This window comes from Salminus brasiliensis, chromosome 11, assembly GCF_030463535.1.
Source record: "Salminus brasiliensis chromosome 11, fSalBra1.hap2, whole genome shotgun sequence".
Taxonomy (NCBI): domain Eukaryota; kingdom Metazoa; phylum Chordata; class Actinopteri; order Characiformes; family Bryconidae; genus Salminus; species Salminus brasiliensis.
The window spans coordinates 503089-647267 of record NC_132888.1 but is presented as its reverse complement, the minus strand read 5'-3'; the positions used below and the strand labels follow the sequence as shown (position 1 = coordinate 647267).

General features: G+C 44.0%; 4 protein-coding genes across 6 annotated transcripts in view; all 4 read right to left on the bottom strand.

Annotated features, from left to right (window-relative positions):
* Positions 1–29942: 29942 nt before the first annotated feature.
* On the bottom strand, positions 29943–39561 carry eif5a2 (eukaryotic translation initiation factor 5A2). The gene is made up of 5 exons (XM_072691234.1): positions 39464–39561; positions 37205–37394; positions 34593–34697; positions 33737–33868; positions 29943–33403 (listed from the first exon to the last, which is right to left on the bottom strand). Exons 2-5 carry the CDS (start codon positions 37370–37372, stop codon positions 33338–33340), a joined length of 471 nt encoding a protein of 156 aa, XP_072547335.1. The 5' UTR covers positions 37373–37394; positions 39464–39561; the 3' UTR covers positions 29943–33337.
* A 3406-nt stretch (positions 39562–42967) lies between these two features.
* slc2a2 (solute carrier family 2 member 2) lies at positions 42968–59498 on the bottom strand. Its single transcript, XM_072691230.1, is given in 12 exon segments — positions 42968–43162; positions 44426–44629; positions 45279–45380; positions 49080–49184; positions 49279–49469; positions 52427–52589; positions 53156–53271; positions 53604–53728; positions 56650–56855; positions 57273–57368; positions 59338–59354; positions 59357–59498. Coding segments are annotated over 12 exon segments (1662 nt in total).
* A 4420-nt stretch (positions 59499–63918) lies between these two features.
* Positions 63919–130377, bottom strand: tnika (TRAF2 and NCK interacting kinase a). Of its 3 annotated transcripts, XM_072691227.1 has the most exons (33): positions 130139–130377; positions 121193–121258; positions 95459–95515; positions 93933–94058; positions 91244–91354; positions 90683–90773; positions 89983–90113; positions 88541–88595; positions 87677–87755; positions 86936–87111; positions 85558–85624; positions 85179–85374; positions 84952–85008; positions 84500–84586; positions 83949–84152; positions 82734–83051; positions 78634–78798; positions 78274–78522; positions 78007–78140; positions 75192–75331; positions 74937–75031; positions 72727–72905; positions 72496–72583; positions 72227–72346; positions 71578–71680; positions 70980–71150; positions 70265–70408; positions 69927–70061; positions 69723–69823; positions 69195–69344; positions 68018–68177; positions 67620–67759; positions 63919–67207 (listed from the first exon to the last, which is right to left on the bottom strand). In XM_072691227.1, the coding sequence occupies exons 1-33, from the start codon at positions 130193–130195 to the stop codon at positions 67124–67126; spliced, it is 4236 nt and encodes a 1411-aa protein (XP_072547328.1). In that variant the 5' UTR covers positions 130196–130377; the 3' UTR covers positions 63919–67123. The 3 variants fall into 3 exon arrangements, with proteins under 3 accessions (XP_072547328.1, XP_072547329.1, XP_072547330.1); XM_072691228.1 differs by lacking the exon at positions 84500–84586; XM_072691229.1 differs by lacking the exons at positions 63919–67207; positions 67620–67759; positions 68018–68177; ... (10 more) ...; positions 78007–78140; positions 78274–78522 and having other exon boundaries at positions 75282–75331.
* Positions 130378–143272: 12895 nt separating this feature from the next.
* The window catches only part of pld1a (phospholipase D1a), a 15798-nt gene continuing 14891 nt past the window's right edge, over positions 143273–144179 (bottom strand). The window contains exon 15 of the mRNA XM_072691217.1: positions 143273–144179. This exon is cut by the window's right edge and continues 1258 nt beyond it. The gene's annotated coding sequence lies outside the window, so the exon portion shown is untranslated.

Genomic DNA, 144179 nt, shown 5'->3' with positions numbered 1-144179 from the left:
GTGAGAGCTGTGACGGGGGTGTGTTGGTGTGTGAGAGCTGTGACGGGGGTGTGTTGGTGTGTGAGAGCTGTGACGGGGGTGTGTGAGAGCTGTGACGGGGGTGTGTTGGTGTGTGAGAGCTGTGACGGGGATGTAGATGTGAATGCTGAGGGTGTGGAACAGTGTGGTGCTGGAGGGTCTGACAGATTTACAGTAAGCTAGAACAACCAGTTCAACTCCATCAGTGGTACTGTGTGTCACACACACACACACACACACACACACACACACTGACACACACAGGAATTCAGACTTCAGAGTTCTGGAAGCTGGAGCTGCTCTGAGCCAAAGCAAGCAAACAAACCTCAATGTTCTGATCACAGACATACAGAAAAAAACATACACATCTCAAAGGGGGTCTGGCCTACACACACACACACACACACACACTATCACCACTACGCCTACCTCTGCTAGTGGTACTACTACTACTGCACTACCAATACTATTTCTAATAATAATACCAATAATAATAATAATAATAATAGGAATAATGCTGGATTTCTGAATTGATTACTAATGAAAAAAGTGTGGTCCGCTTGTTATTCATGTCACAATTACAGACAAACACAATCAAACTAAACTAGTAACACACACAGTTGTAGGGGAAGCATCTTTTCTAAACATCCACGGTGCAGGCTAGAAAACATGAGTGAACCTGTGTTACTGACGTATCCACCAGGTTTCACAGCTGCTCTTCTCTTTAAATACTGGCACTCAAAACCTGATTATTGAAGAGTGGTTCACAGTAACCAGTCCTTCCTGAGAAGAACACCTTTATCCATAAACAGAACCTTCAGAAGATGATGTAGAGACACATGATGGTGGACAAAGCTACAGAGGCATTACTGAAGACCTCAGTGTACATCAACCCATGCTTAGACTAACTGTCTACAGATCTGTTAAACACTGAGATCAAACAACCAGTCCAACCAGTATGAAGCTCAAACAAATGATTCAACCAGTATGAAGCTCAAACAAATGATCCAACCAGTATGAAGCGCAAACAAACGATTTAACCAGTATGAAGCTCAAACAAATTATTCAACCAGTATGAAGCTCAAACAAACAGTCCAACCAGTAGAAAGCTCAAACAAACGGTTGAACCAGTAGGAAGCTCAAACAAACAGTCTAACCAGTATGAAGTGCAAAGAAACGATTCAACCAGTATGAACTTTAAACAAATAATTCAACCAGTATAAAGCTCAAACAACCGGTCCAACCAGTATGAAGCGCAGACAAACGATCCAACCAGTATGAAGTGAAAACAAATGATTCAACCAGTATGAAGCTCAAACAAACAGTCCAACCAGTAGAAAGCTCAAACAAACGGTTGAACCAGTATGAAGCTTAAACAAATGATTCAACCAGTATGAAGCTCAAACAAACAGTCCAACCAGTATGAAGCTCAAACAAACAGTCTAACCAGTATGAAGCTTAAACAAACGATCCAACCAGTATGAAGCTCAAACAAATTATTCAACCAGTATGAAGCTCAAACAAACAGTCCAACCAGTAGAAAGCTCAAACAAACGGTTGAACCAGTATGAAGCTTAAACAAATGATTCAACCAGTATGAAGCTCAAACAAACAGTCTAACCAGTAGAAAGCTCAAACAAACAGTCTAACCAGTATGAAGCTTAAACAAATGATTCAACCAGTATGAAGCTCAAACAAACAGTCCAACCAGTAGAAAGCTCAAACAAACGGTTGAACCAGTATGAAGCTTAAACAAATGATTCAACCAGTATGAAGCTTAAACAAATGATTCAACCAGTATGAAGCTCAAACAAACAGTCTAACCAGTATGAAGCTCAAACAAACGGTTGAACCAGTATGAAGCTCAAACAAGCGGTCCAACCAGTATGAAGCGCAAACAAACAGTGTAACCAGTATGAAGCTTAAACAAACAATACAACCAGTATGAAGCTCAAACAAACGATCCAACCAGTATGAAGCTTAAACAAACGGTCAAACCAGTATGAAGCTTAAACAAACGGTCCAACCAGTATGAAGCTTAAACAAATGATTCAACCAGTATGAAGTGCAAACAAACAGTCCAACCAGTAGAAAGCTCAAACAAACGGTTGAACCAGTATGAAGCTCAAACAAGCGGTCCAACCAGTATGAAGCTTAAACAAATGATTCAACCAGTATGAAGCTTAAACAAATGATTCAACCAGTATGAAGCTCCAAAAAAAAACAAAAAAAAATCAAATCAAATTTTATTTGTCACATACATAGTCATACACAGTATAACTTGCAGTGAAATGCTTTTTTGACAGTCATACTGGTTAAACAAACAGTCTAACCAGTATGAAGCTTAAACAAACAGTCCAACCAGTATGAAGCTTAAACAAACGGTCAAACCAGTAGGAAGCTCAAACAAGCGGTCCAACCAGTATGAAGCTTAAACAAATGATTCAACCAGTATGAAGTGCAAACAAACAGTCCAACCAGTAGAAAGCTCAAACAAACGGTTGAACCAGTATGAAGCTCAAACAAGCGGTCCAACCAGTATGAAGCTTAAACAAATGATTCAACCAGTATGAAGTGCAAACAAACAGTCCAACCAGTAGAAAGCTCAAACAAACAGTCTAACCAGTATGAAGCTTAAACAAACAGTCCAACCAGTATGAAGCTTAAACAAACGGTCCAACCAGTATGAAGCTAAAACAAATGATTCAACCAGTATGAAGCTAAAACAAATGATTCAACCAGTATGAAGCTCAAACAAACGGTCCAACCAGTATGAAGCTTAAACAAATGATTCAACCAGTATGAAGCTTAAACAAACGGTCCAACCAGTATGAAGCTCAAACAAACAGTCCAACCAGTATGAAGTGCAAACAAACGATTCAACCAGTATGAAGTGAAAACAAATGAGTCAACCAGTATGAAGCTCAAACAAATTATTCAACCAGTATGAAGCTCAAACAAACAGTCCAACCAGTATGAAGCTCAAACAAATGGTCCAACCAGTATGAAGTGCAAACAAACGATTCAACCAGTATGAAGTGAAAACAAATGAGTCAACCAGTATGAAGCTCAAACAAATGATTCAACCAGTATGAAGCTCAAACAAACAGTCCAACCAGTATGAAGCTCAAACAAACAGTCTAACCAGTATGAAGCTCAAACAAATGATTCAACCAGTATGGAGTTCAAACAAATGATTCAACCAGTATGAAGCTCAAACAAACAGTCCAACCAGTATGAAGCTCAAACAAACGATTCAACCAGTATGAAGCTCAAACAAACAGTCCAACCAGTATAAAGCTCAAACAAACAGTCCAACCAGTATGAAGCTCAAACAAACAGTCCAACCAGTATGAAGCTCAAACAAACAGTCCAACCAGTATGAAGCTTAAACAAACGATTCCACCAGTATGAAGCTTAAACAAACGATTCCACCAGTATGAAGCTTAAACAAACAGTCCAACCAGTATGAAGCTCAAACAAACGGTCCAACCAGTATGAAGCTTAAACAAACGATTCCACCAGTATGAAGCTTAAACAAATTATTCAACCAGTATGAAGCTCAAACAAACGGTCCAACCAGTATGAAGCTTAAACAAACGATTCCACCAGTATGAAGCTTAAACAAACGATTCCACCAGTATGAAGCTTAAACAAACAGTCCAACCAGTATGAAGCTCAAACAAACGGTCCAACCAGTATGAAGCTTAAACAAACGATTCCACCAGTATGAAGCTTAAACAAACGATTCCACCAGTATGAAGCTTAAACAAACAGTCCAACCAGTATGAAGCTCAAACAAACAGTCCAACCAGTATGAAGCTCAAACAAACAGTCCAACCAGTATGAAGCTCAAACAAACGGTCCAACCAGTATGAAGTGCAAACAAACGATTCAACCAGTATGAAGCTCAAACAAATGATTCAACCAGTATGAAGTTCAAACAAATGAATCAAACTGAATATGAGACTGAACTGATCTGTGCTGATTCAGGGTGACTGTACTCCATTACGTTACCATGGAGATGACTGACCAGTGTGCAGTAGTGTGGCTAGGCTACGTTAGCTGTAGCTGCTGATTTAGATCTGGACCTCCAAAGCTGTGTGTGTGTGTGTGTGTGTGTGTGTGTGTGTGTGTGTGTGTGTGCACCAGCAAGTTCCAGTTTAAAGCATAACTGACAGCAGCAGCTCATTACTGACCCAGCACTGACCACCCTGCAGCACAGGAAGAAGTGTGTGTGTGTGTGTGAGGTGTGTGTTCAATCAGTAAAATCTTTCCACCAGCAAGTTCCACAGAATCTCACTGCAGGAGAACCAGTTGCCTCTCTCTCTCTCTCTCTCTCTCTCTCTCACACACACACACACACACACACAGCATTAATGAGCATTAAATGAGAGAGAGAGACATAGAGAGAAAACAGAAATGAGAGAGGGAGAGGAGAATGGAGGGAAGAGTGAGAGAGAGAGGGTGAGAGAGGGTGGAGTGTCATGGCTGTAGGAAAAATCTAAATAAAACGAAAGCCTGCCAAACACCCCTTTACACACACACTTTACTCCCCCTCAACAAACACACACACACACACATCCTCCCACTGTGAGAACAACAGGCAGCAGGTGGGGCTGGACAATCAACAGCCTGTTTACCTCACATCACTGTGTGTGCACGGCTCATCAAAAGCTTGTGGAGCATTTCTATTGGTCCATTCATCATGAAATCTGATACAGTATAAAGAACTGCCTCACTGACCCATTTACACATCCAGATGATTCTCTGAGCTGGCACTGTTCTACAATATATGGACAAAAGTATTGGGACACCTACATGAGCTTTTCTAAAACTCCATTCTAAACAGGCCACAGGCATTATTAATCTGGAGCTGGTCCCTCTCTGCAGCTCTACCAGCAGCAGCAGGTCTGGAGCTCTGCTGCAGTTACTGAGTCAGTTGGAGGCTTTTCTGCACTCTGCTCTGAGCTCAGCACTCGGCCCTGACCCCGCTCTGTAACTTTACGTGGTCTGACAGACACTCGGTGGCTGAGCTGCTCTCTGTGAGCTGTTCCTCCTAAACTCTTCCACTGTTCAATAATAACACCACTCACAGCTGATGGAGGAAGATCTAGGAGGGAGGAGATTTCACCAGCTGACTTGTTGTAGTTGGTGCAGCGGTGTCTCCTATTACATACAGAACCACGCTGGAGTTCAGTGAGCTCTTCAGAACCTCCTGTTCTTTCACTGATGTGTGGAGGAAAGACAGACTGCAGTACTAGAGGCTGGAGTTCAGCTGATTTCAGTGATTAGGACGAGAAGCGTCTCAATACTTTCCTCCATGTAGTGTATTTCGGAGCATTGAGGGTTTCTTTCCACTGTCACAGTAAGTTGATCTTGTTCACCTCCGTCTGGCATTCCCCTCTTCAGCAGAACTCCGGCTAACAGCGCAGACGCTCTGCACAGACAAACAGCCTGGTTCATCTGATACTGCAGATAGCAGAGGACGATAAAAGCAGGGGAACACATGAACCCGCTGAAATCGCAAATACCTCCATCCCTCGCTGTGAGACGGCGCTCCGGAGCCTTCCTGCTCCGTTTGCTCAGAACCAGAAAGGAAATAACAATCACTTCTGTAACCCTGCGCCTAAAGCGTCAGCTCAGCAGAAACGCTACGTCAGCAGATCTCACCCTCACCCAAACACAGCCAGCCGGGAACACTGGAGCTCCTGCAGCTCAGCACTGCAGAACAGGCCTACACCATCACACACTCAGGAATCTCCAACAGACTCCATTACCGTGACCCTGTGCTACACTATAAGTCCAAATGTTTGTGGACACCTCTTCTAATGAATTCACCCATTGCTGACACAGCAAATGCACACAGCCACAGCTTGTCTAGTCCCTGTGGAGAAGAAGTACTGCCAATAGAAAAGGACTCTCTGGAGCAGATCAACATCATGACCCTATTGGCTCCATGCTGCCTAATAATGCCAGGCGTGGGCTAGAGGGGTATAAAGCCCCCCAGCATTGAGAAGCTGTGGAGCATTGGAGGAACTGTGTTCTCTGGAATGATGGTGGAGGAGGAGCTCCATCCAGTACTTTTGGGATGAGGTGGGATGATGAGCATCCATCCAGCATCCTGACCTCACTAACGCTCTTGTCATCAGATTAACCACCAACACTGTTAGTGAATGTGAGAATAAACTTCACTTTAATCCTACTAGAGGTTCTAGATTAGCTGGGATTGTGAGAGGTGGTGTAAGCAGAAGGAACATCACTAGTTCTACTAGAGGTTTTGACTGTAAGTGAGCATGAATTGTGAGCAGAATACATGTTACTTTAGTCATACTAGATGTTCTAGATAGGCTGTAAGTGAGCATGAAGTGTGAGCAGAACACATGTTACTTTAGTCATACTAGATGTTCTAGATAGGCTGTAAGTGAGCATGAAGTGTGAGCAGAACACATGTTCTAGATAGGCTGTAAGTGAGCATGAAGTGTGAGCAGAAAACATGTTCTAAAATGAACGTCACTCTAGTTCTTTTGAAAGTTCTAGCTAAGCTGTTAGTGTGTGCAGTCTTGTTAGGAGAATAAACACCACTCTAGTTCTTCTGGAGGTTCTAGATAGGCCATGAGTGCAGGCGGTAGTGTGAACAGAATAATCACTCTAGTCTGGAGGTTCTAGATAGGCTGTGATAATGAGTGGTAGGGTTGGCTGAAACAAACGTCATGAGTTCTACTACAGGTTCTAAATAGGTTATGAGTCTGAGAGGTGCTGTGAGCAGAACTCACATCACCGTTCAGGTTCTGAATGGACTGTGAAGATGTGCAGAAGAAATTTCACTCTTCTGGAGGTTCTAGAGATGAAGTTCAAGTGCCTTGCCACTAGTTTTGTGCTTTTAGGGTTAGGGGTTGGAGGTAACAGCCGCTCCACCATTACCACCATTAGCCTGTTCAAACAGAACCTAATGCTGGATCTGCAGCTTCATGAAGGAATGTCTGAATGTTATGGAACGTTATGTAATGAGAGCAGAACCTAGTAAGGAATGGTCTGAGTGTAGTAGAGGGGGTGGAATTACGGGTCTAATGCAGCATAAGTCTAACATCGCACAGTTCAGGTCAGCTGTCAATCACAGCCGTTAAGTAGCTGATAGGGAGAGTGGGATTACGGCTCTCAGTCCAGCGACAGGCTGCAGTAACTGATCAGCATCATTTCTGTGAGCTGCAGTCCGAGAGAGCTGCAGATTAGACACAGAGAAGTGTAAGAGATAAAGCCCCACTTCCAGACCTGACCAGTGAAAAATTCAGGAGTTTAATGGTCACTGAATATCACTTTGGATTAGCTCAAAACTTCAGACACCAAAAATCAAATCACTACATCAACCATGAGTCCAAGCACAAATACTGTCAAAACCACAATGGGTCCGAGTCCAAATGTGTGAAAAGTATTGACCTTCATTCCTCAGGTAGAAGTGAGTGGAGATACTAGGTTTTAAAAGACTTCTATAGAAGCTGAAGTATCAACTGAAGCTTTTTACTCCAGTAAAAGTGTAAAAGTACTGGTTTCAGAACCACTTCAAGTAGAAAAGTAAAAGTAATGGAAGGAAAACAAAGGCCGAAAGCTTAGGCCGCACCACAGGGGTCTATAGTGCACTACCCCCCACCCCTCCCCAAAACCCCATTTCTCTAAAAGTCATAATGAGGAGAATGTTCTATATTAATATTAATATCTGATATTCTAATGTTCTATTAAAATGTTGATGTTAAAAATGTTGGGCTGCACTAGGCTCCTGTTTCAGCTGCAGATCTGCCCATTGAAAATGAAGCATTTCAGTAATATCAGCTCTATTAAAGGAGCGTCTCTGTGCTCTACTGAGCATCAACATGAGCTTCATGGAGGAAAATATGAGGAGTCGTTGTCTAGAAGTTCTGTAAAGCTGCAGAAAGTCAGACTTCAGAGGCGTGTGATCAATAAGCTTTATTGGAATGTAAATGTGGGGCGCCGTGTATAGTTTGTGTTTTCCTTGACTATTTCACTTTATAGCCACATCTGGAGCTCTAGGTGTCTCCACACGTTCTGTACTGATCTACTGTATATGTCTTTCTCTGATTTATCCACACGAATGGAAAAGCCTCCAGGACGAATGTGGAATTAGAACGGCGAGTTAAAGCACACGTTTCATTTTAGGCTCAAAACGTTCACAGCTGGGACGCATTAGCCGGAGAGCTGGAGAATCAAAGAGAAGAAGGAAGAGAGGGATGAGGTGGGCACTGGACCATCACACAGATGCGTAAAGAATCTGTTCCAGAACACTCCCAAACTAACATTCCTTCTAAAAATACACACGGCCGAGGTGGAGGTCCAGAACGCGCCTCCACGTTCGCGCGGTGACGTGTCGAAATGATCGATACGGGGCTGAACCACCGCCGTCCACGACACGCTAAAACCACTCGCCACTTTGATCGTCCAGTTACAAGAATCATAGCGCAGTCGTTGTCCAAACATCAGTTAAAAGGGTTTATTTTACTGCGAGAAGAAAATTCAATCTATCTCCATCTCCTGACCTGCAGGGGGCACTGCTTTGATCAGGCCCCTCAGGAGGCTGGCCCACGGTGAAGAAAAACAGAGCAGGCCACATTTGGAGGCCAGAATAAGCACCTCCGATGGACAAGGCAGGTCAGGATCTCAGGAGCTCCTGCAGCTCCTCGCCTTGATGAAGAGTCTCTCCAGCCTGCAGAGTGCAGGTAGGACAGCATGTTCTGGAGGACTGAGACACACCGAGATGCAGAAACACACCCAGTTTTCTCCCAGAATAACTAGAGTAAACCCTGTGTGTGTGTGTGTGTGTGTGTGTGTGTGTGTGTGTGTCAGAGCACACTGTGAACATTCTCCTGCAAACACACTTCAGTCTTCTCAGGTGACACGCCCACTGTGCAAGCACCAGCCAGACGATTGGACCCACCTGACTGACCGCATATGTTTTTCATTTCCTTAAAGAGCTCCTTTCACTGAGTCTGATATACTGTCTGATATACTGTTGTATATACTGTCTGATATACTGTTGTATATACTGTCTGATATACTGTTGTATATACTGTCTGATATACTGTCTGATATATATTGTCTGATGTACTGTTGTATATACTGTCTGATATACTGTTGTATATACTGTCTGATATATATTGTCTTATGTACTGTCTGATATACTGTTGTATATACTGTCTGATATACTGTCTGACATATATTGTCTTATGTACTGTCTGATATACTGTTTTATATACTGTCTGATATATATTGTCTTATGTACTGTCTGATATACTGTTTTATATACTGTCTGATATACTGTCTGATATATATTGTCTTTTGTACTGTCTGATATACTGTTTTATATACTGTCGATATACTGTCTGATATATATTGTCTTTTGTACTGTCTGATATACTGTTTTATATACTGTCTGATATACTGTCTGATATATATTGTCTTATGTACTGTCTGATATACTGTCTGATATACTGTTTTATATACTGTCTGATATACTGTCTGATATTCTGTTTTATATACTGTCTGGTATACTGTCTGATATATATTGTCTTATGTACTGTCTGATATATTGTTTTATATACTGTCTGATATACTGTCTGATATTCTGTTTTATATACTGTCTGGTATACTGTCTGATATATATTGTCTTATGTACTGTCTGATATACTGTTTTATATACTGTCTGGTATACTGTCTGATATATATTGTCTTATGTACTGTCTGATAGATGGTATATTGTAAACTGCCTTTCAGGCTAATCAGGCAGATCAGGTGTGGCGGCACGAGGGGGACCAACACAATATTAGACAGGTAGTGGTAGTTATGGGTAATCAGTGTGGCTTAGAGGCAGCTCACACCACCCACTGCACATTTACGTAAATTTCCATGAAGGGGCAAAGCAAGTTTGGGGAGTTTGGGAATTGGGTTCATGAGGATCTGGATGAGTTAAATTGTGGGGAGATAATTGTGATAGTAGAGGGGGGGGAGGGGGGGGGTAGAAGAGAAGTAAATGAATCCCAGTGTGAGCTCCTGGTCATGCTGTGTGTCCTCCTCAGGCTATTAGACTGTCAAACTAATCAAATCCTCATTATCAAAAAGCTCAGCTCAGATCAGAGTGAAGTAATTAATTCTCCAGGAGTGCATGAGATCAAGAACAGCCCTGCTACACATACACACACACTCTCACACACACACCAACACACACAATTCAGACTGGACTGTAATTGATCAACACATCCCATTTAAACAGCTGGAGATCTGATCTTCACTGAGAGATGGAGGTGATCTAACTACACTCACACACCTGAAGAAGAAACGTCTTTAATCATCATTTATTAAATAGAATGAATAGAAATGTAAAGGTCAACCCTCCCACACATGTATCACTCCTTCTAATGTCTAATCAGAGTCAGGAGCAGAAGATCAGCTGCAGATGATCAGAACATGGTTGGAGAGGATTATTCTGGAGGAGTCTGGAGTCTGATTTAAAGCTCAGACCTTTAGTCTGGTCTGATCTTGATGGTTGAAGTGAGGGGTGAAGAAAATCATCATGGTCAGATCCAGAGAGCTCTCTGAGGCCTTCAGAAAGAAGGGTGAAGATGTAGAGGAGTCTGGGAAGGGCTTTAAACAGATCTCAGAACAGTTAGAGATCAGACGCTGTTCCACCGTCCACTAAATCATCTACAAGAGGAACAGCTGACCAACATCACCAGATCAGACCGTCCCAGCAAGTTCAGCCCAACAGCAGAAGCACAAGATGAATAAAGGAGTCTCCAGCAGTCCTAAAGTATTTAATCACTGGACCTACAGGTAGATCTCAGCACAGGTAATGTCAAACCGCCATCAGAAAGAGACTGAACAAGATAGATCTTAATGGGAGGAGAGGAAGGAGGAACCCTTACTGTCAGGGAGACTCACCAGAGAACACCTAGACCAAGACCTGGACGTCTAGAACAGTCCTGCCCCGTCTAAAAGCAGCGATGCACTCGAGGCAATGAGGTTAACCTCGCCAAGTAGAAGGATTGTGATTTACAGAGGATGGAGAAACAGCCATGCAGTGATGATTAAATCCCATTAGACTGTATCCCTTAAAACACCAACCAGAGAAAATCCTATACACACTCTGAATACACACTCGCTCATTACCCTCACACACACGTTCATATGCACTGTTCTTCTGCTGGCAGCTGTCAGACAGGCTAATTAGCATCAAGGAGTGTGTGGGTTAGTTCTGTGACACGGCTGTGGGCTGGTTGAAGAGACAGACTGGTCCAAATCAAATACACAGTCCCCCCAAAATCTGCATGCTTGATCATATGGAAATCTGATCAATGGTCATATGCACACATAAGGAAAAGGCATGTTTTTAAATGATACATACACACAAACACACACACACACACACAAACACACAAACAAACAAACACACACACACACAAACACACACACAAACACACAAACAAACAAACAAACAAACACACACACACACACACAAACACACACACAAACACACAAACAAACAAACAAACAAACACATACATGTATATATATATGTAAAGTTTGTGGACACCTCTTCTATGTATTCATATACTGTAAGTTGTACCCATTGTTGCCACAGATAGCAAAGTACTGCCAATAGAATAGGACTCTCTGCAGCAGATCAGCATCATGACCCTATTGGCTCCATGCTGCCTAATGCCAGGCGTGGGCTAGAGGGGTATAAAGCCCCCCAGCATTGAGGAGCTGTGGAGCAGTGGAAGAGCTGTGTTCTCTGGAATGATGGTGGAGGAGCTCCATCCAGTACTTTTGGGATGAGTTGGTGAGTTGGGAATGATGAGGTGGTCATCATCCAACATCCTGACCTCAGTAATGCAGTTGTTGCTGAATGCAATCAATCAAATCCTTACAGTAATGTTCCCCCAAACTCTAGTAGAAAGCCTTCTTCCCTGGACAGCAGAGACAGTCACTCCAACAAAAGCAACTACAACAGTGAGTGAGCAGGTGTCCCAATACTTTTGTCCACATAGTGTATGTCGCTTATTTGAAAATATTTATATTGGCACATATCAGATCCCTGTACGAGCGGCGAGGTTCGCTGCAGACCACAGCAGAAGAAAGGGAGGAAACTGGCGACGCTGGACTTGTGACCCCCTGACCTCGGTACCAGTGAAGTAGGGAATTCCAGGCAGGATGGATCAGACCAGAGTCTGGAGGAGAAATCCCACACTCTGTTTTCTATAGCCTCATTCATACACATCTGCTACGAGCCCACGGCCCGGCACACACGGCCCGGCAGGATCCCACCCCCAACAAAGACCCCTGACACCTCTAACTCAATTACAGGCCTCCAGCTCTCCATCTGACTCACTATCACACACCCGTCCCTCCTCCACTCTCAGCGCTTCACCCTCAGCCAACAGAGCCGTCCACAAACACACCCAGCACTGGGGTTTCCAATAAAGTGGCCAGTAAGTGGAAGCACAGGGTAGGGATGTTTCTAATAAAGTGGCCAGTGAGTGGAAGCACAGGGTAGGGGTGTTTCTAATAAAGTGGCCAGTGAGTGGAAGCACAAGGTAGGGGTGTTTCTAATAAAGTGGCCAGTGAGTGGAAGCACAAGGTAGGGGTGTTTCTAATAAAGTGGCCAGTGAGTGGAAGCACAGGGTAGGGGTGTTTCTAATAAAGTGGCCAGTGAGTGGAGACACAAAGTAATGGTGTTTCTAATAAAGTGGCCAGTGAGTGGAAGCACCTGGTAAGGGTGTTTCTAATAAAGTGGCCAGTGAGTGGAAGCACAAAGTAATGGTGTTTCTAATAAAGTGGCCAATGAGTGGAAACACAAAGTAATGGTGTTTCTAATAAAGTGGCCAATGAGTGGAAGCACAAGGTAGGGGTGTTTCTAATAAAGTGGCCAGTGAGTGGAAGCACAGGGTAGGGGTGTTTCTAATAAAGTGGCCAGTGAGTGGAAGCACAAGGTAGGGGTGTTTCTAATAAAGTGGCCAGTGAGTGGAAGCACAAGGTGGGGGTGTTTTTGATAAAGTGGCCAGTAAGTGGAAGCACAAGGTGGGGGTGTTTCTAATAAAGTGGCCAGTGAGTGGAAGCACAGGGTGGGGGTGTTTCTAATAAAGTGGCCAGTGAGTGGAAGCACAGGGTGGGGGTGTTTCCACTACAGTCACTACGAGTCTAAGAATCAGTTTGCGGGTCTGTATGGAACCCTTCTGACTGCCGGGATGACTGAATCAGATGCAGGTGTTTTGGAGTGTTAAAAAGCCTCAGTCAGAAGCTCTGAGGTGTTTGAGAACATTGGGAACATCAGCTGGACGGTGTTGACGTTCCTCACGTGTTTATTATGCAGAAACGCCGTTCATGAGGTTCCAACAATGATGGGAACGCAGAGGGAACGCAGAGGGAGCGCCGCTTTAATCAACCCATCGCAGCAGCTGGAACAGAACATTCCAGCTACTCTTTCTTTCCTGGAACTACGTAAATATGAGCAGCGGCATTAAAGCGATACGTCTCGCTCTCCGACAGATGATGGACTGGTTCTGTTCCCCTCAGAGACCCGGCTCGCTCAAGTGCAGCCCAGCTGGCGTGGTTCTAAAAGAAATAACCGTGTTCCAGGTCTGAATGGACAGAAGCGGATTTCCTTTATTACTTCAAAACATGTCAGAGTGGACGGGACCGCCTGGACCGTCTTTCCTCTGGCCTCCTCGCCCCTCAGCGCTCGTCTGGACTCGGACCTGTGACCCGCGGCTCTCAGACTGAAACTAAAGCAATGTACAGCTGTTCCACCGCGTTCTAGAGAGAGCTTCCAGTTACAGGGACTTCATAGTACATGCATAAGCACTGAATAACATACACTATATGTCCAAAAGTTTGTGGACATCCCTTCTAATGAATGCATTTAGCTTCTTTAAGTTGCACCCAATGCTGACACAGAGGTGCAAATGCACACACAGCTTGTCTAGTCCCTGTAGAGAAGAAGTACTGCCAATAGAATAGGACTCTCTGGAGCAGATCATCATCATGACCCTATTGGCTCCTGAGTGTTACTTTGCTATTTCAAGTGTGTAAAAAAGGGAAAACGTGACTGAAACTGGGGGAAATCGATTTTTGATCAAACTATCGCTTTAATTGATCTGATAACTGAGAAGTCGAGCTTTATGAACCCCACCTGCTGCTCCGCTCTGTCTCAGAACAGTCACTGGCTGCTAAACCTCATCATCCTGACTGACGCTTCTGCCGCGGTTGCCAGATAATCACATTATAAGCACTTTCAGGTGCTGCTGGGTTTGCGTGTTTGGGAGCAGGTGGAGCGCAGATGTGATAAAGTTTCATTTTGAATGAAGGGTTTATTTACAGCGTTACCCTGCAACCCCCTACACAGTGTCAATCATACACACTGGCTCCTCCCACTACATCATCAAGCACCAACAGCTTTATTTTTTCCACCTGTAGTGCCATCTGCTGGCCAGAACGTGTGTTAGCACATAAGACTGTATATGCACATTATTTTACAAATAAACATAAAGTCAGTGGTCAGTGAGAGTATCTACCTGTAATTAACTCTATATAACATTAGAATAAACACAAATGAACATAAAGTCAGTGGTCAGTGAGAGTGTCTACCTGTAATTAACTCTATATAACATTAGAATAAACCCAAATAAACATAAAGTCAGTGGTCAGTGAGGGTGTCTACCTGTAATTAACTCTATATAACATTAGAATAAACCCAAATGAACATAAAGTCAGTGGTCAGTGAGAGTGTCTACCTGTAATTAACTCTATATAACATTAGAATAAACCCAAATAAACATAAAATCAGTGGTCAGTGAGAGTGTCTACCTGTAATTAACTCTATATAACATTAGAATAAACCCAAATGAACATAAAGTCAGTGGTCAGTGAGGGTGTCTACCTGTAATTAACTCTATATAACATTAGAATAAACCCAAATGAACATAAAGTCAGTGGTCAGTGAGGGTGTCTACCTGTAATTAACTCTATATAACATTAGAATAAACCCAAATGAACATAAAGTCAGTGGTCAGTGAGGGTGTCTACCTGTAATTAACTCTATATAACATTAGAATAAACCCAAATAAACATAAAATCAGTGGTCAGTGAGAGTGTCTACCTGTAATTAACTCTATATAACATTAGAATAAACCCAAATAAACAGAAAGTCAGCGGTCAGTGAGAGTGTCTACCTGTAATTAACTATATAACATTAGAATAAACCCAAATGAACATAAAGTCAGCGGTCAGTGAGGGTGTCTACCTGTAATTAACTCTATATAACATTAGAATAAACCCAAATAAACATAAAGTCAGTGGTCAGTGAGAGTGTCTACCTGTAATTAACTCTATATAACATTAGAATAAACCCAAATAAACATAAAGTCAGTGGTCAGTGAGAGTGTCTACCTGTAATTAACTCTATATAACATTAGAATAAACCCAAATGAACATAAAGTCAGTGGTCAGTGAGGGTGTCTACCTGTAATTAACTCTATATAACATTAGAATAAACCCAAATAAACAAAGTCAGTGGTCAGTGAGAGTGTCTACCTGTAATTAACTTTATATAACATTAGAAGAAACCCAAATAAACAAAGTCAGTGGTCAGTGAGAGTGTCTACCTGTAATTAACTCTATATAACATTAGAATAAACCCAAATAAACATAAAGTCAGTGGTCAGTGAGAGTGTCTACCTGTAATTAACTCTATATAACATTAGAATAAACCCAAATGAACATAAAGTCAGTGGTCAGTGAGGGTGTCTACCTGTAATTAACTCTATATAACATTAGAATAAACCCAAATAAACAAAGTCAGTGGTCAGTGAGAGTGTCTACCTGTAATTAACTTTATATAACATTAGAAGAAACCCAAATAAACAGAAAGTCAGTGGTCAGTGAGAGTGTCTACCTGTAATTAACTCTATATAACATTAGAATAAACCCAAATAAACAGAAAGTCAGTGGTCAGTGAGAGTGTCTACCTGTAAATTACTTTTTTAAATATATATTTTTAATATTTGGTGTTCAGTAGTGTTCAGCTCCTCTCAGTCCATGTTCTAGATAACATAGTCATACAGTGTCAGAGATTACTAAACACCTCCACATGGTTTTGAGCTTGAAGGAGAGTGTGATGATACAGACATGCAGTTAGCATCATGCTAATTGGTGTACATAAACTTTATAGCTTCAGAGTAAAACCAAAAAAGCACCAAACAGGTCTTGAGTGCATCTTCAGTAACGGAGGGGGAAACTGGGGGAGTTAGGTATTTGGGTGGACTTTCGCTTTAACAGTGATACGGGACTGCTGAAACTGGAGGCCTGCAGGTCAGTCAGTCAGAGAGCGAGGCGGTTCAGACCAGTCCACTCACACAAATATCCTCCTACCACGCACACACACACACACACACACACACACACACACACTTACATAAGCCTGAGAGGATGAGGGATGAGTTTACTTCAAAGCGAAACAGACTTTTATTGAAGTAAATATTCATCAGATGTTTAATTGCTCTCCTGGGCGTCATGTCCATTTCCCCCTCCCCGTTTGGAGTGTAGCTCTGCAGGAGGAGAGCGGCCTGTCAGCACTTTCAGCCCCCTACACACTCCTCCAGCCTGAGCACACACAGAAAAATCATACAATAATAAAAATACTGAGAGAAATAATCTCTCAGAGCTGACTCTGGCCAACGCAAACCTTCAGAGACGCTTTTCTCAGAGACCTGTTAATGAGATACGCTCCACATGACGAGGTCCAACCACACCGACTCAAAACAAAAGGCCATCCCCCACCCTGAAGGCCTCAAAACACCCGACAGAGCTGAACGTCCAGTTCTGAGACAGTGTTTTTATAGCGTTCATTTCAGAAATGTAATTAAATGTAATTAAAGCCCTCAATATCACAGAACACCAGCCTTTCCTTCTGTGATGTCATTTCTAAACATATTTCATAACGGATATTGCTCCCTGTGATTTGTCCAGTTCAAACATGGGCACTAAACTTCCTGTTCTGAACTTTCTCTGTGATTAGCTCCACCCATTCAGCCTACAGCAGTTTAGCCCCACCCATTCAGCCTACAGCAGTTTAGCCCCACCCATTCAGCCTACAGCATTTTAGCCCCACCCATTCAGTCTACAGCAGTGTAGCTCCACCCATTCAGTCTACAGCAGTGTAGCTCCACCCATTCAGCTTACATCAGTCTAGCCCCACCTATTCAGTCTACAGCAGTTTTAGCCCCACCCATTCAGCTTACAGCAGTTTAGCCCCACCCATTCAGCCTACAGCAGTTTAGCCCCACCCATTCAGCCTGCAGCAGTTTAGCCCCACCCATTCATACTGAAGTTGTGTGAGAGTAGTGTGGGACACTGGTCCTTTATTGTGACACACAGTGCACTCACTTTCTCCCTGTGCTTCTTCAGATTCCCAGCAACACTGTGACCTTCATTAGAGACTAAGTTACCAAATATGATAACACCCACCCTCCCACACACACTCCCACCCTCTCACACACACACACACACACACAGTCTTAATCTGGAATTCTTCTGGTTTTGTGAGGTTCTGTGTGACTCAGTCTTATTATCGACTGTCCACACAAACACCAGGACAAACAGGCCTCCTGTGAACAACACACACACACACACACACACACACACACACACACACAGCTATGATATTATGGTGAGTCACAGCAGCACATCTGCGTCAGTGCTGAGTTCAGTCCCAGCCTCAGCAGTGTTATTAAACTGTACAGAGACCATCAAACCCAGCAGGTCAGTAAATACTCATTAAAGCGGCGCTTCAGCTACAGCCCTCACTCACACACTGTCCTCACTGACCCAGAGCCAGACCGTCAGCCAGGACATGTTCGGTCTCTTACCTGAGCTTCTATAGTGTACAACTGGACACGCTAGGCTAACATGCTAACAAACACTGGACTCAGACTGTCACCAATCTCCTCTCTGTAGACACGCCCCCAAACCCGTTCCTCTCTCAGAGCTCCTCCAGATCTTCATCAGCTGGTAGATGGAGGAGGTTTAGGAGACGGTGGGACTTCCTTTAGTCTATAAACCCAAACAGAACCAGAACCACAGAGCTGAGGAACGCTGGAGGAACCGGACCCACCTTCACCTCAGCACAGTGTGTGTATCACTCCGCCCACTGCGCTCCAGACCAGAACATGAGGATGATAATTATACACTCTATGGACAAAAGTATTGGATCACCTGTTTCTTCTGAAATCAAGGGTATTAAAGAGTTTCTCCTGCTTCTGTTGGAGTAACTGTCTCTACGGTCCAGAGAAGAAGACTTTCTACTAGATTCTGGAGCAGCATTGCTGTGAGGATTTGATTGCATTCAGTCAACAGAGTGTTCATGAAGTCAGGATGTTGGATGATGATCTCCACCCCACCTCATCCTCCCCAACTCATCCCAAAAGTACTGGATGAAGCTCCACCACCATCATTCCAGAGAACACAGTTCTTCCACTGCTCCACAGCTGAATGCACAAACAGTTGGATATACAGTGTAGTCCCAGTTTCAGATCAGATATGTAAATAAGGTCTATCTGTGCTGATTTACTGAATCACAGCTTTTTGTCAGATGTCTTAAGTGAATAAATAAAGATGAGACTGGTGACAGTGTGGGTGTTATACTGGACTAGATTTAGTTATATAAGTCTAGCTATATATGTCCAACTGTCTACTGCCGGTCCAGAGACAGGAGGTCAAATGCCAGTAAGTCATCAGTTCTTAATGGTCCTGAATCTCCCAGTTGGGTTGCCACCTTACAGAAATAAACAATCACTCCAACCACAATGGTCTTCTACAATAAGCTTTGCCCATGCACTGACCTCTTCTAGAAAATCATTCACAATGTCCAATGGCCTTTTGATCATTATAATTCGATGTGTATCAGACATTTATGGAAACATAATCGCGTCCCGTATTGAACCAACATTTAATTACCAAATAATGGACAATTCCATATTTTACGGGATGGATGGCAACCCTATCTCCCAGGCAGGAAGCACTGAGTAATAGAGGGACCTGAAGACCTTTACCTGAATTGCTGAGCTTATCTTGTGACCAGTAGCATTTCTGCCCATCCTTCTACATCACTCTACACTGCCCCCTGGTGGAGTCCAGAGTTCACATTTCTTGGCTCTCCAAAATGCAAATGAATAACATTAGAGAAGCTAGCTGTCATCCAAACTTCAATGTTAATGTCTATTTAAATATCGAGTCGTACTGACCCCTGCTTTACATATCAAATAGACACAAGCAGCACTGAGAAATTAGCCTCTAGAGGCCATTAGCCTCTATTTAGTTTCTATTATTTGTTAGCTACAGTGGGATATAGCTTCCATTAGCCTCGTAGCTCAGTGCTAATTAGTATGGTATACTTTACTAATATTTGTAAGCTACATTAGCCTCGTAGCTCCAGAGTAAAACTAAAGAAGCCCTGAACTGCTTCTTTAACTATGGCTTTAAACCCACAGCAGCTCTGAATGGCAGTTCTGTTTGAATCAATACCGGTGCATTACTCCCCTGTTCTCCAGTTCTCCACCGTTCCTCCCTCTGTGGGTTCCTTTAAAGCTGTTAGAGTCGGGGGCCCACCAGCAGAGCCGGGCTGGAGCACAAGGTGGAGAAGAGGAGAGGGAGGAGGAGGAAAGGCGATTCCTCGGCCCAAACAGAGTCTGCTTTGATCCTCACACAGATTCACTCTCATCTGGTTTCAATACACCCTCCACACACACACACTCACACACACACACACACACACACACACACACACACACTCACCATCTCCTGAGGTGTGTTTTTGTTAGTGATGTAGTAGAAAGTGAGTGCAGCTCCAGATGTTTGGAGGATCTCTGCTGAAAGCTCATATCTCCTGAAGGACAGAGAAGCCTGAGGGTCTAAAAGTGCAGCAGCTCCAGAACACCTGAAACCAATCAGGCCCTGCAGCTCCTCCCCAACAACCAGCAACCAAGACTGGGACTCCAAGAAATGGAGGAAATGATGGAAATTAACTTACATTCCTATAAACTTTAAACATGTGTATACAGCAATTTGCATAAATTATATATTTACATACATTACAATATTTATATAACATATCTAAATGCATATATATTTTAGTACAAACTTAAATTGTAGTAAACTACTGGAGTTAAGAGGGATAGGAGCAGTCAGGTGCTGCTGATCAAATGCCCCTGATTACCTGATCATCAGCGAGAGTGAGCACCTCTATAAAAGCAGACGTTTGGACAGTTTGCTGGTCAGGAGCAAGACTCTACAGACTCTACAGGCTCTACAGGCCTCATCTTTCTAAGAACAAGTTAGCACAGCAGACTGAATTTGCAGAGCTGCATCTGATCAAACCACAAGACCTCTGGAACAACGTCTTTTGGACTGACGAGACCAAAGTGGAGATGTTTGGCTGTACTGCACTGCACTTTCGGTGAAAACCCAGCCCAAACCCCTCATACCACCTCAGCTGGTGGAGGTTGGTGATCTGGGCTTGTTTTGCAGCTACAGGACCTGAGCATGCAGACACTGAGTCGACCATGAACTCTTCTGTACGAGTCAAATATCCAGACCATCCATCGAACAGCTAAAGCTTGGCCTGAATTGTGCCATGCAACAGGACGATGACCCCAAGCCCAGCAGCAGAACGGCTGAAAAAGGAAAAAATCATGGTGGTGTGATGACCCGGTCACAGTCCAGACCTCAACTGAAACCTTTTAGAGAGCTGTGTATAAACAAATGCCCACAGGCTGTAAAGAAGAGTGGGCCAGAATTCCTCCAGAACGATGTGAGAGACTCAGAGTCTTACAGAAACCCATTACTACAGGTCACTGCTGCTAAAGGTGGCTCTACAAGCTACTGATTCATGGGGTGTACTTAGTTCTTCACGCTTTGCTTCTGCATTTTGGCTTCGTTTCTGTGAAATTAACGAGACGGTGGAATCTGTTGTGTGGTGTTCGTTTTAGCGAATTTTAAGACCTAAAATCCAGATGTTTTATGTCCTGATCCAGAAAACCCTAGAATTCAAACAGGGTGTAAAGACGGACTGATGGACTGAAGGACTGGAGGACTGATGGACTGAAAGACTGATGGACTGAAGGACTGAAGGACTGATGGATTTACAGTATCTCTGTGCCTCTGAGGAGCTGCATGACCACACTGACCACACAACAGATTCTCAGTGGGATGGAGAGCTGTGTGTGGGTGAGGTCAGCAGAACTGTTCCAAAAATACCAAGAGCACCCCAAACTCCCTTCCGCAGAACTTCACCCTGAACGTCCTGCTTACTCTCCTTCTGACGTTCCTCCATCACTTGATCCTCCAACGCAGAGTTAAGGATGATATCGTACTCAGTGCCTTGTCAGGTAAGCCCTGCTCCCCACCTTCTTCCCAGAGCTCCTCTGTGTGTTATCTCCACCGCCGCTTCCCACCAGATAAACACGTGGTCTTTCTGGCTCTGTTCCACCTGGTGTAAACACTCCTGGAGCCGCTCCAGTTCTGAAGAATCCTGATTTAGGCCCGGCTGAGTTAACCCTTACAGCTCCTCGTTCCACTGCGCAATGTAAATGTAATTACACCCTTATCTAATTACCTAGAAAAAAACTGTGCTGGTCGATTCAGGGTCGTTGCTAAGCTGTTCTAATTGGTTGCTATGGTGTTGCTAAGCAGTTGCTATATATTGCTTGCTAGTTGATATGGTGCTGCAGGAGGTTGCTAAGGTATGTGATTGCTTTGTTATCCCAGGTTGTTGCTATTGAAATGGTAGCTAGGGTATTGATTGCAGGTTGTTATGGTGCTGCAGTTGCTAGCTTAGGTGTTATGTGGTTGGTGGTTAAGTTGTTGCAAATGGTTGCTATAGGGTCCTAAGTGGTTGCTATGCTGTTCCAAGAGGTTGCAAAGGTATCGCTTTTGGTGCTGCATGTGGTTGCTGTGTTTTTCCAAGTGGATGCTATTAGGGTTGCTAGGGGATCTTGCAGCACAAAGGTGACATGTTTTATGGAGCCAATCAGTGGATCTCTAAGCTATTAAGCCACTCCCACTGAACGGTCCTGTGGAACCAAGTATGGTTAGCGAACCATGCAGAGGAAACCGGGCTCAGCATGATTTGTAAGTGTTTAGTGCTAATTCATGTCCGTGTGGAAAAGCCATACCGGGAGGAACACCCCACAAGACCTGCCTGATGTTCTGGTGGAGATGTTCTGACCCAGTCATGTAACCCAGCACCACCCACCTCCACCTCTCACTCCTGACTTCTCTACGTTTCTAATATGATTAAGAACCCACATTACAGGTACACATTCATATAATTACAGGTAACAAATATGGTTCTAGATAGTACTGAAAGTGTTCTGCGACTCTTAACAATGGTGAAATCCTTTTGGTTCACTAGAAGTACTCACTAAGGTTCTTTGCTGTCGGTCATGGTTCTATACTGTAGAACATGAACAACTTAAACATATCCTGTCCTGCACTCTTAACAATAGTGGAACCCTTCTGGTGCTTTATAGAACCATTTTAAACATGTTCTTTCACCCATTTAAAAGAATAAATGTATATGTATATGTATCTATATGTATTCCCCTTGGTTTTCTGAGGGTTCTGTATAGAACCAATTGAAAACATTTGAATGCTTACACATGTCTTCGCCTGCACTCTGAGCACTGATTGTTCCATTCTTCTGTTCAACCATTCTTTAAGGTTCTGTAAGGTTCTATATAATCTACATAATACGCTACCATTCAAGCAAAACCCCTCATGAAACCTTCTTTCATTTGCGGGTTAAATGGTTCTTCATATACAAGGAAAACCTTACATAGACGGTTCTACACAGAACCATTATTATTATTATTATTATTATTATTATTATTATTGAGTTAAAGAGTCTTTGTTCAGTTCTAGAGTGTATGAAGAACCCTTTAACCAAGCAAAGAACCAGGCCTTTAAGCATCCAGATGGTTCTCTAAATGGTTACAGTAAATAGAAACATTGCTTTTGTTCAAGAACCCATGAGAAACGTTCTTTTCAGGAATGTGTGGTTAGGCGTTTTTTTGCGAGGTTGCTGCACCAGTAACCAGTGGCCTTGTTACGCCAGTGTGTGTGAGTGAGTGTGTGAGTGTGTGTGTGTGTGTGTGTGTGTGATCATGGTGGTGTGATGACCCGGTCACAGTCCAGACCTCAACTGAAACCTTTTAGAGAGCTGTGTATAAACAAATGCCCACAGGCTGTAAAGAAGAGTGGGCCAGAATTCCTCCAGAACGATGTGAGAGACTCAGAGTCTTACAGAAACCCATTACTACAGGTCACTGCTGCTAAAGGTGGCTCTACAAGCTACTGATTCATGGGGTGTACTTAGTTCTTCACGCTTTGGCTTCGTTTCTGTGAAATTAACGAGACGGTGGAATCTGTTGTGTGGTGTTCGTTTTAGCGAATTTTAAGACCTAAAATCCAGATGTTTTATGTCCTGATCCAGAAAACCCTAGAATTCAAACAGGGTGTAAAGACGGACTGATGGACTGAAGGACTGGAGGACTGATGGACTGAAAGACTGATGGACTGAAGGACTGGAGGACTGATGGACTGAAAGACTGATGGACTGAAGGACTGGAGGACTGATGGACTGAAGGACTGATGGATTTACAGTATCTCTGTGCCTCTGAGGAGCTGCATGACCACACTGACCACACAACAGATTCTCAGTGGGATGGAGAGCTGTGTGTGGGTGAGGTCAGCAGAACTGTTCCAAAAATACCAAGAGCACCCCAAACTCCCTTCCGCAGAACTTCACCCTGAACGTCCTGCTTACTCTCCTTCTGACGTTCCTCCATCACTTGATCCTCCAACGCAGAGTTAAGGATGATATCGTACTCAGTGCCTTGTCAGGTAAGCCCTGCTCCCCACCTTCTTCCCAGAGCTCCTCTGTGTGTTATCTCCACCGCCGCTTCCCACCAGATAAACACGTGGTCTTTCTGGCTCTGTTCCACCTGGTGTAAACACTCCTGGAGCCGCTCCAGTTCTGAAGAATCCTGATTTAGGCCCGGCTGAGTTAACCCTTACAGCTCCTCGTTCCACTGCGCAATGTAAATGTAATTACACCCTTATCTAATTACCTAGAAAAAAACTGTGCTGGTCGATTCAGGGTCGTTGCTAAGCTGTTCTAATTGGTTGCTATGGTGTTGCTAAGCAGTTGCTATATATTGCTTGCTAGTTGATATGGTGCTGCAGGAGGTTGCTAAGGTATGTGATTGCTTTGTTATCCCAGGTTGTTGCTATTGAAATGGTAGCTAGGGTATTGATTGCAGGTTGTTATGGTGCTGCAGTTGCTAGCTTAGGTGTTATGTGGTTGGTGGTTAAGTTGTTGCAAATGGTTGCTATAGGGTCCTAAGTGGTTGCTATGCTGTTCCAAGAGGTTGCAAAGGTATCGCTTTTGGTGCTGCATGTGGTTGCTGTGTTTTTCCAAGTGGATGCTATTAGGGTTGCTAGGGGATCTTGCAGCACAAAGGTGACATGTTTTATGGAGCCAATCAGTGGATCTCTAAGCTATTAAGCCACTCCCACTGAACGGTCCTGTGGAACCAAGTATGGTTAGCGAACCATGCAGAGGAAACCGGGCTCAGCATGATTTGTAAGTGTTTAGTGCTAATTCATGTCCGTGTGGAAAAGCCATACCAGGAGGAACACCCCACAAGACCTGCCTGATGTTCTGGTGGAGATGTTCTGACCCAGTCATGTAACCCAGCACCACCCACCTCCACCTCTCACTCCTGACTTCTCTACGTTTCTAATATGATTAAGAACCCACATTACAGGTACACATTCATATAATTACAGGTAACAAATATGGTTCTAGATAGTACTGAAAGTGTTCTGCGACTCTTAACAATGGTGAAATCCTTTTGGTTCACTAGAAGTACTCACTAAGGTTCTTTGCTGTCGGTCATGGTTCTATACTGTAGAACATGAACAACTTAAACATATCCTGTCCTGCACTCTTAACAATAGTGGAACCCTTCTGGTGCTTTATAGAACCATTTTAAACATGTTCTTTCACCCATTTAAAAGAATAAATGTATATGTATATGTATCTATATGTATTCCCCTTGGTTTTCTGAGGGTTCTGTATAGAACCAATTGAAAACATTTGAATGCTTACACATGTCTTCGCCTGCACTCTGAGCACTGATTGTTCCATTCTTCTGTTCAACCATTCTTTAAGGTTCTGTAAGGTTCTATATAATCTACATAATATGCTACCATTCAAGCAAAACCCCTCATGAAACCTTCTTTCATTTGCGGGTTAAATGGTTCTTCATATACAAGGAAAACCTTACATAGACGGTTCTACACAGAACCATTATTATTATTATTATTATTATTATTATTATTATTATTATTATTATTGAGTTAAAGAGTCTTTGTTCAGTTCTAGAGTGTATGAAGAACCCTTTAACCAAGCAAAGAACCAGGCCTTTAAGCATCCAGATGGTTCTCTAAATGGTTACAGTAAATAGAAACATTGCTTTTGTTCAAGAACCCATGAGAAACGTTCTTTTCAGGAATGTGTGGTTAGGCGTTTTTTTGCGAGGTTGCTGCACCAGTAACCAGTGGCCTTGTTACGCCAGTGTGTGTGAGTGAGTGTGTGAGTGTGTGTGTGTGTGTGTGAAGCTGAAGTGACTCCCTGGCAGAAATATGAAAGCAACTGAAAGCAGACTCAGCCTTTGGTCAACAGAGACAGAGGAGAGACAGGGTGAAGGCCAGGACACGCTGATAACACCCCCATACACAGAATCAGAACACTGTGGAGTGGACCATCTGTCCAGTGCATGCTGGGAGAAATGCCACAGCTATTTCTGAACGGGTTTGGGGGGGACGAGTCTGATATAGAGTGTAGAGTCTGAGTTTGTATCCCTTCTGAACTAGAGCTCAGTCATCTTCGGGGGGGGGGGGGGGGTGACCAACAGTTTGAAAACCACTGATCTACAACCTCACTGCGTCCTGCTAGCGAACCGGCTTCTGACCTCCTGGGCCACTTTAGCATGGGCCCAGCAGGATTAATAAGCTTATGTAATTAAACTAGGTGGTTTCTAGAGGGGTTTCCGTGGCGCCCCAGATGGTTGTTAAATGTTGCTAAATGGTTGCTATGGTATCCGAAACAAAACTAAACCAGGCCAGAATGTAATGCTGATGGGTGTTGGTGGTGTTAGGTGGTGATAAGGTGATTGCTTGGTGATTGAGTTTCTAGGTGGTTTCTTTGGTATCTCAGATGGTTGCTATGGTATCCTAAACTGAGCTAAACGCTGAAGGCTAAGCCCTTCGCCCATCACCTGAGAAGCTATCTAAAAGACCACCATCTGATCTTCTCATGCCCCTCAGAGGGAGCTATAGGCCAGCAGCCGTCCCAGAAGAGATGTCCACCTGCATGCAGAGTCAAGCGTGCAGGGTAGCAGTTTACAGTGTCATGCAGGAGAACACTGCAGCTCCTCGGAGCACAACAGACCAGGTGTATCTACCAAAACTGCAGGAGAACCAGAACTTGCAGAACTCCTAAAACTCAACTCAGAGACTGAAACACCTTCTCCTTATTCCACACAGAGTCCAACAGTCCATCAGCCAACAGGTGTGTTGCACTGGCAGAAAACCTTTTATCCATGTTTTTTATCTAGAACCCTTTAAAGACGCTTCAATGTAGCAGCGCAAATGGTTCCACTTGTCAAGGAACCTTTTTCTAAAACCATCAGAAACCAATTTGAACTTCTGAAGCCGTGTGAGACACTTATAGAACCGTCTTTGCTTACAGTGACATTTAAAGCATTTACTGAAGAACCCTTTGAGAACCTCTGCTATTTATGAGCGTATACAAGGAAAACATCTCATAGCTGGTTCCTTAAAAAAATAGTTTCAGTAAAAGAACCCTTTATCAGCACTACACTCTTACAAACTCTTACAAACAGTGCTACAAATGGATCTTTGAGAACCCCTAAAGAACCATGTTTGTAAAGAACTGTGCCATTTCTGAACCTTTACATCCTTTAGAGGTTCTTTCCACTCTTATACAAACATGGTTCTTTAAGGCGTTACTCCACCACAGTACCTGTAGCACCTTAAATTTCAGGTCTGTACAGAGAACCTTTGTTGATTAGAGTGCAGAAGACGCTAAACCCGCTGTACTGGTTCTGAACCGGAGAGCGTGCTCCAGCGTCCCCGTGCCCCCCAGGATGTCCTGGACGTTCTCCGCAGTGTGTTCTGGTCTGCGCTGTGGGCTGTGGTCAGCACCGAAGGCTGGTGTGCATTAGGCCATCCTGCTGCCCAGAAGCAGAACCGTCTCGTACCTCGGTGACCCTCGCTAAAGAAAACATGGTGCAGGAACAGGAACTGCATGTTTGGAGAGCGCCGCAGGGCTCAGGGTTCGATCTGCTCCCATTCAGGGGCTCTTCTCATTTCCTGACAAACAAAAAGAGCCTCCAGGATCACAGCCAGGAACCCGGGGGTCAGAAGTCACCCTCCGGCAGCTCGAGAGAAGACAGGTGGTCTTGAAAAGGAGGTCAAGGTCTGTTTGGCTCCGCCCACCCGCGCCCAGGAGGGAGGATTTCAAACAGAAACCAGCTACCAAAACAATCACACCGCATCACCCCGTCCTGACCGGCGCAGTCCGACAGGCCTCGCTTGTTTTGATGTGTTTGTGGCTTGAGGGAGTTTCTGAACAAGCCCAGCTCCAATACGGGTTAAAGGGAAACTCCAGCAACTTCTCAAAATTCCACCAGATCTCAGAGTGAGAGCTGAGCCCAGTCAGAGTCGGGGGTCCGGTGAGAAACTGACCCACTCTGATCTCTGTACAGTGGAGGTGAATGGAAGCAGGCGTCGGTCGCCATGACTACAACACAGATACAGCCCATAATTTATCTCCTATCCAAACCCAGCTACACGAGTCTCCTGAGTTTTATATGGAATGATGATGATGATGATGATGATGAAGGTAAAATAGTGAATAGAGAATCTAAACTAATGCAGTTCTCTTTAGGGACTACTTTCTGTAGCCGCACTACACCCTGCAGCATGTATCCCTCCACCATTTTAATGATCTGGTTCTAAAAGCAGGTTCTAGAGCCGAGCTCTCCTCAGAACTCTGGTAGAACCGTGTCTCAGGCATCAGGCAGCGTCTTCATCACCATTAGGTGAAGAACTTTCTGTGAGGAGCTTTTATTAGAGCTTCAGACGTCTGCTTCCCTTCACCTCCACTGTAGAACTCCAGCTCTGACTGGGGGAGCTTATCTAGAACCTCCAGTGTAGAACTCCAGCTCTGACTGGGGGAAGATTATCTAGAACCTCCACTGTAGAACTCCAGCTCTGACTGGGGGGAGATTATCTAGAACCTCCACTGTAGAACTCCAGCTCTGACTTGGGGACCCTTAAACCCCCACTCTGGCTCTGTTTATGCTTTAACTGGTTATTAATGCAGGTAATTAAAAAAGTAGAAGAAGAATAATAACCTGACACTGTTCCTGTGACTGTGCGGCGATTCCTCGAGAAGCTCTTCATTACAGCTGTAAAGGTGTTGGTGAGGAGGCCTGCAGGTGTTCAGTGCAGGTATTAGTCACTGAGCATTACAGGCCGCTTATCAGGCATTACGTAGAGCTGGCACTGCTTCACTGAACAGCTCTGTGGGAACAGCTGGTCTTTCCTGAGCTTGCAGGGAAAGAAAACACTCCTCCTGCAGATGACCAGGAGATGATGTGTTCTCGTCCAGTCTGAGCTGGGACGGGTGCGAGGGATCGGTTTCAGGGGCTTTTTTATGACTCATATCTGCAGAAGCCTGGACTGGAAGAAGCTCCAGACTGGCACAAACTGGAGATGACCAGCTGCTGCCCGTGTTTACTGGTAGTGGGAGGAGCTGCACTGCCTCGAGCTTCAGTCGATGCTTACAGTGAAGCCTGTGTGTCGACTACAGAGCTACTCTTATTGATCACTTCAGTAATCAAACAGATTTATTTTTAAATCAAAGTTGATTAGATTAGTAATTACTAAATATACAGAATATTTCTGAATATTTGAATAGAGCCTTACTATCAGCAACTGAGTAAGCTAATGATTAATTAATGATTAGCCAATTAACTTAATTAAAATCATCAGCAATCAATGACATTAGCAGTCGAGTAAAATGCTGCTCAGTCTGCTGCTTTATTGAGTTAATGGATTAGAGCAGCCACTATTAATTACATCACTTTCAGGTGCATTAGAAAGTAGACGTCCCATTATTTCTGATAATGAATTAAATAATCAGAGACGTCCATAATCTGATATTATTCTATATTCTAATTACATCAAATCCTGAACACAACTGAATAATTAGACCAAGCGCATAATAATACAACTGTAACTGTTAAAAAAACAAACGTTCCAGCTCAGGGACAGTTCAGCAAATGTTTAATTTCAGCAGAAGAATCTAAAGAAGGTTTAATCTTTATTAATTTTGTTTAATTAATATTTAATTGTTTTACTCATTTTTCATTGAAAACTAGCTCCAGTTTAAATAAAGGCTGAACACATGAATCCCTCCACCACCCCTCCATCTCTGAGCCAAAAAGAAACTCCAAACCATGTGCAATACTGCCCTCTAGAGGCTACAGCACTGAATAGCTACTAATTCAAGGTGTGTGTGTGTGTGTGTGTGTGTGTGTGTGTGTGTGTGTGTGAATAGACAGTGTAGATTAACTGAAGATGAACTGACCACAGACAATCTCACCAGTCTCACCCAGCTAGGTGTGGTGTTTCTAATAAAGTGGCCAGATGTGTGAGAGTGCTGAGGAGATAATTCATTAAGAAGTGAAGAAGGATTAAAGGAGTCAGAGTTTCAGCCGCTAGTTTAATACAGCTCAATGTTTTCCACAGATGCTGATTATGACGTTTACACCAAAAACAACGTCCACTCTGACCCTCCCACAGCCAATCAGAGCATTATTGAGTGTGTGACTAGAAAGACATTGAAGGTGGTGTAACGTTTAGAGGGGAGGTGGACAAACACAAACTGATGGGAATAGAGATCAGAGGGAATGCTGAGGAAGTTACTGTGCCCAAAATGAACATCATTAAACACATCGTTAAACACACTCTCTCAACGTAAACCATGAACCGGGGGCAGACACACCCCCAGCCTCTCACTCAGGTATCAAAACAGAGCTACACTAAACTGAAATGAAAGAGGAACTCCAGCAAACTCTCAAAATTCTCCACATAATCAGACGCATTCAGAGGGTGGGGGGGGTTGGTGTGAAACGCTCAGTTCTAGATAAGCTCCCCAGTCAGAGCTGTGGTTCTACACTGGAGGTTCTAGATAAGCTCCCCAGTCAGAGCTGGAGTTCTACAGTGGAGGTTCTAGATAAGCTCCTCCAGTCAGAGCTGTGGTTCTACAGTGGAGGTGAAGGGAAGCAGACGTCTGAAGGTCTACTAAAAGCTCCTCACAGAAAGTTCTTCACCTAATGGTGATGAAGACGCTGCCTGATGCCTGAGACACGGTTCTACCAGAGTTCTGAGAAGAGCTCGGCTCTAGAACCTGCTTTTAAAATCAGATCATTAAAATGGTGGAGGGATACATGCTGCAGGGTGTAGTGCAGCTACAGAAAGTAGTCCCTAAAGAGAACTGGATTAGTTCAGATTCTCTATTCACTATTTTACCTTCATCATCATCATCATCTTCATCATTCCATATAAAACTCAGAAGACTCGTGTAGCTGCACTGGTGGGATTGGACAGGAGATAATGATGGGCTGTATCTCTGAGATTAGAGTGGGTCCATTTCTCTACAGTGAAGCTCAGTTTCACACCAAACCCCCCCCCCCACCTCCCTCTCTGAATGAGCTCAGCTCACATACGGAGTTATGCAGAGAATTTTGAGAATTCAGGAGAGTCCCCTTTTGTGATTCTAGTCAGATACACACTGTACACAGCTGGGCAAATGATACTGATGTCTAACACTGAAAGCCCTTTAGATACAACACAAACACGTCCAAAAAAAGAGAAAAGAACAAGATCATTTAAAAACCTCAATGGAGACTCAACTGTGAATTAAATAACTCAAATCACGCCCCCCCCCCCAAACTCCCACTCCATCTGATCTACGGCAGACACTGTTTAGGTAGGACGAGCTTCACAGAATGTCCCATTCAGCTCTGAAGAGACTGTAGCTCCGCCTCCTCAGTGTATCTTACAATACCTACATCTGAACATGTAGCCAGCCCGTTTAACTCCCTCTTAGTGTAGGTATTGTGATTTACACTGAGGAGGCGGAGCTACAGTCTTATTCTGTAAAGCTTGTCCAACCTCCTACAGTAACTATGGAAGAACATCTTTGTGGGTGGAGCCTGGAGAGGCAAATTATGCAATGCACCAACCTGAATTAACGGACATTCTTCATGAAGTAAAATTAATACCAGTTAACTACGAGAAACGTGTGTGTGTGTATGTTGTCAGTGGTGTGTCTTAATATGCAGTCTTTACTAGCGCCAACTGTTGGTTTATGAATCACTGAGAAAATAACGAAAAAAACATGAAGCTACATTTGTGGGAGAACTACAACCCAGGTGGTGTTCAACAGGTACTACATCTGCAGCTTTACACTTCGAGGGCGAAGGGTGAGACGGGTCTCTGGGTGTGTAGAGGAGTAAAGAAATGCTCAAAAACTGCAATTAAAGACTGTTTGTTCTCAAACAATAACACTTTCACTCAGACAAAAGCAAAGAAAAGCAGAAAAAAGGAAATTCAGATGGAAAAGCAAGAGTCTCAAAGTGCTCAGAAGAAAGTTTAAGGATTGTTTTGAAAAATTTGACCAAATCTGTGTAACGTTAAGTGCGAATTAGATCCAGCGAGGCTGTTGATCCAGAGAAACATCGGCCTAAAAGTTCATGCACCAAGCTTTTCAGCCTTTTAGCAGTGTTTTGCATGCCTTTCCACCAAAGCTGTAGCGTTCAGGTCACTGAAATATGGCTTAGGGAAGACTACAAGTGTAGTGGTCAATCAAACAGCTATCATAACTGGACAGAACCTACAGGAAAAACCTTTGCAATACTTTTTAAGCTCAAAATGCCCAACTTGGCCCAAAACAGAGCGACCTACACAGGTGGGCAAGAACCTGCAGACACAATGCAAGAGTATATGATAAACGTGATTAGAAAGAACAATAAAAAGTAAGAAATTAGGTCCCATGGATATTTAAAGGGCCCATATCACGGAAAGTTTCTCTTTTTTTAAAGAGCAAATACGTAAACACTGAGAGTTGACCAAAAAATAAAATAAAAAAAAAATCCCCAGTCCACAAACAAAAACCCAACTGCAAAAATAACCCGTCTCACATTCACTGTTCTTGTGACGTCGCCAAGCCCAGCACATTCACCTACAGCAGTTTAGCCCCGCCCAGTCATGCATTTACGAGCGTTTCAGCCCTTACTGCTTTTCTGAATTAAGCACAATGCAGAGCAGCCAATCAGAGCTCATTTACAGATCAGTCTTATTAAAGGCACAGTCAGTTTAATTCTAAAGGATATGAGAGCTAGAAAACAAAGCGTGGACATGAAGTAGGGCTGTCTGTGGTTCGTAAATCCACGCAACTGAGGGAACAGGAAGCATGAAAACTGCTGGATACGGGCCCTTTAAACCATCAATCTGGTAACAAAGGCCTCAAGTGAAAAGAAGGTAAACTAAAGCCCTTCAAAGAGCGAGATTTAAACAGGGTGGTAAATGCGTCAGCCAACCGCTCGCCAGTTCTTAACAGGAGGTAATAATAAGAGCGCGTGTCCATAAAGGTCTGCTATGGCTGTTTGTGGATTTCTACCAGTTTAAGACTGAAAGGCATTGATGGAAATCACTGAAGTTTGACGGAAAAGAAGAAGATGAAGATCTACTATCCACTACTGCCCCAAAACACCCAGCCTCCAAAAGAAACCATTAAACACAAATAACAGACATACGCTCTGTTAACGGGAGTGAAACTAACAGATCTTTATATATATTTATATAAAAATAACTGACTCAAATCTGTGGAAGGAATGTTTGACAGTAATTCTGAAAGAAAAGGAATGGCAGGGAAAAGGAAAAGGTCAGAAGAGGGAAGTGTGCGGAAAACCTCAGTGATTTAGAAGAATGCCAATCAGCCAGGAGCCCAAGAGAGAGAAAGAGAAACAAAGCCCAGAGCGGTTAAACACGAGTGATTTGAGGTCTTTGGTGATGTTCAGAACCACAGCCTGGTCGTGCTTTACTTCGAGGTCATTGCCTTGATGGCCACGGCGCACTCTTCCCCCATTGCAGACAGAACAGAGATCTGGAAAAGAAGATCAGACAAAGTCAGAGCCTTAAAACTAAAGAATCGAATGAAGCACAGAAATACAACACGTCTACCTGAACAGGTGTGTGCCCCATGGAACCATCTACGGGGTGTTTAACTGTGTGATCTGACCTCACAGGTCTATGGTAGGAGTATTTAACTAACTGCTATGGAGGTCCAGTCATGTATGCGTTATGCTTGCGAACAGGGTTGGGTATGAGTTGGGATCCTCGGACATCAGTGCTACACCAGTTCTTGTAAAACAGCATGGGAGCCTTACACCCCCACCCACCCCTGACACACGAGATCACCACACAGACAGCTCCTCACCAGGATCTCCTCTCCAGCATCAAACTTGCTCTCAATCTCCTTCCCCAGATCGGAGTCAGGCAGCCTCAGGTCCTCTCGAATCTCCCCATTATCCTTCATCAGGGACAGGTACCCGTCTGTCACTCCAACCAGCTGTGGATGAAGACACATTACTGTAGTACATGCACACACTTTTACTATATTATTTTTGCACAGTTCTGAATGATAAGCGGCTTTATTACAATACTCAAAAGGATGATGATTTTAGGAGCTCGTAAGGGTGAAAAAAGAAAGAAAAGGGTGTGATCTGTGATCCACATCTTAAGATAGGAGTAGAGGAGCTCAGCTCTTCTCAGCCTGGATCAGCACCTCAGTTCGGCTGCTCCTCGCCTTCAGGTAAGGACTTCCTGTACTGACGGCCCATTTCCGCTACTCTTACTGAGTTGCTTACTGAGCCGTTTTTAAGATTCACTCAGAGCTCAGGTAAAAAAGCCCAAATCTGACATACGTAAACCAGACGTAAACCATCAAAATGGAGTCAGCAGTATCGGTCACTTCCTTCGGGTCGTGTTGATGTACGGTGGAGGTCGGATACAAATTCGGAAGCCATTTATCATGAGAGCAAGGTGGTGAGAGAGGGCACAGGTTTAATGATGGAGGTCTCTGTGGGTCATGGCAGCTCCTTTACTGGACAGGAATGTCTGATGTGGCTGTTCAGACCGAGTCCAACTGCTGTGCATCAGATACGTATCAGAGTTCAACACCACATTTGAAAGAGGCCCAAATCGGAACTGAAAGGGTCATTGTTAGCATTTAATCCATTGCTGGATCAGATCTCAAAACAGCTGATAAACTTCAGAAAACCAGGAGCACTCACCTGATAGTCCAGCCTCTTGATGTTGGGAACATCCATGTTGTGAGTGGAAGGACAGATATCTTCATTCTTCTTTCCGGTGAAGATGTCGATTCCAACCAAGTGCACCTGAGGTGGATTAAAACGCTCCGTTAGAACGTCTTCATGTTAACCTACATCCCAACAAACACCAGAACACTAACATCACTCATTAAAGCGTTCATCACTTAAACAAAGAACTCTCTCTGCACTAGGACTGCAGCTAATGATTCATTTAATAATCGATTAATTGATGAAACAGATTAAAAATACATTTCCATGTCTTTATTTAAAAATAGAACATTGAATAGCAGAGCAAATAAGTGCATACAATAATTCAATAATAGATTAAATTATTAAATTAAATCAAATTTATTCATAAATTAAAAATAAAATAAATTCAATAAAGAAAAATAAGTGCACTGCTGATGCAAACGCTGCACTGTATGGGAGTGAGGAGCGAGACAGGGTTGTGGGTTCGATTCCCGGGTTTGGCAAGCTGCCACCGTTGGGCCCTTGAGCAAGGCCCTTTACCCTCTCTGCTCCCCGGGCGCCCACCGCTCTGGGTGTGTGTACTCACTGCCCCTAGTGCACTAGTGTGTGTGTTCACTACCACAGATGGGTAAAATGCGGAGGACACAATTCGCTGTACAGTGACAAATACCTTTAATCATTAATTACCACCACTGTGTACGAGTTACATGTTTTTATAAAGCACATTTAAACACTGCTTAAGCAAATGATAGTAAAAGTAACTAACACACACACACACACACACACACACACACACACACAAGTTAACAAGTAGAAAACAGTGTGTGCAGTGCCGGTTTGCATAGTGTGAGCGCACCGTTTCCTCACTTCCAAACGGAACAAACTCTGGACGCTGCAGTGACCGTGCTCCACACTTGTGAGGATTTGAGCTGAACTTTCTTTTCCACATCGGTCACGTTTCATTTTTTGGATTGTTTTTACTTCTTGATGTTAAAATTATTTTTGAAGATTACGCCTCCGCTCCGGCTCGCTTCGTTCAGCTCACTCATTTCTTTTTTCCAGCGTAGAAGAGGCGCTGCCGGTGACGTAAGCAGATATAACAAGGCGAGAACTCAAATTGTGCAACACAACAAATCGAGAATGAGATTCGTTGCCAACACTTTTAATATTCGATTATTATCGGCCCGTTATTGCAGACCTACTCCACACTGATTTACTCTGTGATAAACAAATACCTTATTGATCCCAAAGGAAATTTAGCAGCCAATAGCAATTCCACAATCCAGAACAGTATCACAATAACAATAAATAGAATAAATGTAAAAGTATGCATTAAAACCTAACCAGAGATGAAAGGCACTGCAGTAATAAAGAATAAATAAATAATGTGCAAGAGGTTGTCTTTTGCTGTATGAACAGTGAGGACATCCGATTCAGCTGATTGGGATGGAGACCAATCCAGGCATATCTTTAACGGTCTTAAACGGTATCCAGTTCCAATCCTATGTTTTTTTTTTTCAGCCATTTTGCCCACGCCAACAAAACCATGCAGGACCAGGAACACAGAGAGTGGTCCACATCCACACCATGCAGATTCTCCACCAGTGTCCCACAAGGCTCAGTGTTTGGTCCACTTCTGTTCTCACTCTACACTCGTTCTCATGGAGCAGCAATATTCTGCAATAGCTTTAAACACTGCTACGCTAAGGACACTAGACTTACCCTTTCTTTCCCACCTTTTGATACTCAGGTTTCTACTTGTATCTCAGCATGTCTTGCTGACACCTCATCAGTGATGGCAGTTTAAAGCCCAGAGGGGGTGGAACAAACTTCCCGTGGGTGTCTGAACAGCCGAGTCAATCATCAATGGAGAAGCCTGTCTCTCAGAAACCCTTACATCAGCACCAATCCTGCAGTTATTCCAGCTTGTGATGCACTTTAAGGTCTTAAGGCCTCTTCACACGAGTCCGAAACTGACGGACTGAGATGCTGCGCAAATCTCTCAATCGGAGCCGGCTCCGTTTTCTGTGTTTTCAGGATGATAAAAATGAGGCTGACCAATCAGAGCTTTATTGTCATGGATGCAGACCAAACCACTGAGCATCAAGACGGAGTGTGCTGGCTTTTGAAGATTCCACTCATTTTTGGCCATGATGTGGATTTCATGATGAATGGACCATTAGAAATGCTCCAAAACGTCTCTGAATAAAATCTTTTACATTGACTTCCATTGAAAGTTAAGCAGGGGTTTTTAATTTCCTTTAAAATAGCTGTTTTGGAGAGGTTTTTGGCAGGACAGCGACAATATAGGTGTTGCTGTTCAACTGTGCAACCTCAGCATCTATACCGAGTCGTATTTGGCAGTATCTAAGCTCTGATGCATGTTTGGACTCTACTCACACCAGCAGCACTTCTGTAAGTCAGTCTGGACACAGTCTGGAGAGTCAGCTAAATGCCATAAATGTTTTTTTTTTTTTTTAAATGTATCATTGCTAAATGAGATGTTATTTAATCTGTTTGATCTGTAAACTAATCTATCTGACCTAACCGTGCTGGAGTAAAGCCCTACAGCTCAAGAAGAACACCTCCGTCCTCCTCTTTACCTTTGCATGTCCATGCTTGCCCGTCTTGGAGGTGGACATCTCCACTATTTTGCACGGCCTCCCCTTCAGCACGACGTGGCCGTTCTTGCGCAGGGCGCTGCACTGCATGGGGTAAGTCAGAGAAGCTCCAGCATCTCCACTGGTGAAGTCTACATCAGGATCTGCCATCGTGGGATGCTCTCACAGGGCTCTATGACCAAAGCACAAAGTAGTATCTAAACGTTACTGCTTTAAAATATACCATGTCCACTCCAGAACAGCTGCAATGATGCCACACATGTAAGTGTATTAACATCTGCTTATTCACACTTATTAGACTTTATAAAGAGTGCTTTTCAAATGAGGCATTCAGATAAAGCAGTGCTAATTTAAATTGCATTTAAAAGCATAGACAGCCTACTTAAATCTAAAAAGAAAGAAAGAAATACAATAAAAATGTTTTCACAATATTTACAATACATTATACGCAGTATTACATTCTGGTGCCAGTAGTGACAGACTGCTTTCCAAATTCTCAGTGGAATGGATTCAGTTTAAAATTCTTACCTCTATCTTTTACAGTTTTTCATGATTTAATGAAATAGTCCCAAAAAATTGCCCAAATCTTCTTAAGAGTTAAATAAATCAAAAAATAAAAACATGGGTGGCTTTAACTGCTTACAACTCAGAAATGCTCCTAAAACGGGCGATAAACGTTTTTAAAAATATATACATCCAGAAAGGCCATGAATTTTTCTCTAATTTTTTTGGGGGATCACAAGATAAGCTGATTTCTTGAAATAAATGTTCAAGACAATCACTGTTTTTCTCATGATTTCTTAAACTGAGGGAAAGATTTCTCTAAATTAGTTTTCTACACAGACCCATCAGAACTCTTAATTATTAAAAGTTGTTTTGTTCAAGATCAATGTACACTAATGTGTTTTTTAAACAAAAAATAAGCTGGTTCTCATAATTAAACAACTTTTATTAACTTGAGAGCACAAGAAAAATAAGTTGTGATCATGAGAAAACTACACGAGAAAACTCTGCCAGCTCATGAACTCGTGGCCTTCCTGCACTTCTGTAAACATTAAACCCCCGAACAATCAAATATTCCCCTACAGTTGAAAGCAGATCATCATTCGAACATTATTCGAGAACGGAGTCAGAAAGTGGAGAGAGTTTTAAGGAAATTAGTCTAAAAGGGGAGAGTTTTCTCTCGGACTGACTTGGGGCAGCTAGCTAAGCTAAAGCTAGCAGGCTAAAGCTAGCAGGCTAACGCTAGCCGCCGTGTCCCAGCCCCTGTAGGCTCCTCCAGTTAGCCCGCTAGCTTAGCTCACTAATTACAGCCGTTTATCAGCCTTTTTAGTTCGCAGAAGATTAAACACACAGATCACAGGCGACTTCTCCAAACGGCTATTCCTCTCTGAGCGGATAAGTTAAACAAATAAGAGCAGAAAGATGCTGAATAACACAAAGAAGGGGCAGATAAACAGCACCAGCTAGCGCAGCCCCGTAAACCGCCGGCTAGGCCCGGCTGGGATATATAGCTATAGCGAGCTGGTGGGACTGGTTTGGGAATGAAAATGTAAAATAAATATTTCATCTGTATCTTAAATAAGCATTATTTGACTTTATTAACCAGCTAAAGATGTTAGGGGTTGGAAGTTGAATTTTTTCGAACAGTTTATCCGGCTAAAGTTAGTTACATCTTTTAAACTTTCTCAGCACTTTCGACAGGAATTACAAGTGAACTGGATAACGCTTATATAATGGCTCTAAACGGCGAAACAAAGCCTTTTAATAACCATAAAACACAGTTTAAAAGCATGCATTTGGGTCGTTTCGAGCTCTTGTATAACTTTAGGTCCATAGCTTAGCCCAAAGCCGGAGCCGGAGCCGGAGCCGGAGCCGGAGCCGGAGCTGGAGCTAAAGGTACTCACTGAAACCTGTGCAGTGCAAAGCAACCCTCGCTCGCTTGTGCTTGAAGGCACTTCCATACTGAACCGTTTACACGTGTCCTCCAACTGAGACTCAGTAATACGGAGAACGCATGGTCCAAACTACACCAGAGGCCTCCTGAAAGCATGACTCCACACCCTGGCGCATTGTCTGGAGTCTGTAGGCGAGCCTGTCTTCTCCTAGAGTTCAGTAAAGCACCTCCAACCTTCTCCTGTACCTTACCACCAACCACACCACCCACAAATTTACTTTTACATACATGCATGCATGGAGACCAAAAGTGCAGAAGAAAACCTGGGCTATGCCAGTCCTTACCTTCTAACCAGAAAGGTGGTGCTGCTGCTGCTGCTGCTGCTGCTACTGCTACTGCTGCTGCTGCTGGGCGCACGCGCTGGGCTTGCACTGCACAGGAGGGGCAGCAGGAGAACTCCAGCTGCTCAGAACCTAAAGCCTCAGGCCACACCGACTACTGGAATGCACTGTGTCCGACTGCATATACGAAACGTCCTGTCTGGATCGCTTTAGGTATTTATTCTGCTGGAAGTGCTGTGTGTAAGGATGTGGGTTTTGTACTAGATCTGATATAAAGTGATACCAGAACCAACATCCTGATACTGATGCTGTTTTTCCCCTCAGTACCAGAGCAATAATATATATAAGCTGAATTTAACAGATAACAGCTTAAAAACCTTTAAATAATATGCAAACGTAATAAAAAGATATATAATTTATAAAAAAGAATATATATATATGTAGTGTATATAATAAATATATATAACAATATATATATGGTATATAATGATCTATAAGAACCTAAATTTGACATTTTCTGCACATTTTAGACACACTTTCTATTTTTTTAAGCTGAATTTAACAGATAGCTAAAAAAACGTTTTGAAAATATGCAAACGTGATTAAATATATATATATATAATATATAAAAAGAATATATATGTATTATATATTATAATATATATTATATATAAATATATATGTAGTATATATAATGCATATATATATATAACAATATACAGTATATATATATATATATATATATATATATATATATATATTGTTATATAATCATCTAACCTAAATATGACATTTGCAATCTAATGATTGCTAAGGTGTCCCAAGTGTTTGCTGTGCTATTCAAGGTGGTTGCTATGGCGTTCCAGGTGGTTGCTAAAATATTGCTATAGGATCCTTTTCGGTTGCCAGGATGTTGGTAGATGGTGCTAGATGGTTGGTAGGTCATCTGCTATGCCATGTGTTATGGTTGCTGTGGTGTATCAGGTGGGTTCCACTAGATCTGGGTACTGGGTAGAACCGTCACAGAAGAACACAGAACTTACTGTCATGTTTAAAATATGTCAGGCCATTAGATGACGGGCGAACTGTGGTCATGGAGGGATGCACATGGTCAGATGCTCAACAATACTCAAACAGTCTGCGGCATTCAAGAGATGATTGATTGGTACACTATATGGACAAAAGTATTGGGACACCTGCTCATTTATTGTTTCCTCTGAAATCAAGGGTCAAGTTTCTCCAGGATGTTGGATGATGATCACCACCTCACCTCACCTTACCCCCAACTCCCCAACTCATCCCAAAAGTACTGGATGGAGCTCCTCCACCATCATTCCAGAGAACACAGTTCCTCCACTGCTCCACAGCTCCTCAATGCTGGGGGGCTTTGTACCCCTCTAGCCCACGCCTGGCATTAGGCAGCATGGAGCCAATAGGGTCATGATGTTGATCTGCTCCAGAGAGTCCTATTCTATTGGCAGTACTTCTTCTCTACAGGATACATTCACTATAGAGATGTTCCTAATAAAGTGCTTGGTGAGTGTCAGGAAGGACAGTGGTGTTGAGAATTGACACAGGGTCAGTCGTAGGGAAGCGATTTTAGTCTTTATTTTCCATTGTGTTTATGATTACACTGCTTCATCTCTCACAGTAGAACAAACTTAACATTCTTCTAAACACACACACACACACACACACACACACACACACACACACACCTCACATTCAAACACACAGTCTGAAACACATCTTACACACAGAAATGGGCCTAAAAGCCTAAATAAGAAATACTGGTGACTGTAGTTCCTCCATTAAGCTTGCATAGATGTAAACAGTAATCTCAGCCCTCTGAGCAGAGGGAGCTCCGCAGGGCGGCATCTGTGAACCGCTCTGGTATTGAGGTTTTGCATTGTGTACATGAACTCAGGACACAAAGGAATACTCCACCCAAAAATTTCAGTTCTGATAATAATGCGGATTAAAGCTCTTGTCAGTGGAGTAGTCCAGTAAAGTGATAGTTTGGCAAAAGAAAAGCCTTATTTACCCAGATTTCCCCACGTCTACCCCAATGCAGTCAATCAGCCAAGACATGTCTGGTGTCTGACGTTTCACACTCTGTTATAGAAGACTTTGTGTTTTTTCTTGGTATTTTTACATTATTGGAAGTGATTAAAGTGCAGGACACATCAAACCAACCTTGAAGAACCAGCTCTAATTAAAACCAACTAATGATTGCTTTCCAATGGTTGTCCATAGCAGAGGGTGGCATCAGGCCGTGGTCGCTTCTGTCTGCACATTTTTGCCAGCAAAATAACATGAATTGATGTGATGAGCAATTTCACCTCTGCAACTTCCAGAGGGGTAATTTTCCCCCAATTTTGGATACCAATTTCTCAACCCACTCGTTAGCACTCTCCCCTATCACATGCACAACCAGCCACCACCCCCTTTTCCAACTGCCACCAATGCAACAGCACCGGAAAACCAACACACTCAGAGGAAAGTGCCGGGTACCCAGCTCTGCTACATCTGCAGTGATGTAGGGCGAGAGACAGAGCCATCTACCCATCCTTGAGAAAGCAAGGCCAGTTGTGCTGTATTGCTCTCTGGTGGCTGATGGCAGGCAGCATGGTCACAGTGACAGGCGCACTCGGAGCCCAGTGCAAAATGTTTAGTTCAACTGTGGTTCAACTCCCTAATTCATCCCAAAAGTACTGGATGGAGCTCCTCCACCATCATTCCAGAGAACACAGTTCCTCCACTGCTCCACAGCTCCTCAATGCTGGGGGGCTTTATACCCCTCTAGCCCACGCCTGGGATTAGGCAGCATGGAGCCAATAGGGTCATGATGTTGATCTGCTCCAGAGAGTCCTATTCTATTGGCAGTACTTCTTCTCTACAGGGACTAGACAAGCTGAATGCATTCGTGAGAGAGCAATCCAACAAAAAATATTGTGCTGTTCTTAAGCTGGCTAGGGCGCCCCCTAGTGGTTGGAAATTCAGTTCTGGGTGTGTAACTCTACCTCAGTTAGAGATAAGTAAATAATGTTTCCCTCTATTGCACAGCGGTGGGCCAAAACAACGTGAATGCTGACATTCCACTATTCACTATTAGCGACGTCTGCAGCAGAAAAGCCTCTGATTGGCTGCTTTCTAGCTTGTCTGGTCCTAATTAAGCCCCGCCTCCGCACAATTTATTACTACAGCAGCAATGAAAAAGTCATTACAGATTACTGAACACATCCGCGAGATCTGAAGCGAGTGTGTGATGATTTAAATATGAAGTTAGCACCATGCTAATCGATGTACATATGTTTCCACTGGTCATTAGCTACATTAGCCTCACAGCTCCAGCGTAAAACTAAAAAAGCCGTCTTCAGGTAACAGATTTGTCCTGGCTGATCGACTACATTAGGGAGAATTTGGAGGGCCTGTGTAAGTGGGGTTTGCTGAACTATCACTTTAAGTACGAGGGGAGTAACAGGCTCTGTTCCAGCGTGGGTTCACTCAGGCCTCCGTGGCTCCTTTCAGCTGCTCCAGTTCGGCCTCCACTACGGGCTGTGGGGCTCGTTTACGCTGGAAAAGTGCTGCTATCTCCTCGAACGTCTTCCCCTTCGTCTCGGGCACTCGGAGAGCAGTGAACAGGGTAAAAACGAAGAGGAGCACCACGAAGATTATGAAGACGTACTGCCCGCAGTATTCCTGCAGAGAGAAGGTCCAGATGTCAGAGGCCCGTGGGCAGAGCAGCTGCTTTATACAGTGGACAGGATTTACACAATACTGCTGTGAGGCTTAATAAGGAGGGTCGGTAGATAAGCTAACGCCAGATACTGTTAACATCAACGTTTACGAATTGGTTTAGTGTAACCATGGAAATGGGTTTATTGTAACTATGGAAATGTGTGTAACATAACTATGGAAATAAGTGTAATGTAACTATGGAAATGGGTGTAGTGTAACTATGAAAATAGGTGTAATGTAACTATGGAAATGGGTGTAGTGTAACTATGGAAATAGGTGTAGTGTAACTATGGAAATGGGTGTAGTGTAACTATGGAAATAGGTGTAGTGTAACTATGGAAATGGGTGTAGTGTAACTATGGAAATAGGTGTAGTGTAACTATGGAAATGGGTGTAGTGTAACTATGGAAATAGGTGTAATGTAACTATGGAAATGGATGTAGTGTAACTATGGAAATAGGTGTAATGTAACTATGGAAATGGGTGTAGTGTAACTATGGAAATAGGTGTAATGTAACTATGGAAATGGGTGTAGTGTAACTATGGAAATAGGTGTAATGTAACTATGGAAATGGGTGTAGTGTAACTATGGAAATAAGTGTAATTTAACTATGGAAATGGGTGTAGTGTAACTATGGAAATAGGTGTAGTGTAACTATGGAAATGGATGTAGTGTAACTATGGAAATAGGTGTAATGTAACTATGGAAATGGGTGTAGTGTAACTATGGAAATAAGTGTAATGTAACTATGGAAATGGGTGTAGTGTAACTATGGAAATAGGTGTAGTGTAACTATGGAAATGGATGTAGTGTAACTATGGAAATTAGTGAAGTGTAACTATGGAAATTGGTGTAGTGTAACTATGGAAATTAGTGAAGTGTAACTATGGAAATTGGTGTAGTGTAACTATGGACATTAGTGTAATGTAACTATGGAAATGGGTGTTGTGTAACTATAGAAATAAGTGTAATGTAACTATGGAAATGGGTGTTGTGTAACTATAGAAATAAGTGTAATGTAACTATGGAAATGGATGTAGCGTAACTATGGAAATAAGTGTAATGTAACTATGGATATGGGTGTAGTGTAACTATGGAAATGGGTGTAGTGTGACAGACAGACAGACAGAAAGACAGCTCCTTTTACAACCTCCTCCCCTAATGACTGACCAAATCTGACCCCCCTGAAGCAAACCCCGCAGGACGTCTCCAGCGTGTCCTACCTCGATATAAGGGAAGGAGATGCCGATGATGAAGTTGCTGGTCCAGTTGCAGCAGCCAGCCAAGGCAATAGCCGCAGGCCGAGGCCCCTGGCTGAAGAGCTCGGCCACAATGAACCATGGGATTGGCCCCGGCCCCATCTCAAAGAAGCACACAAACAGGAAGATGGCCGACATGCTCAGGTAGCTCATCCAGGGGTACGTGGACTGAGGAGAGAACAGGAGAAAAGGTGTCAGACCCGGCTGGAATACACCAACAGAACCAGCAGATAGGGTGATGGTGTAAAGGGGTGACCAGATAAACAGCCGATGGGGTGATGGGGCAGTGAGACAGTGGGATAAAGGGTGGTTGCAGCGATTGGGCGATGGGATCATTGGCAGATGGGGCAAAGAGCAGATGGATTGACTGGGCAAAGGGGTAGTTGATCGATGGGGCAGTGACTCAAAGGGCGCAGAGTTGATCGATGGGACGTTGGGATGATAAAATAATTGGCAGGTGGGGTACTTGGGCAATGGGCCGTGTAGGCAATGGGGTAATGGTGCAAAGGGTTGATGGGGTAATTGGGTGGTGCAGTGATTGGGAGATTTGGCGAAGGGCAGCTGAAATGACTGGACGATGGGATAATTGGTGGAGGGGGCAATGGCAAAAATGGGTTATGGGGTAATTGGGTGAGGCAATTATTGGGGGATGGTGCAATGGGGTGATTTGGTGATGGATCAATTGGGCAATGGAGCTATGGTGCAAGTGGTTGATGAAGCGAAGGGGTAAAAGGGGAGATTTCACTTCCTATACTGAACAACGGTTCTCCTCTGACAGCGTCCAGAAAGGTCAGTGTGAATTCCTCTGGGATCTTACCAGGTGAATGAGTCCAACGGTCATTCCCACTGCACACAGACACATCCCCGCCAGCCCGACCAGCATCAGCGTCCGTCTGCCCACCCGGTCAACCATAACTACCTGCAAAACAAAAAGACACATAATAACATAATAACAGTACAGCCAAAACAATCAAATCTATCATACTGCAGTCTATTAATCAGCACACACATACACATACACACACACACACACACACATACACACACACACACACACACACACACACACATACACACACACACACACACACACGTTCGTACTTATGATGTTTGTGTGAGTTTATGAACCATAATCCATTGGACACAACCATTTTAACTCTCTTCATCCCTTAGAATTAAAAAGGCTTTGTTCTGATTGGCTCTTAAAAAGCAGTTCAAGCTGAAACGTGCATGGTCTAAATAAACAGCTGTAGGATGAATGGGCGGGGCTAAGCAAACTGCTGTAGGATAATTGGGCGGGGCTAAATAAACTGCTGTAGGATGAATGGGTGGGGCTAAATAAACTGCTTTAGGGTGAATGGGCAGGGTTAAACAAGCTGCTGTAGGATGAATGGGAGGGGCTAATTAAACTGCTCTTGGGTGCGTGGGCGGGCTAAATACACTGCGATATGATAAATAGGCGGGGCTAAATACACTGCTGTATGATGAATGGGAGAGGCTAAACAAACTGCTGTAAGATGAAGGAGCAGGGCTAAATACACTGTAATATGATAAATGGGCGGGGCTAAATAAACTGCTGTAGGGGAAATGGGCGGGGCTTAATAAAGTGCTGTAGGGGAAATGGGCGGGGCTTAATAAAGTGCTGTAGGATGAATGGGTGGGGCTAAATAAACTGCTGTAGGATGAATGGGTGGGGCTAAATAAACTGCTGTAGGGGAAATGGGCGGGGCTTAATAAAGTGCTGTAGGATGAATGAGCAGGGCTTAATACACTTCTGTATGATAAATGGGTGGGGCTAAATTAAACTGCTGTAGGATGAATGGTGGAGCTAAAGTGCTGTAGGCTGAATGGGTGGAGCTAAACGAATGAATGCCAAATGGGCAGGGCTAAGCTGCTAAAGACTAAACCCTGGAGGTCTCTTTCATCATCAGTGAGTGGCGTGTGGGTGTGTGCTTGCTGACTGCCCTTGAACCACTGCAGAAGCTGGCTGTGCTCCACATGTGGTCAGAGAGCAAACAGCACTCATCCGCCTCCCTCTCTACACCCTCTTACACACACACCTGCACCCCCACCACGCTGGATCTGAACCATATCAGCAGGCACACACACACACACACACACACACACACACACACACACGAGCGGCAGTGTGAGTTACAGCACTGGATAACCCACATTACTGTACCTACACTGTTAGCTGCCCTCTGACCTCATGACTACACCCTGGACAGTCACTGAGTTCTTCACCGCTGTGGACCGGGTCCTCACAGCGGGAATACACACCAAGCCTGTTCGCAGCTACAGCTACTCTTCCCAGATTACACACATTAAACTGAACTAGGGGCAGTGAGCACACACACACACCCAGAGCGGTGGGCAGCCAACTCCAGCGCCCGGGGAGCAGAGAGGGTAAAGGGCCTTGCTCAAGGGCCCAACAGTGGCAGCTTGCCGAGCCCGGGAATCGAACCCACTACCCTGTTATCAATAGCCCGGCGCTCTAACCGCTGAGCACCACTGCCCCAGGGTCTAGCTTGTGCCACCATAACAGATCTGAACATTTAAGGCATGGACTCCACAAGACCTCTGAAGGTGTCATGCTGTGGTCTTTGAAGCACCAAGACTAACATCAGCTACAGATCCTGTAAGTCCTGTCAATTGTGAGGTGGGCGGAGCCTCCATGAGCATCAGTCAGTCTTAGGCATCCACCAGTTGTCTTTCCTTACATTTGGTAGGTACTGACCTCTGCGTACCGGGAGGGAACACCCCACATTGGGTCTGGAGGTCTGTTCATTTAAGATCACTAATATTTACATTAATAGTTGCAATAATGCACAATAAACCGTAACCCCCCTGTTTCCTCTGAACTAATTCAGAGTCATTCTGAAGCTTAATGCACAGCGATTCAACGATTCAACTGAGATGTCCTAATCAGAACTGGACCTCAATATACCGCTGATCTGTGATCCCTAAATACACTGCTCAAAAAAATAAAGGGAACACTTAAACAACACAATATAACTCAAACTTCTGTGAAATCAAACTGTCCACTTAGGAAGCAACACTGATTGACAATCAGTTTCACATGCTGTTATGCAAATGGAATAGACAACAGGTGGAAATTACTGGCAATTAGCAAGACACACTCAATAAAGGAGTGGTTCTGCAGGTGGGGACCATAGACCACGTCTCAGTACCTATGCTTTCTGGCTGATGTTTTGATCACTTTTGAATGTTGGTGGTGCTTTCACACTCGTGGTAGCATGAGACAGACTCTAAAACCCACACAAGTGGCTCAGGTAGTGCAGCTCATCCAGGATGGCACACCAATGCGAGCTGTGGCAAAAAGGTTTGCAGCGTAGTGTTCAGAGGCTGGAGGCGCAACAGGAGACAGGCCAGTACACCAGGAGACGTGGAGGAAGCCGTAGGAGGGCAACAACCCAGCAGCAGGACCGCTACCTCCGCCTTTGTCCAAGGAGGAACAGGAGGAGCACTGCCAGAGCTCTGCAAAATGACCTCCAGCAGGCCACAAATGTGCATGTGTCTGCACAAACGGTTAGAATGAGGATGAGGATGGTATGAGGGCCTGACATCCACAGATGGGGGTTGTGCTCAAATTGGCCACTGGTGCCCTGTGCTCTTCAAAGATGAAAGCAGGTTCACACTGAGCACATGTGACAGACGTGACAGAGTCTGGAGAGCGATCTGCTGCCTGCAACATCCTTCAGCATGACCGGTTTGGCAGTGGGTCAGTAATGGTGGTGGGGTGGCATTTCTTTGGAGGGCTGCACAGCCCTCCATGTGCTCGCCAGAGGTAGCCTGACTGCCATTAGGTACTGAGATGAGATCCTCAGACCCCTTGTGAGACCATATGCTGGTGCGGTTGGCCCTGGGTTCCTCCTAATGCAGGACAATGCTAGACCTCATGTGGCTGGAGTGTGTCAGCAGTTCCTGCAAGATGAAGGCATTGAAGCTATGGACTGGCCCGCACGTTCCCCAGACCTAAATCCGCTCCATCCACCAACGTCACGTTGCACCACAGACTGTCCAGGAGTTGGCGGATGCTTTAGTCCAGGTCTGGGAGGAGATCCTCATCAGGAGCATGCCCAGGCCTTGTAGGGAGGTCATACAGGCACGTGGAGGCCACACACAATACTGAGCCTCATTTTGACTTGTTTTAAGGACATTATATCAGAGTTGGATCAACCTGTAGTGTGTTTTTCCACTTTAATTTTGTGTGCGACTCCAAATCCAGGCCTCCATTGGTTAATAAACTTGATTTCTATTGATGATTTTTGTGTGATTTTTTTGTCAGCACATTCAACTGAAGTATTCAATGAGAATATTTCATTCATTCAGATCTAGGATGTGTTATTTGAGTGTTCCCTTTATTTTTTTGAACAGTCTATAAACCCCTCCTGATGTTTGAGCTGTTGATGTGTTTTTACTGTAGGTGAGATTACAGCGCAGCTCTGTGGCCGAGCCGCTCGGCCCTCTAACCGAGGTGTTTGAATAAAGGCAGCTCTGATCGGATTGGAAAGAAAAGCACTCCTCTGTTGCCTAGCAGTGAGTCCCGGGTTCCCCGGCAGCAGTGTTTATCTTTGCATTAGCATGTTCTCACCGAGACCAGGGTGAAGACCGTGTTCACCACCCCCACTCCGATGGTGGCGTAGACCGGCTGGGCCACGCCTGCTTTGTGGAAAATGGATGTGGAGTAATAAAAGATCTGGAAATAAAAAAACAAATGTTATTGTTGTGGAAGCCATAAAGCAGCGATCACAGCGAGCTGCTCCATAAAACAGCCGTATAAAAGATCACACCGCGTTGATCCCGGAGAACTGCTGCGACAGGTGCATCATCAGAGCCACGAAGAGCTGCTGGCGGTAGGCCGAGGAGCCCAGCAGCCGAGGGATGGACACGTGCGCCTCCTTCATGACCTCCTCTTTCTCCGCCTGCATTTCTGCCATGTCTTTGGAGGTGTCGTAATCTTCTCCTTTAAGGCGCTTTAAACCTGCCGGGAGACAAGACACCAAACACCGGGGTTCACTCTCCTGCACGAATGTCCTCCTCAACACTCACCAACGCTCCTGGATCTGCTCAGGTTTCAGACTCTATCTATCAGAGGGTATCAGACGTATGGTGATATCACAGTTAGCAATACTGTATTCATCCTCAAAAACACAGTATTTGTTTTAATGAAAAGTGTTGTGCGTAAGCTCTGACCACTAGAGGGCAGTGCTGCACTCTGTCATCAGGATTGAATTAAAAATATTGAAATATTGATATTCAGGTTTTATGCAGATGATGTTGTGTTGTTTTTATGACAGTTTTCCTACAATCTGATTGTCTTGCTTATGGTATCGCAATGTATCACAGTATACTGTATCGTAGGTCCTGTATCATGATACGCATGGTATCACCAGGTTCTTGCCAACACACATCTCAATTTTCAGGCTCTACTAACCACAGACCAAGTCTGAAATCTAACAGGTGTTCTAACAGACTCAGGTCTCACCTTCTCCAGCCTTATCAAAGCAATCACCAAAAGATCATAATCATCTAAGAAACATCGCCAGAATCAAGGTCTGGAGTCCCGAAAAGATCTAGAGAAGATCATCCATGCCTTCATCTCCTGTAGAGTGGACTACTGTAATGGTGTCTTACTGGACTTCCTGAGAAGACCATTACACAGCTACAGCTCATTCAGAGCGCTGCTGCTGGACCAGGAGAGCCGAGCCCATCTCTCCAGCTCTCACATCTTTCCTCTGAGCTGGGATTAAAGTGCTGCTACTGGTCTATGAATCCCTGAATGATTTCAGCCCACAAAACATCTCAGACATGTGCTTTCTTATGCTGCCCCAACTGGAACAAACTGCCAGGAGATCTTAGATGTGCCTCAAATTTAAGTAATTACCTTTATTTTCACCTCCTTTTAGGTTTTTACTGCACGGTTGCTGCAGCTGTGTGTTCTTTAATGAAGCGTCATTAACTCCTGGAGGGTTAAAAAGCTTGCTCTCTCAGCTCAGACTGATTAACAGCTCAGAGGCCGGTATTACCTCAGAGTGAAGGCAGTGAGTAAATGACTCGAGGGCATGTACATGTTCTCCTAAGCTTTATCAACTGCTGCAGGTTTTACAGTTGTGCTAGCACAGCTCTCCCAAGGGCTGACTGGCAGCTTAGGGGCTGGTCTTACTTTGAATCCTGTTTGCTGTCCATTATATCGAGTTCATTTTTAAAAAATAAATTCTTTAATTTTTATGTCTGTGTTATGTCCCGTATAAACTTGTGAAAAATGACAGATTCTGGAGTAAAACTGAGCTCACTGATCCTCAGTAATGAGAAGCCTGAAGTTCAGGCCTGGAATTGTGTTTCTAAAAGTAGGTTAAAATAAAGACTTTTTTATTGCGCCTGAACTTGATAAGATCCTGTACCTTCTTTATTTGATTTCCAATAAAAGCAGACTGTAATGACTTGCAATTACAATATGACCTGCAGACCAATACTCCTTAAAGTCCAATACGTCATCTAGATAAGCTAGAAATCTAGACTTATTAAAATTATCTTTTTTATCAGAATTCTTAAATTCTGTAAACATCTAGATCTAGACTAAGCCCTTCACAAGTACAGTTTACCATGACTGATCCCTGCTTAGTCCCACCTGCAGTTAACTCGTTAATTCTGTTTAATAATAATAATCTCATCCTAACAAACTGCAGCGGAAATCAGCAGAACCTAACAGAGTCAACGTCACCCAGGTTAGTGTTGACTGCTGAAGGTTAGACACAGACTGTGGAGAGACCACCCAGCCCTCGTCTTCTCAGGTAGAGCCTCGGGAGTCTGATGAACTTCATCTCTCTGTGACAAACGATGGACCTTATAATAATAAGCCCTGCATAAGGAATGCTCTGGTGACTTTGTTGGTAGTGCTAAGGGTTAATAAATAAATCAATAAATAAATAAACAACACTAAGCTTCAAAGATTACGCAACAGTCAGCTTCAAGTGTTCTGGTTCCTTCAAACCCTCGACTGATTAGTCTTCCCACAACACACAGCGCATCCCGAAAGAACACAGTCAACATCAGTTAGCTGCTCGTACCAGCTGCCCCGCTCGTTTAGGCCCGTTTATGGTCCACATCTTTTAAGAAACCACGTCCAAAAGACACGCTGTGCTACTCGCTTTGTTAGCTGTGCCTTCAGTAACTTCGGTAACCGTCTCGTCACATGACCTCACTGCTAACAATGAGGACATTAAATGTAAAGATTCAGGCCTAGACTCCTGGAATTCCTGGACACAGATGGAATTCTGCCTGTAACTAATTTGTGCCGCGAACACACACACCCGGAGTGGTGGGCATCCGGGAAGCAGAGAGCGTAAAGGGCCCAACAGTGGCAGCTTGCCAAGCCCAGGTATCGAACCCACAACACTGTTATCAGTAGCCTGGAGCTCTAACCGCTGAGCACCACTGCCCAACATTGTTTCTGCCCAGTTATTTAGTGTAAATAAATACTGCCATGCCCACAAAGAAGTGGCCTCTTCTTCAGAAATTCCTTCTTGGAATTTTCCATTCCACCTTAAATGGTGCAGAATATAAATGCAGCACAATTTTAATTTGAAAATAAATCATTAATACTTACTAGCAAAACTGAAATGTCTAAAATCTCTATCTCTAAATTTATATTCACTTTATGTACATCAATGAGCCAAAACATTATGACTGATGATAACGGTGTGGTATCAGAGCTGCATGTGGAGGTCTCTGGATGTGGAGAAATGGGAAGCATCAAGAGCTGAGACACTTTAATGAGGGTGCCTGCCAAGCCAGCAGGGGGCTCCCAGTCACCAGTGGTGAGTACCTATTGACAGTGGTCCAAGGAGCGACAGCACGTACCACTCATAATGGTCATAATGTTTTGGCTCATCAGAGTGTACAGGGGAGTGGGGTTAAGTGATTAGCAGGCTGGCATACTTTTGCAGGCCTCCTCCTTCTTGCCCAGTCTGATGTAGAGGTAGCGCGGGCTCTCCGGGCAGAGGGGTAGCAGCACACACTGCAGAACCGCGATCGCTCCAGACAGACCCAGCAGCAAATGCCACATGTCATCATTACCCAGCAGGAAGTCCAGGCCCAGCACCTACAGCAAGCACAGGCAGACACCTGTTTTACCAGTTGTCAGAAGAGTTTGGGTCTAAAATGTCTCATATTTACTAATGGTGGAGGAATACATGCACATAACCCTGGCCCTAATCATAATCCTTTCCTTCACCCTGACCCTGACCCTGACCTTAATCCTAATCCTAACCTTAATCTTAATCCTTTTCCCTAATCTTAACCCTTTACCTAATCATAATCTTAATCCTAATTTGACTCCTAATCTTACTCCTAATCCTAACCCTGACCTTAATCCTAATCTTAACCCTATTCATAATCTTAACCATAACCCTATCTTTAATCCTAACATAGCCTTAAGCTAAACCTGAGTCCAGTTCCAGGCTGGGGTCAGCAGTGTGCAGTATGGGGAAGTGGTGTAGACCTGTCATCTGCTCAGTGATTCTCAGGTGAACCTTCCTCAGATGGTCAGATAAGACACGCCTCACACATCCTTTACTGCTCACTCGCCTCACCGCTGCTCTTTACAGTTTCTCCACACGGAGACTTTGGACCTGGGTCTAAACTGCATCCTGCCGGTCCTGAGCTCACCTGGCTGATAAGGATCCCTGTAACGATGGCGAGCTGATGGAGCGCTCCCAGAGCCCCTCTATACTTCAGCGGAGCGATCTCCCCAATGTACATCGGGACCAACCCAGACGACAAGCCTGAACACCAGAACACCATGAATAAATATCAATAATAATAATATTAATAATAATAATTATACAGTGGTTGCTGTACTGTTGCTAGAAGTTGCTATGCTAGTTTTACGCAGTTGCTATGGTAACAGGCTACAGGTGACTGCTGTGTAGTTTTGCTGTTCCATGTGGTTGCTATGCTGTTGCTATGCTGTTGTTACAGGGTCCCAGATGATCACTGTGCATTTGCTAGGTGGTTGCAATGTTGTTACAACTGCTATGCTATGCTATACAAGTGCTATGATGTCTGAGGTTGTTGCTATGTGGTTGCTAGGCAGTTGTTATGGTGTTTATCTTACCGCAGTAGAAGCCCATGATTGCCCGGCCGGAGATCACCATGATGTGAGGACTGCCCATCTTAGCCAGACCCATCAGCAGACTGGCCACTACAGCCAGGATATTCAACACCAACATGCCCTTAATCCTGAGAGAGACAACACACCAAGTAATGATTCACATTCACTCACTCACTTTTAATGATTCACATTCACTCACTCACTTTTAATGATTCACATTCACTCACTCACTTTTAATGATTCACTCACTCACTTTTAATGATTCACATTCACTCACTCACTTTTAATGATTCACATTCACTCACTCACTTTTAATGATTCACATTCACTCACTTTTAATGATTCACATTCACTCACTCACTTTTAATGATTCACATTCACTCACTCACTTTTAATGATTCACATTCACTCACTCACTTTTAATGATTCACTCACTCACTTTTAATGATTCACATTCACTCACTCACTTTTAATGATTCACATTCACTCACTCACTTTTAATGATTCACATTCGCTCACTCACTTTTAATGATTCACATTCACTCACTCACTTTTAATGATTCACTCACTCACTTTTAATGATTCACATTCACTCACTCACTTTTAATGATTCACATTCACTCACTCACTTTTAATGATTCACTCACTCACTTTTAATGATTCACATTCACTCACTCACTTTTAATGATTCACATTCACTCACTCACTTTTAATGATTCACATTCGCTCACTCACTTTTAATGATTCACATTCACTCACTCACTTTTAATGATTCACATTCACTCACTCACTTTTAATGATTCACATTCACTCACTCAGTTTTAATGATTCACATTCACTCACTCACTTTTAATGATTCAGTTGTGTAGCAGTAGTGTAGTGTAGTGTAGTGTAGTGTTGTGTAGCAGTAGTTAAGTGTAGTGTTGTGTAGCAGTAGTGTAGTGTAGTGTAGTGTAGTGTAGTGTAGTGTAGCAGTAGTGTAGTGTAGTGTTGTGTAGTGTTGTGGTGTGTAGCAGTAGTGTAGTGTAGTGTTGTGTAGTGTAGTGTTGTGTAGTGTAGTGTAGTGTAGTGTTGTGTAGCAGTAGTTAAGTGTAGTGTTGTGTAGCAGTAGTGTAGTGTTGTGGTGTGTAGCAGTAGTGTAGTGTAGTGTTGTGTAGTGTAGTGTAGTGTTGTGGTGTGTAGCAGTAGTGTAGTGTTGTGTAGTGTAGTGTTGTGTAGTGTAGTGTAGTGTTGTGGTGTGTAGCAGTAGTGTAGTGTTGTGTAGTGTAGTGTTGTGTAGTGTAGTGTAGTGGTGTATAGTGTAGCAGTAGTGTAGTGTGGTGTAGTGGTGTGTAGCAATAGTGTAGTGTAGTGTTGTGGTGTGTAGCAGTAGTGTAGTGTAGTGTAGTGTAGTGTAGTGGTGTGTAGCAATAGTGTAGTGTAATGTAGTGGTGTGTAGCAGTAGTGTAGTGTAGTGTAGTGTAGTGTAGTGGTGTGTAGCAATAGTGTAGTGTAGTGTAGTGGTGTGTAGCAGTAGTGTAGTGTAGTGTAGAGTAGTGGTGTGTAGCAGTAGTGTAGTGTAGTGTAGAGTAGTGGTGTGTAGCAGTAGTGTAGTGTAGTGTAGCAGTAGTGTAGTGTAGTGTAGAGTAGTGGTGTGTAGCAGTAGTGTAGTGTAGTGTAGAGTAGTGGTGTGTAGCAGTAGTGTAGTGTAGTGTAGAGTAGTGGTGTGTAGCAGTAGTGTAGTGTAGAGTAGTGGTGTGTAGCAGTAGTGTAGTGTAGTGTAGTGTAGTGTAGTGGTGTGTAGCAGTAGTGTAGTGTAGAGTAGTGGTGTGTAGCAGTAGTGTAGTGTAGTGTAGTGTAGTGGTGTGTAGCAGTAGTGTAGTGTAGAGTAGTGGTGTGTAGCAGTAGTGTAGTGTAGTGTAGTGTAGTGGTGTGTAGCAGTAGTGTAGTGTAGTGTAGTGTAGTGTAGTGGTGTGTAGCAATAGTGTAGTGTAGTGTAGTGGTGTGTAGCAGTAGTGTAGTGTAGTGTAGTGTAGTGGTGTGTAGCAGTAGTGTAGTGTAGTGTAGAGTAGTGGTGTGTAGCAGTAGTGTAGTGTAGTGTTGTGTAGTGTAGTGTAGTGTAGTGTAGTGGTGTGTAGCAGTAGTGTAGTGTAGTGTAGTGTAGTGTAGTGGTGTGTAGCAGTAGTGTAGTGTAGTGTAGAGTAGTGGTGTGTAGCAGTAATATAACGAGTAGTGGTGTGTAGTGTAGTGTAGTGTAGTGTAGTGGTGTGTAGCAGTTGTGTAGTGTAGTGTAGTGTAGTGGTGTGTAGCAGTAGTGTAGTGTAGTGTAGAGTAGTGGTGTGTAGCAGTAATATAACGAGTAGTGGTGTGTAGTGTAGTGTAGTGTAGTGTAGTGTAGTGTAGTGGTGTGTAGCAGTAGTGTAGTGTTGTGTAGTGTAGTGTAGTGTAGTGTAGTGGTGTGTAGCAGTAGTGTAGTGTAGTGTAGAGTAGTGGTGTGTAGCAGTAGTGTAGTGTTGTGTAGTGTAGTGTAGTGTAGTGTAGTGGTGTGTAGCAGTAGTGTAGTGTAGTGTAGTGTAGTGGTGTGTAGCAGTAGTGTAGTGTAGTGTAGTGTAGTGTAGTGGTGTGTAGCAGTAGTGTAGTGTAGTGTGGTGTAGTGTAGTGTAGTGTAGTGTGGTGTAGTGTAGTGTAGTGTAGTGTAGTGTAGTGTAGTGTGGTGTAGTGTAGTGTAGTGTAGTGTGGTGTAGTGTAGTGTAGTGTAGTGGTGTGTAGCAGTAGTGTAGTGTACTGTAGTGTGGTGTAGTGTAGTGTAGTGTAGTGTAGTGTAGTGTGGTGTAGTGGTGTGTAGCAGTAGTGTAGTGTAGTGTAGTGTAGTGTAGTGTAGAGTAGTGTTGTGTTACTATGTTAATTGTAAAGGATATTATATGATGGGGATTTTGTGTGTGTGTGTGTATATATGTGTGTGTGTGTGTGTGTGTGTATGTGTGTGTGTGTGTGTGTGTGTGTGTGTGTGTGTGTGTGTGTGTGTGTGTGTGTGTGTGTGTGTGGTTATTTTTTTAGCAAACTACTTAACCTTCCTCTGAGGTCAGCAATGAAGCCCACCATGAAGGAGGAGATGATCCCACCCACAGGAAACATGGCCACAGATAAGGACCAGTACATGGTCAGCGCAGGGTGGCTGAATTCCGGCTCAGGCTGGACGCTGGTGAAATTCTGTTGTTTATCAGACCTGAGTTCAGGACTAAACCCGAGAGAGCGAGCGTAGTGACCCTGGATGACCTGCAGCACCAGAGAAGGTGTATGAGAACACAGATGGAGAGTGTGTGACTGGTGGGGGGGAAAATGCCCAGATGCCAAAGCTCTGCTCTGATTGGCTGGTTTATTTCACTGTCAATGACTTACCAAACCCCCATATGCTATATGGACAAAAGTATTGGGACTCTTAATCATTAAATTTAGGTGTCTGATTCAGTCCCATTCAGCCACAGCTGTATAAACTCCAGCCTCTAGTCCTGCAGTCTGTCTTTCTTCCACACATCAGTGAAAGAACGGGAGTAGTGTAGCCCCCCAGTACAGGTTTGGCCCTGATGCATAAAGCTGTAGTGACCCCCTGGTTCCAGTAGGCGGCAGAACTGGAGTGGGGTCAGTGATGTCAGCGTTAGTGCTGCTTCTGTGTGTGAGGGTGGGATCACTGACCTCTTGGGGGGCATTGATGACCCCTAAGTTGTAGCCATACTGCAGAGATCCGAGAGCAGCCGCAAACACAGCCAGGGCCAGAGTACCTGTCAGCTGCTGTAGGGCACACACATACACACACACACACACACACACACACACACAATCAATACACCACTGATCATGTTTATTGATCCATGTATGTTTCTATCTGTCTGTCTAATTGTTATTATTATTATTATTATTATTATTATTAATAATAATAATAATGTATTGTTCATATTGAGTATTTTAGGTGTGTAAATGCCGCAGTTTGCTGACTCTCACTCTGAGGTTATTAAGCTGCATGTTTTCCTGCTGAGTTTCCTGATTCAGCCACTAAGAGTTTGATCATTAGCTGATGAGCTCAGATCAGGTGAGTTAGGAAAGCGGTCAGTACTCATTATGAACTACGCACATGCATTGACCTTGCAAGACCCTCTGCTTTAAGGAACTGTCGTATCCAGTACAGTATAATTTAATACCCATAAATACATCATCTTTAATAAATCTATAAATGTGATTTTATGCCAGGTTTCATTGCATTTCTGATCCAACCACCAGATAATTCCTCTGTTCTACAGGTGAAAGCAGTTGAATGGTCCTCGGCTGATTGGAACGGTGCTGTGTGTGGTGTGGGAGGTAGAGCCAGTATGAATGAATGGATAATAAAGAGAGAGCTGCTTCAGGATCAATACTCCTGATTAGCGTGATCACCCTGATTGATGTGGAGAACGATAGAATCAGATTAGTCTGAAGTTTCAGAGACTGATCAGTTCTGGAACAGCTGATGGAAACAGCACAGCTCAACCCTAATCAGAACTTTATATATAAATTTAGATATAACATTAAATTAAATTTTAAACACAACTTTGAACATAATGGTTACATTTAATATTTTATCACAATCCATATAATGACTTAATATTGTTCATGATTGCTTTGAATGTATCTATTATTGTTACATTAAAACATTAACAGTAAAATAATTTAAACAGCACTTTAGATAAGTTTTTTATTTAAAATAGTAACTCATTTAAACAGTACTTTTAATAGAACTTTCAATAGAATGTTCAGTAGAATTGTCAGTTACAAGTTGAAGTTCAAATAGAGCTTTAAAGAGAGAAACATTCATAGATTTAAACAAAAACTTTAAACAGAACTTTAGATAAAACAGAAATAGAAATAAAAATTAAGTAAAACCTTAAAAAGAGCTTCAAATAGAACTTTAAATAGAACTTTAAATAGAACTTCAAATAGAACTTTAAATAGAACTTCAAATAGAACTTTAAATAGAACTTTAAATAGAACTTTAAATAGAACTTTTAATAAAACTAAAAAGACCTTTAAAAGAACTTTAGATGACTTTAAACAGAAATGTTAATATAAAATTGACTAAAACTTTAAACAGAACTTTAGATAACTTTATTCGAAATAGATTATTCAACAAAACTTTAAAAATAACTTTCAGTTGAACTTTTAATAAATCTTATCTATAACTTCAAACAGCACTTTAAAGGAAGTTTAACTGCATTTCTGTTTTAACCTCAGAATAATTCATCTGTTCTACAGTTAAAGGCAGGTGGAATTGACCTCAGCTGATTTTAATGTCAGTTTGAACTGAGTGTCAGAATTATCTGGACATTCAGGTCAGAAATGTGAAACTGAGATACAGCACACACACACACACACACACACACACACACACACAAACACACACTCTACACTCACACTAATGTGCTCTTACACAGGGGCGCACAGAGAGTGTATATCAGTGAGAGTTCAGAGTTTTCTACAGTAAATATTAATAATCATGTTAGAACGGAATGGCTAAGTTCTAAAAGCCCCTCCTGAACAGCTGACCTGCCTGCCTCAGATAACTCCGCTGTCACATGTTACTCTGTGCTCTGCACCGGTCAGGGACAGGTGAAAAAAATAGAAGTACAGCAAAGTCGAATAAAAAATAATAAATAAATAAAAAATCCCCAAATATCAGATCTACTGTTTCCACCCACAGAAATCAGCTGAATATGGAAGGATATTTTACCTTCTCCATGTTGGCCAGATGGTGCAGAGCGAAGCTGCTGAGCTGGAGATAACTGAAGCTCCAAGGTTCCCCTGCTCTGTTTTTCCAATAGCAGGTAAATGATCAATCCCGTCTGGATCATGCCTCGGCCACACTGAGCCCACGTTAAAGGAGCTGCACATTGACCACCTGATAGTGGAGAGTTCATCTGTACACACATTTATTCTGAACCAAGCGCCGCAGGAGCCCTTTATCAGCCTCCCCTCCACCATAAACTACCTGCAGCTCTAATATCTGCTCATTCCGCCCGGCTGTGTGAGCTGATGACCACGCTGTGTGATGTAATACCTCCACAACTGGGAAGCCTTACAGCAGATAAAGTCTCTATGATACCGAGCCCGGCTTACACAAAGCACACACACTCACACACTCACACACTCACACTCTCTCTCCCAGAACAGCGTTAAACACTCACTGCAGACAATATTCCATACTCTTCATTTCGGCCTGGTTTCTAATCTTCCAGCACTGTACAGTATTGTCATATCTGGAATGTTATGAGCATGTAATAATCTAATATGGTTCCTTTTGCATTTTATTATACATTATTTTATAATAATGTAATTGTTACATTTGAGGTTTTATTATAAAGCATGGGATAACAATCTCATTATATTTCACATTTAATATTTTTTACATTTTAAATGTATTCTAATTGTTTTATTATTCATTTTAACATCATACAGTTTATTATAAACCATGTAATAACCAGGTTATTAAATGTTATTATAACATTTGAAGTAACAATTGTTACATTTAATATTTTATTATAAAACAAGTAATAAAACAAGACTGTTACATTTATTAAATCAATAGTGATGCAGTTATGTTTAACATTGTGTTCTATTGTTGCATTATTGTATAATATCGTTAACCGTTATGAAGATATTTAATATTGTTATGTTTAGTAACAGTTTGTAATATATATGTAATAGTTTCATCATGGCTTTAAATTGAATAAAAGTAAAAATGAAAGTGTTATAACTGGTTATGTACTTGTTGACAGTTAGCAATATTGTAATATTAGAAACCAGCCCATAACATCATACTCCTGTGGCATTTTATTACCAAACACTTAATAATGTAAAATGGTTGTTTCTGGTGATTGTAATCATGTAATAATGCAATAACTTCATTTCCAGCAAGATTTAATTCAATAAAGGTATTTAATCATTTCTGTTGCAAGTAGTTGTGTTTCTTTTCTTAGTTTTCTTCTATACTGTCCAATAACAGACACACACACACACACACACACACACACACACACACACACATTTACACATTTCCAATCAGTATGAAAGCTGGATGGAGTAAAAAACTCCAGTAAGAAGAGTTAATAAATTACAGCTCAAAACAAGAGCAAAGTCTGAGGGTCGACCAGCAGTTTACCCCTGGACCTGGAAAAGGAACAACAAGGACCCTCTGTGAGAGAGACAGACAGACAGACAGAGAAAGAGAGACAGGGAGACAGACAGACAGAGAAAGAGAGACAGGGAGAGAGAGAGAGAGAGAGAGAGAGAGAGAGAGAGAGAGAGAGAGAGAGAGAGAGAGAAGATATGAATTACAGTAAGAGAAAAGAAGCACAGGTGTGTGCAGGTAAACCTGAAGGTGTGCAGGTACTATTATAGGTGTGTGCAGGTACTATTGAAGGTGTGCATGTGATGATGTTACTGATTCTGCCCCATAAGAAGTGCAGGTATATGTACAGATGTCTGCAGGTGTATTTGCATGTGTGTACAGGTGTTTCCAGGTATATTCACAGGTATATGTGCAGGTATATTCACAGGTATATGTGCAGGTATATTCACAGGTATGTGTGCCGGTATATTTACAGGTATATTCACAGTTATATGTGCAGGTATATGTGCAGGTATATTTACAGGTATATTTACAGGTATATGTGCAGGTATATTCACAGGTATATGTGCAGGTATATTCACAGGTATATGTGCAGGTATATTCACAGGTATATGTGCAGGTATATTTACAGGTATATGTGCAGGTATATGTGCAGGTATATTTACAGGTATATGTGCAGGTATATGTGCAGGTATATTCACAGGTATATTTACAGGTATATGTGCTGGTATATTTACAGGTATATTTACAGGTATATGTGCAGGTATATTTACAGGTATATGTGCAGGTATATGTGCAGGTATATTTGCAGGTATATTCACAGGTGTATTTACAGGTATATGTGCAGGTATATGTGCAGGTATATGTGCAGGTGGGTATTATAGTTGACACTTACGGTTAACAGCAGTAAAACTGTTCAGTTTCTCTAACCAACCTGCAAAAACAGCCCCTTTTTATTTCTGTTTGTGATGTCACAAAAACTACATTTACATAAATCCACCTCTACAGCCAACAGCACTTTAGGCCCACCCACACGCCAGTGTTTTTAAGAAGGGTTTTCAAACGAGGTATAATACAGGGCAGCCAATCAAATTTACATATAGCTCCAGAAAAAATAAAGAGACCACCCTACATGATCAGTTACTGTTTACAGGCAGTGTGTTTAGGGAAATTAACATTTCCTCTAAACTCCAAATAAAAATATTTACTATTTAGATTTATTTATTTATTTATGTATTTGCAGAAATGACACCTGCTCAAAAACAACGGCTCAAATAATGCTGATAAATGATGATAATAATTATGATTTAAAGAAGTTATTATTCAGATTTAATCACAGTACTAATATCTGAACTGGGAGCATTCAGAATCACTATGCTGAAATAACCTCAACGGCCAATCACAGCTCTCATGTCTCGGCCGGCTCTCCACTAGTCTTTCACACTGCTGTTGGGACTTTATGCCGTTCATATTTTAATTTAGCAGAACTCAGCTCTGTTTGATGAAATGGCTAAAATAAAACATCTGCCAGACATGTAGAGATACAGATTTAATAAAATAATGTTAAGTGTCTCTTCATTTTTTCTAGAGCTGTATGTATATACAGTGGGGGAAAAAAAGTATTTAGTCAGTCACCAATTGTGCAAGTTCTCCCACTTAAAGAGATGTTAGAGGCCTGTAATTGACATCATAGGTAGACTCAACTATGAGAGAAAAATTAGAATAAAAAAATCCATAAAATCACATTGTCTGATTTTTAAAGAATTTATTTGTAAATAATGGTGAAAAATAAGTATTTGGTCAATAACAAAAGTTCATCTCAATACTTTGTTATATATCCTTTGTTGGCAATGACAGAGGTCAAACGTTTTCTGTAGGTCTTCACAAGGTTGGCTCACACCGTTGCTGGTATGTTGACCCATTCCTCCATGCAGATCTCCTCCAGAGCAGTGATGTTTTGGGGCTGTCGGCGGCAACACGGACTTTCAATTCCCTCCAAAGGTTTTCTATGGAGTTGAGATCTGGAGACTGGCTAGGCCACTCCGGGACCTTGAAATGCTTCTTACGAAGCCACTCCTTTGTTGCCCTGGCAGTGTGCTTGGGATCATGGTCATGCTGAAAGACCCAGCCACGTTTCATCTTCAATGCCCTTGCTGATGGAAGGAGGTTTGCACTCAAAATCTCACAATACATGACCCCATTCATTCTTTCATGTACACGGACCAGTCGTCCTAGTCCCTTTGCAGAGAAACAGCCCCAAAGCATGATGTTGCCGCCCCCATGCTTCACAGTTGGTGTGGTGTTCTTTGGATGCAACTCAGCATTCACTCTCCTCCAAACACAGCGAGTTGTGTTTGTACCAAACAGTTCTACTTTGGTTTCATCTGCCCATAAGACATTCTCCCAAAACTCTTCCGGAACATCCCAATGCTCTCTAGCAAACTTCAGACGGGCCGGATCTGTACTGGCTTAAGCAGGGGAACACGTCTGGCACTGCAGGATCTGAGTCCCTGGCGGCGTAGTGTGTTACTGACGGTAGCCTTTGTAACGGTGGTCCAGCTTTCTGCAGGTCATTCACTAGGTCCCCCCGTGTGGTTCTGGGATTTTTGCTCACCGTTCTTGTGATCATTTTGACCCCACGGGCTGAGATCTTGCGTGGAGCCCCTGATGGAGGGAGATTAGCAGTGGTCTTGTAGGTCTCCCATTTTCTGATTATTGCTCCACAGTAGATTTCTTCACACCAAGCTGCTGCCTATTGCAGATTCAGTCTTCCCAGCCTGGTGCAGGTCTGCAGTTCTGTTTCTGGTGTCCTTCGACAGGTCTTTGGTCTTCACCATAGTGGAGTTTGGAGTGGGACTGTTTGAGGTTGTGGGCAGGTGTCTTTTATACTGTTAACCAGTTCAAACAGGTGCCATTAATACAGGTAATGAGTGGAGGACAGAGAAGCCTCTTAAAGAAGAAGTTACAGGTCTGTGACAGACAGAAATCTTGCTTGTTTGTAGGCGACCAAATACTTATTTTCCACCATTATTTGCAAATAAATTCTTTAAAAATCAGACAATGTGATTTTCAGAATTGTTTTTCTCATTTTGTCTCTCATAATTTGTGACTGACTAAATACTCCCCCCCCACTGTATATATAAATATATAAATATGTAAATGCACAGTAGAAACAACAGTAGAAACATTACCAGTGTTATTTATTTCTTTTCTCTCTCATCACTTCATTTCTCCAACAAAATCAGTAACAAAAAAACAACATGAAGCTTCAGTTAGGATTAAAACCTGCCGTTCATGTTTTAGGAAGAAATTAGTAAGAAAAGAACCCAAAAGTTAAACAGTCATAATAATAACAACAAGAACAAGAACAACAACAACAACAACAATAATAATAATAATAATAACAATAAAGAACGTGTCAAAGTGTCAGTGGCATTAACATAAGGACACTCCGTGAGGTGAGCGTGTTCTCTGGCCCAGCACCGGCAGACACAGTGATCCACCAAGATTAACATCTGATTATTGCTACAGCCTCTCCACCTCGCCTCCTACAGCAGACGTCCTCATCTCAGCTACTAACATCTCTATAGTGTGCAAACATGACAGGACACTACGCAAAGCACTCAAACCCCGCCCCTGAAACTCTAAACCAATCAGAGAGTGTGATGTCAGAGCAGGAACTGATGGAATATGTGCTGCAGAGCCTTAACGTCCGTCACAGAGCACCACCTTCCTCACAGAGACCTCAGGAACGTCCAGCGAGGTGAAGGCTGCTCTGGAGGTGACCAGAGCTCAGCTTGTGTTCAGAACAGAGGGTTTGGAGCTTCTTCAAAAGTCAGACTCCATCTCCGTCCATATGGATCAGAACCGGATCTGCTCAGAAGATCTGATTAATTTAATGACGCATGATCAGAAGAACAGATTATTTTGGGATATTTTGGCCCTCAGGTTTAAATCCAACATGATGCACATATGTAAATATCATCACGGTCACACACAAAAAACTTGTATCTCCAAACAGCAGCTTCACAGGAGGAGGAAAAAACGTTGTAGCTTTCAATGGACGTCAGTGTAGAAGACTGGATTTTGGAGCATTTCCATTGGCAGACTCACATTATGAAGAAAAATTAGTTTTGTGTGACAGTGATTAACATGTATAATATTTATAAATGGTACAAAGAAACTAAATTAGTTTAATAAAAAAAAGAACAATCAATCAGTGATCGACTCAGAAACACACCCTACATCCATACTGCAGCAAAGATCAACCAACCGAATGAGCTTTTCCTCCATATACAGGTGGAGACTGCGAGGCACCAGTAATAGCGCCTTCTGAAGGCTCCTATAGAAACTTTACATCACTAATGTTTTTCTCATTGGCTCAAAAAAACGCCCCTAATGTGAGCATGTGCACAAACACAGCCCTACTGGCCCCCCCATCTTCCCACCCTCCTAACCGCAGTGGAAGTACACTATATGTCCAAAAGTTTGTGGACACCCCTTCTAATGAATGCACAGATGTGCAAATGCACACACACAGCTAGGACTATCTGGAGCAGATCAAGGACTAGAGGGGTATAAAGCCCCCCAGCATTGAGCTGTGGAGCAGTGGAAGAGCTGTGTTCTCTGGAATGATAAGATTCCACAGTTAGGGAGCTGGGAAGGATGAGGTGGGGTGGTGATCAATCATCCAACATCCTGACCTCACTAACGCTCGTGTCAGTGAATGCAATCAAATCCTCACAGCAATGCTCCTCCAAAATATAGTAGAAAGCCTTTTTCCAAGGGCAGTAGAGACAATGAATAAGCAGGTGTCCCAATACTTTTGACCATGTAGTGTACGTCTCGATGAAGGGTGGCTATGCTGAGGTAGGTTAGTGAATGGAGGCCACGCCTACTGTCCGACACTAACCTCTGCTCCAGCAGCTCCAGCGTGTGGAGGCGGAGACAGTACTTTGGATAACTGTACAGTATAAGGATCTGTGTGAGGATCTGCAAATGAGCACCAGAGCAAGAGTCGGCGTTTAACGCCTGCATGTTCGCCTTAACGCCTCGACTGTCGGGCAGAGTGAAGCCTGAAGCCGATGAACTGGATTTCGGCAACTCTATTTCCTGTTCACGGTGTGTGGAGGTTCCTCACGGTCACGGTTCTTCAGGTGGAACCGAGGTACACGTTTAAATGAAGGAAATTCATCATCTGTATCTCCGAACAGCAGCAGAGGAGCAGAGGAGCATTTCTATTGGTCCGTTCATCTGAAATTCTGATACAGTATGAAGAACCACTGCAGATTCTCATTATGAAGAAAAGTGAAAAATGAGATAAATGGAGATAGGAGGTTTTTGGAGAACAGAAATGATATATTATTTAACCCTTTAACCTGCAGATCTGTATTTTTATTTATTTATCAATCAATCAATTAATCAGGAAGGCAATGAATATTGATCATAATAAAGGAAAAGATCCAGTGTTGGTTAAATGCCTAATTCTCTGTAGTTTAATGCTCTGTACTGTTATATAGCTTAAGACATATTAATAGGGATAGGCTGATATGGGAAAGCACTTATGTTGATATCTAATTTTTATGTAAATAATGAATCATGTTACAATAACACAATTATGTAGTAATTAAGTTTAGTAATTAAATAAAATGTTAGAATTATAATAATAAACATGTGATTTGTGTTTATGCAACATTGTTTGTGGGTGCACCAGATATACATATTTAAAACAAATAAATTCAATAAATGCTTCTTTTTCATGTGCAGATCTCTGAATGGTGATACATAATAATTGATAAAGTGCAGAAAGTGGAACTTCTCTGATAAACCTGGACCAGCTTACAGAGGGACATAGCAGTGATCAGTAAAGCCTCCAAAGCAGGAAGAGGAAAAAGAGTAGTCCAGCCCTGGTTCTGATCCGGTTCTGATATCTTACTTTGTCCCAACTCTGTCTCTCCGGCTCTCTTATTAAACTATATGTGCTGTACGTTTCTGTCACTGCAGGAGTAGATCTTGCAGGTTAAGGGGTTAAAGGTTTTCCAGAGTTTTACAATCATGAAAAATCTCTAAAGTGAACCCAAACAGACCGGAAATCCAAAGCAGTTCATCAGAACTGGTAAGAGAACCCGTCTGAATGCGGTGGGAGAAATGCCGTCTAGCTTCATTAGTGGCCACAGAAGAGTCTATTAACCGTCTGTTAGTCCAGATTGCGCCCCTGTGTGGAGGATAAGTGCCAGTGCGGTGGACCTGAGCCTCTGTGGCAGGTTTTAGGTCCAAACTCGAAGTCCAGAGCACCTCCCGCACAGAGTCGTGTCTTTTGTGCCGCGTGATCAGACACGCAGCGGTTGATGGGACGAGAGGCTCCAGTGTTGATCAGCCGTCCCCAGTTTCACCAGTTCATCATGGAGTTCCTGTTGAGCGTCATGAAGAAGACCTGACTGCTCCCCCCGGAGCGCACAGAGGCGAAGAACACCTGCAGAGGGGAGGTGACCAAACACTGCGGTCAGTCACTGAAACTCTGAGAGCTTCTGGTTCTTCACCAGTTCGTCGCATAACAGTATTAGTATCAGTAGCAGTGTCCGTATCAGTAACAGTAACAGTCAGTGTCAGTAGTGTCAGAAACAGTAGCAGTGTCAGTCGCAGTAGTAGTGTCAGTCGCAGTGTCAGTAGCAGTGTCAGTCGCAGTAGTAGTGTCAGTCGCAGTGTCAGTAGCAGTGTCAGTAGCAGTGGCAGTGTTACCAGCAGTGTCAGTAGCAGTGTCAGAAACAGTGTCAGTAACAGAAGCAGTTTCAGGGCCAACAATTAGCATCAGAAGCAGTAGCAGTGTCAGTGTCAGAAACGGTGTCAGTGTTAGTAACAGTCAGCGTCAGCGTCAGTGTGTTTACCTTGTCGTTTCTCTCACAGAGGAACTTCAGTCTCTGAGCTCTTTTGTGCATGAAGACTCCGTCCAGGTGACCGGTCTCAACCGAGCGGATCTCTATAGCTTTCTCCCCCCAACCCATGATCTGATTAGAGTGGATGTAGGCTGCACAGTAAGCACACACACACACACACATCAGAATCCCAGCCCTATATTTATATGATATACATCATATAAAAAGATCTGTATGTCCAAATGTTTGTGGACACCCCTTCTAATGAATGCGTTCAGTAACTGAATACAGTAACTTTAAGTTGGGTAACTTTAATTTGCACCCATTGCTGACACAGATTCAGGAGAAATGCTGGAGGATCAGGTGTCCAGATACTTTTGGAGCGGTGGAAGTGATCGTGTTTGACGTACCGACAGACGTGGGCATCTCCCCCCACTGCAGGACCACGTCTTTAGTGATGCGGCCGTATGTGTTGACGTACACGCCCTCATCCTCGTAACACAGCAGCATCTCCATACCGTCCGTCTTCGGGAGAACCACGATAGCGTGAGGGCTCACAGTGGACTGGATCTGAGAGGGAGAGGGAGAGGGAGAGGGAGAGAGAGAGAGAAAGAGAGAGAGAGAGACAGAGAGAGAGAGAGAGAGAGAGACACTTTTTATTATTACTTTAATTTGTTTATGGATCAAAGTTGTCCAACACAGATGTCAGCTTAGTTGATTAAGCAACATCGTCTGTCCCTGACCTAAAGCATCACAGCACCGCAGTGAGAGCCCCTGTCTACAAGTTTACATCTGACAGGCTGGGTCTGGTAAATTTCTCTGCTGTTCCTGGAGTCACCACTGGAGGGTGCCGGTGTATGTGTCTGTACTGAGCGAGTAGACGAATAAGGCTGATTTGTCTGTGCTCAGCTCACGCTACCCTTTAAAGGGACCATATACTACATTCTTCTTGTATCTTTTTCCCTGATGTTGCTATGATGTTGCCAGGTGGTTGCCAGGGTGTTTCTAGAGTGTTCCAGGTCCTAATAAATATAAAATAAATTCACATTTCTAACGTCCCAACATTACTGTTTACCAGAATTAGACCAATAGAAATGCTCCAATAGGAATAAAATCTCCTACTCTGACTTCTGTAGAAAGTTCAAAAGGTTTTAGATATGGAGATACGAGCCATAAACTGTTAGTTCTGTATTAATAACAATAAAAATAATATTATGCACTTTCTTTATACATATGTTTGTGTTCTCCTTCATTATCATTATTACTATTATCATTACTATTATTATTATTATTATTATTATTATTATTATTTTTATTAGTTTAAGATATTTTTGTAAGGTTCTTTGCATGTGTGTTGAATCGTATTTGTACATTTATATGAATTATATATGACCATTTAAACACAAGACTAAGATGGAAAATACGTAAATGGAAAGTATTTGTGAGAGCAGACCTTCAGACGGCTGAGTAAGAAGGTTTTAATGCTCTAGAGAAGTTCCTCTTTCAGAGCTACATTTTTTTTATGCTGCTGCAAGTAGCGTGTGTGTGTGTGTGTGTGTGTGGTGTTAGCAGATGCAGGTGTCATACATGTGAGGGGACGTAGATGTCGTACGGATTTCCAGAGTCCACGTCAATCACATGGAAACCAATACTGGAGCCATAGATGACCTTCAGCCTCTGGCCTTCCTCCACGGTCAGATCCACCAGCTGAGGCCTGTGAGGGAGCTCTGCAAACGACTGCAGAGAGAGAGGGAGGGAGAGAGAGAGAGAGAGAGAGAGAGAGAGAGAGAGAGAGAGAGAGAGAGAGAGAGAGAGAGAGAGAGATACTGTGTTTAAATGAGGTGTTTTAAAGGGCCGGTATCACAGAAATACACCTTTCCCACTTTGATTAGAGTTCTGTAGAATACGATATACTGTCAAATCTTGCTATTTTGAAATTCAGGGCAAAAAAGAGGCACAGTCCAGCGCCATCAGAATGGAGGTCATTAAAGGACTAGACAGATGTAAATAATAAATAAATTGATCACACCGTCTCTCCAGCTGAATATAAACAGCCGATCCGGAAAAGCCTGAATGGGTGTATGTGAGATGGAGAGAGTGGAGAGGAAGCTGTACCTTAAAAGCCATGAATTTATGGTAGGGTTTGGGAGCCCAGGCGTAAATCTCCACAGCGTTCTTCAGCGCGATCACCAGGAACTTAATCCGCTCATATTTCACTGAAAACAACACATGCATCAATATGACTATCACTATGTCAAATATGCTGAATAATCCATAGCGGAAGGTTAACTCCGGTACAGTAGGTGGCGCTGTACTTACCGACTTTGTAATGCACGCAGCCCTCCAGCTCCCCCACTGTGATCCAGCCCTGCTTCTTCTCCACCTCAGGGTCGTTATGTAATATCCTGTTTCTCAGCCAGGACAGGTAATACACCCTCAGCTTATTCTTCTTACCTACACACACACACACACACACACACACACACAGATTGCAGATAATTAGCTAAACATAAGCTTAGATTAATGTATATAATAATAATTTATTCGTTAATATGATCTATCTAATGCTAATCACGTTTACTCAGATCATACCTGTCCAGTGGTCTACCTGTAAAAACCCTGAGAACAGCCAGGTGAGACTGATTTATCAGACCTACCGGAGATGGTGACGAGGACGTTGAGGCCCTCCAGCACATCCATCTGTAGAAAGCGCCGGCGGGTGATGAGGTTGTAGACTTTGCCCTGTCCACTCCGGTCCAGCAGCATCAGACCGTTCTCTGTTCCCACCAGCAGATTCACACCTGAGAGCATCCAGTCAATCAATCAATCAATCAATCAATCAATCAATCAGCTTTTATTTAAGCTTGAAGGGATGCTGTGCTATCAGTCAGACTCGCAGTAAGACTGCCCTTTAAATCCCACCACATCACACACAGACTCAGGAGCAGTGGTGCTCAGCGGTTAGAGCTGTGGGCTGTTGATAACAGGGTTGTGGGTTTAATATATAGCTCAGCAAGCTGCCACTGTTGGGCCCTCTCTGCTCCCCGGGTGCTGCTCTGGGTATGGGTGTGCTCACTGCCCCTAGTTCACTAGTGTGTGTGTGTGTGTGTGTGTTTACTACCACAGATGGGTAAAATGCGGAGGACACAGGTCGCTGTACAGTACAGTGACAGATACCTGCACCTTTACCTTTTTTACCATCCAGCCCTGGACACACAGGGTGGTTGGATGTATAAAATTAGCACTGGCCACGATCTGAGGCTAATGTGAGTTTGTGGTCAGGTAGAGGAATGTGTTTATTAATTATACACTGGATTTATGCTTTGTGCATATATAGACTTGTAGCGAACACAGAGGTACAAGATCACTCACCCCACAGTGCAGCACACAGGATTTCGGAGTTGAAGCGCTTCTTGTACTTGCGGATCTCCGGGGTGTCGCTGTGGGGTCGGATATTAGTCGGGTTCACGTTCACCACAGAGATCTTTCGGGCTTCGCTCAGTTTAGCCTCCTCCTGACGCAGGAGCTCGTTAGCAAACAGGGCTGCAAAAGAGGAGAAGAGTACAGGCTGAGCTACAAGTACAGGTCGAGCTACGAGTTCAGATAGAGCTACGAGTACAGGCTGAGCTACGAGTACAGGTAGAGCTACAAGTACAGGTCGAGCTACGAGTTCAGATAGAGCTACGAGTACAGGCTGAGCTACGAGTACAGGTAGAGCTACAAGTACAGAAAGAGCTATGAGTACAGGTCGAGCTACGAGTACAGGTCGAGCTACGAGTACAGGTAGAGCTACGAGTACAAGTAGAGCTATGAGTACAGATAGAGCTACAGGTACAGGCTGAGCTACAGGTACAGGCTGAGGTTCAGGTACAGGCTGAGCTATGAGTACAGGTAAATGCCTGTCAAAAGTACAGGTGTGAGTACAGGTTCAGGTACAGGCCAGTCTACAGGTGTGTTGTTAAGTGTGTACCTGCAGCTGACATCTCATCACTGCTGTCACTGGGGGAGGTCTGATACATGTGGGGGTCCACAAACGGAGTGAAGGAGGCTTTAGATCCACCGCCCAGAGTGTACTACACACACACACACACACACACACACACACACACACACACACACACACAGGTCAGAAACACTCATCTCAACCTTGGAATTCTTAATGGCTGATAAGTGTGTGGCACTGTAGCCACAGCTGATATTAACATTAGCGCCACCTAGTGTCCCTTTCTGCTTCACGCTCATAACTATAATTCCAATTAGGCAATTTTCTTCGCCCTTTCCTTTAAACTTCATTAAAGGGCTCATATCCCTTAGTTTTATTCCCTTAGTCTGAACCAACAGAATGTACTTCCATCATAATTAATCAGTCATTAGCATGAATGGGCGGGGTTAAAGTGCTGGAGGCTGAATGAGGCTGATGTGCTGGTTTATGTGACATCACAACAGTGCATTCAAAAACTGGCTGTTTTCAAATATTTCGTTATGTGAAATACCGGCCCTTTAAAATTCAGACAGTTTTTTGCTTGGTAGAGAATGTAGTGTAACTATGGAAACATGTGAGTGTAACTATGGAAATGTACGCAGTGTAACCATGGAAATGCGAGTAAGTGGAGTGGTACCTCCTGTAGGTCCTGCGAGTGGAGGTCCAGCTGTTCAGTGGGAGTACCTGAGGGCGACTGGCTCTCCTGCACCAAATCCGGCAAATTACCATTACCCACAAACCCATTACTCTCACCACCCTGAGAGAGAGAGAGGGGAGGGGGGGTGAATAACTTACTTTAAATGTAGGTATTGTGATATACACTGAGGAGGCGGAGCTACAGTCTCTCAGTAGGGTGAATGGGCTGAGTACTGGTGTGGGTGGAGTGTAACTGGGTCCGGTTCTCACCTCCCTCATGAGCAGCGTTCCGTCTTTAGAGCCGCTGTAAGAATCTTCATGACTGCTGCTGTAGCACTCACTGCTCTGCACTGACGGCCTGAACACACACACACACACACACTTTAGAGGGACAAGGTAGGGGTTTCTAATAAAGTGGCCAGTTAAGAAGCAGAAGGTAGGTGTTTCTATTAAAGTGGCCAGTGAATCCTAGTTGTATATATGTGTCTCTGGTGAACTTACATGATTCTAGGAATGTCGCTGACCGGTACAGTACCATCATGTGCAACGTTTTCACCGTCCTCGTCCTCACTGCTCTCAGACTCCTCGCTGGATGAGGAATAATCGGTCACTTTGACGGGCGGCCGGTTAGACTCGTCCACTCGCAGTTCACGCAGCTCTTTAGCTAAAGCAGTCAGATCCTGCAGAAAGAGAGAGAGAGTTTCTAATAAAGTGGCCAGTGAGTGGAAGCACAGGGTAGTTGTTTCTAATAAAGTGGCCAGTGAGTGGAAGCACAGGGTAGGTGTTTCTAATAAAGTGGCCAGTGGGTGGAAGCACAGGGTAGGGGTTTCTAATAAAGTGGCCAGTGAGTGGAAGCACAGGGTAGGTGTTCCTAATAAAGTGGCCAGTGAGTGGAAGCACAGGGTAGTTGTTTCTAATAAAGTGGCCAGTGAGTGGAAGCACAGGGTAGGGGTGTTTCTAATAAAGTGGCCAGTGAGTGGAAGCACAGGGTAGGGGTGTTTCTAATAAAGTGGCCAGTGAGTGTAAGCACAGGGTAGGTGTTTCTAATAAAGTGGCCAGTGAGTGGAAGCACAGGGTAGGTGTTTCTAATAAAGTGGCCAGTGAGTGGAAGCACAGGGTAGGTGTTTCTAATAAAGTGGCCAGTGAGTGGAAGCACAGGGTAGGGGTTTCTAATAAAGTGGCCAGTGAGTGGAAGCACAGGGTTGCTCTGTATTTCTATAAAAAAAAAAGGAGAAGCTGAGGATTTGAGAGTCTGTATAATAAAGAGAGGAGGAGTATGAACGCTGAAACTGAGGGCAGGGATTTTCCTGACCCTCTGCTGCCCCGGGAAACTGCAGGAATCTAAACAAACTGGCACAGAGAACACTGGTGTGTGTGTGTGTGTGTGTGTGTGTGTGTGTGTGTGTGTGTGTGTGTGTGTGTGTGTGTGAGAAAGTTTAGAGGGTGAAAGAGGACAGAGACTCTTCTCAGACTTACAAAGACAGAGAGAGTGCAAGAGAGAGGGAGTGAGAGAGAGAGGGAGTGAGAGAGAGAGAGAGAGAGAGAGAGAGAGAGAGAGAGAGAGAGAGAGAGAGAGAGAGAGAGAGAGCTGAGGGTCAGTAGAGATTGTAGGTCACTCAGCTAATTATGTCGACAATGCCAGCTCTGTTCACAAATTCATCACGACCCAATGCACTCCAAAAGAGAACCTCCCAAAGAACGTGAGAAACACTGAGAGGAACCGAGACTCAACTGGAGAACCTTCCACAAGGTGTGAAGCAGAACCACTCTTTAACCCAGACTCAAGAAAAGAACCTCCCTGAAAGAGTGAGGAACCACTGAGAGGAACCGAGGAACCTTCTTAAGAGCTTCAGGAAGAACCACTGAGGAACCTGAAGTCAATAGAACTTCCTAAAGAGTGTGACTGGAGAAAGGGGCCGAGACTGGAGAACCTCTCTGAGAACATTGTGATCGTCACTTCCGCTCAGAAGCGTCTGCAGTGAAATACGGCCGGGCACTGAAGGGGGCGATAAGGCACCGGGGTCCGAGCACCAGCGTCCAGCTCTCACCTCAGATACCCTCAGCAGCAGCCGGTTCTCTGCAGCGTGGGCGGACAGCAGGAGAATAGCAAACACCGGGTTTTGTGTCTGGCGGTGAGAAGCGCTGCACGGCTGCAGGACTTAGCGGCTGATGTGACCGGAATTCACAGCTGAACATAAAGAGACTCGGAGCCTCAGAGGGTTCTGTCTGTAGAGATCCAGCAGTGAGGAACTGAGGAGCCATTTAAAGAACACTGCCATTCAAATGCTAATGTGGCTGACGGGTAACCCCTCACGCTCTAGAGCTGGACTGAAAGGGATGCTTCACTCCTTAAATCCAATCATATAGAAATATATACGCATAGAGTTTTTTCCATGTGAGAGAAGCTACACTATATGGACAAAAGTATTGGGACACCTCCACATTCCATCTACAGGAGCTTTCATATTATCCCATTCTAAACCCATAGGCCCCCCTCTGCTGCTCTAATGCACTGACCTGGATTCAGTTCAACCTCAGGTAGTTTAAGATCTTAGCACCTGTACAGAAGTTGACCCAGCCTGGCTCCACTGGGTCAGGCCGCTATGTCCATGGCTCATGTGTAACCTGTGTAAATTGTAACCTGTATAACAGCAACCTTAGTATGTGTGTGTGTGTGTGTGTGTGTGTGTGTGTGTGTGTGTGTTATTCACCGCTGGCCGGCTGATCCTCGTCTCTCGGTTCTCTTCCTGCCGGGGTTTAGGGACCTCCTGAGCCGCCACTGGAGAACCTTCTGGCTTAGCAGCACCTACACACACACACACACACACACACACACACACACACACAATAACAAAGTTGGCAAGAGAAAAAATAATATGTATATCCTGGACGTCAGTGTAGGATAGACGACACCTGTGAAGCTGGTCAGTGCTGGTGTGTAGCAGGTGTGTGGTGTGTGTTCTCACCCTGAGTGTGTTTCCGGTCGGTTCTGTCGGGGTGTGTGTCGCTGTGGGAGCTAGGTGTGCTGGAGCTGGAGGAGCTGTTACTGCCCACCCTCTGCAGACCAATGTCCAGAGACAGCTCTGTCCTCCGCAGGTCAGGATTACTGTATACACACACACACACACACACACACACACACACACACACACACGGTTACAACTATAGCCATTTTCACGGTTACACTATAGCCATTTCCATGGTTACAACTATAGCCATTTCCATGGTTACAACTATAGCCATTTCCATGGTTACAACTATAGACATTTCCATGGTTACAACTATAGCCATTTCCATGGTTACAACTATAGCTAGTTTCATGGTTACATTATAGACATTTCCATGGTTACACTAAAGCCATTTACATGGTTACAACTATAGCCATTTCCATGGTTACAACTATAGCCATTTCCATGGTTACAACTATAGCCATTTCCATGGTTACAACTATAGCTAGTTTCATGGTTACACTATAGCCATTTACATGGTTACACTAAAGCCAATTCCATGGTTACAACTATAGCCATTTCCATGGTTACAACTATAGCTAGCTTCATGGTTACACTATAGCCATTTCCATGGTTACACTATAGCCATTTACATGGTTACACTATAGCCATTTACATTGTTACAACTATAGCTAGCTTCATGGTTACAACTATAGCCATTTCCATGGTTACAACTATAGCTAGCTTCATGGTTACACTATAGCCATTTCCATGGTTACACTATAGCCATTTACATGGTTACACTATAGCCATTTCCATTGTTACAACTATAGCTAGTTTCATGGTTACACTATAGCCATTTACATGGTTACAACTATAGCTAGTTTCATGGTTACACTATAGCCATTTCCATGGTTACACTATAGCCATTTACATGGTTACACTATAGCCATTTACATTGTTACAACTATAGCTAGCTTCATGGTTACAACTATAGCCATTTCCATGGTTACAACTATAGCTAGCTTCATGGTTACACTATAGCCATTTCCATGGTTACACTATAGCCATTTACATGGTTACACTATAGCCATTTCCATTGTTACAACTATAGCTAGTTTCATGGTTACACTATAGCCATTTACATGGTTACAACTATAGCTAGTTTCATGGTTACACTATAGCCATTTACATGGTTACACTAAAGCCATTTACATGGTTACACTATAGCCATTTCCATTGTTACAACTATAGCTAGTTTCATGGTTACACTATAGCCATTTCCATGGTTACAACTATAGCTAGTTTCATGGTTACACTATAGCCATTTCCATGGTTACAACTATAGCTAGTTTCATGGTTACACTATAGACATTTCCATGGTTACTCTATAGACATTTCCATTGTTACAACTATAGCCATTTCCATTGTTACAACTATAGCTAGTTTCATGGTTACACTATAGCCATTTACATGGTTACAACTATAGCTAGTTTCATGGTTACACTATAGCCATTTCCATGGTTACACTATAGCCATTTACATGGTTACAACTATAGCCATTTACATGGTTACAACTATAGCTAGCTTCATGGTTACAACTATAGCCATTTCCATGGTTACACTATAGCCATTTACATGGTTACAACTATAGCTAGTTTCATGGTTACATTATAGACATTTCCATGGTTACAACTATAGCTAGTTTCATGGTTACACTATAGACATTTCCATGGTTACAACATAGCCATTTCCATTGTTACAACTATAGCTAGTTTCATGGTTACATTATAGACATTTCCATGGTTACAAGTATAGCTAGTTTCATGGTTACAACTACAGCTAGTTTCATGGTTACACTATAGACATTTCCATGGTTACACTATAGACATTTCCATGGTTACAACATAGCCATTTCCATTGTTACAACTATAGCTAGTTTCATGGTTACATTATAGACATTTCCATGGTTACAACTTTAGCCAGTTTCATGGTTAAAACTTTAGCCAGTTTCATGGTTAAAACTTTAGCCATTTCCATGGTTACACTATAGCCATTTCCATGGTTACACTATAGCCATTTCCATGGTTACACTATAGCCATTTACATGGTTACAACTATAGCTAGTTTCATGGTTACAACTATAGCCATTTCCATTGTTACACTATAGCCATTTCCATTGTTACACTATAGCCATTTCCATTGTTACAACTATAGCTAGTTTCATGGTTACATTATAGACATTTCCATGGTTACAACTATAGCCATTTCCATTGTTACAACTATAGCTAGTTTCATGGTTACATTATAGACATTTCCATGGTTACAACTATAGCCATTTCCATTGTTACAACTATAGCTAGTTTCATGTGTACATTATAGACATTTCCATGGTTACAACATAGCCATTTCCATGGTTACACTATAGCCATTTCCATGGTTAAAACTTTAGCCAGTTTCATGGTTAAAACTTTAGCCAGTTTCATGGTTAAAACTTTAGCCATTTCCATGGTTACACTATAGCCATTTCCATGGTTACACTATAGCCATTTCCATGGTTACAACTATAGCTAGTTTCATGGTTACAGCTATAGCCATTTCCATGGTTACACTATGGTCAGGTCCATGGTTACACTATGACCATTTCCATGGTTACACTATAGCCAGGTCCATAGTCACACTATAAACATTTCCGTGGTTACAACATAGTAATTTCCATGGTTACACTACACCAATGTCTAATGATACACTATGTCCAGTTTCACAGTAGTGCTATGAGTAGATTCCTCGTAGACTTGGTTCTATTGAACAAAGTGACACAGTGTGTTCTGACCTGCTGCGGATCAGCTGAGAACCGGGCCGCTGTCTGAGCTCTCCTGATGCTGACCCGTTTCCGGGAGAGGTCTTCCTCACCATGGCAGGGGAGATGGAGGCAGGTCGGGGGGGCGCTGCACTCACTCCACTCAACTTTAACCACAAACAGGTGGACAGACATCAGAGAACCCTGGAAGTAGCTGATGCAGGCTTATGTTCTCCAATCAGCTCGGTGCTAGCTGCATGCCTAAATCGGCACTCAGGCTTCGGGTGCACTCATACTGACCTTGGCTCGCATGTCGCCCTCCATCAGCCAGAGGGGGCTGCGCTCATGCTTCTCCTCACGACCTCGAGAAGGCACAGCAGACACAGCAGGCATCTCTGAGGTGGGGTCAGAGTTCTGGCGGGGCATTTCGGGCCGGTGAGCCGCCAAGCCCTCCTGGAAGGCTGTAACGCCTTTAGAGGACTGGTCGTGTAGAGACGGAGAACCAGACAGGGAGGAACCGTGGGGCTTCACAGAGACCAGGTGGGCCATCTGAGAAAACACAGGCCTGATTTGTAAGTGAGGCCTGATTTGTAAAGGTCTGGTCCACAGTAAGGGAGGTGGCTCAGTGGCAGTGGAGCACAGGGGGAAGGTCAGTCCTACCTGTGGTTCTATGGGTCTGTGCATTGGGGGGTTGCGTCCAGCCTGTATGCCTCCACTGCTGAAGGACTCGGAGCGGGGGGGCAGATTTGGGTCAGAAATCCGGTTAGCCGCTTTGTGTTGCAGAGCCGGAGAACTTTGGCGATTCAGTCTGGATCGTTCCTCCACCTGCTCGACAAAATCAGAACCGCATCAGAACGGAACAGTCTATCAACAACCCAATCACCAGCGAGCACCAAAGCAACCCAGCAGAACCCAGCGGTCATGGTCTAAACACGGCGGAACTGATAGAACACATTAAAGGAATAGTTTGATGGAGTTCATGTTCTAGATAAAAAAGTGAGTCATACAGATAAAGAACCACATAAACAAGAGGGTTCTACATCACCTAACCAGTAATAATCGAAGCTCATTTCTGACCCAAACTGACTGTCATTCACTGATTCTGAGATTTTCATCAAACTATTCCTTTAATAAATAAAAACTACAACAGCCAACTACACATGATCTCAGTGAGTAAAATCATCTTAAATCCAGTTAAAATATCATATTTAATTTATTTTAGATTTCTGTAAAAGTATTTTTAATCATTTGTAATAATAAAATATGATGATATAATAAATATATCTATATATGATATTTGATATATATATACATACACACACATTGGTTTTTAATAAATACATTATCAATAAGTATATTTGTAGTCATAAATGTCGTTTTATTTACTAGAAATAAATATTTATTTTTAAATAGACTTCAGGAAAACGTATATTAAAAAAATACCACATTAATTCACATACAGCTAAAAGGAAATGTCAAATAAAATAAGAATATTTGTAACATAAAAAGTTTAGTCCAGCATATTCAGATATATTTGTTATAAACTACATAATAATCCCTAGAAGTGTGCTATTGGTCAGATCGGAGCTAGAAGTATATTTGTACTTCGATGTAAATAAATCTAACGTCTATGTTTAATAAATAGTGTATATTAGTGATGCAGGTGTAATTCCTAATAAATGTGTTTAACTTCACTTTAAGTAAATATGAAATATGGATTTAAATACATATGCAGTAGTGTGTCTAATGTCTACATAAGTATACATACACTATTTCCATTTTAGCACAGTTAAGAACACTTAACAGTTAAAGTTGAGTTTTTGTTCTATTTCTTTTAGAGTTTAATGGTTTAAAGTTAAATAAGTACAGAAACAGTATTTCTATGTTTAACTGCACTGATCATTAGTGTGAGTACTGTGTGTCGCATACTGGGGTCTATTTTGTTCAGTAGGGTATACTTATAGGGTATGTTATTATTATTATTATTATTATTATTAGATATTTCTATTTTAGAGTTAAGATGCTTCCACTTACCAAGAGATCACTGTTTAAAGTGTATACATAAGTGCTTATTTAATACACTTAATAAAGTCATCTACACTCTTATTTATACAGACATCATGTACAGTTAGAACCTCCTACAATGTCAGAAGGAGAGAAATATAGTACAGTAGAGCATGGGAGCATGTGTTTACGCACTGATGAGGGATTCTGTGGAGTGAACTGGCAACCCTAGGTGAGGTAACCAGGTTTAAATGCCCAATTAAATAATGTGTAGATAGATATTTGGGGACTATTAGGATGATCTGTGTGTTTTATAAAGCTTCACGCAGTGCATCAACACATCCTCTGTTGGACCCCAGAGGCCGGGGACAGAAAGACTGTAGTCATTTGATTCAGAATCAGATTCAGTTTCATTTCACTGTGGAGAAAACGAGAGAAATTTATGTTAAACAACAAAAATAGTTAAAATAAAAACTCCACCAGCTCAGAGACCACTTTAACCCTTACTCGTCTATATAGCCTCAATCTGTTCAGATCTTGAGGAGGTTAAATGCTGATTAATGTTGTACGTTATTCTAACTTTTAGACTTCATGTTGTTTATATTATAGTTCTTTGCTATGATTTTGTTTATAGAATATGTTACATAAACACACATTTTCTGCTGTAATGCTGCAATATCTAAAAACCAAAACCCAATTCAACACTTCTAACAGTATTCTGATTCAAAGGCTTGGCAAAATGGATAAATGCATGAGTCAACAATAACTATCCACTTCAGATCATAACAAATCTTCTTACACACACTGATTTGAGAGCTCAGACATCTAAGGGTTAAAGAGGAAATACATCACACACCAACAAATATCACTCAGACTCAGTTAAGGCATGAACTAGGGGTGTAAATCTCTGACATCACAGTGATTCGGTTTGATTGCGATTCTTCAGGAACTGATTCAGTGCATGAATTCGCTTTGCCAGGATTCAGTCTGATTCAGCTCATTTTGATAAGATTTAAACTGGACTTCAATGTTCAGGAATTCATCACACACTGCAGCTGAATCAGCACCTTCAGACTGATCTACACCCCACCGCTCTACAGATCTACAGTTCAGCGTTAGTCCTTCAGCACTACTGAACACACTCATCAGTGACCAAGTCTAATAACAGCCTCTCGGTTCACTAGCGGACGGCAAACACGAGAGGGAAGGAGGATCCACCACCGACAGCCAGCAGCAGCAGAGGGTCAGGAGGCGAGGGAGGAGGGGGCTAACACTCACACACTGCGGCCTGGAGCAGCACGGGGGTCTGGAGCAGGTATGTGGAGATGCCCTCAGACGATGTGAGAGGCATTTGGAGATGGAAACGCGTTCAGAGATTATTTGAGGAGCTTTTGGAGACGAGCATCTGGACAGGTTTCTCTTCTGGGTTTGGTAACTTGCTAATCTGCTTGCTAACTGCTAATTGGCTCTCATGAAGAAACAGGAAGAATGAAATATCTGTAGCTATCTGTTCCCTTTCTGGTCCGGCTTGACTAATAAACAAAGGAAAGCCAATAGAAACTGTACAGGAAAGGTTCTATCACCATAAAGCTATTTACACAGACTGTGCTTCTCCACTGTTCACACGTTTAGACTCACTGTTATCAATCATATAAACCATAATTCAGCTGCAGATCAATATTTACTTATTCAATATTGTACTTCAGGGGTTCTTTAGTCAATGCAATGGTTCTGTATAGAACCATGACAGCTCAAAGACTATGATTAAAGGGTTCTCCTCAGAATTGGTGGAAAAACCCATAAATCCAGGATAAAGTTCTGCTAAAATGAAACTCCAGAATTTCTGACATTGGAAATGAGGCTATCAGCAGTTTGTATGTAATTATCTACAGCATTACTGCATTATTATAATTCTGTTATAATACAATAAAATGAAAAAGTTACAAATACATTTAAAGTTCTAGTTTATCAACATTAAAATGACTGATAACTGAGTGACTGGTTCTAAGCGTCTGAACAGTGGTGTACGCACTGGGAGCAGATCAGCGCACGTGGGCCGTGGGTCTGATCGTCCAGTTTTGGTCGGGGCTGAAGATCGAGTCTGACAGGGGGGGCGACAGAGAGAAGGAGGGGAAGTTCGAGCTGGGGGATGGTGAGCGGGAGGACCTGGGGCTGTGATTGGGCGAGCTGCGTGGGCTCAGGCCCAACCAGCGGATCACGGACTTCACCATGCCGCGGGGATTCTTACCGGATCTAGGCTTTTTAATGCGGCTATAAGCCGACATGTCCAGCAGCCCCCCGTGGATGGTGCTGGAGTTAGAGCGCCGGAGGTTCGGGCCGTCAAAGCATGGCCAGAAATCAGCCTCAGAGTAGGAGGCAGAGAGGTTCAGGGATGAAGAGCACATGTTGCCATCGTCATCGTCGTTGGCGTAATCGTACTCGTCTGGCTCTTCGTCCACACCGTCACTAAACTGGGGCGCCTGCCACTGCTGCGCAGGGACCGTTAACAGGTTACTGGTGGGCACGGAGTAAGAGCGCCTCTCTCTGGGCATTAGGAGTTGTTTCAGGGAGCCCGCCGGGGCGGAGGCAGACAGATCGATCTTCTTATGCCCGGCCAGGCACTCCTGACTGCTGGCCATCCGCATCCGCCACAAGCTACTTTCTACTTGAGCGTTCTCTATGTCTACCTCTACTCTACGGCAGGGCGAATGCGAGGCCGATCGGGGTTTGAACTCCGAGGCCCAGGATAGACTGACCGCATTATTGCCCGAGGGTCCGGGGCTGCGGCCGCGGGACCGCTCCTGAGCGCGGATCTGCTGCAGCTGGAGGTTAATCTTACGCTCCACAGCTTTGATGTCTTTACTCTCTGAGATCTGGATGTGGGGGAGTGGCTTCAGCTGACCGCGATGCTGCTGGAGCTGCCTCGCCCCCCTGGAGCGCTCCGACTGGGGCATGCTTATGGGGTTGGAGGGGGTGCGGCGCAGCATGTTTTGGCGAGAGGAGGAAGAGGAGGAGGAAGGGTCCATGTTGCGTGCTGGTCTCAGATGAGGATGAGGAGAGTTGCTGTGAGCTCTCTGGAAGAATTATAATTAAAAAGCCATTTTAACACAGAAAACAGAGACGAACACAAACAACATAAACAAACAGCTGTAAACAAACAGAACAACAACTAAAACAAATGTTATGGTTTTTTAGATACAAATAATGACCACTATTAATAACCACACACTGTTCATCACAAATCTGGAATCAGTGGTTTTAGTGCTGTAAAATATGATGTTTTAGAACTGCAGGGCTTTCAGAGAAGCTCTATGAAACCGTACAAGAAACTGTAGAAGCTGTGACATCGCCGGGGATCGAGCCCGAGACAGCTCAATGACAAAGTCAGCGCTTAGACAGCTGCTCCACTCGGCAGCTCCCAACAACATCACTAAAACATAGCCCTCCTTTCTGAACCTAGACCGTAAACCATTATCATCACTGTATAAATATATGGATGAATAAAGCTTTTGTTTAATTAAATTACACTGAAATTACTGCTTTACATTTTGCATTAAAACTATTAAATAAATAAATTATTTTACAAACAATAAACTATTTTTTAAAATTCCAATTATTTTATATGATAATTTAATTTGTGCTTTATTTTTAAATTACGTTATTATTCAAGTTACAGACAGCAAGAATAAATGCAGAATGACTTGTTAATGTATGAATAAACTAAGAAATTTACAATTATCATATAATTAGAAAATAAAATATTATTAACTAAAATAAAAATACATAATTACAAAAAGTTTAGATATTCAATAAATTAAACAATAAAATGTTTCAATAAACAATAAAATGTTTAATAAAAACTAATTTATGAGTACAGTTTGATTAAAATGCAATAGTTAATGAGTTCAGAATTACTGTAATGTACTGAGAGTGAGAGTGAGTGTGAGTGTGAGAGTGCTCCGCAGGGTTACCTCTTTGGCCCAGGCTGGTTTGTCGCTGGAGTTGCCCTTGTCGATGTAGTGATACAGTGGGCGTTTCTCTCCGGGACGGGGCTCCTGCTGCTGCTGATGATGTTGTTGTTGTTGGATGGAGACAAGGTAGGCTCTCTCCTGCTCGAGCTGCCGCTGGAGTCTCTCGGCCTGCCGCTGCTCCTCCAGCTGCTTACGCTTATACTCCTACAGAGAGAGAGAGAGAAAGAGAGAGAGAGAGAGAGAGAGACAGAGACAGAGAGAGAGAGAGAGAGAGAGAGAGAGAGAGAGAGAGAGAGAGAGAGAGACAGAGAGACAGAGAGACAGAGAGAGAGAGAGAGAGAGAGAGAGAGAGTATCAGTGTCTGATTGGTGGAGCATGCAGGAAGTGTATTAATGTTAGTAAAGCGACTACAAAACACACACACACACACACACACACACACACACACACACACACACACACACACGTGTCCGTCAGAAATGTTTTTCACAGGTGTTTCAGTACAGGTGTGTGGTCCACGGTGGGCTCAGGTATGGGGGGGGGGTGTTTACCAGCAGTAGAGCCTGCTCCTGAAGGAGCTGCTGCTGCAGGATCTCTAACTGCCTCTGCTCCTCCTCCAACTGCAGACGAATATACTCCTACACACACACACACACACACACACACACACACACACACACCAGCAGAGAGAGAGAGAGAGAGAGAGAGGGAAAAGAAGAGTAGAGAGAGGAGCTAGTTAGTCAGTGTTAGTTAGAGTGAGGGAGGAAGGCTGGAGGAGTGTTAGTGATCTGCAGTTCCAGCTAACTACAACATACCATTACCTAGAGCAAAGAACCAGAGAGAGAGAACCGAGAGCTGAAGGTGGTGGTTAATCTGGACCAATGGGAGAGCTGGTTTAGCTGAATCTACCCAGATACCACAGAGACAACCATCCTGTTTAAGATGTGAGGAGTGGTTACACACTTTTGTGTGTGTGTGTGTGTGTGTGTGTGTGTGTACGTACCTGTTCTCTCTCAGCCTGTCTCCTCTCCTGCAGCTTCCTCTGTTCATGCCTCTGCTGCTGCAATACACACACATTTACCCATATTTATCATGTGTGTGTGTGTGTTTAATGTAACTGTACCCTATATGTATTATATACATATCAGAACTTTTATGCAATAATATAGTGTATTTACTCAATAATAAATCTAAACATCACACACACACACACACACACACTCTATCTACCTCCTCTAGTCTGCGCCTCTGCTCCTTCTGCCCCTCGATGCGTTTCTGCCTATCTGCCAGTAGTTGGCGCTTGTGTTCCTCATTTTGCTGTTCCTGCTGTTGTCTCCTGATGGCCTCAGAGCGCTCCTTATTGGCCAGCTGCAGCCGCAGGAAGTCCCGCCTCAGAGTGGACTCACCGGGGACATTAATGATGGAGCTGTGGAGGACCAATCAGAAGCAGGTTCAGCTCCCAAACTAGCCAGTGATGCCACACTCAAGCATAACTGTATGGTACGGTGCAGTGATGGGTTCATACATTATTAAAATATTAATAATAATAATAATAATAATAATAATAATGATGAGGATGATGAGGATATTACTGTGTGAGGGTCAGTACCTTGGATCCCCCACATCACGTTCCTCTTCGTCCTCTTCACTCCCACTGTACTCGTACTCTGTCTCATCTGAAACAGCAGCAAAATCAGATTATTACAGTCTTACAGAGAGAGGTGTGTGTGAGTGTGTGTGTGTGTGTGTGTGTGTGTGAGTGTGTGTGTGAGTGTGTGTGTGAGTGTGTGTGTGTGTGTGAGTGTGTGTGTGTGTGCTGGTTTCCTGGTTTATGAGGATCTTCCTCCTCACTAAGCACCTGCATTACTAGGACTCCCGTAATTATGAGGACAGGGCTGGGGTTCTCATTATCCCCACACACACATATAATATGTGTGTGTGTGTGTGTGTGTACACACACTCCTGTTTGTGTTTACTGCTGCTGGACACAGGCCACTAAAGGCTGTCACATTCACTTAGTGTCCACACAGAAGCATGGTGGGGTGTTTCTAATAAAGTGTCCAGTGAGTGGAAGCACAAGGTAGGGGGGTTTCTAATAAAGTGGCCAGTGAGTGGAAGCACAAGGTGGGGGTGTTTCTAATAAAGTGGCCAGTGAGTGGAAGCACAGGGTAGGGGTGTTTCTAATAAAGTGGCCAGTGAGTGGAAGCACAAGGTAGGGGGGTTTCTAATAAAGTGTCCAGTGAGTGGAAGCACAAGGTGGGGGTGTTTCTAATAAAGTGGCCAGTGAGTGGAAGCACAAGGTAGGGGGGTTTCTAATAAAGTGTCCAGTGAGTGGAAGCACAAGGTGGGGGTGTTTCTAATAAAGTGGCCAGTGAGTGGAAGCACAAGGTAGGGGTGTTTCTAATAAAGTGGCCAGTGAGTGGAAGCACAAGGTAGGGGTGTTTCTAATAAAGTGGCCAGTGAGTGGAAGCACAAGGTAGGGGTTTCTAATAAAGTGGCCAGTGAGTGGAAGCACAAGGTAGGGGTGTTTCTAATAAAGTGGCCAGTGAGTGGAAGCACAGGGTAGGAGTGTTTCTAATAAAGTGGCCAGTGAGTGGAAGCACAAGGTAGGGGTGTTTCTAATAAAGTGGCCAGTGAATGGACGCACAGGGTAGGGGTTTCTAATAAAGTGGCCAGTGAGTGGAAGCACAGGGTAGGGGTGTTTCTATTAAAGTGGCCAGTGAGTGGAAGCACAAGGTAGGGGTTTCTAATAAAGTGGCCAGTGAGTGGAAGCACAAGGTAGGGGTTTCTAATAAAGTGGCCAGTGAGTGGAAGCACAGGGTAGGGGTGTTTCTAATAAAGTGGCCAGTGAGTGGAAGCACAAGGTAGGGGTGTTTCTAATAAAGTGGCCAGTGAATGGAAGCACAAGGTAGGGGTTTCTAATAAAGTGGCCAGTGAGTGGAAGCACAAGGTAGGGGTGTTTCTATTAAAGTGGCCAGTTTCCTGACCTCTCTCTCCTCTCTTCTTCTTGGTGCGGTCGATGTGGTCTTTGAGATGGATGCGGATCTGTCGTTCGTTCTGTAGATCGCGGATGAAGGGGTGCTGCAGGAGCTCCTCCGTACTCGGCCTCTGTGTGTGATTTTTCTTCAGACAGTTATCAATAAACGAATGGAACTTATTAGACCTGCAGAGAACCACAGAGAGAACCAGAGAACCACAGCGTTACACACACACCTGCAACACTCGGCACAAATCCAACCTGTGGTAAACATGGAGAACCTAAGATCCACCTTTCAAATCTTGAAGAGACGGACCTTCTGAAGATTACTGCGGTTCAGATGTCTTGTGCTGAGTTTAGCTGATGGACAGACTGATGAGTTCAGACCTCACGTCTGAGCTCACGGCAAACTTCATACCGGCTCTCAAAACATTACCGACCTCTAGAGTTCCCTGGAGCCCACTGTGAGAACCACGGCTGTCTGGAACAGCCCAAAGCTGAACTGCTTTTTCATAATCAAGTATCTGCTCAGACAGACCTGAGCAGAACCCCCTTCATTAACTACCACGTCAGGAACCGTGAGAGATGGGTTCTACACGACCGTCTCAGTAAACACGTTCAAACTGAGCTGCAGTCACTCAGAGGACCAGGAGAGATCGAGATGTACAATAAGAGAGAGAGAGAGAGAGAGAGAGAGAGAGAGAGAGAGAGAGAGAGAGAGAGAAAGAGAGGGGGGAAGGGAGAGGCTCACCACTTCTTGGACTTCAGTCTGGGGGCTGGATTGCGGGGGATCAGGAACAGAGCTCTCATGGGGTGCATATCACACAGAGCTAGAGAGAGAAAGAGAGAGAGAGAGAGAGAGAGAGAGAGAGAGAGAGAGAGAGAGAGAGAGAGAGAGAGAGAGAGAGAGAGAGAGAGCATGAGGAAGGGGGTGAGAGAGGGAGGGAGTGTTCAGGTATGTTTGCAGGTGTGTGTGAAAATGTGGACAGGCATTTTTAGAGGTGCCTATACAGGTTATAAATTTGCAGGTGTATGTGCAGGTATGTACAATTGAAGGTGTGAACAGATATATTTACAGGTGTATGCACAGGTGTTAACAGATATACTTGCAGGTGGATATATCTGTCTATATTTACAGGTGTGTACATGTATATTTACAGGTGAATATGCCTGTGTATATTTACAGGTGTGTACATGTATATTTACAGGTGAATATGCCTGTGTATATTTACAGGTGTGTACATGTATATTTACAGGTGAATATGCCTGTGTATATTTACAGGTGTGCACATGTATATTTACAGGTGAATATGCCTGTGTATATTTACAGGTGTGCACATGTATATTTACAGGTGAATATGCCTGTGTATATTTACAGGTGTGCACATGTATATTTACAGGTGAATATGCCTGTGTATATTTACAGGTGTGTACAGGTATATTTACAGGTGTGTATAGGTATATTTACAGGTGAATATGCCTGTGTATATTTACAGGTGTGTACAGGTATATTTACAGGTGTGTATAGGTATATTTACAGGTGAATATGCCTGTGTATATTTACAGGTGTGTACATGTATATTTACAGGTGTTTACAGGTGGGTGTTTTACTTACGTGGAGCTCCTTCGGCCATCTCAATGGCTGTGATTCCAAGTGACCACAGATCACTCTGAAACACAAATCACACATATTTAATAGAGTCAGAGCTCAGAAAGCTGCTGTTTCTGTGAAGCGCTGAGACCCTGAACATCTGGACGTCTCAGGACAGGAACAGACTGCAGCGAACAGTGAGGACAGCTGAGAGAATCATCGGTGCTTCTCTGCCCATTCAGAACTTGTACTGCTCAAGCACCAAAAAAAAGGGCAGAGAAAATCCTTACAGACTCCTCGCACCCTGGTCACTACCTCCTCCAGCTGCTCCCGTCTGGCAGACGCTACATAACTGTGTCCACTGCAGTACAGTGGACTTAGGCACTGCCACCATGACCAGAGGATCCCAGGTTCAAATCCTGAGTCATGCTGCCTGCCATCAGCAGCCGGAGCCAGAGGGAGCACAACTGGCCTAGCTCTCTCAGGGGTGGGTAGATGGCTCTGTCTCTCTCCACATCACTTCATTGTCGGGGGCATTATAAGTGAAGGGGGAGAGTACTAACGAGTGGGTTGGGGAATTGGCCATCTACAATTGGGGAAAATAAATAATATTAAAATAATAAAGTGAATACTGTGCTGAACGTTCAGTTGGTATGGTAACTGATTCTGAGCTTGTCCACACGTCTGTCCCCCAGTCTGCAACAGTACACAAACAGGGCGATAGGCCTGAATCTAAAAACAGCCTCTCTCACGCTCTCACGCTGTCTCGTCTGCTGATGTTACATAAACCCTTTCGGCAGAAAGTCAGCTCCTCATTTCTGGTTGGCTCAGTTCTCACAAAACCACTGAACTTCCACAGAAGAGAGGCTTTAAACCTGTCAGTACACCCATCATTAAGTTAGTCACGCTGAATGCCTGGCTGTGGCTGCAAACTGATCGACTCTGTCAAGACTCCTCTGCTTGTGTTTTTACAACCGTCACCTTTCAATTCTTTTTAAAATTCCTTTTACTATTACATAAACACAACACCAGTAAACGTTCACAACATGTCCAAATGTTTGTGGACACCCCTTCTAATGAATGCACAAAGTTGCAAATGCACACACCGCTTGTCTAGTCCCTGTAGAGAAGAAGTACTGCCAATAGAATAGGACTCTCTGGAGCAGATCAACATCATGACCCTATTGGCTCCATGCTGCCTAATAATGCCAGACGTGGGCTAGAGGGGTATAAAGCCCCCCAGCATTGAGGAGCTGTGGAGCAGTGGAGGAACTGTGTTCTCTGAAATGATGGTGGTGGAGCTCCATCCAGTGCTTTTAGATGTAATGAGGTGGGGTGGTGATCATCATCCAACATCCTGAGCTTACTAACAAAAACTCTTGTTGCTGAATGCAATCAAATCCTCACAGCAATGCTCCAATCTGGTAGACTTAAACCTAATTGTAAACGTAAAAGTGGTACTTCACCTTAAAGTCGTACGTAGCTTCTGGGTTTTCATCACAGGCGATCACTTCCGGGGCCATCCAGTAGGGGGTGCCGATAAACGTGTTCCTCCGTCCGACTGTGCGGTCCAGCTGAGCGCTAACACCAAAGTCAACTACAATCACACACCAAACACACATCAAACACATCAAAAACAGATCAAACACACAACAAAACAGATCAAACACAAACATGAGCGCTGGATAAATGAAGTCTTGTTGACAGAAAGTCACAGAACTGTCTGAGATTACTGAACTCAACCTGGACCGGTTCTGATATCAGCTTTAATATCAGCTCTGATATCAGCTCAAGTTTTTGAATACCTTTGAATAGCGTCTTACTAATAACAGTAATTAACGTTATTAGAAATATCATGTCAATAAAGCCGCCTGTAGATAAACTACACTGCTTAGTGGAATACTCTGGTGTTTATTTAGTGTCTATTGAAATGAATAAGCGCGTCGTTGTAGACTGTGTGTGACTTGTTTACACTTTCATCATCAGCTCTACATGGAGTTTGACCACTTTTGCATATGGCTGTATCTACCCGTCTGTTGTATCTACTGTGGTACAGTATTACAGTGTCTGTCCTGACGCTGAACATTAGGACCTTTCTGGGTTACTAGGAAACTGGTTAGAGCTGCTGTAACGGCAGTACTCCAGGCCATCAGGCGGCGCTCTCACCTAGTTTCACCTCTGCGTTCTCCGTGAGCAGCACGTTCTGGCCTTTGATGTCTCTGTGGATGACCTTGTGATGGTGGAGGTGACTCAGACCCTGAGAACAGACAGGAGAATCATTCTTCATAAGTACAATAGTGAGGGGGTTTATACGCCCACAAGTGGGTTCATAAAGTATACAATGTTCACTTTAACCCAATTTATTTTCATATTCATATTATGTTTAAAAAAAAAAACAAATCATATAAAGCCTGATTGTTTAAGATGAGAGATATTTCACTTCCCACAGTATATTAATAAATCAGAAATAAAATATAAATTATGAAAATATGCAATTACCATAATTATATAACTGAACTTTTTAATTTTTTTTTTTAATAATTAAAAATAAAAATATATATAATCATTACTATTATTCTTATTATCAATATTATTGTCATTATCATTAATATAATTTTATATCATTATCATTATTATTATTATTATTATAATCCTTATTATCGTTATCAAGAAGAAGAAGAAGAAGAAGGGGGGATTTTCAGAACTGAAGTTTGTGTATTTTCCTACCCTGAGAATCTCTCTGCTGATGTAGGCGATCCAGTCCTCCTTCAGAGAGTTTCCCTTAGTGTTCTTAATCAGGTCTGTTACAGAACCTGCTCCACAGAACTCCATCACCAACTGCACACACACACACACACACACACACACACACACACACACACACACACACACACACACACACACACACACACACACACAATCAGTGGTCAGTGAGAGCGTCTACCTGTAATTAACTCTATATAACTGTAGTATAAACAGGTAGTCAGGGGTCAGTGGTCAGAATGTGCTGTTGGTCAGTAAGGTTGAGACACTGTATGAAAGTGGTCAGTTCCCCCAGCAGCTCACCTCATTTACTTTAACACTGATTAGATAAACAAGGTGTTGGAGCTGGGAATACTGGCCTTCCTCCAGAAGTTTACTGGAAATGGTTAATCTGACACACACACTCTCTCTCTCTCTCTCTCTCTCTCTCTCTCTCTCTCTCTCTCTCTCTTTCCCTTACCTCATCACTTCCACAAAAGTGGTCATGGTTAGTCACAGATCACCCGTTATAGTGTCTGAAAGTGAGTCAGTGTACCAGGACACACACACACACACACACACACACACACACTCAGCAGAAAGGACATCAGCATGAGTGATGTAAAGTCTGCAGAAACACATGACGGTCTATTCTCAGTGTGTTTCAACATCTGCACTGACCAACACTGCCCTTAATCACATTTGCCGAGGGTCAGCAGAGCTGGTTTAGTGTGACCTCACTGAGCTCAGAGTAAAAGTGCTTTATGATACATCAATGCTGTTAGAATCCAAATCAAACTAATCAAATATTTTATATATTTTATATAAAAATACTAAATAACTCTGAATAACTCCACTGTGTAAATACACACTCCTGTGCCTGAGTCTTATTAGACAAGTCTAAATCAAACTGAATCATAATAATAATTCTAATCAGACTGTGAAGAATCATAATCTAGTTAAATTAAATCAAACTAATATATAGCTAAACATATAAACACTAAATATAAAAACACTAAACATATAAACACTAAACATATAAACACTAAATATAAAAACACTAAACATATAAACACTAAACATATAAACACTAAACACAATTTACAAACACTAAATATATAAACACTAAACACTACATTTACAAACACTAAATATATAAACACTAAATATAAAAACACTAAACACTAAATTTACAAACACTAAATTTACAAACACTAAATTTACAAACACTAAATATATAAACACTAAATATATAAACACTAAACACTAAATATATAAACACTAAACACTAAATATATAAACACTAAATATATAAACACTAAACACTAAATATATAAACACTAAATATATACACACTAAACACTAAATATATACACACTAAACACTAAATATATAAACACTAAACACTAAATATATAAACACTAAACACTAAATATATAAACACTAAATATATAAACACTAAACACTAAATATATAAACACTAAACACTAAATATATAAACACTAAATATATAAACACTAAACACTAAATATATAAACACTAAACACTAAATATATAAACACTAAATATATAAACACTAAATATATAAACACTAAAAACTAAATATATAAACACTAAATATATAAACACTAAATATATAAACACTAAATATATAAACACTAAAAACTAAATATATAAACACTAAACACTAAATATATAAACACTAAATATATAAACACTAAACACTAAATATATAAACACTAAACACTAAATATATAAACACTAAACACTAAATATATAAACACTAAACACTAAATATATAAACACTAAATATATAAACACTAAATATATAAACACTAAAAACTAAATATATAAACACTAAATATATAAACACTAAATATATAAACACTAAAAACTAAATATATAAACACTAAATATATAAACACTAAACACTAAATATATAAACACTAAATATATAAACACTAAATATATAAACACTAAACACTAAATATATAAACACTAAACACTAAATATATACACACTAAACACTAAATATATAAACACTAAATATATACACACTAAACACTAAATATATAAACACTAAATATATAAACACTAAATATATAAACACTAAAAACTAAATATATAAACACTAAATATATAAACACTAAAAACTAAATATATAAACACTAAACACTAAATATATAAACACTAAATATATAAACACTAAACACTAAATATATAAACACTAAATATATAAACACTAAAAACTAAATATATAAACACTAAACACTAAATATATAAACACTAAATATATAAACACTAAACACTAAATATATACACACTAAATATATAAACACTAAATATATAAACACTAAACACTAAATATATAAACACTAAATATATAAACACTAAACACTAAATATATAAACACTAAATATATAAACACTAAATATATCTCAAATCTGATCATTAAATAAGCAATCAAATTGCTTTCTAAAGAATTGAAATCAAAACATGTAGCCTGTGTGTGAGTGACAGTGGATAAGGCTCTGTACGTGTATGTGGTGTGTGTAGTGTGTGTAGTGTGAAGTGTGTGTAGTGGGTGTGTAGTGTGTGTGTGTGTGTGTGTGTGTGTGTGTGTGTGTGTGTGTGTGTGTGTGTGTGTGTGTGTGGTGTGTGTGCACCCACTCACCCACAGCTGGTCATCTACTCCAGGTGGGTTTTTCTTGACGAAGGCTCCGTAGTAGGTGGCCACGTTGCGATGGTGAGAGTATTTCTTCAGCATGTTGATCTCAGCTTTGATCTCCTCCTCTTCATCCTGAACCCAGAACACGGTCAGTCTGTCAGTCTGTCTGTCTGTCATTAACGCCACACTCCAGTGACATACGCCACCCCCCCCCCCCCAACGACGCTAATGTAGCTAACGAGTACTGGAGGCTAATACCCCACTAGTTAGCTACGATGTAGTAATGAAAGCTTCTACCCCACCGATTAGCACTGAAGCTACGAGGCTAATGTAGCTAACAAGTACTGGTTCCACTGTTTATTAGCTCACCAAACTATCGCTTCAGCAACAGAAACATTCACACCCATTAGCCGGGCAGGGTAAACCAGGTTAAACAGTAAAGAGGAATGTGTGTGTGTGTGTGTGTGTGTGTGTGTGTGTGTGTGTGTGTGTGTGTGTGTGTGTGTGTGTGTGTGTGAGTCAGATGAGTGTGTGTGTGTGTTCTGATTCAGCAGCAGTGATGGTGAGGAGCCGCCGGGCCGGCCCGGTCTCTCAGGGCTGTGGATGAAAGCAGGCCAGTGGGTCAGTCTGAGTCACCTGCAGTATAATGTAATGAGGGACGGCGCCGTGGGCGGACATATGAAAGAGCCATAAAGCACCATAAAGCCCCCAGCTCAAACACAGGTGCAGCAAGACACTGTGGATACTGAATCATTTATAGTGGATACTGAATAATTCATAGTGGACACTGAATAATTCATAGTGGACACTGATTAATTCATAGTGGATACTGAATAATTCATAGTAGACACTGAATAATTCACAGTAGACACTGAATAATTCATAGTAGACACTGAATAATTCATAGTGGATACTGAATAATTCACAGTAGACACTGAATAATTCATAGTAGATACTGAATAATTCACAGTAGACACTGAATAATTCACAGTAGACACTGAATAATTCATAGTAGATACTGAATAATTCACAGTAGACACTGAATAATTCACAGTAGATACTGAATAATTCATAGTGGATACTGAATAATTCATAGTGGACACTGATTAATTCATAGTGGACACTGATTAATTCATAGTGGATACTGAATAATTCATAGTAGACACTGAATAATTCATAGTGGATACTGAATAATTCATAGTAGACACTGAATAATTCATAGTGGATTCATAAAAATACTATTCTTTTTAAATACTGTTATCGATAATATATTGACATGTTACAGTAGTGTTACAATGTTAGTAGTTACTGAATAATAATAATAATAATATTTTCTATTTAAATTGGATTTACAGTAGCATTCCTTTACCCACTGTTGGGGACTCTAACACTGCCTGACACTCTTGTTCGTTTCTACAGCTGTAAATACTACAGGCCCTGATAGGACACACAGTTCGGGTCAGCTGAGGGGAGGTGCTGCTGCTTGTGTGTGGAGGTTCTGGAGGTTGAGGAGTTGATGAACAGTAACTCACCCCGGTCACGTCCATCACCTTGATGGCAGCAAGTTGGCCTGTCTTAACATGTCGACCCTGCAGAGGAAAACCAGAAGAACAATGAGAGCTAAACCACGAGACTCCCCGAGTTCCACCGGAGGTTTAATCATTCGCTCTCTACACACTTCAAAGCAAAACATCAACAACACGATTTCTCAGAACAGCCTGACTCAGTTCCTGTGAAGCTGTCAATCAAGGAAAGGCAGGTGAGAGCAGACAATACAAACATGCAGAAATCACTGGTCTAATCTCAATCACTGAGGAAACAATGAAGCCCAGGGGGTTTATGAGTTCAGTACAAACAAGCCCACAGTGAGAAATGCTGGAGAACCTCCACAATGTGGATGATAATAATAATAATAATAATAATAATAATAATATAAATAATAATAATAATATAAATAATAATAATAATAATAATAATAATACATTCAATAGTAACATCCACTGTTGCCATATTAATACCTATAGTATGAAATGGTGGGAGGGGCCTAACTGCTGTGGACTGTAAATACAGTATATATAAATATATTAACCATTTAATTACGTTCATAAAAGAAAAATACAGTATCTATGACATCACCAGAACCTTTAGAAACGTGCTGTTTGCGGTTCACATGCTCGCGTCACGCCTGAGGAAGCAGACCTGACCCGCGGTGTGAACGAAGCCTCGGTGTCAGTGTGTTTACTGTAGATGAAACGTCTCTAATCCCGGATCACAGCACAGCGACCCGCAAATCTCAGGGAGTCTGCTTAATCCAGCCCATGTGCTAGCATTAGCTGGTTGCTAGCTTTGCTAACCCCCTTTCTGCTGGTCACATGGAGATTTACGGAGTGGCAGGATCGGCCTGATACGCCCCCCCCCCTCCCCCCCACCCACCACACCGGCCTTTATTTACAGATCAAAACAAGCTTTTCAAACACTGGAGAATTTCATAAGAGCTAAACCCCGCTAACCCAATCTCCAGGACCGGCTAACAGACCACGGCAGTATGGTATTCACCCCCGTGTATAAGGTCATCATATTAGACTGGATTAGACTGTGTTGTCAGAGTTTAAAGAAGAAGCTGATTCCTCTACAGTGAAGATTCATGCTGGAAAATACTCAACACAACCGACCAGTGGACCAGTACCGGATATCCGGTTTAGCAATGACCCAGATCTGCACTGTGAGTGAGTGAGTGTGTGTGTGTGTGAGAGAGTGAGTGAGTGAGTGAGTGTGAGTGAGTGAGTGTGTGTGTGTTAGAGAGTGAGTGAGTGAGTGAGTGTGAGTGAGTGAGTGAGTGTGTGTGTGTTAGAGAGTGAGTGAGTGAGTGAGTGAGTGAGTGTGAGTGAGTGAGTGAGTGAGTGAGTGAGTGTGAGTGAGTGTGTGTGTGTTAGAGAGTGAGTGAGTGAGTGAGTGTGTGTGTGTTAGAGAGTGAGTGAGTGAGTGAGTGAGTGTGAGTGAGTGAGTGAGTGAGTGAGTGAGTGAGTGTGAGTGAGTGAGTGAGTGAGTGTGTGTGTGTGTTAGAGAGTGAGTGAGTGAGTGAGTGAGTGAGTGTGAGTGAGTGAGTGAGTGAGTGTGAGTGAGTGAGTGAGTGAGTGTGAGTGAGTGAGTGAGTGAGTGAGTGTGAGTGAGTGAGTGTGAGTGAGTGAGTGAGTGTGTGTGTGTTAGAGAGTGAGTGAGTGAGTGAGAGTGAGTGTGTGTGTGTGTTAGAGAGTGAGTGAGTGAGTGTGAGTGAGTGAGTGAGTGAGTGAGTGTGTGTTAGAGAGTGAGTGAGTGAGTGTGAGTGAGTGAGTGAGTGTGTGTTAGAGAGTGAGTGAGTGAGTGAGTGAGTGTGAGTGTGAGTGAGTGAGTGTGTGTGTGTTAGAGAGTGAGTGAGTGAGTGAGTGAGTGAGTGAGTGTGAGTGAGTGAGTGTGTGTGTTAGAGAGTGAGTGTGAGTGAGTGTGTGTGTGTGTTAGAGAGTGAGTGAGTGAGTGAGTGTGAGTGAGTGAGTGAGTGAGTGAGTGTGTGTTAGAGAGTGAGTGAGTGAGTGTGAGTGAGTGAGTGAGTGAGTGTGTGTTAGAGAGTGAGTGAGTGAGTGAGTGAGTGTGAGTGAGTGAGTGTGTGTGTGTTAGAGAGTGAGTGAGTGAGTGAGTGAGTGAGTGTGAGTGAGTGAGTGTGTGTGTTAGAGAGTGAGTGTGAGTGAGTGTGTGTGTGTTAGAGAGTGAGTGTGTGAGTGTGTGTGTTAGAGAGTGAATGAGTGAGTGTGTGAGTGAGTGTGTGTTAGAGAGTGAGTGAGTGAGTGTGTGTGTTAGAGAGTGTGTGTGTGAGAGAGTGAGTGAGTGTGAGTGAGTGTGTTAGAGTGTGACTGAGTGAGTGTGAGTGAGTGAGTGTGAGAGAGTGAGTGAGTGTGAGAGAGTGAGTGAGTGTGAGAGTGTGGTGGATTAGGCTTGTACCGCTAGCCAAATCACAGGAGTGTGAGCTGCAGTATTGGGGCTGAAGAGGCTCAGTGGGCCGAGAGACAGCAAATAAAACAACCCCAGAGACCCCCATAAACATAGCGTGGGGGGGGGGGCAGTGAGGTAGATGATGATTAATAGCTCTTCTTGATGAAACTGCCATAAACCAGAGTGCAGCAGTGTGTACAGCGGTGTGTACAGCGATGTGTACAGCGGTGCGTACAGCGGTGCGTACAGCGGTGTGTACAGCGGTGTGTACAGCGGTGTGTACAGCAGTGTGTACAGCGGTGTGTACAGCGGTGTGTACAGCGGTGCGTACAGCGGTGCGTACAGCGGTGCGTACAGCAGTGTGTACAGCAGTGCGTACAGCGGTGTGTACAGCAGTGTGTACAGCGGTGTGTACAGCAGTGTGTACAGCGGTGTGTACAGCAGTGTGTACAGCAGTGTGTACAGCGGTGTGTACAGCAGTGTGTACAGCGGTGTGTACAGCAGTGTGTACAGCAGTGTGTACAGCGGTTAACATCCTGAACTCACGAACACTCACTGTCATTAAATGCAATCAAATCCTCACAGCAATGTTCCTCCAAAATCTAGTAGAAAAGCAGGAGCAACTCTCAACTCTTAAACCCCATATTCAGAAGAAACAATGAATGACAGGTGTCCCAATACTTTTGTCCATGTAGTGTATATCTGATGTGAAAATATTGTGATATGGTATTTATCAGTATCACTCAGTCCTACACTGAGCTGAGCCGGGCTGGGCTGGGCTGGGCTGGGCTGGGCTGGGCTGGACTGGACTGGACTGGACTGGGCTGGGCTGAGCTGAGCTGGGCTGAGCTGGGCTGGGCTGGGCTGGGCTGGACTGGACTGGACTGGACTGGACTGGACTGGACTGGACTGGACTAGCCCGCAGGGTCCTGCTGAAGCCTATAAAGCATCCGCGGCCTCCTGCAGCCCGGCAGCTGGCAGTGGCAGGTGTGTGTTATAGATAAGACCATAGTGCCTCTATTATCACTCCTCCAGCCCCTGGGCTCCCTCCATCACACACAACCCTGACCTTCTGACCTCCTCTAGATAATGGATTTGTGATGAAGTGTCTTTGCTGATGGAAAAACTGCACCGCAATTCTGAGACTCCACCCTGTGACCAGCAGGAGGCGCTGACATAAACAATAACAATATAAGCAAAGCCAAAATGCAGACGATCAGCCAAGACATGAAGAGTGGTGCGTGCAGTTAGCACTACGCTAACTGGTGGACACAAGCTCCGTTAGCCTCTAGCTCCAGAGTGCAACCAAAGATGGGACACATTTGAAAGAGTCTGACTTTTATCAAACTACGTTAGCAAAGCGCTAGCAGCCCAGTCTGCCCCCTTCAGCTGGTCAGCTAAACGGGGGGTGGGGAGAGGACCTCCGAGCAGCAGGACAGTCTAACAGCGCTGCCCTGGACAACACAGCAACGTCACAGAGCAGGGGACTCTCGCCCATCAGAGAGAGAGAGTTTATTTACAACTCAGCTGGATACAGTCTGGGTGTGAAACAAACAAACAAACACACACACACACACACACACACACACACACACACACACACACACACAAAACATACACACACTTCTCAGTCTCTCTCACACACATACTCATGAAAACAACACAAAAATAAAGTCATAAATAAACCAGACTCATCCAGAGAGACAGACAGACAGACACATAGAAAAGATAGACAGACAGATAGACAGACAGACAGATAGACAGACAGACAGATAGACATACAGACAGATATATACATAGACAGATACATGGATATATAGACAGACAGACCGACAAACAGACAGACATGTAAAGCGCACAATAACACCAATGACAGCTGCACAGTTTACTAAAAATCTCCCACCCCTATCGACCTTAGCTTACACTCCGTCAGACCAAACGGAGCTCGTCAAATTAACAAACGATCTAGAGAATACCCTCCGATCAACCTTAGACAAAGTAGCACCGTTCAAAAATAAAATGATGAGGCAGTAAAGGCTCGCACCGTGGTACAGTGATCAAACTCGTATCTTAAAACAAACAGTGCGGAAACTAGAGCGTAAACGGCGGATGACCAAACTAGAGGTGTTCCACTCTGCGTGGAAGGACAGCCTTAGTCAGTATAGAAAGGCACTCATTAAAGCTCGCTCAGCGTATCTGGCCTCGCTGATCGAGAAAAACAAAAACAATCCCAGAGTTCTTTTTAATGAGATCTCTAAACTTACTAAAAGCCAGGCAGATACTCAACCCCAGATCCCAACATCTTTAACTAGTCATGTTTTTATGGACTATTTTAATAATAAAATAGAAAATATTAGACAACAAATCCAACCCTGCTTATTAAATCAAACATGGCCGTCACCTGATGTAGTTGCTTTAGAACAGAACTTAGTTGTAGAACAAAGGCTGGAAGCCTTCTACCCACTTCCACAGCCTGAACTAGAAAAAATTATATCCTCAGCTAATTGTACAACATGTACACTCGACCCGATTCCCTCTAAATTGCTAAAAGAAATTCTCCCAATTATAATCAGACCTCTTTTAACAATTGTAAATTCATCCCTTAGCCTTGGGCATGTACCCCAAACCCTTAAAATAGCAGTTATAAAACCTTTAATCAAGAAACCAAATCTTGATCCTAGTGTATCGTCTAATTACAGACCCGTCTCCAACCTCACATTCGTATCTAAGATATTAGAAAAAGCTGTGGCCCAACAGCTCTGCTTATACCTGAGTAAAAATGACCCAATCACAGCACAGAGACAGTCCTTCAGACCCAATCACAGCACAGAGACAGCCCTTCAGACCCAATCACAGCACAGAGACAGTCCTTCAGACCCAATCACAGCACAGAGACAGCCCTTCAGACCCAATCACAGCACAGAGACAGTCCTTCAGACCCAATCACAGCACAGAGACAGCCCTTCAGACCCAATCACAGCACAGAGACAGTCCTTCAGACCCAATCACAGCACAGAGACAGTCCTTCAGACCCAATCACAGCACAGAGACAGTCCTTCAGACCCAATCACAGCACAGAGACAGCCCTTCAGACCCAATCACAGCACAGAGACAGCCCTTCAGACCCAATTACAGCTCAGAGACAGCCCTTCAGACCCAATTACAGCTCAGAGACAGCCCTTCAGACCCAATCACAGCACAGAGACAGCCCTTCAGACCCAATCACAGCACAGAGACAGCCCTTCAGACCCAATCACAGCACAGAGACAGTCCTTCAGACCCAATCACAGCACAGAGACAGCCCTTCAGACCCAATCACAGCCCAGAGACAGTCCTTCAGACCCAATCACAGCACAGAGACAGTCCTTCAGACCCAATCACAGCACAGAGACAGTCCTTCAGACCCAATCACAGCAGAGACAGCCCTTCAGACCCAATCACAGCACAGAGACAGCCCTTCAGACCCAATCACAGCCCAGAGACAGTCCTTCAGACCCAATCACAGCACAGAGACAGTCCTTCAGACCCAATCACAGCACAGAGACAGCCCTTCAGACCCAATCACAGCCCAGAGACAGTCCTTCAGACCCAATCACAGCACAGAGACAGTCCTTCAGACCCAATCACAGCACAGAGACAGCCCTTCAGACCCAATCACAGCACAGAGACAGCCCTTCAGACCCAATCACAGCACAGAGACAGCCCTAGTGAAGATTACGAATGATCTCCTTCTTGCCTCTGATCAAGGCTACGTATCTTTATTAGTCCTACTAGACCTTAGTGCAGCCTTTGATACAATAGATCATACTATATTACTAGAAAGATTAGAGAAAATGGTTGGAATCACAGGGACAGCCCTATCATGGTTCCAATCATATCTAACGGGACGCTTCCAATTCGTAAAAATAAAAGATTTATCTTCAAACTACACAGAAGTAAGATATGGAGTTCCGCAAGGCTCAATTTTAGGACCACTATTATTTACATTATACATGTTACCACTGGGCTCAGTTATAAGCAGACATGGTGTTAATTTCCACTGTTCTGCAGATGACACACAGCTCTATATATCAGCCAAACCTGACGATAAATTTAGACTACAGAAAATGGAGGACTGTGTAAAGGATATAAAACTCTGGATGTCACATAACTTCCTTCTCCTCAACAGTGACAAAACCGAAGTTCTCCTTTTAGGTCCAAAAGACTCTAGAAATAAACTATCAGACTTAATGTTAGACTGATGCTTCCATCATTCCTGGTTTAGCAGCTAAAAATCTTGGCTTCACATTCGACTCAGATTTATCATTTGAGCAACATATAGCTAATATTAGTAGAACAGCCTTTATGCAGCTTAGGAACATCTCCAAACTAAGAAACTCCTTATCACTACAGGATGCAGAAAAGCTAGTACATGCTTTTATTACCTCAAGGCTAGATTACTGTAATGCACTACTGTCAGGTTGTTCCAGCAGGAACCTCAATAAACTTCAGCTGGTGCAAAATGCTGCAGCCAGGGTCCTTACTAAAACTAGAACATCTGACCATATCAGTCCAGTTCTATCAGCACTTCATTGGCTCCCAGTTAAATTCCGTATAGAATACAAAATTCTTTTATTAACATATAAAGCCCTACATGGCCTCGCTCCTGAGTACCTGCAGGATCTTATAGTATATTACGAACCATCAAGACTACTTAGATCTCAGGGTGCTGGCCTCTTACTCGTGCCCAAAATTCAGAAAACCTCAGCAGGGGGAAGAGCCTTTTCTTATAAAGCCCCCCAGCTCTGGAATAACCTTCCAGATAATGTTCGGGACTCTTTAAATCTAAGCTGAAAACTTGTTTAGTTTAGCTTTTGGTAATTAATGTTTCTTAGATAAGGGCTGCAGGTCCAGGGGTTCGCGGACCCAGGGAATTGTAGTACACTGAGATGCTGGAGCTGTCGTCTCGCTGCTTACACGCCATCACTCAGGTTTGTTGACGGTGGAGCAGATAGATGCTGGTGTTCTCAGGGTACGCCCGTGTCCGTGTTACCTTCTGGCTCTCTCCTTTTAATTATGCTGTGATAATCAGACCTGCCGGAGTCGTCAGACATACCCAGATGCTGATTCTCAACATTCTCTGCACTCCATAAAATTCCTCTTAGAACTAACTTCTCTCTCTTTACCTTCCCCGAGTAAATGACCACCCAGCCCGACCTGCTGGAAGATTGCCCGCTGAGGTCCCCTCTACTTGCATCTAACCAGCTGCCACCTACCAGTCCCCCGCAACCCGCCACCACCCATGGCTCACCCGCCAGCTGCTGCTGCCTGTTTGGTGGCCGTGCTGAAACCTAGATGGACTCGTGCCTGTCTGACACTATTAATATCACCACCATCAACTTTCTGTTGTATCTGCTTTGGTCATTTTTATCATTAATGTTTAAAACAGTCTGGCCAGAGGAGGATGGGTCCCCCTTGTGAGTCTTGGTTCCTCCCAAGGTTTCTTCCTCCAGCTCTGAGGGAGTTTTTCCTTGCCACTGTCGCTGTTGGCTGCTCACGGGGGTCTTTGATCCTTCATGTTATTTCTTCTTTCTTCTCTGTCTCTGTCCTTTATTAAGTACTAATTATGTAAAGCTGCTTTGTGACGACAACAGTTGTAAAAAGCTACACAAATAAATTTGACTTGACTTGACTTGACATGTAGACAGACAGGCAGATAAATAGACAGGTAAACAGACAGAACTGCGCAATGAACTGGAACTGGTGGTGAGCAGCTCCACCCTCAGGGTTACCTGGATATTCCAAAAACAAAAAACCTGCCTGTCCTGCTCCCACAGCCAGGAGTCACGACACCTTCCCCGCTCACGGCGATCATCACTGACAGCTGTTAAATCACTGTTCGGTCATTAAAGCGACAGTTCAGCGTGAAGTCACACCCCCCAGTTACCCCTCTCACCCCTCTGAAATGCAGTCAATCAGCCCTGGAGGAGTGTTAGCACAGGGCTTCTGATTTACACTGTTCTGCAGGGCACCTGCCACTAGCTTAGCCCTACACAGAACTCCTGAGTTCCCTACTCTCCTTCTCCTACTACACAGCATCTTACCCCCTGCACTTTACACTCTCACAAAACTACTACTACTACTACTACTAAGTATTGGGACACCTCCACACTATTCCACCTACAGGAGGTGTCTTTTCTGACTCTCCATTCTAAACCCACAGGCTGTATTACTCTGGAGCTGGTCCTCCTTTAACAGCAGCTCTACCAGCAGCAGCAGCAGGTCTGGAGCTCTGCAGTTATTGGAAGAATAGCAGGGCTAGCAGGGTTAGAGGCTGGAGTTTATACACCTGTGGCTGAATGAGACTGAATCAGACCCCTGAATTCAGCGATTAAAAGGAGTGCCCCAATACTTTTTTAAAAATTATTATTTTTATTTTTTTATTTGATACATTCTATCCTATGTTGTGTGTTGTGACTGTATGTGAGAAAAAGGAGGAGTCTGTAAAGCTGCTAAATGAAAGCGGCTGTAAATGAAGAGTCTTTTCTCTGCAGCATTGTTCACGTTCCAGCTCCACTCCACAGTCTGAGTGCATGAAGCTTCGGTAAATCAGCTGCAGCTCACAGCTCCTCTGTGCAGAGCTGGGTTTAGAAACACACACTGCATCTCCTCTGCATACCAATGCAGCTAAAACACTCCACAACGGGACGGGACGGGGAAATGCACAGCACTCCTCTAACGCAGCCTAGCAACCCTCAGGCCTGGGAGCGTGAGGAATCAGACAGGGAGAAGCTGGAACCACCTTCATTGTTTAAACCGACCCATTTAATTACCTTACCACATTTACCCTACAGGCATGGTAACATGGGGAGTGGCACAGTAAATTCATTTAAACTCTATTAATTCAGTTTAGTTCTACAGTGTTTGAAGCTGAACCACCATCACATCTACAGTACACTCCTGACTGACCCACCATCACATCTACAGTACACTCCTGACTGACCCACCATCACATCTACAGTACACTCCTGACTGACCCACCATCACATCTACAGTACACTCCTGACCCACCATCACATCTACAGTACACTCCTGACACACCATCACATCTACAGTACACTCCTGACACACCATCACATCTACAGTACACTCCTGACACACCATCACATCTACCTCCAACTACCAACTACCTCCACCATGTTTGGAAGCTGTGCTTCAGCCTGGCTAGCTCTCACTGTGAGCTGAAGCTGATCTGCTTGTAAACGGTGCTCTATTACGCCACCAAGAGGAGATTGAGATAATACAGGAGTGAATTCTGGGACTTCTACACACACATATCAGTCATCACACACACTCACCATGAACACACCATACAGTGTTATGGTACAGGGGGAATCAGGAGATATACCTGTCTGTTTGGTGGGAAAATTGATGGACGGTGTTGCTATGGGAACAGAAGAAGATAACCAAAAGCAGGTTCTACCAGAACACTAAGAGTCCTTGTTTCTTTACACTGTGTTAGTTTGTACTCCGCTCCCGGATTGTAGATACAGGCTCAGCCGAGCCGAGCGTTCCGCTCCGTTAGCAGAACCGTCACACTTCTTATCAGACTGCTGGTGTTTGTGTCTCCTGAGCTCCAGAGCACATCTCCAGCTCACTGTATCAGCAGAACAACAGCGAGGGAAAGGACTTCTCACTTTTCTCAAAGTCAGGCATGAAGTCTTTGAGAGACGCTAATTAATCCACTAAAACCTCACAGACATCTTACAGCCCCGAACCTCAAAGCTGATTTCTATCAGGGAAACACCTTTAAAAGCCAAACTGAGGAGAACACAGGCATAGAGACCCATCCCAGCTCACTGCAGGGTTAACACACAGACACCAACCACGAAACAGCTGCTGGAGAAATACACTGTACTACTGCTGAATAGCCCAGACGTGGCTCTGAGATCAGGACTAGAGTGTACTGCCATCTACAGTCACTACATCATTCTACTATAGCGCTTCATTACATACACTGTGCATCACAACTGCATACTAATGAGGCATACTGACTGGCTGTTGAGTATTAAGCATACCAATTTAAAAAAATGTCAACGTTGAGTATAGTCGAAAATATTGGAGTTTTTTTGTGTGGTTTCGATGGACATTGTTTTCCCACAATGCAGTGCAAAACGGAAAGGGAGGAGCAGCTCATATTCAAACAAATGATTAGAAAACAATAGCAGATAATGATGCCAGTGCAGCAGAGATGGCAGCAGGAGAACTTGCAGTGACATATGTGGGCATGGTAATGCTTCATCACTTCCTGTTAGTACAGAACTACTTCTACTACTAACCTGCCAAACCCGCACTCAAACCCAAACCCAAACTCTATAGCATTAGTGTGCAACTGGGACGCAGCCACAGTCTCTGGCAGTTAAAGCAGCAGCATGTCAGAAATACTATTTTTGCTCCCCCTACTGGTATGGAGTGTAATTTACATTTACTCCACTGCAGTTAATACAAATCATGCATAATCAGCTGGCAATCAGTGGAGCAGCATGTGGGCTGAGGCGGTAGAGTAACACTACAGGATTTTACACTAATATGACTCTATGGGTTCTGCAGCGTTACACAGCAGTTCTGGAGAGAGGTTCTCCTCCTGCAGCTCCACCACCAAACCTCCATAGTGCAGTAGCAGCAGCGCTCCGGCCCGGAGTGGGAATGACGGAGACGCCCTTCTCCCATCAGCCTGGACAATGTGTTACTGAAACCAAAAGCAACTGACCAAGCTATTATGGTCAGATTTTGCCAGTGAGCTCATCAATAAAACACACTGCTCACACTGTACAAACAGCCCAACTTGGAACATGACTGCAGCTCAACCTCACACACACACACACACACACCAGCTCTGAACTGCAGGGTAATATACCCACTTTAGCCTCCGATGGCCACACTTCTCTATAAAGAATCCTTCTTCACAGCGGGGGTGAACGCAAGCAGACGCCTAACTTCCACCTAATGGTGATGAAGACGCTGCCTGATGCCCGAGACACTGTTCTACCAGAGTTCTGAGAAGAGTCTGAGAGGGTTTAGATTGTTAATGAACGGTTTAGAAACACACACACACACACACACACACGGTTTTCTTCTCCATGTAGGTCAGTTGGCATTTGTGTGTGTACTGGAATGAATGCAGTGTGTGTGTGGTGTGTGGTGTGTGTGTGTGTGTCTGTCTGTGTGTACACTAAGGACTGCAGATATGGGTCAGTCCACATCCCCAGAGAGACTCTTGAGACTCGAGAGAAACGTTCAGAGAGGAGACAGAGAGAGGAAAGAAAAAGTACAATGAAAACACGACATCATGAGACGAGACGAGACGAGACGAGACGAGACAACACAAGACAAGACAAACTGAGATGACATGAGACGAGACAAGATAACATGACACAAAACGAGACAAGTCTAGAGAAGACTAGACCAAGTGACACAGGACGAGAAGAGACAAGCCGAGATGACATGACATGAGACAAGACAACAAGTGAGATGAGACGAGACAAGACAAGTCTAGATGAAACCAGACGAGACAAGACGAGACATGTCTAGATGAAACAAGATGAGACGAGTCTAGACAAGACTAGACAAGTCTAAATGACAAGATGACATGAGACAAGACAAGATAAGAGAGAAAATGAGACGCAACAACATTACAAGATGAGACATGATAACACAAAAAAACAAGATGCATGAACGAGACGAGGCGAGACGAGGCGAGACGAGACGAGACGAGGCGAGACTACAGTAGAATAGTATATAGTATAGTCAGTCATGTTAAGGTCAGTATTGTGCGTGTTAAAATTAAATGAGCAAAAACCACAACAGATAAACAACAACAACAACAACAACAACAACATCATCGTTCCTCCAGCAGCTGTTCCGCTAAGAGCTCTGCTGAGCTGTGTGCTGGCAGTCTGTCTGCAGGGAGGTGAGAGGGAGAGGTGGAGAGGGGATAAAGTAGATGGATGGAGGAGCTGAGCGGTGGAGGAGAGTCCTCAGCTTTAATGGAGGGAGGCAGTGAGGTGTGTAAAGTCATTACATAGAGAGAGAATGGCCTAGGCTCCGCCCACAGTCTGCCACTCAACACAAAACCGCCAATCAGACCAGACACTGACCTCAAACGCTCCCCAGGCTTTTGTCAGAGTGTCAGAAAACACTGAGAGGCTGTCCAAAAGTATTCAGACACCTTATCCAGCATTTCTTCTGCAACCAAGGGTATTAATGAAGCCTTTCCTGCAGTAACAGCCTCTAGTCTTCTGGGAAGGCTTTACACTTGGAACTGTGAGGAACATTTGATTGCCCTCTGAGAGTGAGAGAATCAGCGAGGTCTCTGAAGTGAGAGCATCGGTCACTCAGTAAGAGTAACAGTGAGGTCACTGAGGTCTGATAATACTCCACAGCTCAATGCTGGGGGGCTTTATATCTCTCTAGCCCAAGCCTGGCATTATGCACAGTGACCTTGGGGCCATGTGAGCGAGTGACAGGTAGTGCAATTTCACTTAGTGCAATTTCATTACAGCAGCAATGTGAGGAATGTGAGGATTGTAGCGTGATGGTAAGGTCTGGAATATAACTGCCCTCAGGCCACACCCTTCAGACACTCCCACAAACACAGACTACTGACCTTCATCAGATTTCTCTGAACATTTAAAGCATTTTTCTGTTTATTTGCTAAAACAACATTAATATGTGCAGCATCAGCATGTTTAATTCTATATGAATTACATATTAAATTATGTAAATAAACAGCAGCTGTGTGCTGAACGTGTGTGTCTGTAGAGGATGTGACTGGTTTATACTCACAACATCAACCATACACACAGTTTCCATTAAGGTATATGTACAGGTAAATTCACAGGTGTATGTACAGGTGTGTACAGGTATATTTGTAGGTGTATGTACAGGTGTGTACAGGTATATTTGTAGGTGTATGTACAGGTGTGTACAGGTAAATTCACAGGTGTATGTACAGGTGTGTACAGGTATATTTGTAGGTGTATGTACAGGTGTGTACAGGTAAATTCACAGGTGTATGTACAGGTGTGTACAGGTAAATTCACAGGTGTATGTACAGGTGTGTACAGGTATATTTGTAGGTGTATGTACAGGTGTGTACAGGTAAATTCACAGGTGTATGTACAGGTGTGTACAGGTATATTTGTAGGTGTATGTACAGGTGTGTACAGGTAAATTCACAGGTGTATGTACAGGTGTGTACAGGTAAATTCACAGGTGTATGTACAGGTGTGTACAGGTATATTTGCATGCTTATGTTTCAGGAGGGAATTGCAGAACAGTGGCACAGCTTAAGCAGTTGCTAGGCTGTTCCTGCAAGGTGGTTGGTGATTGCTAGGTGGTTGCTATAGTGTGGCCAAGTGGTTGCTCTGATACCACATATGGTTAGTTGGGTGTTACTAGTGCATTTGAATAATCATGGCACAATAAAGAGGCACAAACTTTTACATTCTCTTCATTCTGTATCTGTAAAACTGTTGCAATGCGGAAACCATTCATCCAATCAACAATCAGACCAAACTCTCTGGAGTTGGGCCGATGTCCATATTTTAAAAACTGTGGGAAGAGTAGGAATAGAAATAAAAAATAAACATAATTAAATATCATGCAACAATGATTACAGCCCTGTTACTCTGTCTGTCTGCCTGTCTGTCTGTCTGTCTGAGAGAGAGAGAGAAAATGTGAGAGAGAGAGAGAGAGAGAGAGAGTGCAAATCCTCAGAGTAATAAGATCAGGAATTCTTGACCGGTCATGCCTCACCACATGTATTCACATTTAGTTTGTTTACACACACACACACACACACACACACACACACACACACACACACACACACACACACACACACACACACACAGCTGCAGTAAAACCCAGCAGACTGTATTTACAGATTTCAGACATTAACACCACCTCCTCTAATCCAGACTCAGAAACAGCAGGAATGTTCTGGAGCGCTAACAGCTAACGGCTAACGGCTGCAGGGGAAGTGGGCGGGGTTTCAGTCTGCAGTTAAACGGCTCTGTGCTTTGACTGTACAACAGAAGCTCTACTGTAAACTCAGCACAGCTCCACTGCCTTACATAGACACACACTCAGCTCAGAGCCAGAGCCAAGAACACACACACACGCGCACCGAATCACCGTGGAGACGGATCACTAATGACAATCTTGTGTTTCTATTCCTTAACGGCCTTGAAATTCCGACCATCCTCAGACGCTCAGGGGGAAGCGTACGCTGGACTAAATGTAGGGGGTTTGGAACATAATCCCCTTCATGACTTTCATAGAGAACTTCAAGCGGTTGCTATGGTGTTGCCATGCAGCATGGCTTTGCTAGGTGGTTGTTAGGTGATTGTTATGATGTTGCTAAGTGGTTGCTATAGGGGTACTATGGTGTTCCAAAGTGGTTTCTATGGTGTTGCTTACTGGTTGCTTGGGTTGGTTGCAAGGCAGTTGCTATGGCATCCCAGCTGATTTCTATGGTTTTGCTAAATGGTTGCTAGGCAGTTGCTATGGTGCTACTATCTGGTTGCCATTGTGTTGAAGTTGGCTGCTATGGTGTTCCAAGGTAATTTCTGTGGTGTTGCTTACTGGTTGCTAGGCAGTTGCTACAGTATCCTATTCTACAGTGTGGCTAAATGGTTGCTAGATGGGTGCCATAGTGTCTAAAGGAGGTTCATGGTTCCAACAGTTTTGCAAAATGGTTGCTAGGTGATTGCTACGGTGTTGGCATGTGTTTGGCAATGGTGCTGCTAAAGGGTTGCTATGGTGTTGCTTGAGCACTATACTGTTGCAAGGTGGTTGCTGTAGTATTGTTTAATGGTTGCTAGGGTGTTGCTAGAAGATCAGATGTAGGGAAATGTACGAAAGACTGAATCACACAATTAGACCAAACTCTTGTCAAACCCCAACCTTCTCCAGACCTTCTCCACTGAGTCTGAGGAACAGATGGAGGAACCATACGGACGACCTGAGCACCAGAAACTGAGCGTGTTGGAGCAGAACTCCAGAATCAGAATCATTAACAATTCATAAGCTTTGAGGAAGAGCTTTAAATTATTCACACAGAACAGCACCACCTATCTAACTTTTACGTTTATATATATATATATATATATATATATAACCGGTGGGGTGACGTGCCGGACGGAGAGAGGCTCTCTCCCAGGAGAGGAACCATGAAGAAAACAAAGGAAGAGAAAACAGTAGATAAGGACAGACGTCAGGGGCCCGGGGGTGGGGGGTTCTCCGGCGGGTGGCAGAAAGCTGGAGCTTGTTTGGGTGAAATAAAGCAAGAAGGAATTCTCATCCTTGGAGATAATCTAAACACAGCACACACTCAGCAGGACCCGGAGAGAAAGACCAGACTAGGTGGAGGAGATCAGCACTGCTTACTGACAGAGGGTTCTTTAGTAAAGTTTATGGTTCTTTATAGAACTCCGAGAACATCTGGAGCCTGATGATTCTGGTGAAAGTGGGGAAAACCTCTGGTGATTACTAGAATATTTATAGCACCAACAGCATTCCACTGCTGATCCATTTCAGTCTACGTAGAACTTGGATCTAGTAAAGAAGATGATTTTGGAGGAGAATTGCAATGAGGATTTGATTGCATTCAGCCACAAGAGTGTTAGTGAGGTCAGGTTGTTGGATGATGATGATCACCATCCCATCTTATCATCCCCAACTCCTCAAAAGTATAAGAGGGACACACACAGCTTGTCTAGTCCTTGTAGAGAAGAACTGCCAATCAAACAGGACTCTCTGGAGCTCCATGCTGCCTAATGTCAGGCGTGGGCTAGAGGGGTATAAAGCCCCCCAGCATTGAGGAGCTGTGGAGCAGTGGAAGAACTGTGTTCTCTGGAATGATGGTGGAGGAGCTCCATCCAGTACTTTTGGGATGAGTTGGGGATGAGGAGGTGGGGCGCTGATCATCATCCAACATCCTGACCTCACTAACACTATTGTGGCTGAATGCAATCAAATCCTCATAGCAATGCTTCTCCAGAATCTAGTAGAAAGTCTTCTTGTCTGGACAGTAGAGACTCCAACAAAAGCAGGATCAACTCTTTTAATACCCCTGATTTCAGAAGAAGCAGTGAATGAGCAGGTGTCCCAATACTTTTGTCTATTTAGTGTAGCTTTATGCTTTAAGCTTAATGACTCAATATTGAAGTATCATTTGTTATCCAGACATATCTGTTGACTTTAAGTGGAATACTTTTGCACCGTACTGAACAAACAACTCCACTCCTGGCCAAGACTAACAGCAGTAACTCTGACAGGACCTGATAAATCCGCTCCATTCATTCACAGTGTCGAGTGTAAATACGCTGGAAGTCAAGCCGTGACGAATACACACACAACTACAGATTACATCTGAATTTACCCCCAACCGCCACACCTGCCCAGCTGCAGGCTCCTCTGGAAGGAATAAACCTGAGGGCCTGTTTTAGGCAGCAACAGATCCAGACACGCACTCTGTACACAGTCAGTTCCAGAGAAGTGGTGGGATGAATGGTGGGAGCGTGAGAGGAGGGGAGGAGCTAATCTCTCCATGACTGATCCCTCCCGGCCGAGTGTGTGCAGGTTTGTGAGGTTAATGAACTGCTGAGTGTTCTCACACGGCTTCCAGCTTTCATCACCAACCCTGACTAATAACAATCAGCCGGTCTGACTCTGAAGAACCCGGAATCAAAAAACACAAGATCTAAATCAGCAGAATCGGCTAAATCAAGAGCGCAGTAAGAACCATTCACGTGTGATTATATCAGATCCTTTGTGTGTTTAACACTGTTCCTCAGCTTAGTACTGCTGGGTTTCTGCAGAACCATCACTAATCCTAACCCTAAAAATCCACCAATCCACCACAGCTCTAAATCCACCAACAGGAGACCACCACAGTTCTAAATCCACCAACAGGAGACCACCACAGCTCTAAATCCACCAATAGAAGACCACCACAGCTCCAATTCCACCAACAGGAGACCACCACAGCTCTAAATCCAGCAACATGAGACCACCACAGCTCTAAATCCAGCAACAGGAGACCACCACAGTTCTAAATCCACCAACAGGAGACCACCACAGCTCTAAATCCACCAACAGGAGAACACCACAGCTCTAAATCCACCAACAGAAGACCACCACAGCTCCAATTCCACCAACAGGAGACCACCACAGCTCTAAATCCACCAACAGGAGACCACCACAGCTCTAAATCCACCAACAGGAGAACACCACAGCTCTAAATCCACCAACAGGAGACCACCACAGCTCTAAATCCACCAACAGAAGACCACCACAGCTCCAATTCCACCAACAGGAGACCACCACAGCTCTAAATCCACCAACAGAAGACCACCACAGTTCTAAATCCACCAACAGGAGACCACCACAGTTCTAAATCCACCAACAGGAGACCACCACAGTTCTAAATCCACCAATAGGAGACCACCACAGCTCTAAATCCACCAATAGGAGACCACCACAGCTCTAAATCCACCAATAGGAGAGCACACACACATGATGACTGCTTAGGCGACTCCTTTAACCTACTGCTGCTCCTCCACCAGCTGACCTTGTCCTCCTGCCTCCGCTATGAAATCATGCAACTCCAGCGTCCAGTTCTGCAGATCCTCTGCATATTTCCAGCTGAAGGGAATGAAGGGGAAGTGTGTGTGTGTGTGTGTGTGTGTGTGTGTGGATCTGAGCGGACACTGTGGGTGTGTACAGCGGCCTGTGGCTAAATCACAGCTGGACGGCAGGCCGAGATTACAGGAGGTAACAGTGAGCTCCTGCAGTGGCTACTCCTCCTCCTCCTCTGTAGATGGCTGCAGTACCTGCGGAGAACCTTGTAATGGAGCTGTGAAGTTCTGCAGACTCTGAGCTGTGGTTTCACACCAGGGCCTTTGACTCACAGTGGAATTTCGTGGCGGTGAAGGGCAGAAGAGTGAAGGTGCTGCTGCTGAGCACCGTGCTGCATGACTCACCGGAGAGCGCTGGGATTAATGGCACATGTTTACATGCTGATACACTCAGAGCTGGGCTGGAACGCTGTTGTGTGACCAGGAAGAAGGAAATGAACTCAAATCATAAACATGAACTGTAAACCCAGCAGCGATTACTAAAATCAGATTCGTACGGGTCTGACAGCGTGCCTGTGATACTGCATGGAGGCGCTGTCCTTTTTGGTCCTTCCAGTGAAAAGACTCGCAGCTAACAGCACATTTAAAGAGCCAACGAGAAAAAACGGGCAGCCAAGTCCTGTCACGGTCAGTGGCATTTCTACAGGGGGCAGAGCTATCTGCTCTTCACTGTGGAAAAGGTTCTGTGGTATAGAATGACCTCTATTCTGTTTCCTGTAGCCTAGCCCTCAGCCTAGCCCTCAGCCTAGCCCTCAGCCTAGCCCTCAGAGCACATATTTAGGTATGGAGGCCATCGCTGCAGTAGCGACGCTGAGTCCACAGGCTCTTGCTATAGGTCTTCACACCACTTCCCTGTACACCAATATCTCCAGACCCAACCTCCGTTGCTCGTTATCTACATTACCCTCATAGCTCCAGCGCCAACCGGCTAAGCTTGCGTTGCTTGTTGGCTACATTAGCCGAGTATCTCCAGTGTGAATCTAAAGAAGTGAAGGACACGACACTGAAGACGTCGTCACTGACGTCTAGCATCGCTCTCAGACTGCAGCAGACCTGTTCAACCAGCCGAGAGACAGAGGGAGAGACCGAGACGCTGTTTAGAGAGAGGTCATTAGGCTGGACAGAGCTGGTATCGGTACTCTCAGTATCAGCAGATTCACGAGGATCTGAGGTATGGTACCGGAAAAGTGGCATCAGTGTAGGTCATCAATATTAACTGGACTGCAAATAAAGGTGAAGGTAAACACTGGAAGGAGCAGAACGCTATTATTAAGTATTTGGACACCTCCACATTCCACCTACTGGAACTTTTCCCCTCTTCGGCAAAGGCCTTCTACAAGATGTCTGAATGTGTCTGAGACGTTTAGGCCATTCATCCAAAAGAGCATTAATGTTGGACGAGAGGGCCTGGCCAAAGTCTCTGTTCTGGGTCATCCCAAAGGTGTTGGATAGGGGTTAAGATCAGAGCTCTGTGTGGCCAGTCAAGCTCTCCCACACCAATCATATAACATATATAACGACTCTGGAAGCTGTGGAAGCCAGCGCTTCAGTTCTGTACTCTGCTGTACTTTACTGTCATAATGAACAGAAGTTTCACTGGCCCTAAAATAGAGCCCTGTGGGACTCCACAAGATGTGCTCATTTAAACTGGTACCAAATAATTCACAATAGTTTCTGCATTAGGATTAATAACAGATTAATAAACCTTTTAATAACAGATTAATAAACCTTTTTAATAACGGATTAATAAACATTAACAGATTAATAAAAAAATGTAATAAAGGATTAATAAACCTTTTAATAACGGATTAATAAACCTTTTTATTAACAGATTAATAAATATTTTTAATAACAGATTAATAAACATTTTTAATAACAGATTAATACACCTTTTTAATAATGGATTAATAAACCTTTTTATTAACGGATTAATAACATTTTTTAATAAAGGATTAATAAACCTTTTTATTAACGGATTAATAATTTTTTTAAATAAAGGACTAATAAACCTTTTAATAACAGATTAATACACCTTTTTAATAACGGATTAATAAACATTTTTAATGACTGATGAATAAACCTTTAATTAATATAATTAATATTAATATAATTTTAGTGGGTAAGAAAAAGACACAAGCTCCAGAAAATAAAATGCTGAACTGTCATATGAGTTTATTTTTAATACGCATATAAAAGCTGGGGTGATATTCATATAGTTTATTGTGAATAGGTCTTTTCAGACCCAAAGTTTCCCCCTTGGTAATTTCTAGAACGTATTTCTATTTCTATTCATATTCAGTTTATTCTCAGATGTAATCCTGCTGTTTCCTGCTGAATAATTGAACACTTTCAGAGCTGCTCCTCCTGCAGGCTTCAACAGTTCCCTTTGTGCTCCTGAGCAGTCTGTTAGTCCTATGGATGCTACCAGGTACATGTACCAAGCATAGCAACAGTAACTAAGGGAGACGGGACTAGTCAGAATTTCATGAACAGTCAATTATAAATAGGCAACCAAAATATCATGCAGCTGTGGATGATGCTGACCTCCAGCAGAGCTGCTCCGGCCCAGACTCCACTGTCTGTCAGATCAAGTCCCTCCCTCCCTCTCTCTCTCTCTCTCTCTCTCTCTGTCTCTGTCTCTGTCTCTGTCTCTGTCTCTGTCTCTGTCTCTGTCTCTCTGTCTCTCTGTCTCTCTGTCTCTCTCTGTCTCCCTCCCTCCCTCCCTCTCTCTCTCCCTCCCTCCCTCCCTCCCTCCCTCTCTCCCTCCCTCCCTCCCTCCCTCCCTCTCTCTCTCTCCCTCCCTCTCTCTCTCCCTCTCTCTCTCCCTCCCTCTCTCTCTCTCTCCCTCTCCCTCTCCCTCTCCCTCTCCCTCAGATGCACAGGGAGGGATTTTTATAGCAGCACCAGAAATAGGTCAATGTCATCGAAAATAACTTAAAAGAGAGCTGCGTCTGCTCGGAGATCAGCTGCTTCAGAGCAGTTTCAGGGCCAACATCCTCTTTCTATTCCGGATCTGCTCCATCCCCACAGAATCACTCTCACACCCTTAAACCTGAGGAACCTCAACTCAGTGTGATCTGCTGTGATCACGGTGATCTACTACACATTAACCCTTAAACCCTCAAACACTGTGTACTTCAACTCCCCTGGCGAGTAGTTACTACATTCTTATTGAGGGTTCTTTAGGGTTCTTTTGGGTTCTGACAACTCCAAGAACCATTTGTAAATAGAAATAGTTTGTAGCTTGGATGAACGGTTCTTTATATATAAGGAACACATGCTGAGTGGTTCCATAAAGCACCCAAAAGGGTTCCACTGTTGTTATGAGTCAAAGAGAACCCCTTTTCAGCTCTACACAGAACCTTTTCTCTTGTTTTAAACTAGGTCTTACAGGTAAACTGAGAACTAGGCCTCAGGTTCAAGGGGGTAATCCACCTGAGCTGCATTTCCTCTCCTGAAGAGTAGAGAAACCCTCAAATCTGCAGAACCTGATCAGAAATAAGAGCTGCAGCAGGTTGGAGATGGCAGTGCAGTGCCGGCTTGATGCAGTTACAGTAAATAAGGGTCATGGAACCACATAATAAGTGTTATTTAGGTTCTAATACTTTTGCTCATGCGGTGAGGGGTTCTGCTAACGCTGCCATGGTGCTTAACAGATCTAGTCGGTCCTGCGACTCCAGTACGTTCAGAGAAGGCTGCCCAGCCAGCATGCTCATATGGGCTTCACAAGGGTGGAACGTGGGCTAGGTGGTGCATGGGCTCCGACAGGGTTTGTACATGTGTTTGGGTCCTATGTAGGGTGTAGGATTGCTACAGGACTGCAGCTCATAACTACAACACCAACTATACAATGTATATTTACAAAACAGCAAAACTGAATATTTACACATTACCTTACACTACACACACACACACACACACACACACACACACACACTATACACACTCTCTATTTACAATGCTGCACCGGTTCATACCGAACCTCCTCAGCCGTCTGAGGTAGATGAGATGCTCTCACTTCCATATATCTACATTTGATACTGTACTTTGGCCGAGCGCCAGTGCAATATATCAGCTTACAGTCAGAACTGCACCGAGGTCCGGACAGCTGATTTCAGGCTCAGGTCTCACAGGGTTAAAGGAGTGTAGTGTGGAAACTGTCTGATCAGCGGAAAGCCCGCGGAGATGAGGAGGCCGTCACGGCTCCAGGTGACTCAGCAGAGGGAAGGTGATGATGAAGGCAAGAACAGTAAAAAACAACCCAATCACCCCTCTCTCTCTCTCTCTCACTCTCTCTCGCTCGCTCTCTCTTTCTTAGCATACTCAGCCTGGGTTAAGCCATGCCCCAGATTCTGCCTCCTCCGAGACCCCCACCACCTCCTCCCTGCTGACACGGGTCCAGCCACGGTCACTGAGACAGTGATTTTGGCAGCAGTGTGTCACAGTTATGACGCGTGTTAAAAACGGAAATATTACTTTTAAAATTCAGACTGAACCTATAGAAGTAATGTTATATAACTTTTGCAAATTTGAATATTAATTAGTAATACATTTAGAAGAAAATAAGACTATGGATCATTTTGGTGCTTTAAATACACTCCCACCTCCTCCAAACCTTCCAAACACCCCCACCCACCCAGACAACTGCTCCAACCGTGGTTTGAACCCTGAACCTGCTCTGTGCTATTTTACACTAGCTACACTCTCTTATGAAGTCACCATGTTTTTCAAAAATCAGCCCAGCTTATAAGCCCCTGACCCAATTACACCACTACCCCCCCTCCCACACACACACACACACACACACACTCACACTCACACTCACACTCACACTCACACTCACACTCCTCGGATAAAGAAGGAAAAACAAAGGAGGCAGATTTCCATTAGGGAGACTGGGAGCAGCTCTCTGAACTCCACCACCCAAAACCCTGAAACATGGCGTACCACAGGGCTCCGTCCTCGGCCCTGACGGGTTCTTTTAGCAGGTCACTGTTGTTCTGCTGTGAAGATGGGTCAGGACATTGGAGACTTGGGAGCATTAGTCGTCCGAGTCAAGACCAAAACCCATTCTTTCACAGTCTTAAGACTAAGACCAGACTCCAGAACCACAGCGCTAACCAACACACACATCATCCTGCGGCTGCAACACAGACAGCAGGAGGAGGAGTACATGTGGGCCAATCTTCATCACAACACACACACACACACACACACACACACACACACACACACACACACACACACACACACACAGACAGACAGACAGACACACCCAGCCCCTAACACACACACACATACACACAGTACATCAGCCATCACTTAATTTCACACACCTGCAGCACTGGAGGACATCCTGTTTCTGATAAAGTGTGACCACACTAAAGATTTTCTAAACACATCACAGCTTCTCTCAGTAACACTTCATATGAGCCCCGTTTACATTAAACAAAGTCAAGCTGGATGTTCGACCCTTCCTCTTTAGAGAGGTCACCCAGGTGCTTGTTCAGTCTCTCGTCACTTCCAGACTTGACTACTGCAACTCTCTTCTGGCTGGTCTCCCTCTGCGCACCATCAGGCCCCTGCAACTCATCCAGAATGCAGCGGCACGGGTCGTCTTCAATGTCCCAAAATTTAGCCGTGTCCCTCCACTGCTGCGTTCTCTCTTTACTGTAGCTTCCTGTAGCTGCTGCCCACATCAGATTCAGAACCCTGATGCTGGCCTACAAAGCCAAGAACGGACCAGCCCCTCCGTATCTGATGGCAATGGTCAAAAGCCGGTCTGCACCAAGAGCCCTTCGAGCTTCAAGTACGGCTCGGCTCGACCCGCCATCCCTCAAAATCTGCGGAAGACAAGCGTCCAGGCTTTTTTCTGTCCTGCACCAAAGTGGTGGAACGAGCTGCCCATGGGTGTCCGAACGGCCGAGTCGCTCGCTGTCTTCAAACGCAGACTGAAGACCCACCTCTTCAGAGAGTACTTGGGCGAATAGTTCTATGGTCGCCTTATTGTATTGTGTTTAGTAGAGTCTAAGATTAGAGGTATCTTTTGTATTATTAGTCTATTCTAACTAGCTGAGGCTTTTTCTTGGGTAAATAGCAAAGCACTTTGTAAGTCGCTCTGGATAAGAGCGTCTGCTAAATGCAGTAAATGTAGATGTAAATGTAAATGGATGGAGCTCCTCCACCATCACTCCAGAGAACACAGTTCCTCCACTGCTCCACAGCTCCTCAATGCTGGGGGGCTTTATACCCCTCTAGCCCACGCCTGGCATTAGGCAGCATGGAGCCAATAGGGTCATGATGTTGATCTGCTCCAGAGAGTCCTATTCTATTGGCAGTACTTCTTCTCTACAGGGACTAGACAAGCTGTGTGTGTGCATTTGCACATCTGTGTCAGCAATGGGTGCAGCTTAAAGTAGCTGAATGCATTCATTAGAAGGGGTGTCCACAAACCTTTGGACATATAGTGTACTTCACACTGTAAAGTGTCCAAAGTATCTGGACGGCCCTTTTACCAAGTAGGTTCAGCTGTTCAAATGTGTTCAGAGGGTACAGAGGGGTATAAAGCCCCCAGCATTGAGCTGTGGGAAGCTCTGGAGTGACGGTGCTCCATCCAGTACCTCTGGGATGAGAAACTGATGTACTTCACTAGTCTCCCAGCTCTCCATCTGCTCTCCGGTGTGTAAAGCCACATCTATTCTCAGTGTGCTTTTATAGTCTATAATGGAGTGAGCGGCATAGCAGTAAAAACAGTGTGTGTGTGTGTGTGTGTGTGTGTGTGTGTGTGTGTGTGTGTGTGTGCTGTAAATGTGCCGAGCTGAATTATCTGAATTATTTAAACACTCCTCTCACAGCCTCAGGCTCTTTCACCATGGCTTCCTCTAGAATACTGTCCGTCCAAACTGCTTACACCAGACACACACACACAGACACACACACAGACACACACACAGACACACACACAGACACACACACAGACACACACACAGAACAGAGGTCTAAGGTGTTAAATACTTAGGGGGCGTTTACATGAGCATCAAAAAACACACCATGATATCAATGAGAGCAATATGTTGGATTGTATGGACCTGGATCATATGAACATTATATAGCATTATAGAGCCCCCCCTATGCTTCCTGTAGTGTATTACAGTCTGTCAGAATGAGCGTGTGGATCATATGATCATTATAGAGCATTATAGAGCGCCCCCTACGCTTCCTGTAGTGTATTACAGTCTGTCAGAATGAGCGTGTGGATCATATGAGCATTATAGATCATTATAGAGCGCCCTCTACACTTCCTGTAGTGTATTACAGTCTGTCAGAATGAGCGTGTGGATCATATGAGCATTATAGAGCATTATAGGGCGCCCCCTACGCTTCCTGTAGTGTATTACAGTCTGTCAGAATAAGAGTGTGGATCATATGAACATTATAGAGCATTATAGAGCGCCCCCTACTCTTCCTGTAGTGTATTACAGTCTGTCAGAATGAGCGTGTGGATCATATGATCATTATAGAGCATTATAGAGCGCTCCATTATAGATATATGGGTGGGTGAAAGGGGACAGACAGACTGAGGAGCTCTGCTGGAAAACTAAAGAGAATAAATGGTCTTACCTTGTACACCTGACCGTAGGTGCCATTGCCCACCAGCTCCACCAGCTCAAAGATTCCAGCAGGGTCCTGCAGAGGGAACACCATGAAGGTCATTATTCTCCATAACAGAGGCATCATAATTCATAGTGGATGAAGAACAATGTATATGAAGCAAGTAGTTTACAGTAGATACTAATAATAATAATAATAATAATAATAACACAGATACTGATAATAATTCATAGTGGAACTGAATGTTAAAGTGTTTTAGTGTAAAGGGTTAAAGCCTAGGAGGAGTTTTCTGAAGAAGGAAAAACACAGCTGTACGGTCACCCTGTAACCCGGACAAGCTATGGAGGAAGCCTTATCTGCCTTAATTAACCAGATAGAGGGTGAGAGAGAGAGAGAGAGAGAGAGGGCGAGAGAGATGTTGTAGGGCAGAGTGGTTATCAGTGTGTTCCACATGTGCAGCTTCGTCATTCCTGTAACACAGCTCAGCAGTGTTGAGTTCCTGACCTCTGACCACATCCTCCCTACACTCTCTACACACACGCCAGTGTTCTCGCTGCCCTGTAGGATCACCAGTGTTTTGCAGTTAAGAGTTTAGACCACAGTCAAGGTACTTAGTATTGGGCAGCGTCTAGAACCCAAAGATTGGCACTCATTATCGCCAAACATCTAGAACCCAAATATCGGTTCTCAGCATTAGCTAGCATCCAGATACTCAGTTATGGGTCCTCGGTATTGTTTGACACCCGGCCCGTCTGATTATCTTATTAATCATTAGAATAACTATTAGACTCTGGGTTATTAACGCTGGTGGGCCTCATGCCGGCGTTGTGTTTGCTCCTTCTCTGGTACGCTCCCTGCACATCCCGGGCTAGATGGCCTACCTGTGTGGGTGTACAGCAGGCTGTGCATGGGTGTGTGTGAGAGACAGTGACGCTCTAACCGTCTAGAACGCCGGTCTGAGTTATTTCGGTTCAGTAAACAGAGGGAGAATCCCAAGTGCAGCAGAACTGGAACACACAATCCTCACAACATGTTCCTCCTCCAGAATCTAGTAGAAAGTCTTCTTCTCTGGACAGTAGAGACAGTTACTCCAACAGAAGGGTCAGCTCTTTAATACCCCTGATTTCAGAAGAAGCAGTGAATGAGCAGGTGTCCCAATACTATAATGTACAAAATGTTCATCAGAAACCCCAGCTGATTCACCGCTGACGGTTACAGGAGGCTGGGGACCCAGTGAGACGGAGTGTTTATACGCTGCTCTGAGCAGAAATATTTACTCCCTCATCAGCCCGTCTGACCTCAGAGCCGTCCAGCCTCAGCTACAGCACCGTCAGAGTTGGCTGCCCACTGCTCTGGGTGTGTGTGTACTCACTGCCTCTAGTTCACTAGTGTGTGTGTGTGTGTGTGTGTGTGTGTGTGTGTTCACTACTACAGATGGGTTAAATGCGGAGGACACATTTCGCTGTACAGTGACAAATACGTGCACCTTTACCTTTAAAATGACCCACTGAATGAAGATTAAGGTTCCAAGATCAATAATTATGATATTAATAATCTAATCATTATTAACATCATCATTATTATTATTATTATTATTATTATTATTATTAATATTAATTACTCCTCTGTGTATCAATGATTACATTACAGTCCACTGAGCAGAACAATGGACTGATGGTGTTAAGGGGACTTCATACCAATTAATAATTCAGCGCTTTGATCTGATTAGTGTAAAATCCTGTAGTATTACTCTACCACCTCAGCCCACATGCTGCTCCACCTGCAGCTTTCAGCGCTCAAAGCTTGATCTGTATTAACTGTAGTGGAGTAAAAGTAAATTACACTCCCCACCTGTGGGCGGAGTCCAGGAGTAAATAATCCTAACTCACACATTACTGTGTTACAGCGTGCAGCACTGACCCGCTGATCCGCTCTCTCTTATTAAAAGGCAGTTTCAGGTCCGATCCTTTGGTTTCACCGCTGTGTTCTACCACAGAGCCCTCTGCAGTCCTCTTAGAGTCATTAACGGAGCAGCCTGCAGCAGTGAGGCTCGTTCTCCGAGGAATCGGAGCAGTTTAGGTTCTGCAGTGTGGAACATGAGGACGTAATGTAATCTCTGTGGTTCTAGAGCTTTGACTGTGAGACGCTTACTCGCAGACATTTTGTCCAGATATTCGTTCATTCTTATTGTATCTCATGTTTACTGTTATATTATTGTATAATAATAATAATAATAATAAAAATAATATTGGAGTTATTCATGTTTGATTCAGCAGTTTTAGGTGGTGAATCAGAGAGTTCACACTCAGACAGGACAGGAAGTGGGTCAGCAGGGCATGGCCCAGACCACTGACGTGGGGATGGTGGGATAATGCTCCACACACACACACACACACACACACTCACACGATTTCATGTTGTTTAAACAGGCTGTGTAATAAGGGGTGTAGCGGCGCTGGGTTAAGCTGATGGACCGGGTCTGGCGTGTTCGCTCTGGTGAAAAAGAGCTGACCACACGCTCTGAAAGGTCAGCTTTGATTGGAGCAGCTCCTGAATCTGGGAGTGTGTCGGCCGAGGCAGTTTTCACACTCTGAGCTGGTTCAGTATTTATAGCCTGACCCACAGCCGGTGCTCACCTCCTAAACCCCACAGTTTATCCTTTAAAGGGCCTGCAGTGTCCTGTCCCACCTGCCTTTAAATGATTATTATTATTAGTAGTAGTAGTAGTAGTAGTATTAATAATAATAATAATAATAATAATAACAATAATAATAATAATAATAATAATAATAATAATAATAATAATAATGGTGCAGCTTTATGTTCTAAAATCAGTCATCATTACTACCTGGTCTCGGTTCATCTCTTACAATCAAACCTGTTTTTCTGTTACTGTGACTTTAAGACTAATATGTAAATGTCTCTGTTCTGATTGGCTGTGCCTAATTCAAAAAGCACTCTGAGACTCTTAAGAACTACAGTATAATATGAGTGGGCGGGGCTAAACAGTGGTAGCCTGAATAGGCAGAGATATGTAAGCCAGCTCTGTTCTGATTGGCTGTGCCTCATTTAAAGAGCATTGTGAGAGCTGCAGTATGAGTGGGTGGGGCTAAACTATGGTGGGCTGACTGGGCAGATATCTGCTAGTTTTTGCTCCTGGACTCCCCCTACTTTTACTCCACTGCAGTACATACAGATCATACTAGAGCGCCCCCTCATGGACAGCTGTACACATGCATTTCTGGACAGTGTGAGGGCTGCAGGAGCTTGATCTGAAGGTGGAGCAGCATGTGGGCGGAGGTGGTAGAGTAACACTACAGGATTTTACACTAATATGACTCTTTGGGTTCTGCAGCGTTACACAGCAGTTCTGGAGAGAGGTTCTCCTCCTGCAGCTCCACCACCAAACCTCCATAGTGCAGTAGCAGCAGCAGCGCTCCGGCCCGGAGTGGGAATGATGGAGACGCCCTTCTCCCTGTTCCAGCCAGTGGAGCATCAGCATGATCCTGAAGCTGCTGGTTGAGTGGAGCTGGACGGACAGACGGACTAGTCTCTCTAGAGAGTGTAGCTCTGTCCTTATGCTGAGTAACAATACAGGGTTTTAGACCCGGATTTTTAAGGGTTAACTGACTCATCTTTGGCCTGTAGCCACACACACACACACACACACACACACACACACACACACACACATACACATACACTCATAATGGACATGCCAGCCGCACCTGCAGAGCCTTTCACACTCCTGCTGTCCCACCTTGGGAGGAGTGAGAGAGTGACCTCACCATCCTCTCACACTGCAGTGGGGTGTGTTTGTGTGTGTGTGTGGGGGGGGGGTTAGGCAGGTGAGAAGGCAGCAGATGGAGAAGCAGCTGCAGCATGAGGACACACACTGATACTGCTGAGAGAGACTGAATAACACTCTCATAACTGGACAAATGTACAGACAAAAGACGCCACTGTGTTCAGCTCTGCTCGGTTCTTCAGTTCCCGTTCTAGATAACAGCGAGTCAAACAGTGTCAGAAACCACTCAAGCCTGTCTGTTAGAGATTACTGAACCTAAAAGCATGAACTTTCTGCATAGTTCAACAGTTCAGACTGATTCAGAGGGGGGGTTTGAGGGGTTTGGGAGGTTTGGTGTGAAACGCTGGGTTCTAGATAAGCTCCTCCAGTCAGAGCTGTGGTTCTACACTGGAGGTGAAGGGAAGCAGACGTCTGAAGCTCTACTAAAAGCTCCTCACAGAAAGTTCTTCACCTAATGGTGATGAAGACGCTGCCTGATGCCTGAGACACGGTTCTACCAGAGTTCTGAGAAGAGTTCGGCTCTAGAACCTGCTTTTAGAACCAGATCATTAAAATGGTGGAGGGATACATGCTGCAGGGTGTAGTGCAGCTACAGAAAGTAGTCCCTAAAGAAAACTGCATTAGTGGAGATTCTCTATTCACTATTTTACCTTCATCATCATCATCATCATCATCCATATAAAACTCAGAAGACTCGTGTAGCTGCACTGGTGGGTTTGGATAGGAGATAAATTATGGCCTGTATCTGTGTTGTAGTCATGGCGACTGACGCCTGCTTCCATTCACCTCCACTGTACAGAGATCAGAGTGGGTCAGTTTCTCTACAGTGAAGCTCAGATTCATACTGAACCCCCAAAACCCCCCAAACCCCCCTCTCTGAATTTCACACTGATTTACTGGGGAATTATGAAATATTGGGGGCAAGAATTCGGGGTTGATCACTTTCATCCCCACCCAGACTGCTCCCTGCAGAGCCTCTCAGAGCTGCAGCAGCTCAGTAATGCTGGTTAATGTCAGGGTGTGTGTGTGTGTGTGTGTGTGTGTGTGTGTGTGTGTGTGTGTGTGTTTATGAATGGCAGGGGTGCTTCATTCAGACGTTACTCCTCCACATGCGTCAGTGAATCATTTCTGGGTGACCCATTTTCCAGCACACACACACACACACACACACACACACACACACACACACACACACACACACCTGATACCATGATTAACAGTTAAAGCATGCTTCTATTTGTCACCCTCTGTATTTAACCCCGATCCTACAGTTCAGTCCATATAGATGCACTACCTACTAATCACCTATAGGTGGCTAAAGCTATGGGGTGCCGGGACACCTTGTAAGACTGCACTGCAGGGTCTATGTACACCAGGATTGCAACACATTCAGCCCCTCATCTGCATGTAGATATAACCAGCTGGTACAGACCTGAAGCACGGCAGTCTTTTCTCACACCATGCAAATAAAAAGTTAAAAGAGTAAAAAGAGCTTTTTACTTAATTATTGATTTTATCACAAATTAAACTCAGGATTTTGGTCACAGTTTAGTATGTTGACACTATTTTAGTCAAACAACAGAAAATCCAACTTAAATTGTGGACAAGAGAATGCTGACCAATCCGAACCTGAACTCTGGACGCTTTCCTCATCACACGGTTATGAAAGAAGCTGTAATATTATGATAGTATTATTCCTAATATGAATTGGCCGCATTGCAGAATATGATATAATCTTAAATCTCTATTGGTTATGAGATTAGTGTAAGTGTATTAGACTTCTTTATAGCAGCATTATGTGTCTAAACAGGTTTTCCAGATATAAGGAGGTGTAAACGTCTAGAAATAAAATCTATATATAAACCTACAGAAATATACTTTTTTCAGGCAATCTCCTAATAGGAAATATTAAACATATCTCACCAACGGAGGATGATTCATTCACTGAGATACTACTGATGAACATTCACATATACCCCAATGAGCCAAAACATTATGACCATTATGCCTAACACACTGCTGTTGCACCCGCAAATCTTCTCCTACAGATCTCTGAAGGTGGGATCTGTGGTGTCCCCACCGGTACGTTCCAGCAGATCCTTTTATAAGTTGTGAGATGTCGGAACAAAAGCAGAATACACTCCTGCTGCAGGATAATACCCCTGATTCCATAAGAATCGGAAGGTGTCCCAATACTTTTGTCCCTACAGTGTACATGCACCCACATACGTGGGTCATACACGGTAGGGAAAGTAGTTTACTCTCCACTTCACTGAAACTCTCAGGAGCTTCTCAGGAAAACAAAAATCACACACCAGCCTCACCGCGAGAGAGTGTGTGTGTGTGTGTGTGTGTGTGTGTGTGTGTGTGTGTGTGTGTGTGTGCTCTGAGAAGATGTTGGGTCCAAAATCTCTGGTCTGTTTTTATCACAAATCAAGAGAATTAAAGACTTTCTACTAGATTCTGGAGGAACATTGCTGTGAGGATTTGGTTTGCATTCAGCAACAAGAGCGAAGAGTGTGTGTGTGTGTGTGTGTTATGCAGGCTACATTTCACCAAATGTAGTCTCTCAAAATAGCTGAGGGAAGGTGGAGGCTTACACCAGTTAGCATGGTGCTAAATCCTCACCCACTCTCCTCAGACTGTGTGAAGACTGTGTGAAGGTGTTCAGTGGCTCCAACAGCCTGAACTGGACTGTTACCTCATAAACCAGCTACCACGCCAACACTTCCTCAAATCCGCTGAGGCAACACAGGTTTTGTAATATTAAACTGCGCACACACACACACACACACTAAAATGACTCATATTAACATCATAAACACAGACAATATATCTCATATTTCGGTATGAGTATTACAGTCTTATTATATTATATTATATTAGTTCTATCATTCTATTGGGTGAATTATTTTGTAATTTTATATAAAATTTTAACATTTTATGGCATAACATTATATATTTATCTATATTTAAAAATATATATGTAAATATATATATATATATATAAATTTAATTACACTTCAAAATACTGTCATTTTAAATTATGAGCAGCAATAATAGTACAATTGTTATAATAATAATAATAATTATTATTATTATTATTATTAATATTATTATTATTATTATGGTAATAGTTGTAGTGGAGGTGATTGTAGAGGTAATAGCACTAGCAATAGTTGTTTTAGTTTTATTTGATGCAACAAGTAAACAACTACCAGATCATTTCCTCAGATAAAATCACCTAAATAAAGTTAATAATCCTCCCGCTGAGCTCCCAACAGAATCAGCTCTTATTTCTGAACAGACTGTCCTCTGCAGCATAACACAACATTTGACCACAGCGGACACTTAAGCAACACTCCGTCTGCTTCAACCCGTCCCAGCGCGGCCCGGCCCGACCCTGCCAACACACTCCACCTTCACATCTCCACCCTCTCAGTCCATTAGAGCCGAAAGCTCGGAGGCAGCCTGCCAGCGCCAACTCTGAAGGACATCAGCACCTCCACACCAACACCAAGACTGACCACTGCACTACACGCCAGTGTGGAGACTGGCCACTTTATTAAAAACAACATACCTCCTTGTGTTTTCACGCACTGGCCACTTTATTAGAAACACCATACCTCCTCGCGCTTTCACGCACTGGCCACTTTATTAGAAACACCATACCTCCTCGCGCTTTCACGCACTGGCCACTTTATTAGAAACACCCTACCTCCTTGTGCTTTCACGCACTGGCCACTTTATTAGAAACACCATACCTCCTCGCGCTTTCACGCACTGGCCACTTTATTAGAAACACCATACCTCTTTGCGCTTTCACACACTGGCCACTTTATTAGAAACACCCTACCTCCTTGTGCTTTCACGCACTGGCCACTTTATTAGAAACACCATACCTCCTCGCGCTTTCACGCACTGGCCACTTTATTAGAACCATCTACCTCCATGCGCTTTCACAGACTGGCCACTTTATTAGAAACACCATACCTCTTTGCGCTTTCACACACTGGCCACTTTATTAGAAACACCCTACCTCCTTGTGCTTTCACAGACTGGCCACTTTATTAGAAACACCATACCTCCTTGCGCTTTCACGCACTGGCCACTTTATTAGAAACATCATACCTCCATGTGCTTTCACGCACTGGCCACTTTATTAGAAACACCATACGTCCTTGCGCTTTCACGCACTGGCCACTTTATTAGAAACACCATACGTCCTTGCGCTTTCACGCACTGGCCACTTTATTAGAAACACCATACGTCCTTGCGCTTTCACGCACTGGCCACTTTATTAGAAACACCATACGTCCTTGCGCTTTCACGCACTGGCCACTTTATTAGAAACATCATACCTCCATGCGCTTTCACAGACTGGCCACTTTATTAGAAACATCTACCTCACACTCACACACACTCAGGCTGAGAGTCTGCACAGTGATGGTGCATAGCAGGATAACCTGGCCTGCAGTGAGGGAACAGCAGCAGTCAGAGCCTCAGCTGCATGCTCAGCTCATGCACTTACACCATCTACCCTCCAACAGGCCTGACTCCCTGACTCCCCGACTCTCCGACTCTCAGACTCTCAGACTCTCAGACTCCCTGACTCCCCGACTCCCCGACTCCCCGACTCTCCGACTCTCCGACTCCCTGACTCCCTGACTCCCCGACTCCCCGACTCCCCGACTCTCCGACTCCCTGACTCCCTGACTCCCCGACTCTCCGACTCTCCGACTCTCAGACTCTCAGACTCCCTGACTCTCAGACTCTCCGACTCCCCGACTCCCCGACTCTCCGACTCCCCGACTCCCCGACTCTCCGACTCCCTGACTCCCTGACTCCCCGACTCTCCGACTCTCCGACTCCCTGACTCCCCGACTCCCTGACTCTCCGACTCCCTGACTCTCAGACTCTCAGACTCCCTGACTCTCAGACTCCCTGACTCTCAGACTCCCTGACTCTCTGACTCTCTGACTCTGCAGGTAGACACATCCACCTCCACAGCTGTAGTCTGGGGGTAAGGGGGGTAAATCTGCTGGTGAAGGAAGGCTGGGCTTTATCTGATCAGTATTAAAGGTGAACCGATTGATTTAACAGCGCATCCCAATCCTAATAATCAATACCAGTGATTAGAAACTCACCCTCAGGGCAGAGAGGTCGATTTGGTCCAGACTTCGAGCTGGAGAATCGCTCGCCATGTCGATGCTGGAGTCAACAGAGACCGAGTTCCTTCACTTTATCCGCGGCTTTATTCGCTTCAGTCCTCCGCGTGTCTCTAGTCCTCCGTCGCGCTTCGGGAGAGGCTGCTCCTCCGCAGCGGGTGTCGTGCTGCTGTATGCCGGGCTGAGTGAGCCGTAGCTCGGCGTGAGGAGCTCAGATGCGCCGCTGACTGACTGACACACGAGCGGACTTACTGCTCTTCTTCAGGGGCAGCAGGTCACGCCCACCAGCGCCGCGATTGGTCGCCGGAGGCTTTGAATCTCCAGCCACAGTGAGATATGCTAATCAGCAGGCTGCTTGTGTAACCAATCCGAGAGCGATATTATTAAAAATAGGAAATATTTAATAAAATGTTTCACTTTAATACAAAACAGCTTTTATAAATAATGTAATGAAATACGAGGAAATTAATGAATCTGTTAAAATAGTTCAGATTATTTATTCATCATGGCTAAATGTTATGCTAATTAACATGTTTTCTTATATTATTTAGATTTTTATATATTATAATAAATGAGAGTATTTCTAAAAATGCTTGAATTTAAAGAGAAATCTAAATCTTTACTGTTAAATGATGAATCAGTTATGATCAGTTTTTTACTGTTAGCTGTTTGTTTATTATCCACACTGTAGAAATCGGTCACTTCAGCCTAAAAGAAACTGACGTCATTCCCCAGCCAGCAGCTAATAATAAAAAAGTAATTATTATTTATAATCATTTATTTGAGGTTATTTGAGAACTAATTCAGTTAGTTGTGGTTTGAGGGGAAACGGCCTCAAATCCTCAGATGGTTGTGGTCGTATTTTAAGGATAATGGAGAATTTCACTGGGCCTAATATTGAGCCTGGGGGTACACCGCCGTCAGTTTGAGTCGGTGGTGTTGACAGTGTTCTTACCGGACCCTCTGTCTCCAAGCGTCTTAAAAATGAAGGTGCTGTGAAGGGGGTCTTTGGTCGACACCAATGAAGAACCATGTTCATAAATGTTGACCTTCTTTAAACCTTTAAAAGATTCTTCAAATAAATGGTTCATCATTTAGTCACTTTCCTTTTATGTCTTTTCAGGGAGCTCTATACGTATACTTCACTCACACACTTCAGTGTACACTGCTGCAAATGCCACTGTGCTTCTCAGGTCACTGTCGAGGACCTCTTTTTATTTATTGATACAAACACTTAAACTCTTACATTCCAAAATCTAGCATAATACCATTTCTCGCTTTGTGTTATTTAGTGTTTATTGTTTATTTAAATGTTTGATGTTTATTGTTGCACCATGGGTCTGAGAGTAATGCGGTAACGCTGACTCTGACTCATGAAACCAAGCAGGGCTCTTCTATGGCTTGGCCCAAACAACCCTGTGTATCACCTTCATTTTTTAAAGTGTACTTTTAAAGAATATATTTAATTATGGAAAATGTAAATTATATCAATTAAATTTAGCTTTTTAACAGGAATTTACAGACTTTATTATTGTCAAAGGTCAAAAGGTCAAGCCTAATTGAGACCTAATCAGTACCGTGATCGTGGCAAAAGGGAAACACTGACACTGACAGTTCTCAAAGAATCCCAGCACTGGTTGTGCGGCGTCTGACTGTGTATGTGAGGGCTGTAAGCTTCCCCGCTCTGAACCTGGAACTGTTCGATGTCCGCCTCCTGTTCATTAGCTCTGGGAGGGTTTTGAGAGGTTAGACTGCTTTCATTGTTATTTATAGTTTCATTCCTCTTAAGGATGTGGAGGCCCTGAAAACCCCAGAAATAGTCTCAGACAGGCTGGAATCCAAAATAAAGCAGTCTTCTTTGTGCCTCCAGTCTGCCGTCTGATAACACTGCGCTTATCACAGACAGCGAGCTCTGATGGAGATCTTCACAGATGATAAACTTCTACTTTGATGCCTACAGTCAGACACCCGGGTTCTGAAAGGGTTCCTGGTCTATTTATTCATTAGAACTGTATTACTTCCTTCCATTTATTTAAGATACACTGTAAGGACAAAAGTATTGGGACATCTGCTGAAATCAAGGGTATTAAGAGTTTCTCCTGCTTCTGTTGGAGTAACTGTCTCTACTGTCCAGAGAAGAAGACTTTCTACTAGATTTAGGAGAAACATTGCTGTGAGGATTTGATTGCATTCAGTGACAAGAGCGTTAGTGAGGTCAGGATGTTGGATGTTGGATCTCCACCCCACCTCATCATCCCCAACTCATCCCAAAAGTACTGGATGGAGCTCCTCCTCCACCATCATTCCAGAGAACACAGTTCTTCCACTGCTCCACAGCTCCTCAATGCTGGGGGTCTTTATACCCCTCTAGCCCACGCCTGGCATTAGGCAGCATGGAGCCAATAGGGTCATGATGTTGATCTGCTCCAGAGAGTCCTATTCTATTGGCAGTACTTCTTCTCTACAGGGACTAGACAAGCTGTGTGTGCATTTGCACATCTGTGTCAGCAATGAGTGCAACATAAAGTAGCTAAATGTATTAATTTGAAGGGGTGTCCACAAACATTTGGCCAAGTAGTGAACTCTTAATCCTTTTCTCCTTCTTGTGCTCTTTGGAACTGTGTTGTGTGTGTCCTCTGCCCTCTGTTCTGGGGTAAATCCAGCTGGCAACAAAACAGAGTGTTTTAAAGGCTGAGAGATTCGTTGGTAAGAGAGGGAGATAAAGCAGCGTCTGACTGATGAAAGGTTGTGATCACATACACCCGTGTTTTTCAGCTAGCTGGAATACCCTGTGGCAGTGTGTCTTACCAAACAGGTTCATAAGAATTTCCTAAGCCCTGTTCGCTGGAATTCTGGCAGCGGATCACTGGGAGAGTGTAATGTTTAACTGCTGGAGTGTGTTTCAGAGTCAACACACGATTGTTCAAGAACTATTTACCACCTCTCAGAGGAGCGGCTTCCTCCTCAGGTCTCCACGTGTGTGTGTGTGTGTGATTTATTCAGATAATATACAGTATAGGCTGTCACGTGAAAAACACGTATCTCCAAAATGATAACTTTCCAGAAGAGTGCAGAACCGTCCTACACTCTGAATGGAAGTCAATGCAATATACGTTTAGTCCCAGTGATTTAGTAGCATTTCCAGCATTTCTATTGGTCCATTTACCCAGAATGATTCACACAGTGTTACAGAGCATCTACAGGGATTAAACCATGGAGAACACTAAAAACGGACAGTGTACATACATGGTTTTCACAGGACAGCAGCCATATATAAGACATTTATTTAATATCTGTATTTGTTGTTTATTAAACTGCACAGTGTGTGACATATAGACCAGCTTTTTCAAATATAGCATTATAAATATAGCACAAATGTAGCATGTATTTTAGTTATATATAAATATACACATACTCAAATATAGATATTTAACACACCTGTGTAGAAATCTATGATCATATTACTCTTATTATTACCCACCCACATGATATATATATATATATGCATACAGCTGCTCATTGGGGGTCTTGGGTTTTCAGATCTTCTTTGTTGATTTCTTGTCTTTTTGCTGATTGTGTGAAGCTGCTTTGTGACAACAACAGTTATAAAAAGCTACACAAATAAATCTGATGTGATGATGATTCTACTGGTGATGATGATTATTACACTGCTGCTACTGATGAGAACAACGACAGTGATAATGATAAAGATGCTGCTGCTATTGATAATGGTAATAATGATGCTACTAATATTAATAATCATGATCAGTTATGAATCATATTGTTGATTATGATAATGATGATGATGATGATGATGATGATGATGATGAAGTTTAGAATGACAAGGTTGCTTCTAATGAGGTTGATGATAATGATGATGATCATGTCAGATATTGTCTTCAGCAGCAGTAGTTCTCCTTATCTGAGAAGAACACTCCTCTCCTGCACTGGTGAACGGGTGAGAGAGTGAATGGGTGAGTGAGTGAATGGGTGAGTGAGTGAATGGGTGAGAGAGTGAATGGGTGAGAGAGTGAATAAGTGAGTGAGCGAATGGGTGAGAGAGTAAATGGGTGAGAGAGTGAATGGGTGAGTGAGCGAATGGGTAAGTGAGTAAATGGGTGAGAGAGTGAATGGGTGAGAGAGTAAATGGGTGAGAGAGTGAATGGGTGAGTGAATGGGTGAGTGAGTGAATGGGTAAGTGAGTGAATGGGTGAGAGAGTGAATGGGTGAGAGAGTGAATGGATGAGTGAGTGAATGGGTGAGTGAGTGAATGGGTAAGTGAGTGAATGGGTGAGAGAGTGAATGGGTAAGTGAGTAAATGGGTGAGAGAGTGAATGGGTGAGAGAGTGAATGGGTAAGTGAGTGAATGGGTGAGTGAATAAGTGAGTGAGTGAATGGGTGAAAGAGTGAATGGGTGAGAGAGTGAATGGATGAGTGAGTGAATGGGTAAGTGAGTGAATGGATGAGTGAGTGAATGGGTAAGTGAGTGAATGGGTGAGAGAGTGAATGGATGAGAGAGTGAATGGGTAAGTGAGTGAATGGGAGAGTGAATAAGTGAGTGAGTGAATGGATGAGTGAGTGAATGGGTAAGTGAGTGAATGGGTGAGTGAGTGAATGGGTGAGTAAGTGAATGGGTGAGAGAGTGAATGGGTGAGTGAGTGAATGGGTGAGTGAGTGAATGGGTGAGAGAGTGAATGGGTAAGTGAGTGAATGGGAGAGTGAATAAGTGAGTGAGTGAATGGATGAGTGAGTGAATGGGTGAGAGTGAATGGGTGAGAGAGTGAATGGGTAAGTGAGTGAATGGGTGAGAGAGTGAATGGGTAAGTGAGTGAATGGGAGAGTGAATAAGTGAGTGAGTGAATGGATGAGTGAGTGAATGGGTGAGTGAGTGAATGGGTGAGAGTGAATGGGTGAGAGAGTGAATGGGTAAGTGAGTGAATGGGTGAGAGAGTGAATGGGTAAGTGAGTGAATGGGTGAGTGAGTGAATGGGTGAGTGAATGGGTGAGTGAGTGAATGGGTGAGTGAGTGAATGGGTAAGAGAGTGAATGGGTAAGTGAGTGAATGGGTGAGAGAGTGAATGGGTGAGAGAGTGAATGGGTAAGTGAGTGAATGGGTGAGAGAGTGAATGGGTAAGTGAGTGAATGGGAGAGTGAATAAGTGAGTGAGTGAATGGATGAGTGAGTGAATGGGTGAGTGAGTGAATGGGTGAGAGTGAATGGGTGAGAGAGTGAATGGGTAAGTGAGTGAATGGGTGAGAGAGTGAATGGGTAAGTGAGTGAATGGGTGAGAGAGTGAATGGGTGAGTGAATGGGTGAGTGAGTGAATGGGTGAGTGAGTGAATGGGTGAGAGAGTGAATGGGTAAGTGAGTGAATGGGTGAGAGAGTGAATGGGTGAGAGAGTGAATGGGTAAGTTAGTGAATGGGTGAGAGTGAATGGGTGAGTGAATGGGTGAGTGAGTGAATAGGTGAGAGAGTGAATGGGTAAGTGAGTGAATGGGTGAGTGAGTGAATGGGTGAGTGAGTGAATGGGTGAGTGAGTCAATGGGTGAGTGAGTGAATGGGTGAGAGAGTGAATGGGTAAGTGAGTGAATGGGTGAGAGAGTGAATGGGTGAGTGAGTGAATGGGTGAGTGAGTCAATGGGTGAGTGAGTGAATGGGTGAGAGAGTGAATGGGTGAGTGAGTGAATGGGTGAGAGAGTGAATGGGTGAGTGAGTGAATGGGTGAGTAAATGGGTGAGAGAGTGAATGGGTGAGTGAGTGAATGAGTTAGTGAATGAGTGAATGAGTGAATGAGTGAATGAGTGACACTCATCACACTCCAGCTGCTGGAGGACTGTCTGAGCTGAGCTCTCTCGTACAGCGCTCCGCAGGCTCCGCAGGCTCCGCAGGCCCGGCGCTCAGAGTGGGTGTTCAACAGCCAGTTCAGCCTTTGCTTCGTGTGTCAATATGAGACGGAGACCGGAGAGATGTCGAGTTCCTCGCTGCGTTTGAAGTGGAATTGTGTCGACATGGCAACGCTCCAGCAGAATCCAGTCATATTTCACACCTGAGTGATGTGGTGAGCAGAGCTGGCCGAGTCTGAGCCGCACTCCGCCGCTGCACTGCTGCTCTTCAGCTGCTTTCAAGGCCATGATGCTGGTGGGGGAGACAGCAACATCTGTTACCAAACAGCATGGCTCTCTCTCTCTCTCTCTCTCTCTCTCTCTCTCTCTCTCTCGGCCGGTCGATAATGACAGAGTGTTACTCTGGCAGGCCGGCCTTGACACCCGCATGGCCACAAGTGTCCCTGTTGAAGAGGAAGAATAGAGGCTGGGAGCACTGAGAGGCCGCTGGCTCTGATGCAACATCAGCTCAGGCTAACTGCCAAACTGTCAGCAGCTGACCACTGAAACCGGACTCAACTAGCAGACGCCACCTAGTGGCTGTGCAGTAAGAAGCATGCATGCTGAGATCCCGAATAATATGACAAATACCAGCATTAGGAGCTCATATCTTAAAAAACTACATTGAGATTAAAAATGCATTCAGGCCCGCCCATTCAGCCCACAGCAGTTTAGCCCCACCCATTCAGCCCACAGCAGTTTAGCCCCACCCATTCAGCCCACAGCAGTTTAGCCCCACCCATTCAGCCAGCAGCAGTTTAGCCCCACCCATTCAGCCTACAGCACTTTGTGTGTGCGCTGATATGAGGGGATCCTGTGGAGTCCTGTGGGCACTGATGAAGGTCTAGAGGATGACCAGCACAAACTGTCCAGCAGCAGCTCAGAGCTTCTGTCTCTGGCTTTACCTTCATCAAGCTGGACCAACTGGGTAGGAGTGTCTAACAGAGAGTGGACAGTGAGTGGACAGACACAGTGTTTACACACTCCAGCAGCCCTGCTGTGTCTGATCCACTCGTACCACCAGCGGAACACACAGTCAGTGTCACTGCAGTGCTGAGAATGACCCTCCACCCAAATACTACAGTCTGCTCTGTGGGCTCCTGACCATTGAAGAACAAACAGGGTGAGAGGAGGCTGATAACAGATGGAGACAGTCTGGAGCTGCAGACCTACACCCTGCTCCTGTACGGTCAGTGGAGCTGATCTACTGAACACTGACTGTAGATACATAGAGTGGTGTTAATGAAGTGGCTGGTCGTGGTGAATGACAGTATAGAGCCAAAACCTCTAATTGTCACTGTCATGCAAACACCTGGTATCTCCATGTTTGCTCCTTGTTCTCTTTTCTCCATAATGTGAATCTGCAGCTGTTCTTTATACTGGACCGATAGAAATGCTCCAACCTGACCCAGAATAAGTGGACACCTTCTCAGCGGGCCTACCAAGGCGAGGTCAGCTGGATAATCCAGGCCTAAGCTCAGGAACACTGGTTGGGTGAGTTTGGGTGTTGGTGAGTTGGTGCAGCTGGCTCACCTCACTATAACAGGAGAGTGTGTGTGTGTGTGTGTGTGTGTGTGTGCAACGCAGGGCATATGAGGAAGTGTGTAAGTCAGCATGTGAGGTGTGGTGAAACGTGCCTCAGTGCTGACTATCCTGCCTTTACTGCCCTTAATCACTTCAGAGGAAGCGAAGCAGAAATGACTGACAAACATAATTACTTTAACAAGTTTCTCTGTAAACACCTTAACGCTGAACCCCCAGTCCTCATAAACACTTCAGTAGATACTGAAGATTTCATAGTGGAGAATAAATCCTTCACAGTAGATCTGGAATAATTCAAAGTGGATACTGAATCCTTAATAGTGAAAATGAAATAATTCATACTAGATACTAAAGAAGTCACAGTGGATACTAAAACTATAGTGCAAACTGGAAACCTCCTAATGGAAGTAAACTAATTCACAGTGGAAACTGAAGAATTCACTGGGATACACACTAATCTGTAGGCAATACTTCATTCACAGTGGATAAAAAAAAACATCTCATAGTTCATGCATAATAATTCATTGTAGATTCTAAATAATTCATAGTGGAATCTGAATACATTACAGTGGATACTGAATCATTTATACCTACTATGGATTATTCAGTATGTGCTACAACCTGATCTGTTGATCAGAATAATCCATAATGAAATCATGTTCTGATGTTTTGGGTACTGTCTGATGTTGTTTAATAGATATTGTGATATTGGTCTTGATGTTGATACTGATTGATGTTGAGGAAGGTGGAGAATGCTGGTGTTGGGTCTCCTCACAGCGTGAGGAAGGAGTGGAGGACCTGAGGCTCTGCACTGATAACTGTCAGTAGAACCAGTTGAACCACAGTGTGTTCTGGTGAGTGTGGGAGTGTTAGTGCTGCTGGATTCTGCTGCAGCAGCAGGAAAGACAAACACTCACTTTAAGGAACAGATCGGGGGCGGGGTTTCCCCCCAGTTTCCCCCACTTACTACAAATAGAGCTGGACATGTACAGTAAAACTGCAGTGGCCGTGTGGATACAGTAGAAACATTGTGCTGTTATCTGCATGTATACGACTGAGGTTGCCAGATTCACAGTGTGTACATGTACATGTGTGTATGTATATATATATATATATGTGTGTGTGTGTATATATACATGCTCCACTTTCTGCTCAAATTGGGTGACATGCTGCAGAACTGATAGAACGGTTCCGATCCGATGATTAACTTCCCAAAACATACAATAAAAGCAACCCAGGAGCTTCTTAAGAAATGGAGTCAGTCACCTGACCTCAACTCAGCTGAGCACTTTTCACTCACAAGACCCATGAACAGTAAAACACACTGAGCGTACACACACACACACACACACACACACACACACACACACACACACACACACACACACACACACACACACTTCAGGAAGGTGTTGCAGACCTCTGGTCTTCGTGGCTCTGAGTTAATGAACCCTCACCCTGTGCTGTTCTGTGATGCACTGCTCAGTACTTGCTGTCTCTCTGCCTCCGTCTCTCTCTCTCTGTCTCTCCCTTGCTCTCTCCCTCCGTCTCTCTCTCTCCCTCCGTCTCTCTTTCTCTCTCTCTGTCTCTCCCTTGCTCTCTCCCTCCGTCTCTCTCTCTCTCTCGCTCTCGCTCCTCCACTGTTCTCCACTGTTCTCCACTGTTCTCCAGCACAATTCCCTGCTCTCAGACTCCACTGGACACATTGTGGGCAGAGCATTAACATGTACTGGAGTGTATGTTGGTGTGTAGTGGTGTGTGTTGGTGTGTGTAATGGTGTGTAGTGGCGTGTAGTGGTGTGTAGTGGTGTGTGTAGTGGTGTGTATAGGTGTGTAATGGTGTGTAGTGGTGTGTAGTGGTGTGTAAAGGTGTGTAGTGGTGTGTAGTGGTGTGTAATGGTGTGTAGTGGTGTGTGTTGGTGTGTGTAGTGGACTTCCAGAGGAGCTGAAAGATGTCCTTATTGTGGTCAACCACCCCGCCATGACCCCCAAACCCCGCCATGACCCCGACTACAGCTCCACACCTGACGTCAGAGGTCCACTAGCATGTCCAGCTCTATTTGTAGTAAGTGGGGGAAACTGGGGGGAAACCCCGCCCCCGATCTGTTCCTTAAAGTGAGTGTTTGTCTTTCCTGCTGCTGCAGCAGAATCCAGCAGCACTAACACTCCCACACTCACCAGAACACACTGTGGTTCAACTGGTTCTACTGACAGTTATCAGTGCAGAGCCTCAGGTCCTCCACTCCTTCCTCACGCTGTGAGGAGACCCAACACCAGCATTCTCCACCTTCCTCAACATCAATCAGTATCAACATCAAGACCAATATCACAATATCTATTAAACAACATCAGACAGTACCCAAAACATCAGAACATGATTTCATTATGAATAACTGTGGATCAGTGTGCAGTAGAGGCTGGACTGACAGTCTGCTCACACGTTTACAAAAACACAACACAGGAAGAAAGATCCTCCCACTCATCCATTACAGCCCTGACTGATGTTACAGTCTGAAGAGGAGCTGATCAGAGCGACTGTGTCGTTGCCATGGAGTTTCAGCGTGAGTACTGCTGGAGCTGTCAGCGCTGCCCGGCTCAGTCCGACTCCACTCAGGTTCTTCTTCATCCTCTATTCAATTACAGAAGCTTCAGTATAGTCAAAACACTAAATGGACAAAAGTATTGGGACACTTGCTTATTCTTCTAAAATAAAGGCTATTAAACAGAGTTTCTCCTGCTTCTGTTGGAGTAACTGTCTCTACTGTCCAGAGAAGAAGACTTTCTACTAGATTCTGGAGAAGAAACATTGCTGTGAGGAGTTGTTTGCATTCAGTGACAAGAGTGTTAGTGAGGTGCCAAAAGTACTGGATGGAGCTCCACCACCATCATTCCAGAGAACACAGTTCTTCCACTGCTCCACAGCTCCTCAATGCTGCTTAGAGGAGCCCATAGCTGCTGATTGTTGGGACGAGGTTTGAGGAGGCAGAGTTTTTATAAAGCTTTAAAATCTGCATCACCTGATCTTTCCTAACGACGACCGTGAACAAGCCACAGCCTGACGAGCTGATTAAGATGAAGTCATGAAAGTCATCTGAGAGCTCTGATCTCGTGGGGTGTCCAAACTTTTGCAATTTCCTCCACACTAAAAGTTTACAACACTGAAATAAAACTGTTGGGCCCTTGAGCAAGGCCCTTTACCCTCTCTGCTCCCCGGGCGCTGGAGTTGGCTGCCCACCGCTCTGGGTGTGTGTGTGTGTACTCACTGCCCCTAGTGCACTAGTGTGTGTGTGAGTGTGTGTTCACTACCAGATGGGTTAAATGCAGAGGACACATTTCGCTGTACAGTGACAAATACGTGCACCTTTACCTTTTATAAAACTCTGATCCTGATTAAAAGGTTGGGGAGAATGTTTATCTTTAGCTTTCTGACTTATGGAGATATTGAGTGTTCAAACTTTTGCATGCCACTGTACCCATCTGTCTATCTGCCTGACTGTCTATCTTCCTGACTGTCTGTCGTGCTGTATGTGTGGGTGTTTGTGTAAGGGATGTGTAAAACAGAGGTAACGGCTCCCCCCGCTGGCTGCCATGGTGAAACTCACCACAGCGTGTCTAAAGACCAGTTCCTCACAGTGACAAGTGAGGGTGAGTGAGGGTGAGTGAGGGCGTTTGGTGGAGGGCGTTTGGTGTTTGATGGAGGGCGTTTATTGGAGGGTGGAGGGCGTTTGGTGGAGGGTGGAGGGCGTTTGGTGTTTGATGGAGGGCGTTTGGTGGAGGGCGTTTGGTGTTTGATGGAGGGCGTTTAGTGGAGGGTGTTTGATGGAGGGCGTTTGGTGGAGGGCGTTTGGTGGAGGCTGGAGGGCGTTTGGTGGATTGTGGAGGGCGTTTGGTGGAGGGCGTTTGGTGGAGGGTGGAGGGCGTTTGGTGGAGGGTGGAGGGCGTTTGGTGTTTGATGGAGGGCGTTTGATGGAGGGCGTTTGGTGGAGGGCGTTTGGTGGAGGCTGGAGGGTGTTTGATGGAGGGCGTTTGGTGGAGGGCGTTTGGTGGAGGCTGGAGGGCGTTTGGTGGAGGCTGGAGGGCGTTTGATGGAGGGCGTTTGATGGAGGGTGTTTGATGGAGGGTGTTTGATGTTTGATGTAGGGCAGAGGGCATTTGATGGAGGGCGTTTGGGTGGATGGTGGAGGGCATTTGATGGAGGGCGTTTAATGTTTGGTGGAGGGCATTTGGTGGATGGTGGAGAGCATTTGATGGAGTGCGTTTACTGTGTGGTGGAGGGCGTTTGGTGGAGGGTGGAGGGCGTTTAGTGGAGGGTGGAGGGCGTTTGGTGTTTGATGGAGGGCGTTTGATGGAGGGTGTTTGATGGAGGGCGTTTGGTGGAGGCTGGAGGGCGTTTGGTGGAGGGCGTTTGGTGGAGGCTGGAGGGTGTTTGATGGAGGGCGTTTGGTGGAGGGCGTTTGGTGGAGGCTGGAGGGCGTTTGGTGGAGGCTGGAGGGCGTTTGATGGAGGGCGTTTGATGGAGGGTGTTTGATGTTTGATGTAGGGCAGAGGGCATTTGATGGAGGGCGTTTGGGTGGATGGTGGAGGGCATTTGATGGAGGGCGTTTAATGTTTGGTGGAGGGCATTTGGTGGATGGTGGAGAGCGTTTGATGGAGGGCGTTTACTGTGTGGTGGAGGGCGTTTGGTGGAGGGTGGAGGGCGTTTAGTGGAGGGTGGAGGGCGTTTGGTGGAGGGCGTTTGGTGGAGGCTGGAGGGTGTTTGATGGAGGGCGTTTGGTGGAGGGCGTTTGGTGGAGGCTGGAGGGTGTTTGATGGAGGGCGTTTGGTGGAGGGCGTTTGGTGGAGGGCGTTTGGTGGAGGCTGGAGGGCGTTTGGTGGAGGCTGGAGGGCGTTTGATGGAGGGTGTTTGATGTTTGATGTAGGGCAGAGGGCATTTGATGGAGGGCGTTTGGGTGGATGGTGGAGGGCATTTGATGGAGGGCGTTTAATGTTTGGTGGAGGGCATTTGGTGGATGGTGGAGAGCGTTTGATGGAGGGCGTTTACTGTGTGGTGGAGGGCGTTTGGTGGAGGGTGGAGGGCGTTTAGTGGAGGGTGGAGGGCGTTTAGTGGAGGGTGGAGGGCGTTTGGTGTTTGATGGAGGGCGTTTGATGGAGGGCGTTTGGTGGAGGGCGTTTGGTGGAGGGCGTTTGGTGGAGGCTGGAGGGTGTTTGATGGAGGGCGTTTGGTGGAGGGCGTTTGGTGGAGGCTGGAGGGCGTTTGGTGGAGGCTGGAGGGCGTTTGATGGAGGGCGTTTGATGGAGGGTGTTTGATGTTTGATGTAGGGCAGAGGGCATTTGATGGAGGGCGTTTGGGTGGATGGTGGAGGGCATTTGGTGGATGGTGTTTGGTGGATGGTGGAGGGCATTTGATGGAGGGCGTTTAATGTTTGGTGGAGGGCATTTGGTGGATGGTGGAGAGCATTTGATGGAGGGCGTTTAATGTTTGGTGGAGGGCGTTTGGTGGAGGGCGTTTGATGGAGGGCGTTTGATGGAGGGCGTTTGATGGAGGGCGTTTGGTGTTTGGTGGAGGGCGTTTGGTGGAGGGCGTTTGATGGAGGGTGGAGGGCGTTTGGTGGAGGGCGTTTGATGGAGGGTGGAGGGTGTTTGGTACTCCATGTGGCAGCTTTACAATGTGCAACAATAATTCCTCATTATTAATATTCAGTATTTATTAATGGTTCAGAATCCCACAGTCGGTTCAGTACCGGCTCAAACAGCCGGTGAAGAAACAGAAACATTAAGAATGTGCAAAAAAACGCCGTTAAAGAACAGAACAGGGGTCGAGGGTCAGAACAGAGCGTCCGCCGAGGAGAGCTGGAGACGGTGCTGCTACCTGGTGTTCAGCGCTGCTGAGATCCAGCTTTATTACAGACAGTTGGGTTAAAGCTACCCTACACGTAGACAATCTGCTGACGTACCCCACCAGTTAGCACTGGAGCACTGGAGGCTATGAGGGTTATGTGGCTAACAGGTAACAAGGCTGATATCTGACCAGTCAGCACAGCATCCTATACATCCAGGATCACTGTGACGAGGCATTTACATCACAATATGTGTTCCTGAGTAGACTAGGGTCAGGGTCAGGGTCATGGTCAGGGTCATGGTCAGGAATATCCTCAAACTGCAGGTTACGGTCAGGGTTAGGGTTAAGGTCAGGGTTAAGGTCAGGGTCAGGGTCAGGAAAATCCTCAAACTGCAGTTTCTGATACTGTGAGATAACTGGTGTACGTAAGCTTCCACTGCTTATTAGCTACATTAGCCCCGTAGCTCCAAACCTAACTGTTAGGGATGGGTTACAGTAACCTCGTAGCTCCAGTGCTCACTGGTGGGGTATAATCCTCCATTGCTTGTCAGCTACATTAGCTTTAAACCTCACAGATCCGTCTGTGTTTCCATCAGACTTAACATGCCTCCAGTTTCCTCTTCTCCCTTTACAGCATCCATATAAATAACCAGCTTCTACATTACACAGCCTTCATGAATAACAGCACTAATGCTGCACATTATACTGGCTAATCAGAAGATCCTTAATGCACACAAAAGTATTGGGACACTTCTCC

Coding starts and splice junctions, on each gene's coding strand:
- eif5a2 (XM_072691234.1), bottom strand. CDS start 37,372: ATGGCAGATCCTGATGTAGACTTCACCAGTGGAGATGCTGGAGCTTCT. Junction 34,698..37,204: donor GCAAGCATGGACATGCAAAG/GTAAAGAGGAGG, acceptor AATCCACCTCAG/GTGCACTTGGTTGGAATCGA. Junction 33,869..34,592: donor TCAAGAGGCTGGACTATCAG/GTGAGTGCTCCT, acceptor CTTCATCCACAG/CTGGTTGGAGTGACAGACGG.
- tnika (XM_072691227.1), bottom strand. CDS start 130,195: ATGGCGAGCGATTCTCCAGCTCGAAGTCTGGACCAAATCGACCTCTCT. Junction 78,141..78,273: donor AGGGCGACATGCGAGCCAAG/GTCAGTATGAGT, acceptor TTGTGGTTAAAG/TTGAGTGGAGTGAGTGCAGC. Junction 69,345..69,722: donor ATAAATTCATGGCTTTTAAG/GTACAGCTTCCT, acceptor CTCTCTCTGCAG/TCGTTTGCAGAGCTCCCTCA.